Raw genomic sequence first — 144,179 nt, 5'->3', positions numbered from 1 at the left:
GGACAAGTAGAACATCTGTGTTTTGGTAATGTGATAGACTTGGAGGCACCCTTTCAAACATGCTTGAGATTCCTGCTCTGCTGTGTGAAAGATCAAAGCAAAATTGTAAATGACACCTGTTGAATCCCTGAAATACAGATGAAAACAGCAGGTTCAGTGATTTTCTATTGTAGACCGAGCTCCATGATGCCTACATCCCTGCTTGTGTGCTTCTGCTCGGAAGCTACTTCAGGGATCCCCTGTTTGGTTAGGTAATGAAAATAAATTTACTCTGTATTTCATCTGTGGCTTTGTGTTGTTCCTGCATTCTGCCTGTGCCAGCTCACACTTGTGGTCATTTAAATCCATAGCATAACTTTTCTAGTCCTTTGAATACCTGACTCAGATACATAGAGCACCTAAATTTAAGCTGTTATATTATCATTACTTATGGTCACTTATTTCAACAGATTCCTTTTTCTTTTCCACTGGTTCCAGCCTATTAGATATTTCTGAGTGACATCAGAAACTTAGGCCTAGACTTCGCAATTATGGTCACAGAAGTTGATGGGAGTGATTTGGAACAGATTTTTCAACCTTATTCAAAAAGTTGCTTAATTGCATTCAAAGTATCTGCCAAATAGGTGGCTGAGGATCTAATTCCAGGCTCTGCTTTCGTGCAGACTTCCAAGACAATGCTGGGACAATCCATTGTGCTCTGTCTGTGATCTCCACTTAGAGGATCTGTTCTGTTTCATTCCTGTGTAAAGAGACAGAAACTGTTAAGTTTATTAGGTGCTCAGATATTGTGCTGCCCAGGACTTCCGTTTGAGCACTGTGAGAAACCAGTAGGTCAAATCATGACAGAGGATGGTAACCCTTTTATTATCCCTATATATGGCTAGAGGAGTGACATAAATGTTTTCCAGAGGCATCCCTCATGCTATGTAATTCTGATTAGCAGTTGAAGCCTATCCCTGAAGATGCCACAATGACATAGCCAAGATGACATCATGTAAAAGCCAGTCCTCCTTTCTCTCTCTTTCCTGTTTCAAGAGATAGGCTTATGTATAAAGAACATTTCTCTGTGTGAAAGACAGACATTTTCTTGGCCTGTGATTTATGAGGTCTTATAAGCTTTTATGCTTTTTTTCACCTTAAAAAATTAAGTATATTCTTGTAAAGTTATCATAATGAAAAGAATTTATACAATTCGTAAAATACAAGCAATGTTCTGGTCCTGTTCAATCACTTTTATCTTACAAGCTCTCCCTGAGGTGGGAGTGATGAAGGCAACCATCCCAGTTCAGTTGTGAGATCATCATGAAAAGGAAGGAGAACAAGACTCACTAACGGATGCGGTAGCTCTAGGGCCTGAACTGCAGTTTTCAGAATCTGCAAGTCGTTCTGTAAGGGGTCAAATCCTGTTGTCTCATACCTTTTAAGCACCAAAATTATCTCTATCTGAGGTATTATTCAAAATTTCCTTTTCAGGATTCAAATTAAAGAACATCACAATGTCTAGACAGTGGGTATATAGCCCAGCAAAAAGCTTCTGGCTGACTACTCATTCACTCTTGCTTTTGACTATAAAGAGCTGGTTTCACATGCTGATGAAAGAGCTGTTTAAAGACATTGTTTTTAATTGTTTCTGATGTGTAGCACATTTTAACTTTTATAAGTGGAAATATCATTTCCTTTAAAGAGAACACAAGTCTAAGAAGTCACTCTTCTCTGCAACCTCTTGCAAGCTATTAGGCTCTCAGACATAGAATTCCACAAATCAAATTTTGAAAACCACTGTGCTAGTTCCAGCCAATAAAAAGAAGTAAACAACCCCCCAGGTGCATGTATTTAGAACACAGTGACTGAACCACTCATTTAGAAAGTAGGAGAATTGACTTATAAACCACTCATAGGGTCCCACTCTGACTACCAGGCTAAGAAATGGCACAGTTCAGTTCTGAAATAACCTTCTTTCAGTCTGGGAAATAAAAGACTAATAGGAAAAGAAAAAGGAAGCTTCAACCTGAACCTCACAAAGGAAGACTTTTGTAGTTTGTACATTAGTAGGAGACTAGTTTGCTGTTTTGATGAATAACAAAAATGTTCTTCAGAGCAACCATACACAAAGAAATGGGATATCCCTGAAGCAGAGCAACAAGTCAGCAGCCTTGCAAAAACAAAAGCTACATAAACAACAGTCCTTCAAGACCAACTGGCCTTTAAGAGAGGGAAACTAAGTACAGGAGAAACATTCAAGAATAGAACTATGCTGTTCTCTTTGCACTGCTGGGACAGAGGCTAAGTGGTTGGATGCTATGTTCTAGGAGTCATAGAAACTGTTAGCGATCTCACATGGGGGAATATATTTATGTGGTTTCCTCCTTTAAAAATATTGAAAATGAGGGTGGATAGTATGTATACAGACTAGATATATGACAACATGGTGCCTGTGTGGGTGACTGCAAACAGTCACTGAGGCAACAAGAACAGACGTCTTCACAAGAAAGACCAGAAGAAAGGGTTGTAGCCTTTCTTACTGCAGTGAGTCAGCCCAGAATAAATGTTATTGCCAAGAACTGTGGTTAAATAAAATAGCTTTCACGTTGCAGAGCTAGTTTGAGATTATCTTTGCAGCTCTACATTATGCCATGTATCTGCTAATGCCAACACAGGTTAAAAGAAAATAGGTTGTGCTCTGCCAAGCACTGCCAAAATGGGTTAATTTGATGTTACATGTTATTTACTTGAAAATGTTTGGAAGAGCTTCAGAAAATCCTTCACAATTTCCTGCATTTTTTCTGTACTCCTTCCACTGTTGTGCTTGACTGCAGTGCATTCCAGCATATCATAATTCTTTAAAAGACAGGGTATAAACTATAGCTCAAACATATGCAGAGCAAACAGGAAACTGTTCAAACATGTTCAGGTAACTATTCTAAATTCAGAGGCACACAACTATTGCTAAGGAAAGTCAAATCTTGGGGACATTAAAACCCATGGGCTTCTGGTTGTACCTTCTCAATGCTTTGAGTGGTTCCCTCATAATCCTATTGTAAATTGACCTTGGCTGGATGCTAGGTGCCCACCAAACTGCTCTATCACTCCTCATCCTCAACGGGATGGGGAGAAAAAACAAGATCAAAAAACTTGTGGGTAAAGATAAGGACAGGGAAATCACTCATCAATTACTGTCATGGCCAAAACAGACAACCTATGGAAGATTAATTTATTTCCAGTTAATAACAGTAAGATAATAAGAAAAAACTAACAAATAAACAAATCACCATATTATCAGCCTCCTCACAACCATGCCTTCTTCCCAGACAATTCTATGTCTTTCCTTCCAAAGTGGTACAGGTAGATACGGAACAGGGTTGTGGTCAGCTCGTAACACCTTGTCTCTGCTGCTCCTTGCTCAAACTCTTTCCATACTCCAATGTGGGGTCTTTCCCATGCAATACAGTCCTTTACAAGCTTCTCCAGTGTGGGTCCTTCCCACATGCTGCAGTTCAAGAGCTGATCCAGGATAGTCCTTGAGGAACAGGCTGCTCCAATGTGAGTACCCCATGGACTGTGGTTCCTGAAAGAAAACCTCCTTCTGAATGGGCTTCTCTCCACAGCCTGCAGCTTTCTTCAGGGCACATCCACTTGCTCTGGTGTGGGGTCTTCCACAGGCTGCAGGAGGATATCTGCTCCATCATGGTCCTCCATGGGCTGCAGGGAGGCATGTCTCACCATGGTCTTTTTCATAGGCTGTAGGGGAGTCTCTTTTCTGCCTTTCCTTCTCCATTGACCTTGGTGTCTGCAGGGCTCTCAGATTTTCTCACTCCCATTTCACCACTGCTGCACAGTCACAGTGTTTTTCATGCATTCCTAAATATGTAATTACAGAGGTGCCACCAGCATCATGGACAGGTCTGTAGCAGGTCTGTCTGGAACTGGCAGGAACTGACTATGACTGTTATGGAGGCAGTTCCTGGTGTCTTCTCATAGAAGTCACCTCTGTAGCCCTGTGCTACCAAAACCTTGCCACATAAACCTAATACAGCCTCTCAACCTGTGATCTGAGACATTGGGACCCTGTTTCCTGATTGTGTCAGTCAGTGTATGTAGGTGTGAATTATTTTTCCTGTCTCCTTTCTTTGTTTTTATGCTGAATAAACATAAACCAGATACCTTCACAAGCTACATGCTCTTTCATTTAAAGATTTGCAAAAACATTAAGGTGAGAAGGTACCTCTGGATAACATCTATTCCAATCCCCTATTCAAAGCAGGGCCAACTAGAGCAGGTTGATCGTGGCCACATGAAGTCCAGTTTTGAATATCTCCAAGGATAAAGACTCCACAACCTCTCTGAACCAGTCATTTCAACCATCTTCACAGACTAAATGTGTTTTACTTGATAGATTTTACTGTATTAAATTTGTGCCCATTGCCTGTTATCCTTTCACTGAAAGAAGACTGTCTATGAACCACTCATTTCAGGAGATGATAGTAATTCATGTTCAGGTGGATCTTCTTCAGTGTACCTACACTGCAGAGCTATTTCTCTTCTCTTTTTGTTTTTCTGTCTTCCCTTGCTTCAAACAAGAGTTGAGATAAGTTTTCCCTCACTTCAATTCATTCAAAACTGATTATATCTCTAAAAGATCAGCTATCTTTGGTACTTCAACTGCAAGCTCTTGAATTTGATTCAGGAAGCACTGGGTGAAATTCTATCACCTGTGTTACATGGTTGTACTGGATGATCACAATAGGGTTTTTTAGCATCTGAATATATGATTCTCTTTTTCTCTCTTTGTCTTACATCTTTTTCTCTCCCAGTCTCACATACCTCCTTCTACTATTGACCCTGACACAGCACAGATTTATTTGGCTGTAATCCTTGTCCCTGGCATTTTCCTGTGCTTTAAATTAGTACAGTGGGATTAGGTTTTCCCATTTATCTCAGTAGGAGACTGGAGAGGCACAATACAACTGTACTATGACAGGAGGATGCAGGGAGAGGAATCTGTTATTTTAGTTTGACTACTAATTAGCAAAGCAATTTGCAAAAGCAGAACTTCAGTATGTGTCACACTCTGGCTCTGTCTGCCTCCTGTTACTGATGAAGCTCTTGATTCATTGTGCTTTTTTTCTCTCTTTTCTCTCACCTCTTGTTGTGTGAACACCAGCTCTTCAGAACCAGTGGCCAATAATATGTCTTCTTGGTGAGAGCAGAGAACAGATGTCAGAATCTGGAATTTAACCATCTACATACACAATCCTTCTAGGGTTTTTTGTGTTGGTCAGGTTCAGGATGTCAGAAGACTCTTTAGCATCTTAGGAGTACTTGATTCAACAGCAGCTGGTTTTCTGGCCTTCATGTGAACTGTCAAGATTTCTTTTTGATCGATTGAAGGGTACAGGCCAATAAATCCTTTTTTCTGCAGTCTGAATGCATGGAAAAGGCTCTGCCTAATGGCAACTTAGGCAGATGCAGTAATCAGCTATGTAAACCAGTTTACAGCACACATAGTCTCGGGGCCTTGTCAGAGTTTACTGATGTCAATGAAAAGATTGTTGACTTTTGTGCTTGCCTAGGCAGATTAATAAATTCCTAGGTAATAAATGTTAAACTAATTGGGACATGCACTGTTATCCATGCTGCAGTCAAGCAGCACAGAGGGACCACCTCTATACATAAAACACCTTGTGGGGATGGTTGATTATTTGAAATACTCTTGAACTGCAATTCAGTTTTCAAAGATGGAATTCTAAATCTGCTGGGATTTCTGACCCCCCCCCCCCTCGCCCTCCCCCTGTTAAGAAACCATTCAATATATCAGGATCTGCTCAATCCTTTCGTGAATTTAGGTAATGTTTCCTGTCCAGGAGGTGAGATAATAATAATCATAAATTCAGAAAAAAAAAGAAATTAATCCCCCATCTAGTTCTTCAGTCATATGTTATCAATACACCTGCTAGATCCTCAGTCACTTCTTATCCATGAGACTAATTATTTGTCCTGGGTGCAGCCTTGGATATTTAGCAACAACCAATTTATGATGAATACTCCTCTGTAAAATTGCTGTTTCTTGGACCTGTCCTTAAAACACACAGAGCTTCCCAAGTGAGGTACACCAGATTTGTAGTCCCTAACGTCAGCAGAGTAAAATATAAACATAAGTGGTATTTTTATGATATTACTTAAAATAGCAAGCGATAGTTAAGAATAAAGAAAATTTAAAACTAGACAATGCTAGAAATTTATAAGAGTCTCTCTATCAAATATATGCATATAAGCACACTAATTTACATATATATGCAGAGAAAACCTCTTTTGCACGTAAGGGCTCCAAAGCATCTGTCCATCTTTATGTTTCCAAGTAAAAGATTTCATGAGACAAACTTGCATTCAACATTGGAGACCTTGGGACTAAGACCACCAAAAAAGGTAATAGGAAATCAGACGCCAAAATTACCACTTGCCAAACTTGCCCGTTGCAAAGAGATAAAGAGAAGAGAGAATTCATGAGTTAAAAGTATAAATGCATTTATAATTAACTCATAGCCTTCATTCCTATCAATAAAAATGTGTACACACAAAAAATAATCTTTGATATTTTAAACAGACTAATTGTTATGTTTAAGTTCTTGTATAAAAATATTATTATGATTAAGCATAATCATAAATTTTCTTCAGCTGTCAGGGAGACACTGAATCCCAGTGTCCTGTCTTTCTCACTTTGTTAGTAATTATCTTCAAAAAGACCTCTTGTCTTTATTGGACCAGTCTGAGACCCTCCAAGGGGAATATTGTCCAACACATAATCATGACAGTAGGCTGTTCTTTTCAGTAGATATGTTTATGTGAGTTGGCTCAGCTAAGCTAGCTTCTTCTAGTCCAACTAAAGGTCCATATTCATAACAACACAGTCAGAGCAAACTTCCAAGCAACCTGAGTAGCAGAGGCAGGAGACAGTTTCTGCATTGTGAAGAAATAAATGCAGGATAAAAATGAGAGGTTGCCCTATGGAAACTAGCATGTAAATTTGCACACTGAGGGTAGGTAGAATAGCTATAAACAATAGTGCAATTCAAGTGAAAAGGCTTTGATGGAAATAATGCCCTGAGTGTTGCTTCTAGCACTATGTTAGAAGCTGTCTGCATCAGAAAACACTTATGAAAGGTAATTAGTGTTTCAATTAATGTTCAATCATTGTTCTATAACACTCTCACACAAATGATCATTCTTTTCTCACTTTCATAATTACTCAATTATAGATTGTTAGAAGCTGTAACATTTGAAGTGGAGTAGAATCTGTATAAAATATGCTTGGTAACCACCTCGTTTTTACTTTCCAATTACTATTTTGTCGCTTTACATCCAATTTTATTTTATAAATTCAGCTGCTGCTTCAACTTCATGGACTTAAACCATCTGGAGAACTGGCCTAAGATTCAGAAATATCTTCATCAGTTCAAACTTCATATTACATGTTCACTTCAAGAATGTTGGGTGTCAGTGCTGTGTGTTGTTAGTAGCTGTCCTGCCAGAATTGGAGTCAGATGCCAAGATCTTTATAAGATCCATGCTACACTTCACTCCACTAAAGCGAGGGTGACATTGGCTTAGAGGAAGTAGCTACTCTCACTTTCCCTTTGTGAAGCTGAATATGCCATCAGTTTCCAGGGTTGCCAACTTCTTTGTCTTCAACAGCCTTTACTTATCTAGCTGACCTCCTTCTTTTTACCCAGAAGGTTTCATGCTGTTACTGCCAGCAAGTCATGACATCTTGTCCTGGTTAGGAGCTGCACCTATAATGCTCGTGAGCTACACAATTCAGTCACCCATGCAACATCCCTTCTCTTCTTCTTTACTGTCTATTCTACTACAAGCATTTTATTAGTCTGAAAGAGACTTGTATAGATTCAGGATGTGCTGCCTTTATTTACACCAAATAATAAGCTAAGTCTACTGTATTTTTCTCAGTGGTTCAAATATTGTCTCAGCAGAATTGCAAAGTGAAAATTTACTCCTGAAAACCTACATCTCTAAAGAACAACTGCAGAGCAGAATCTTGATGTCCTTTTCAACCAGTGTCTTGGTGTCTGTCAGAAATGCCATATTCTCCATGAATCAAACAGAAAGGGGAAAATGAGAAGGCTTTTCATGGATTAAATAGCTACTGCAGACAAAATTAAATTACCTGTTCTTTCAAGATGCTTTAATTCATTACACTAGTGCAGATGTCTCTGGTCCTGCTCTGTACTGTTGAATAAACTTGTTTTTCTAGAGGTGACATCACTTCAGGTGTTATGGTAACTGTGGCAGGAGACTTTGCTATCTCATTGTGGACTTGTTATCTCAGCAAGTTCAGGACAAGGTGCCACTCACTTTGCTGCTGAAGATTTCATAATGTTGCCAACAGGAACATCTGTTTCTAAGTTGTTCTTTGGAAGTGACCAGAGAGCAGGATACGTACAGATTGCACTCTCACATTCAGGGAGTGCCAACAGCCACAGCATATGGGGTTACTTTGGGACTCAGAGGTTTTCTCAGGTAGCACTTCTACGATGGGGTTATAGACTTAAAGCCTGAGTAACCACCATAGCAATCAACAACTAATTGTAATCCACGTCTGGTTGTAGTGCTGCAGGCATCCTGTCAAGTTTAAATGGTGTTCTGCAACAGATTCAACAACTCTTGGGTTAGGAGTTTTTGGCAAATATAATTCCCTGTGGTTTTGAATTTGCATTGAGGCATGTATTGTCTATTAGGATATGAAAAAGCCAAGTTTGCCATGGCAAGGAATAATTCTCCCCATTTCCCTCAGTGAACAAACATTTAGAAGGGTTGGAGGGGGCATAAGGACTATCCATAAAACAGGACTTTCCTTGCTATCAAGACCATAAAAGAAGTGCATTTTTTTCCTCCCCTGTGACCTTCCTTAAAGCCTCAGAATATAGCACAGATATCAGTGTTTGCTGTAGAATATACTGAGTAGTAAGTAATGTTTGGATAATGTGGCTGCTCAAATATGACTGTTGGACACCCCCAACTGAAATAGTTCAGACAGCTATTTCTGAAACATCACTTCTCAATAGACTGGTTCCTCAATGCTGACAAAGGGTGAGATTTTACTCAATTAATCATAGCTGCTTAAAATTTAGGCTTTCAGTGTAAGCAAATGTCATGGGTTCCTTCTACAGGTAATGAAGCTACAGAAATATTTTGAATATAGTAATCACACAGTGTAACAGGTGCCTAAAATAGGCAAGGTACCTGGGAAGCTGCCTATTTTCATGTCTCAACTACAAAGTCATCACCACGAGTTTAGATCAGATCCTATGTGAGATAAATCCCACATTTTCTGACAAAGCAGCATGTGTCATACAAACACGGCCATGTAAAGTCCCTTTTGTAATGCCTAAAACCCATGTGCTCCTGACCAGTGACTGCACACATCTTGCTCTTTTTCTTGTGGTTTTATTTTCTCATCCAACTGTGTGGATGTAGGGAAATTTTTCTTTTATTTAGTAAAATAATTCACAAACCTGATGATCAAAAAAAACCCCAAAACACAAAAACCCCACCAAAACCAACAAACCCAGAACAACAACAACCCCCCCAAAAAAAACTCACCTGAAAAAAACAAAATGAACCTCCCTCCAAATAATGGTTTGAAAATCATATTTTTTTCCTTCTCTGCATTTCAAACTCAGATAATTTTTCCCCAATATTCTTTCATTCCTCATTCCTCATACTGTGATTTAGATTATGCATTTTAGCAGTTGTCTCTGCTAAAAATAAGTGTTATATTTGTGAATATAATTAGATTTCTTCCACACAATTGCATATAATTCCAAGGTAGTTTCAAAACTACCTTGTTCCTTATTAATGGATTAGTATCAGAGCCCATTTAGAAATTGTGCTTTTCTCTGAGGTAACTCTACTCACCAGTCCTACTTCCCTCTTATTCTTGCTACAGTTTCTGCCCAGCGTTTTGCTAAAACTGGGAACATTGGCAAGTGGCTGCCTCAGCAACTGATAGCAAACTAACTTCTGGTTAGCCTACAAGGCATATTTATTCTGGAGCTTTCAACTTTAAATGAAGGCATAGATCATCTGGGATGTGTTTCTTGGAAATGAAAGAATGAACAGCTGTTTCCTGCTCCTTCTTCTAAATCTCTGAGAGTTGGAGATCTGGTTGTAGGCAGCTTTAAATAACATTTAAGGATGGAGCAAATAGCAGCCTGCTGGTCTGCTGTGATTTGCTTGCAAAATTGATCTAAGGTGTTGGAGGTTTAAATTAGCTGGCAGTCTTTTCATTCAGTGGTGTGAATTTTAAATATTTGTTCTTCATATAAGTGACATATGAAAGCATTCCTTTTTTTTCTCCATTCTTTTTCATACTATCACATGTGGTTCATTATAAACGGAATTTTTTTTTTCTTTTGCAAAGTATGACAGCTACTTTTTTTATAACAAAAATGATTTTTAAGTTCTAGGTAGGAAAGATAAATATCTAGAAAAGCAAACCTTTTCTAAACCAAAATGGTGTTTTTCACTAGTAATTAAACTTCTACACAATTGTTACTTAATATGAATGGACCTTTCTTTTTTTAAAAAAAGTAAATTTACTTTTACCAGAAAAGTTCATATTTTAAAAAATCTAATTCATTTACATGAGCTTATCTCTTTCTTTAATAACATTGAATGAAAAAAAAATTCTTATATTACCACCCATTATATAGAACACGTTTTTATTATTATCAAAATGTTCTTTCTTTATTCATGAGTTTGTACTACAGTATAAAACAGCATGTTCAAAACAACATTCTGGAGCTATGTAAAAAAATTCAATAAGATCAGAACTGAAAATTTTGGTTTATTTCTCATTTTTTCTCATTACAATTGTAACAACAAGTACATTTCTAAATAATGGACTTATTTTAAAGTAAGATTTTGAAGTTAACAAAAAGGTCTCAATTTTTTCATATCTCATGCCAGTATGGTATGTAGTACAGTCTAGAATGTTGTTCATCTACTTTTGTATTACAATCCATCAATTTATTCTTCCAGATGACTGGAAGAAGCCTCACATGTGTGTGCTCTAGTCCTCATGGGGGACTTCAACCACACCAATATCTGCCTGTAGATCAATACAGGAGAGCACAATAAATCCAGGAAGTTTCCTCGATGGTATTGGTGAAAACTTCTTGGCACACATGATCCAGGAGCTGATGAGGGAAGATGGTACAAAAAGCAGGACCATGACCCTGGATTTCAGGAAAGCAAAGTTTGGCTTTGCTGTAGAGATCTGCTTGGATGAATCCCATCATTAACAGCCTTGAAGAGAAGCAGGGTCAGGAGAGCTGGCTGATTTTCAAGGATAACCTTCTCCAGTCTCAAGATTGTCCATCTTGACAAGCAGAAAATCAAGCAAAGGCTACAGGAAGCTTGCAGAGATGAACAAATTACTTCCAACAAAAGCCAAGCACAAAAAGAAAGCATAAAAATGGTGGAAAAAGGCTATTAAGAGAGAGCAAAATAGATTACCCAGACAGAAATGGAAGGGATTAGGAAAGATGAAGATCACCTGGAGTTGAATTTGGTGAAGGGAGTGAAGAGAAACAAGACTCTTCTTAGTGGTGCTCAGTGACAAGACACAATGAACAATCAGTACAGGAAATTCCATGTTAAAAAAGCTTTTATTGTGAGGGTAATCACTGGTACAGGTTCCCCAAACAGGTTGTGGAGTCTCCATCCTTGGAGGTATTAAAAAGCAAAGTAGAAGTGGCTCTGAGCAAACTGTACTAGTGGATCCTGCTTAGGACAGGAGTTAGACTAGATGATCTTCACAAGTGTCTTCCAACCTTCACCATTCTATGAGTCTGTGAAATATGGAAAAAGGTAAAACATGTTTTTCACCATGATTCCTATTCCAATTCCAGAGCTTCTTTATTTCCCATTCCTCTTTAAACTTGTTTGTTGTCTGGATCTTCTAGCATAGAACCTAGATCTAGCTGCAAAATTCTCCCTACCAAGAAATCCTTTCACCTCCCTGGAGAGCTTGAACCTAATCCATAAAACACATTCACAGGCAGATTCTGGAGTTAACTTCATGTGAAGAATTATTCATTAGCTTTCAACCTGTAGTCCAACCCTGGCACTCTGATTTTATTTCTGAGTTTTCTGTTTAGGGGAAGGGAAAGGGGAAGCGGAAAGGGAAGGGAAAGGAAAAGGGAAACGAAAAGGTGAAGGCAAGGTAAGGCAAGGCCCTAAGAGAAACAACTTAAACAAAACTTTGCCTTGAAACTTTGCTTGCTGTTTCTCAAAGGCCCTTGTTATGTGGGCTCAGACAAAAGTGCCTGTTTAAATGCTTATGATTTCACTAAATATTTCTGTTGATTTTTTTCTTAATTTGCATCTCCTCTTTTGTCATTCATTTTCATAAACATGTAGTAACTAATGAACACTTACTAATTTCAATAACTGTATTACGTCTTGTTTTCTTTCTTCTGACAGCTCTAAGAATGATCTCCAAACACAAAATCTACATAATTCTCCTTCAACATTTTATCAGTGAGGTATTTTATTTTACAGAGTCCAAATAAGCAAATAACTAGTCTGTAAGTACATTATAATTACAGATTACAGACTAATTAGAGAGTTATTTATGCCTGAAGATTACGTACTAATTATACATGAAGTTATTATGGAAAAACTGGCAAGTGCTATAGAAGCAATTACTATAAAATTATAAGTAGATGCCATTTGATTTTATGATTATTTGCACCATATGAAATAACAAGTTGCCAAAAATCAGACCAGGCTGGTTTGTTGCATCTGATAGCTTTGACTTTTTAATACCATTAAGTCTTCAAGCATGCCAAGAAACATTTTACAATTGCTCTGCAAAGGCACAGGCATCTGAGCACCTTGCCGTAGAACATTAAGTGCCACAACAAACATCTGCTATGTGGAGTTTGTTCCACTCTAATCTTATCCCGAGGGAAAAAGTGTTTGTGTAGGCTCTTCTTTCACTCAGGTTTCTATCTGTTGGTTTTTTGTTTCCCCCCCCCTCTGATTTTGTTTTAAGGTGCCCTCTGGTCTATGTGCTTGTCAGAGACAGCAAGTTGTGCACTTTCAGCTAGGAATGGAAGTAGTGATGCTTGTGACAGGCCCAGGATCCTGCTGGATCATTTCACAGCCTGAGGACAAGACAACCAAAGAACTGTTTCCTGCACAAATGACTGAAAGTGTCTTTTTGCCTGAGGTGAGTGAGAGCCAGCTTTGGTTTTCAATCTCAAGTTAAAGGTGTCTCTCAAAGGAGCTAGAGATTGATCTGTAGAGAGTATCTTGAATAATCAAAGGTCAAAAAAAGGCCTAATATATTAAATTATAAAATTTGTTTGCTTGTTTGTTTGTTTTAATAAGCTATGTCTCCTTAATTTGAAAAGGCTCATTTCAGTGAGACAGTGAATAAATTACTCTATCATTTCAGTAGTGAGCCAAAAGCAAATAAACAAAAAAGTTCATACCATCCAAAACTAAAGTGTGTGTGTGCATGCATGAATATGTGTTTTCCTGCCAAATCTGTAATACTGGAATGAGGGAAAACATTTTGTACAACTGAATGTAGTGCATAGACCAAAGTTTGTAGTAAAAGTAAGAAGAAAAAGTTCATGTGCACTCATGTGCTAGTGATGGTCCCTGATTTTCTTTTTAAGGTACTTTTTTAAGAAAGTGAGAAATCCAGTTCTGGGAGGGAAGTCAACTTTATGATCTCAAGTGACAATGAAGCTATTGCACAAGTTTCTGACTCAATTAGAATTTAAATATTTCATAGCAAATGGAACAGAGTCATTAGGAGAGATTGAAGGACACTCTAGACAGTCCAGGAGGTTTTATGAGGGCACATAGCACTTTGTAGGTTAGGACAGAGGACCTGAATAATGCTGTTCCCAGTAGACCCCAACTCATAAACTGGATATGTTTAAGGAAGGTGCCCCTCAGTCTTTCCTGTCAGCACAGTTATATGTTATTGTGTATATATATATATATATATATATATATATATATATTCATTCTGCAGTGTTTGTTTTTGGTCATGCCACCATCCCAAGTGACAAACTGCCTAGATCCCAGTCCCTTTTTTAGTTATTTCATGCAAAGGAGCACAGTTTTAAGAGGAAATGCTGGAAATATAAACCACAGCAGAGTGGTCACAACACTCTCCTTTAGGGTAATGGAAGAAGAGCTCCAAACCATTTGTAGAGATCTTGGACTGGTCTCTCACACGCTGTTCCAAGCACTCATTTGGTCACCAGATAAAAGAGTGCTCCAGTTCTTTTGTGAATTCATCTGGGAACAGTGGTCTAGTTCTTTCCTTACTCTTAGTTGGAAATTATGCCATGAATTAAGATCAAATTATCAAAGCAGTCTACAATGCCATTGTTGGTAAAATAATTATGCTCTGAAAGAAAAAGATGTTCAGGTCTATATTTAAGAGACCTTACTTTATAACTGCTTTAAAAACTGCCTCCTATTTCCCCTAATTCAAAGGAGAAGTCAACTTTATGATCTCAAGTGACAATGAAGCTATCGCAATTAGCTATCCCTAATTCAAAGGAGAAGGGGGTATAGTGCTACGTCACTACAAAGGGCAGATTTCTCTTGATTATTCTATTTGTCACATTTAAGAATTTTAAAAGCATTTTATTATGTTTTATTATGTTATACACCTACAGGTGAACTGATCACTGTCTTCTGTATTACACAGTAATCAACTCTGGAGGCTGTCACTGGATAAAATGCGTCAAGTTTTTAAAATATATTCACTGATTTTCATTGTTCCTGCACTTTGCTATTCAGAATCACATGGAACTGTTGGAAAAGTTCCTGAGGAGGGCCATGAACATGATCAGAGGGCTGGAGCATCTCTCCTATGAAGACAGGCACAGAGAGTTGGGCTCATTGAGCTTGGAGAAGAGAAGGCTCCGGGAAGATCTTATAGCGGCCTTCCAGTACCTAAAGGGGCCTACAAGAAAGCTGGGAGGGACTTTTTAAAAGGGCATGTAGTGATAGGATGAGGGGGAATGATTTTAAATTGGAAGGGAGTAGATTTAGATTGGATATTATGAAAAAATTCTTCACTATGAGGGTGGTGAGGCTCTGGCACAGGTTGCCCAGGGAGGTGATGGCTGCCCACACCCTGGAAGTGTTCAAGGCCAGATTGGATGGGGCCTTGGGTCTAGTGGAGGTTGTCCCTGCCCATGGCAGTGGGGGTGGAACTTGGTGGTCTTTAAGGCCCCTTCCAGCCCTATCCAGTCTATGATTCTATGATTCAGTATGAAGCTATTAAAAAGCTTTATTTTTTGTAGAGGCAACCAACTACAGCTCCTGCTACACTCCATGAGGTCAGTGGTGAGGTAACCCACCTTACCGGGTGGTCATAAACAAAATAACCATATGACCATATAATTAGTTGGAATAGGTAATTTCAAAGGAGCTTTTTCAATTTATATGAGTTGAGGGTCTAATGCATGGAGTATTTCCATCTATGTGAAGTCCTTGAGCAACTTCTGCCATTTTGAGAAAGTTCCTTCTCCTTATGTTTGAATGTTAAAAAAAAAGAGATTACATATTAATAGCAGCAAAGATATTTTATGAAATCAGAATGTTTTTTCTTGACATTGTTATTATAGTAAAATTGCTTATATGATAAGGCCATGTTTATTGAGGTAGAGGTGCTTAATATGATTTCCACAAAAAATTCATAAGTTTAAGAGACAGCCTCATGGGAACTAGTTATTTTTACTGTGTTTGGTGCATGTAGTACCATTTTATTTTCTTGTATTTTAGACTTCTCACCGTGACCCAGAAGTAGTGTTCAGTGTTATGTATTTATCTTGTCTCAGCTCTGTATGTGAGTCCCCCTGCAAGCTAGCACAGAGGAAACTGTGTGAATTGGTGTCCTGATGCTTTGACAGATCGGAATTATGACACCCATTTTCTCTATCTCTTGTGGTCATTAATGTTTTATGAAGGGAAAAGGAACATTTTGACATTTGGTAAGGACAGTTTCTAATTAAGGGTTGGATTCAACAAGGCACTTAAGTTCTAATGGGACTTAGACACATGCCTGACAGGAAACCTGCCCTGCCCCGTCCCAAATCTTCTGTCTAACCAATAAACCACAGAATCCGGTTCTTTCTTATTCCCTCTTCTTCTGAACCCACAAGCTTTTCAAACAGCAGCCTATACCATGAGGCTGGTTCAGAGGCTATTGCTATTCAGTGTGTGTGGCTAGGTTATGCTACACACAATCTACACTACAGGCACCCAGCACAGTTAGAAATAACATAGAAAATAAGAGGTCCTGGACTAAGTGGTAAGACCAAATTGTTCACTGAAGGCAGGTCTTCTATTTATTGGGGAAATAGATCCGCATCTGAATTGTAGGCTCAGCCTTGCAGGCAGTGTAAATACATATAATGTCCTTTTACTGACAATCAGGGAAGATGTTTTGAGTTAAAGAATATACTGAGCTACAATTTGAAATTAAACATTTGAAATGATAGCACTGATTAGATTATTTCCACACATTTAGAATAAATAATGTGTGGGAACTTATTAAAAAAACTCAGAGGTTGACTGTAAATAAACTCTCCTGTCTAACTGTGTAGCTTTCCCTGGTGAGAATAATGCTGGGAATACAGTTCTAGTGCTCATCCTGGAAGATGAACAATGTTTTCACATGTCTTTATGTAACCTAAGTTGCAAGTGTGAAATATGGTATATTGCAATCATATAGAATGAGAATGAAATTTCATTGTCTTTGGATGCTGGAAGATTACACTGCCCTGTTTAGCCTTCAGGTTGCTTTATGTTAGTGTTTCTCTGTGTGTTAACCTGCAAGCGAGAAAAGAATAAATTGAAGGGAGTCCAGTTATTGTGATAAGGCTTACTTACCTAGGTCCAAGGAAACAGGGAAGAGCTTGAGAGCTTGAGAGTGAAGACAGACTATGACATAAAGCTGAACAATGGTACTGTTGCTTGACGAGGGGTTTTAGGGAGAAGAATGAAATTTTCTTGGTCCTTTGGAGGAGTTGTTGCTGATATATACCTAGTGGGTTTGTGCTGCAGATACTAGAGTATGTTTTTGTTGCAGATGTGTAAGTTTTTGCTGTCACCTCCAGTCATTTGGCTGTATTTCCCATTGGCAGGTTTATTGTTCCTCCTCTCTTAGAATAAAGATATTTCTGAATGACCACTCAGAGGTATTTTACTTTACACAGACACCAGAAGTTCTGAATTACTGTGTGGGAGATTGCTGTCTGAAACTTATCCAGTGTGGTTTTCAATTGTATCTTTGAGCTGTTGCACACTCGCTAATTAAAATATCTTTTACTTATTCCCAGTTCTAATGCCATTTCTATTTAATGTTGTTTTATTATTTTGCCATTTCAGAAATATTAATAGGACATAGATTGGTTTACAGTTTAGCCATTTGCATGGACAAATTAAATCTTGTACAGTAGTTTTTAATGTACCACAAAAAAGTAAAGTTCCTGCTAGTGAGAAAAGATAACACGAGGAGGACTTTTCATAAAGCATATTTTGCAACTCTGGAATGTTATAGTGATCTCAGATTATGTTGTTTTCAGACCATGTGAATGGTCTAAATTACAATTTAATGCTTATTAGTGACAAAGAGTGTGTTCTTATTCTGTGAAAACAGAGATTCTACAGCCTTATGCTTACACAGTGAATAGAAATGTGAGGCAGGTTATTGATTAATTGTTATGTAATGGAAGATCACAGAAGAAAGAAAAAAAAATTCATCTGAGGTTCATTATATCGCAATAAAAGGCCAGACCTAATGTAAGCAGTCGAACTACTGTAAGTTGTTGCACCATCTGAAATTATCTATGCATCTTATACCAGAAATGTTTTATGTTTCCCAAAATGTGAAGATCTAAACTTCAAAGACATCTAGGAATTTGGACAATAAGGGTAAAAAGTCAAAAAAGAATTCACATATTGTGCCATATGTTCAATTTCTAAGCACAAGTTTTCTAAAACCTTTTCCTCTTTTGAGAGCTAATGAAAAGTCCTTAAAAACATTTGCCTTCTATTGTTTCAGTTGAAGCATGGCCTATAAGGTCCTTTCAGTTACTTAAGAACAGGATTCTCATTAAAGAATGAGATCTAATATTTGAAACATTTCATAGAATGGTTTGGGTTGGGAGGTACTTTACAGATCACTTAGTTCCAACCCCCCCCTGCCGTGGGCAGGGCCACTTTCCACTAGACCAGGTTGCTCAAAACTGCATCCAACCTGGTATTAAACACTTTCAGGGATGAATTTATGCTGTAGTATTTTATTTTTATTTTATAATTCTGACTCTTTCATAAAAAACACTACACAAATTTGCCATTCGGTATGTTTCAAATTCTAGATGTCAAAATCATAGCCTTTACTTTTCATGTTATAATGTATCATATTGCTGTTATTCTTTTAAAATCTAGCAATACTTTTCAAAAGCTTACTATATTATAAAGTTTTAGATCTTAGCAGTATGATTCAAATCTTCTGCTAGAAAATGTCATCAGAAATTTTTTCACCAATTCTAGTCACTAGCTTTATTTTTCCCCTGTAAATGTCATCACCTTCAGATGAGTCTGTGCCTTACAGAGTAAGCCATCCAGTGACTCCTGCCAGCAAAAATAAGCCAAAAAAACCACCATAGCTTTCCTATCAAGAGAACTATTAAGAGTCCTAAAAGTTTGGGTTCTGCTGTCTGCTATCTAGGTAAATAAAATCTGTCCCTGTAGGAATAATCTTATTGCCCATATCACATTAATTCAATATTGTATTAGACTCTAAGAACTGATTTGTACTTCATATGCATATCACAATTGTATGATGCGGTGCTACCTTTATTAAATCTAAATGTGGTAAATAAAACTGAAACTGTTTTTCTTTCATGCATGTAAAGTATCTGGGTAATTCTGCTAGGGGAAAAAAAGGGAACGAGTTTGTATTTCATACATGTAACCTAAATGTCATAAATTACTCTGTCCTGAAGATGTTTATGGCTGCCTGCAGTCCTTCAGCTATAATTAAGAGTTTCACGCCATTCAGTCTGCATTTTTAATCCTTACAGCTCCAAGATGCTCATCATATGGAAATATTTTATTATGAGGAAGATGATTCAGCATTTAATGTATTTTGCTTTTTACTGTTAGTACCTTGTTTTGTTACGGTTCTTGCTGAAGAGGGTAAGTAATGGCTTTACCAATAGTAAAGTGACTTAGGTAATAAGTGTATACAAGTGGTACACAGATTTTAATACTATTTTAAGAAAAAAATAGAAGACAGTGACCTGTCAAAGGTAGGCACAGGAAATTATCCTCTGCTGAACAAAGAATCTTCTTTCTACCCCTAGAGCCTGTAAGAACTTGAAGGGGACATTCTGCAGCCTGAGGTCTTTACACCATAAAACACAGCAGCAACCTCAAATAAGTGAGGAACTTCTCAACTCATCTGTGAATGATCAAGGAAGAGTATATTGCAAGGTAGTGAAGAGTGATCCTGTTCTGTGTCTTACTTATGAACATCATATGAGAAGGTAAGTGGGGTAAAGCATAAGATGTAGGAATGTAAAAAGAAACAAAATGAAGACCATAAGAAGTGGTAAGATTTTTTATTGAAAACCCCTGTTCCTTGATTTCCTTGCCCAACAACTCCTCAATTTTTATTTTCCCTGAACAATATCTATCAGTGGTCACACTTTACATACCTTTGGGAACCTCTCACCAGCTCTAGCCTCAGTCTAAGTGTGGGTCATGTGAGTAAATTTGAAAGTTCACAGGGTAGGTACTTCCATGAGAAAAAAGTCACAGTACTTAATTCCTTTTAGAGTGAACAGTGCCCAGGCCAGCCAAGATAATGAAGTTGAGACTCCTTCTGAAATACACATTTTTCATCTAGGAGATCTCATGCTAAATTGCAATTACTATATTGACTGAACTTCTAGATCTCCCTCAAATATAATGGGAGTTAGAAAGGCAGCTCCCATAAAGGCACAGAAAAGGGAAGGTGATGTGCAGAAATTTATGTCCCCACAGTGTCATCTAGTGCCACTTTTGTGTTTCAGAGATATCTCATGTGACCATCTGCTGCTCCAGAGTAATGTGGATCTACTCTAGTGACAGTGTCACATTGGCCAGCACCATGAGGATGTCTAGGATTTCCTAAGTTAACTTAAAAGTCACTGTATGTCAATGTGTATGTGAATTCTCTTAATTTAAAGGTATATGAGTTTATCATCTTACGCCAAGGAACATGTTCACACTTTCTATTGTGTAGGCATGTAAAATAATGTTTCTTGAAGACAAGGGAATTTTTTTTAAAGAATAACCTTGTTACAATAACCCCCTTTTCTCAATCTACTGTGGCCATTTAATTTTAGTTTAATTTACGGAGATACCCCAACAAACAAAACCTCAAAAATCAACAAACCCTCCAAAAAAACCCCCACAAACCTGTGGTAAAATAAGAACAAAATACCTTTACTATGAGCACAGATACTCTAACATTGCTTTGTGGCCTTAAAAAGAATCTTATCTGTCCTAAAGGAACAGATTTCAGGAAGAAAAAAGAAAGACAAAAATAACTTCTTGTTTATAACCATTCAAAAAATAAATGTACCATTTCTTTCTGCTTAATAGGACACATCAGAAAAGCCAAACATTAAGAGCTGAGCCAACTGTGGTAGTTGTTGGAGCTGCAAAACTCAATTTCTTGACTGATGGAAGCCTGTAGTTAAACCCAGGGCAGGAAAACTGAGCTTGAAGAAGAATTCTATGCAGTATAGAAGAGGAGGGTGAAGAGATGGAGGCGGACAGCCTGCATATAAAATGAGCTCTAAAAGGTACTGAAGGGAAAAAAGAAAACATGAACCTCCAAAACCCAAACAAAGAAAGAGGATAAGGAAAGGGGGAAGCAATAGCCAGATGGCCACAAATCTCCAAGTTTGTCAGCTGCAAATTGAATCATCATTGTCACTTAAGAGCCCTGGAGGTGAACATGTCAATGTAATTCACCAGTTGAGGATATAATTTGAAGGACAGTCCTTGAAGGATACAGAAAAGGGCTTTTCTCCAAGTTATATCCCTGTCTGAATGTTCATTCACAGTAAAAAAGAGGTGACAGCAAAATAAAATAGCATTGTTGTTTACAAATATGCCATTAATTTCAAAGTCCCTAGTTACAATAGTTAGAAACTACAGTATGTGGTTATATGTGTATGTCTTTATGAATTTGAAAACACAGAAAAAAGCACCACTGAGCTGTAAATTACTAACGTCCCTCCTTTACCATGGGATATGAGTAGAGAAGAGGCAGGTTTTTTCAGAAGTTACATGGGGACCTCTGGAGACAAGGGAGGGAAGAGAGAACACAAAGATTAGGACATGGAGCCAAGATTAAGGCAGGCCCTTTCAATGATCTGATCATTTTTGAGCAACCTGCTGAGCATAAGGTCAGCCTGGAGTGACTAACACAACCCAGATAGTGAGATTTCTGATATATGAAATAATTCCGAGAATTCCCACCCTGGCTGCCTAATAACTCTGCATCATGAAGCTTGCCAAATCAGGAATTTCATTAGCAAGACTAGACATGCCAAGCTGCTTGGCTGAGTAAGTAATTGCTATGGAAGAGAGAAATAAACATCTTTCCACCACAAGGACCTTTTCTGGACATTCTACAGTCTTTATTACTGATCAGTCTTGACAAGTTGTCATCAATGTCTTTGCCTGCTATGGACAAGGCGTGCACATGGAGTATTTTGGCCTCCTTGGTATATCAGAGTGGATGGAGATCAGGCAGAGGTCTTGTCTTTTTCCATGTCCCTGCTTTGAAGCTAGCTGGTGGAATAGTTTTTTGAGAAGAGGGGGGCAGGCGGGTTGTAATTTCTATGGCCTAAAAATAACAGCTTTTAAATTGACACTGAGGAGGTGGAAAGATATGACAATGGAACACAAGTGAATACTCTGTAAGAAACTGGAAACTGAAATGGAGAGATATGACCTGACATACAGAATCAGCACAACTGGCACATGATTTATTGATTATGGCCTGTCATATGAGAGGGCCTCAGCTAGCTGAAAAGCACAAAGCAAAGTAGTATTTTTCTCTCTATAGAATTTGGCATTTGGAAATTGCATACACTTTACCTTTACAGTGATTACTCTCTCCACACAAAGGAATATGTGGCTTTGCTTTTGAAAGCAGGCATGATGCAAACTGCAATTTTTTTAGCTGTCAACGTAAAAAATGTGAATTGTACTATTGATTCACACAGATAACTTGGAGGGCCAGAAAAATACTTGATGGGGCGCAAAATCTGCATGCATTTCTGAATGTGGAACAAGCTATTGCAAGAATACAAAAAAAGAGAAAAACCCACCATGAACAAAGCCATCTTTTTATCTCCTTTGAATGCACTGGTTTTGTCTGCATGAACTTTTGAGCTACTCTTGTAATCCTACCTTCTTTCATGATTTGGACAGTCACATGTACAATCAGTACACCTAACCCTGACAAAAATTACTTCAGGGTATTATCACTGTAGCAAAATTCCCCAAAGGAAAATATTAACACAGTGAGTGACCCAACTGAATCTTTTTTGAAATCAATGGAAATTTGTCTCCCAGAATCTTTGATCTAACATCAATAAACTGCAGGAAGCTCAGCAGAGGCTACCAAGATGTTTGGGGCAGGAAGACTTAACCTGTGAGCAGAGGTTGAGAGTCAAGACTTTGTATAGCCTGAAGAAGAGGTGTCACTGGGGGACCTGGTAGCAGTGGCCAGTACACATCAAGAAGATGAAGCCAGGCTCTTCACAGTGGAGTGTGGGAAGGGTGAAAGACAGTGGGCATAAGCTTAAAAATAAAAGGATATCTTTTTTCCTCTTGAGGACAGTAAGGCAGTAGAACAGGTTGTGTTATCTCCATCCATGAAGGTGTTCGAGACCCAATGGGATACAGTTTTGGCCAAATTGATTTGACCCCTCAGCTGGCCCATCTTTGAATAGGAATTTGGGCTAGAGACTTCCAGAGGCCTCTTCATGTCTGAGTTATACCATCATGGTGTTCCTGCCCTAGGAAGGGGTTTTGGAACTAGGTGATCTTTGAGGTCTCTTCCTACCCAAACCATTCTGTGATTTCATGGTCTTCATACCGAAGTGCTTCAAGAACTCAGGTTAGTTCAAGGATGTATTTTAGTGGCACAATCACACAAACAAGAAGGTTAAAAATAGAAATAACATTAAAAAATATACATAGGGTTTTTTGCTTTGTTTTATTTTGATTTTCTTAAAGTGGCTGCATCAGATTGAGTATTGTTTTTAAAATATATTTGATTTCTTGGAGAGACAGTGATTATCCTGACTGATAATCCAGTTTTTTGCAAAACAAGTCAAACTGTTGGTGCTTGGACACTTGTATATATGTGGGCTTTAGAGAAGACTGCTCTCTCTTATTTATGGAAATGAAGCTTTTGCATGTATCACTGGTATCCTAGAAACTATTGCAAACTGACATTTAGGCATCATATGTAAGAAAACTCAAACCTTCTTTACAGTAACTTTCTTTTTTTTACTTGAGAAGAAAAAAAGTGATTTAAAATTATTGAATAGGATTTTAAAAATAATTCCAACCTAAGTATTTCAGAATGTAACAAAATGTGCACATTAAAAACCCAAGAACACTATTAATTCAGAATAGCATATAATATTTTAATTAGTATCTCTGAATGAACATGAAGGACATTATGGATTTCCATTTAAGCTGCTAAGGGGCCAGACTCCTGACATCTGGCTTGAGTCTTTAGAAGAAAAAATAGTGTTGTGGATTTACATGGCTGGGTTCTGGTGGAGCAGGGGTGGCTCACAAAGGGTATCCCACTTTCTCACAGTGCAATGCACTGCAGATACAGTCAAAGAGATCTGATCAGATCCTGAGTACATCTCTACAGGCTTCAGGGCATTCTCCTTTGCCTCTACAATGCTGCTAAGTGAACAAAATCTGTCCTAAATATCAAATAGTCAAAATAATCCATTTCCTTTAGTTACTTAGGGGATCAAACACCATTTTAATGGGTTCTAATTATGACTACAAATAAAATCAGCAAGGATACATTTGACAGAATTCCTATTACATAAAAATATTTGTATTGTTTTATTTTTAATTTCATCATCATTTCTACTTGCATGTCCTTAGAATATTTTTTCACTTCATATCTGTTCGAATTGTATAGACCTGATTTCAGTATCTACTATTAGTCTGGAGGCTCTCTGTTCATATGAATGATTTAATGGTCAGACCATCTACAGCTGAACACTATCTCACATAGCTGACAAATCTTAAATTCTAGATTTTGAAATTTAGTGCTTAGTTTTCTGGCCAGACCTGCAGGCGTCTACTGAAATGATTTCTTAGGAGTAGTTCCAAAGGATAACCCTTAGCTCTAGAAAGCTATTTCAGGATGATGCAATTGTGTACAACTAAGTCTTGATACAGAAAAGCAAAGTTAATAAAAAGCTGTGAGAAAATGCTAACTCTTCCTCATCATTTTCTCAGGAAAGCAAAATTTTGAATAACAAGAGTAATAGACTCAGACCTGATTGATCATTTTTGCTGTATAATTAATCAAAGGATCAGAGAGACCCATTAATTACTGTGTCCTTAGCATTTTGAATCATTAACTGGCAGGTCTTCTAGACAAGCAGGAAGAAACTATACATGGGCTAAGAAATTATACAGCACAGCAGAATTCATCCTTCATGTGAAGAAGCAGCCAAGTGTTATTATCTTCCATTTCCACCTATTCCTTTATTGTTTCCCATTTGTTAACCTGTGTATGTGGTTTAGTGGATATTCTCCTTTCCTAACATCTATCAGTTAAGGGGTTAGAACAGGGTCAACTAGAGTCCTGTAAATCACACAGTTTTTATAACTTCAGTTTATAGTTTTCCCTCCTGTATTTGTTTTGTATTCAATACCAGGACTGGCCAAGGATTACTTAGCTTCTAGGGTGTGATACATTTGGCACAGCATGGGTAAGACTGGGTAGCTATTGCCTCTGCCTATTTCAGCTGCAATTTTTTGCAATGAACTACTGAGCTTTTACTAAGGGCCTTGAAGTAGCAGAAATGGTCTGCAGTGAGAATAATAAAAAACATTGATGCAGATTGTGAGCTAACTGAGAATCATAGGGTACAATCTGAAAGTAGTCTTAAAAATGATAAATTGACGTGATCCCCTGGCTAACAGAGAGCCAACAGACTCTTCTATAAGCCAAAAACACCCCATAGGGATGGCCTAGTTGCAGACATAGTATGAATGCAGCAAACAGATTCTAACATTTTCTTAGACTTTTTCTCCTTGCAGGGTTTTAAGAAGGTAAATATTTGTTTTAATAAATTGGGAAAGAAAAAGGTATTTGGGATTTGGCCTGTTAGGCCACTCATATGTAGCTATGGACCGAAATATGCGCATGGCTTCAGAACCTCAATTGGAAAGCAAAATGCCAAACTGTCTCCAGAATCTCCACTCCAATCTACAAACAGCAAACAAACAGAAAGTTCACAATAAAAACCACAGGACTCTGATCTTGGTGAAATTGTGCAATGTGCACTCATTGAACTGTCAGAACTAGTGGGTCACTGGCTGTATGGTGATCTGAGAAAAATATTTATGGTCTATATATGTCCTCTGTGACTCTCATCTGCCCTCAAAATATTCCTGGAATCCACAATCCAAATGACATCTGTTTTCTTAAAGGAAGACAGACTCCAAAGATACTAACTCCTCGAAAATCTATGGGAAATGTGTTTGGCATACACCACTGAGGAGAGCCTGGGAGCTCAACCTGTATTGCACAGAGACAAGACAGTTTGAGTGTCCCAAAGAATCAGTCAGGCATCTTTATAAATGCCAGTGAGTGCAACCAGAGTACATGAAGCTATGGGGAAAAAAAGGAACTGCATTTATTCCAAAGCTTATGAGAAGGATTTGGTGGCATAAACAAGAGACAAATAAACTGAAGCAACTATGTTTATTGCTCCTGGTCAGTCTGCTTTGGAAGGAGAAGGAAATGAGGTCTGTATGCCATACATCTAGGAGGGCACAAACGTGCATTTTAATAATACTTTTATTGCAGAACTTCCAGAGAAGGTCAGAAGCCATTCCATTAGTCACTGTAGAGATAGATAGTCCAAGATATTCTCTGCTTGAAAGTGTTCGAAAAATGTATAAAATAGCAAGAAATGAGAATATTAAATAGACAGGAGAGGGAGAGGGTGAGACATGGAGACAAAAAGGTTGCATTTAGTACGTTACTAACTTATATTTGTTTTATAGTGAAAAAAGGGTAACTTAAAATATAACCATTATAACTAATTACCATGAGAGGAACTGAATCACATAGAGACTGTCAAAAATTGAAGAAGAAATCTGCACAGAACTAGCAACTCGCCCCCAAATACACAACTCTGTTTTTAAAAATAGATTTTCTAGCAAATGTATACATTTCACTTGGGGATGTATGGCTTCTCTTAGTGCTTACAGTCTGGATGAGTATTCGAGTTCATGAAAACTTCATGTTTATTCAGGTTAAGCTTTCAGAATTCATAACATTCCTGCCACAAACACTAAATTCATAAATAAGTTTTATTAAAACAGTTTAGAAAGATATGCCTACGTAATTGCAGAAGATGAAGTAAGGAAGACAAATTTGTCTACATGACCCAGTATCCTTCCCCTCTACGCTGCCCTGGTCAGGCCCCACCTGGAGTATTGTGTCCAGTTCTGGGCTCCCTGGTATAAAAAATCAGGGATGTCCTGGGAAGAGTCCGGTGGAGGGCTATGAAGATGATTAAGGGCCTGGAGCATCTCCCCTATGAGGAAAGGCTGAATGAACTGGGGCTGTTCACCCTTGAGAAAAGAAGACTGAGAGGGGATCTGATTAATGTTTATAAATATCTCCAGTGTGGGACACGGGGAAATGGCCAGCCTCTTTTCTATAGTCTGTGGAGACAGGACAAGGGACAGTGGCCTCAAGTTGGAGCACAGGGAGCTCCACACCAATTTATGGAAGAACTTTTTCACTGTGAGGGTGACAGAGCCCTGTGAGAGGCTGCCCAGGGGGGTTGTGGAGTCTTATTCTCTGGAGATATTCAAGACCTGTCTGGACACCGACCTGTGCGACCTGTCCTTGGGAACCTGCTTTAGCAGGGGTGTTGGACTCGATGATCTCTCAAGGTCCCTTCCAACCCCTATGATTCTGTGATTCTGTATCATTTCCCACACCCCTCAGTGTTACCTTAAGTATTAGTTTTCCATGCTCTACCTTTAAAAAGAGAACATTTATCAAAATGTGGCTTTTATTTTATGTCCTTCCACTCCAAAGCAATGCATAACCCACTCAAATAAAGGTAGAAATTACTCTTTCAGACAAAACTTCTACAATAAAAAAAAAGCAATAACATAGTGAGTTTTATTTTATTAGTCCAAAGCCATAAGCACCATCCAGTATATGGTATAGCAGCTGAACTGAAGATTTAAATTGTACCTGCAGTTCAGTGATTCACTCAAAAGTTTTTTTCTCAGCAGCACAGCACCACTTCCCTGTAATGTAATCTTGATCTTATTCCTTTATCCTCTTTCTAGCCTTTAATCATGGTTGGCCTGACTAACCTAAGAAAATAAAGATCACTCTAAACCCAGCATTTTCATATTCTCCTTTCGTTTTCTGTCTGTAGTTTGCTAGAAGCCTGACCCTGCTTAAATGCTGGTAACGTACTCCTCCTGAAAAGAACAATACCCCCATGTGTACAGATGAGCTCTCTGTTTACATGTTACCTGAAAATATCTGGGTGGGTGGATGTGGTGGTTTGACCCTGGCTGGAGGCCAGATCCTCACAAAAGTTGCTCCTGCATTGAGCTACTTAGGAGTGGAGATAAGGACAGGGAGAGATCATTCCACAATTAGTGTTACGGGCAAAACAGGCTCAGCACAGAATAAAGGAAAGAAAACTCTAATTTATTACACTGCACTGCACACCCAGTGACACCAGAGTTGGATAATGCAAAGTGCAACCAGATCTTAAAGCACCTTCCTCCTACTCCACCCTTCTTAGCAGACTTCAGTCATGATTTCTCTCTCTCCTTCCCCCCTCATTGTGGCCCGGAGAGGGGCACAGAATGTGGGCATGGGGGGTTGGTCAGTTCCTCATGAGTTATTTTCATTCTTAGCTGAAGGAGGGAGGGGAGGGGGTACAGACAGGCACATATTCGCATGGGGTCCTACCCACAGAAGACAGTCCTCCATGAACTTCTCCAACATTAGTCCTTTCTGTTGGCATGTCAGCTCCTTACCAACTGCCTCAGCATGACTCCCTTCCATGGGGTGCTGACCTTCGGGCCCAGACTGCTCTAGCCTGGTACCCCATGGAGTCATAAATTCCGTCAGCAAACCATGGGCCTCCTTATTCATGAAACGCAGGTCCTGACAGGAGTTTGCTCCAATGTGGGCTTCCCACGGGGTCACAGCATCTTTCAAGTGTCTCCACCCACTCTGGCATGGGATCCTCCAGGGGCTGAAGGTGGGATCTTCTTGTCATCATCCATGGGCTGCAGGGGTACAGTCTGCTCCACCATGGTCTTATCTACTGGCTACAGGGGAATCTTTCTGGCACCTGGAGCACCTTCTCCCCTGCTTCTTCACTGACCTTGGTGTCTGCAGAGTTTCTTACATCTTCTCACTCCCTTCTCTGGTGGCAAAAAGCAGTTGCTTGTGGGTTTTTTTCTTCTAAATATGATTCACAGAAGTGCTATGACTATCACTGATGGGTTTGGCCTTGGCCAGCCTTAAGCCCACCTGGTGTTTACTCTCTCAGGCCTAGGGAAAGCTTCTACCTGCTTCTTGCAGAAGCCACCCCTGCAGCCCCCGCCTCCTCCATGAGAACCCCGACATGCAAAACCACAACAGTGGAGCAGAAGAGCAAGTTGATAAATATTTTCTGATTCTTTATCTGTGGACAAAACAGATGCATCCCAGGACATGGTTGGCTCTCCTAGATGCCAGGGTATGCTGATGGCTCATGTTTAACTTGCTGTTGACTAAGATCCCCAAATCCTTCTCAGCATGGCTGGCCTCCAGCATCAGATACCTCAGCCTGTATGTGTAGTCAGGATTGCCCTCTTCCAGGTGCAGAATCCAGCATATGTCCATGTTAAACTTCATGCTGTTGATTCCCCAGCTAGCTGATCTGTCCAGATCCCTCTGCAAAACTTCTCCACCCTCAATGGAGTCAACAGCTCCTTTCAATGTGGTGTCATTTGCAAATTTACTTTAGATATGCCTTGACATTGTTGAAAAATGTCTTTATGAAATTAATTTCTTAAAAGTATAATGCAGAATGGTTAAATTATAATAAATGCATTTTACACCTGGAAAAATATGAATTATTTAAATGAGATAAGAATTGAATATGTGAGAAATTGGAACCATCATCAGCTAATAGATTTTATTTCACTGATTTGAACTGAGCTTGAGTTAATTTGCAGACCATTCACCAAAAACTATCGTAGCTAGGCTATGTGCAAGTGTTATTATCATAAAAACTAATGCAGTAAAATTGCAGGATTAAGAGAAATAAGGTGAAGGAGAAAATTTGACACATACACCAGCATATATTCCAAGGGAAAAAAAAAAAGGTTTCAGCAGCAGATTTACTGAATCAGTAGTAATAATTTGTAAAATATAGGGTCTCCATTTGGAATCCAGGCTTTACTGTACCAGATTTCCAAAAGATGGTTAGTACCCTACAAAGTTTAGAAAACTAATTTATGATGAGAACATATACACATGTATATGTTTGTGTGTATATATATATGTGTGTGTGTGTGTGTATATATATAACTGAGAGTAACTTAGTTATGGTTCCTAAATACCTCCACAGGGAGGAAATAGAAGGTACTTTAAGAAGGCCTCCATGTAGTAAAGAAAGACATAACAAAGCATAATAAGCAGGTTTTGGAAGTGAAATCCAAACAAATGCAGATAAGAAATCAGTCAGAAAATCATAGTAAAGCCCAAGAAACAATGGATTGAGAGGAATGACAGGTTCTGTAGCTTGCCAGCTATTTCTGAAAGGCAGTAATGAGACAAGGTTTGATCCTACAGCACTTTGGTCATTGCCACACAGATTTTTGCAAGCAGATGTTAATTTGTGGTACGCTCCAAGGCAGTTGGAAGCAATTCATCTGTACTGAAAACTATTTGCAAAATTTCACGTAGCTCACCTCTCAAACTGTGACTGAAACAAGCTTGCATCTCTTGACAAAAGACCATGTGGAGTCCTTGGTACAAGTGTGATGAGGTGGGATTTTGCTATGTGTTTAAATAGGAAGTCAGACCAGGTGGTAGCTCAAATAATAAAATCTACAAGGTAGCACTCAGGTTAGCAGCAGTAATGAGGGTTATCAGCTAGCCATTGGAAACCAATGTGAAACAAGACCTCAGTCCTCATGAGAAGCTATATTATTGTACTTTGAAGAGAAATCTTATGAAGGAAAGCTATGGGCTTCTGATTACATCTCAATCTTTGATAAGTTTTAGTTTTCTCCCAAAGTCACAAGACTGGGTAAGCATCTTGTATGATTTCAAGAGCAAACCTTAACACAGCCATATCCTTCTTCAGCTATTCTGACAATGGTATAGAATAGTTGGCCTTAGTCTTGACATATAGCATGAGATATCCATGTCTTCAAAAGACCAGTGGTACCTTCTCAGATCCTTGACTTTTCTTCTCCCGTTTTAAAATATTTGCACAAAGATTTGGAAAAGACCTTTGAATTAAAAAAAAAAAGGTGAGAAATAAAAACAAAACAAAACAAAACAAAATACACACTTTAGATTTCCTTCCCCATTTTTGGTCCTACCATTCACATACCTTTTTGTATTCCATTCCATGTATTTAGGATTAAAACTTGAAACCTTATTACTAAATGATAAATGAAGATTATAACTTTTTAAACAGGTTCTTTTCTCCACTGTTGATTTAAAATGTTACAGGTTTTAGAAATTGAATTTTATTGGAAAAAACATGGGAAATCCAGAGAAAATTATTCCAAATCTGACCAAATATACCTCCCAAAAATTTTAATTTGGATATTACAGAAAAAATATGTATTGGTATTTGAAAATAATATTAAAAAACACCACTGCTACCATTTATTGTTCTGTATTAAGAAAGTGTGGTTATTAATAAAACAAATATTTTAAAATAAAGAAGAAAACAATTTTCTGCCTTAAAAAGAAAAAAAAAAGCTGTAAAATATTGACTAAATGGCAATTGGATTCTTTTCCACAGAGTATTACCTGATGCAGACTCTGGTTATCAGCTGCCTCCAAACATGTGTGGGTTACAGGTGTCTCATCCTCAAGGTATAATATTTGGCATGGGATGAATAGGTATTTTCCAGCAAAAACAATTCTATGAGTCTATGAAAATGTGTGTTTTTGAAAAAGGCAGAAATAAGGATAACCTCTGGGATGCAAATTACAGGACTATATCTAAATCCCACAGCCTTGATTCCCATCTCTTACTAGTGTAGTTTCATGGGAAGCTTTGTTGCTAGAGGCAAAAACTTCATCCCACACCTTTGAGAGTAAAGACATAGAAGGGAACTGCAGCTTTTAGTACTGTTAGCAATTTTAACCTATGTCTATACTAGGAAATTAAATGGTGCTAGTTTCCAGTCTCAATAGGCATTTTGCCAAAGGCCAACCCATTTTACTCACATGGCCACAGGCCATGAATGCACAGGTCCTATGCATGTCTGACTTACAGGCATAGGCAGCACCACTAAGCCTAATTCCCTAAGGAGAAGGAAGCCTCCAATGGAGAGAGGAGGAAAGTTGTTTTTTAATTTAACTTGTTTCATTTTCCCACTCTTTTCTCCCACACTCTGTCATTTGTCTTCCAGCAAAGAGTTGCAATAGTTGTACAGCTAAATTCAAGGAAAAAAAACAGAAGGGAACTAAGATATTAGAGTAGCAGATACGAAACACTCTTTCTAACACATTGTTTTCTGTGAAGAGAAAAATTTCATCAATTCCTTAACACGTATCTCAAATGGCTCTGATGGTTAATGTTTAATTTGCATCCATGATTTAATCTTAATCAAAGAGAATAGTACTAAACACAGACTTAGTGCAAGAATTGAAAGGCAACTATAGTAAAACATAGCCATAAACATCTTAGACTGATCAGGTCATTGTCCAGGTGGAAGTCAGGACCAACTCCACTCTAAAGAATGCAGTCTCACTGGATTAAAACTGGTATAAAGAAAAGTAGTCTTGCTGTATAAGATGAAGTAACTTCAGATTTGGCAGTGAATTCTCATAAACATACTACGGTGCAGCTGTATATTAAATAACCAATTTAGAACAAAAACAAGCCGCTAATGCCTACATTTTTCTTCAGACTAATAGGTGGCTGAAATACAGTATTTCTAAAATAAATGTCAGGCAGTGTTAGGTTTTGAATCACACTGTCTTCAGTTGCCTATAATAAGAGTAGAAAATGAAGGAAAAATTGCCTTAGATTCACAGAAAAGATATGCTTTTATGCAAAAGAGACACCAGACCCTGATATATTTATATGGAATTTAAGACATCTGTGCTGAGATCCATAAAGGTGTTTAGATACCTAACACCTGCTATACAACACTAAAGCCCAGACTGGGGAAGAGGGGGAAGGAGATTACAGGTATATCTGAGTACAGTATCCATGCCCTGAGCTATAGTTCTGTTTCACATGGGGACACAAAGAAGCCATGGAGCAGTGTAAATGGTTTAGTCTGTATGCTTGGGGTGAAACCACACTAGACAAAAAAGCGTGAAGAGGCCTTGACTGTCTTCCCAAAAAGAACAAAAATAAGGCTTTCAGACTCTGAGGTTCTGTTTTAACTGAAAACAAAGGAAAACAAGATAAGCAAAAAAAAAAAGAAAGAAATTAAAATTTCCCTTGTTAGACGTGAAAAAGTGAAAGACACAGAAATAAAGTCTCTTTCCTTTCACATGTCTTCGGGGGATTGGTTCTTTTTTGAGTCTTGGTCTTAAGACTTTGAAGGATGTACTAAATTCTATGTTGTCTTCTATGAGAACACCTCTTAGTCTCAGCCATGATTACATACTGGTACAGTACACATTTCTCCATGTGAAAACATCCACTTAACATGAAATGCATCAATAAGACAAGACAAATGCAAACCTTCCTAATCTGCTGCTCTGCCATGGCCTGTCAATCAGAAAGGAGAACATACATGCCCTCCAAATAGAGCATTTAAATCATATTGCTAAAACAAGTTCCTCTGAGCAATTCTCAGCATCTTAGCTCTGATGACGGTACATTAATTTATGCAGATGATGTCTTAAGACAGCTCCTACATCTGTCAGTAGCACATAAACTATTAGAGTAGTCTTAATATGGACATCTTGTATCCATTCCAAATAAGGTCTTCCAGTTCCTGAAGTATACTGCAACACTGGTCTGCTACGCAAAATACAGCATAAATCTCAGGTTCTTGGTTTTAGGAATTTAGGATTAACTTTCTGAAGACAATTAGTACCTCTAGAAAGTAATGATCCAGCTTCTATCAAGAAACAATTACCTATCTTATTTGAATATAAAAGGACACTTGGTTGTTTTCTAAAGAAAATAGCCCCTAAAAATAAAGGAGCTAGAGCAATGGTTAGGTGTAGTGCTTAAGCACATGGTTGAGTAACGGATGGCAGGTCAGGCTGATGGTTTGACTTGATGATCTAGAGTCCCTTTCAACCAAGACAATTCTATGATTCTCTGATTCTGTATTTACAAGTGGTACAGGATAACACTAGATAAGTAAGCTGTCTGAGCATCATCTATCACATAAAGAATGTCAGAAAGAAAGAAAGAAAGAAAGAAAGAAAGAAAGAAAGAAAGAAAGAAAGAAAGAAAGAAAGAAAGAAAGAAAGAAAGAAAGAAAGAAAGAAAGAAAGAAAGAAAGAAAGAAAGAAAGAAAGAAAGAAAGAAAGAAAGAAAGAAAGAAAGAAAGAAAGAAAGAAAGAAAGAAAGAAAGAAAGAAAGAAAGAAAGAAAGAAAGGAAGAAAGAAAGGAAGAAAGAAAGAAAGGAAGAAAGAAAGAAAGGAAGAAAGAAAGGAAGGAAGAAATGAAGGAAGGAAGGAAGGAAGGAAGAAAGGAAGGAAGGAAGGAAGGAAGGAAGGAAGGAAGGAAGGAAGGAAGGAAGGAAGGAAGGAAGGAAGGAAGGAAGGAAGGAAGGAAGGAAGGAAGGAAGGAAGGAAGGAAGGAAGGAAGGAAGGAAGGAAGGAAGGAAGGAAGGAAGGAAGGAAGGAAGGAAGGAAGGAAGGAAGGAAGGAAGGAAGGAAGGAAGGAAGGAAGGAAGGAAGGAAGAAAGAAAGAAAGAAAGAAAGAAAGAAAGAAAGAAAGAAAGAAAGAAAGAAAGAAAGAAAGAAAGAAAGAAAGAAAGAAAGAAAGAAAGAAAGAAAGAAAGAAAGAAAGAAAGAAAAAGAAAGAAAGAAATTTGATCCCTCATGTTACAGTTGTAGTTTTTGATAGACAAATGGGGAGTTGCATTCTCCGATTCATGGAACGGTAGCGGTTGGAAGGCACCTCTGGAGATAATCTAGTCCAAAATCCCTGCTAAAGCAGGATCATTTAGAGCATGTACAGGATTGCCTCCTAGTGAGTTTTGAATATCTACAGAGAAGATTCCATAACCTCTCTGGGCAGCCCATTCCAGTGTTCTGTCATCCTCAAAGTAAAGTTTTCCCTCATATGAGATGCCTTATGTGTTTCAGTTTGTGCCCATTGCCCCTTGTCCCATCCCTGGGCACCACTGAGAAGTCTAGCCCCTTCTTCTAAACATCCACCCTTTAGATATTTATAGTCCTCTCTTCTCCAGGCTAAACAGACTCACGTCTCTCAGCCTTTCCTCATACAAGAGATGCTTTAATCCCTTAATCGTCCCTGGAACCTTCCAATGGACTCTCTCCAGTAGTTCCCTGCCTTTCATGAACTGGGAAGCTCAGAACTGGACACAGTACCCCAGTGGGCAGAGTAGAGGGGAGGGAAAACCACCCCCAACCTGTTGGCCACAATCTTCTTAGTGCACCCCAGGATACAATTGGCCTTCTTGGCCATGAGACCACACTGCTGGCTCATGGATAACTTGCTGTCCACCAGAACTCCCAGGTCTTTCTCTGCCAAACTGCTTCCCAGCAGATCAACCCCTAACCTGTACTGGTGCCTGTGGTGATTCCTGCCTAGGTGCAGGGCCCTACATTTGCCCTTGTTGAACTTGAGCTGCATTTGTACAGATTTTCATATTCACATATGAATTCACACCTATTTGTGACTGGATTTTTCAGTTTGAAGGGCAAAAGAAACATGGTACAAGTGACAGAATCTAATCTTATCTCTTTTTCTCACAGCTGCTGGAGGAATTTGTAATGCAAAAGCCAAGAGGTAAAGCTGGTTGGTATATTTGAGATTCAGCATTTAGTGTGAAGCCTGCTTCCAGAACTGCTGTAATGATATGGGTGAATGTTGATTTCTATTAAATACATTGCAAATATGTACAGCATGTTCTGTCCCTGGGAAGATGCCACTATGAAGAGATATTGCAGCTGAATTGCCAGAGAATTCAAGTGTGATGCGGAGGGGGAGGAGGAGGAAGGAAGGAAGGCACAAAGAACAAAATGTCCCCACAGCCACCCACAAAGACACACTCCTAGTGAGATATGAATCAGCAACAGCCAAGGAAGCCCTGACGCCTAAAGGGGATTATGTAAGAATCTGAGATAAGTGGTGTCACTAGCACCTTTGGGTATTTCTCAGGCATTTAACTGTGTCATCTAACCTGAGAATAGATACCGGGAGCTCTCCTCTAGTCTATAGAGAAAGCCAAGCAGCTGCTGAGGGTGATAACTTTAATAAGGAGCCTAGAGCAGACAGGCTTGTAAATTAAGAATCTCAGGTAAATGATCTTTGGCTCTGCTGAATGCCAGACTTAAGCTTAAATCTGCTATTTTAACACTTTGTGAGCATCTTTACTGCACGGTTTCATAGATCATGGTCTCCTTGGGAAAGTACAATATCTTCTCCATTCCACTATTCTGATCAAAGGATAAATGTCAAAAGAATAATGAGAAGGTATCATTACCATAGTGATAAGACATTACAAGAATCATCATAAACCAAGAAATTGTAAACTCTTCACTAAGAAGATATGTGTCTGTGCTTTTACTGACGCTGACAAAATAGGGACTGGTAGAGCACTGAGACATGAGAATCAGCAATTTTCATTGTTGTCATCTACTCATCAATGTCAGTAGGGCCCAAACTGTATTCTCACACACTTGATATCTCTTAAATCAGATATTCAACTTGGCTTATGAATATGATCCTTTGTAGATCCTTTCTTCCTGCACTGGGGATGTCCACAGTGATTCAACTATCAAATTTAAGCGCACGCAAAACTCATCATAACTAATAAATCAGAATTGTTAGCGCATATTTCTTAGAAAACAATAATTATGATATTCAGCTGGTAGTTTTGAAGCCACATTAGGACTAAAAAGATACTAGGTTGTGTACAATTTGGGTGTCACTACCATAGAAGCACAGGGAGAATAACTTTCAGTAGTACTTCAGTTGCAAAATTCCTTAGGTTTTGGGATATTTAGTATTCCCTTTGAAGGACACGAAACAACATCCCCTAGGTTCTACAGTTATCTATTCTGTGATTCCACTTTGCTTCTAGAAATGACTTTTCTATACTCCTAAACTTTTCTCTGACTGTGGGCAGTATAGACTGGAATAGGAATGAGAGGAACAGAAATTCAAAGTAAAAAGTGTCAGGGTACTATTACTAGAATATCTGTGCTCAAAGGTGGCACAACCATTCAATTTCACTCTGTGATTTCAGACTACATGAAGCTCAGCCAGAAGTACAGCTTCAGTAATTTTGTGGAAAAGAGAGTTACAGGGCTTATGACCAGGACATATGGGATCATGGTTGCACTGTTGGACAGTGAAGGTTGTTGCCACTCATCATGTGAGGCAGCCAATTACTGCAATATTTTTGGTCATCTGTCAGGGGGGTCTTTAAGGAAATGAGCAAAATGATCCTTATGAAGACAAATACCTGTATGTATGTGGGAGAATTTGCTTGAAAGAGACAAGTATGTGACAACATTTGGTAACAAACAGAGAAATTTGGTCAGAGACGGGGAACAGGAAGACAATACACAGGTGGAAAAATAAAAAAAGAAGTCTAAGAAAGTATCACTTCACATAAGCAATTCTATCTCATGTTATAAAAGGTGTGATATGAGTTTTTGCACAGTGTTCATTCATAAGCTATATGTGTTGAATCTTTATATCAGCTAAATGACCTGAAAATCATTATACACTTGAAATGAGACATCTCAAAGGCAGGGATTTCTCATTTATGATTGCCTATATGCACTGTCTTGTCAATGTGCAGAAGGTCTATATACAAATGGAGAGTGAGATGAAATCTTTAAACACAATAGGGAAGACAGAATTTATATTGTTTGATCTTTTACTCTCAGATTATATTTTTATTATTATTTACTTTGATTGCAAGGGATTAAAATTTCAGATTTATAATAAACTTCTGTGTTTTGTTTAGTTGTGTCCAAAGACTGAGAAAGGAATGGAAAGATGAAATAAGATTTATTTTTTTAATAAGTTTTTACTTTATCAGTGTTCATATTAGCATTTTAGTAGTTGTCATAGTGTGAATTTACTAGATATCTGGTAAAAGTAAAAAGTTTCCTGTTTTAATTTTATTCAATATCTAATCTTAAAATGGTGTTAGAGCATTCAAAAGCATCTGAAATGGCAAAAGATCTGTTGCAGTCATTAAGCTGAAAATACTGAGATTTCTGGTATTTGCTTTTTCTGGAAGCATTTGTTTTCTGATCACTGCTGTAATTCCTAGCATATGACAGGTCAGACTGTAGCCTTTCTCAAGTTTCCTGAAATCAGAGTGCTATGTATTTACAGAGAACCATTTTTTCTCTGCTTTTGTTGTTACCTACGTATTCCTGGATCAATAACAAGGTTTGTGTGAAAGGGGAAATTCAAAGCTACTTAGAAGATTGGACACCCATTCTATTTTAGTTTTGAAATACATCATCAACTATTCACCATGGTTTCAGAAATCCACTGTAAATGTCCCCCTCCATATCACCCACCCTCCATTTCTTGTAGTTTGCTATAATCTGGTGTGTAAAGCTCCCAAAAGTTGTGGAACAGCCTATTTTGAGAGAACTTGTAAGCAGGAACACATTAATGGGTATCAGGTGCAGCTATGAATTTAATGAATGGTTTATTGGAAATAACATTAAATAGCAACATCCGTCTGCAGATGAGCTCTGCAATGTCCTTATTTCAAGCCCAGGCAGATGGAGGATTTGCAACGCACTGTTTTCTGGTTCATGCAGCATTGCTTGCTTGTAAATACATTTACAATTATGCTTGGAAATATCTGGAGCTTGACTGTCCAGCCTTTTATTTTTTGCCGCTTCCTCTTCAAAGAAATGAGTGTAGAAATAATGTAACATGGTCCATCATGAGAATTAAACTGGCTTAGGTTTTTGTCCTGCTCAAAAAAAAACCAACTGCACAACTTTTTTCTTTCTCTCTCTTAAACACCTTTAGCCTGAGAATGGAACTGAAACAGACATTGACAGGTTCTTTTTTAATTTGTTATTGCTTTCTGATGTTAGAGAGAAGCTGGAAGGTTCATATTTAGGAAACAAAAAGGGAAAATGCCACATTAGGTATCAAGACCAATGACTTCCTACCCTATGAAGTCACATCATGCAGCTCTTTCAGAGCTATAAAATAAATTTTTAATGTCAATATTCAAAAATATCCGAATTTATTTCAGTTTTCAACCATTTGCAATCCAAATATGTCCCACAATATTTATATATGGCTGTCTAATGGGGAAAGAAGAGGAGCAAACACCTTCACAGAAAATTATTTATATGGTCCATGAATGGATAGACCAGACTAGCAGGTACTAGTTTCTTCCTTTAGCCCTTCCCACAGGCATGAAAGGAATTAATCCTGCACATATGTGTGCTGTAGGTCTTTTTTCCCCCTAAAATTCAAACAAAATAAAACAAACAATTCAAAAACAGAGGAAAAAGAAGAGCATATTGAATATTGATTATTGTCTCAAATATAAGGAAGTCCATTCTGGGAATAGGTTAATAAAAGGATTGTTGATTAATGACATCCTGATCCTAAATGACTTCCAAAAGTTGCCAAACAGTAACTGAATCAAGTTTAACCTCCTGTATATAACTGTCCTATCTCTTGCTCTAGATAGCAGAATTTAGACCAATTTTTTGAAGGACCATGTTACTGAGTTGGTGAGATGAGGCTTCACAAACATACAAAAGTAGTAGAAAGGTGCTAAAATGTTAATTGGTAAGATTATAATGGCTTAAATACAGAATGTAAAATATATTTCTGTAAAGATCAGTTTCGGGTAGAAAAAGTAGTCATTCCCAATCTCACTTCTACCATGTTAACACAGCTTTACTGACTTCAGAACTACACCCAGTAGACAAATAACATAAATATATAACAGTGTTTAAGTCAACAGGCCTCTGATGACTCATGTCAGTTGGAGTTGCAGTTTAGCTTGTTGTTAGCAGAAATTTCCAAACTTGGAAACTCTTTCTCACATTTCTAGCAAAGTCAAAATAGGTCTTTGTGAAATAGCTGCAGCAAACAGTAAATGATGTATGAAATGAAATATCTCATCCATCCCATACATGGAGAATGTGCAGAGGAAGCTTTGCTGCTTTCATCATGCAATTTCAAACGAATCCCTGATGCAGAACCATCATTTTTTTTGGAGTACTGAGAAGATGGGGGTGATGCCGTCATTCTTATCTGCTCTCAGGTGTGGCACTTGCATATAGAGAGAATCATATTTTATCCCTCCCTTATTTTACATGATATATTCTCCTATATTCTCTCCATCAACTTCCATCGCGTTTGATGGGAGCCTGCAGTGTGGGGATCTATTAATGTTTATATAAATATTATGCATTATGTTAATTCTTCATATACAACGGATCCTATCTCTTAGCACATGTCTACACTACATAGTGAAGTGATGTTGAAGATCTCTAAGATTTTCATCAATAAGCTGACATATCTAATGTATTGACAATCAAATGCATGGGCTCAGGTTCACAAAACCAGTATTGATTTACCAGTTTGGTGATGTGTCTGAGCTAATACTGCTTACAAGTTGCTCTGAACCATGCTGCATTTGCATCCTGCAGAAGGTCTACATTTCACCTAAATTCCTCCATTTTGAACTGGCTCATGCAACTTGTCTAGGCTTTTTCAGTAGATCCAAATTCATTTTAATATCCCTCTGAATAGATTTTATGAGCTTTTTCAGAGTTGAAAGGACTGGTTTAAATCATTACGATCCACTAAAGTTAGGTATGGTGAATGTCACCTGAATAAAGAATTCAACAGTAATTTTAAGATTTCTGCTGTGTAAAACCACAAATACTAGAAAAGTAAAAAATGTTACCAAAAGAAAAATGAGTTCAAATAAGTTTGAAATTAAAAAAAAAATCTGCAGCGAGACTGGGGAAGCTTCTAAAAAGAAGCATTTGTTTCCTGACCAATTGGATTGCCATTGGATTTCCAAAAGTTTGCTCATTTTTAGTGGCATGAAAATTTCATGTCCTAATATAATGGGCAAATGAGCTATGCAGTATACTTATGCTTTTGAAAACCTGGATCTACAGATGTTTGACTTTTTTGTTGGCATTTCTGCTATGACAACCATGCCTGACCCTCACTGAATAGAAGTTTAAACTGTTCAGCTATTGTCTGCCTATCTCAGAAAGTTCTTTTGACTGTAATAACATGTATGACCATGGATTAGTCTCTGTGGTGACTACATGGGGACTGGTTTCCAGAAGGAATCAAGCAGTCAGCAAAGAATGTCATCTTCCGAGAATTTGTATTTAAGAATCTCTAAAATTCACAGTTTTGATACATCACATCTCTAAATTCCTAGCCTACTCTATTATTCATTTGACTGTGACAGTCTGCTTGGCAGAGACATGGTAGGAAATTTAGCCATCAGGCTTGGGGTGCTTCTGAGCTCTACGCTCTTCCTGAAGCTTTGTCAGAAACAGTTGGCTTGTCTCTGAAAGTTGGGTGATTTGATCACTCTTGGCAGTCACAGTTTCCCCACCCCCTGTAGTTTGTTTTGTTCCAAGAATGCCAGGAAAATGTTCTTTCTTTTAGAAAATAGTCTTATCCCTGATGAATTCACAGTAAGATATCCTCAGAGGGCTTTACTGTCACCTTCTGTAGGTTAAAACAACAGGATATCCCCCTCCCTTTCTCCCCCTGACTTTGAAGAACTTCACACTGAGTTGCGGTTTAAAGCTTTTGAGCTACAGGCTGTTATCTACATGCAGTCAGCATCATTCCAAAAAGCAGCATCTACAAACCTGAAAACTGCATTTGCTTTTTAGTAGAAGAGAATCAGCATGCAGAGTTATTAGATATCCTCATTCTCAACCACTCAGTAGGATATGTGGATGTGGCAGCTGTGCAGTGTAGACACATCCAAGTTAACAAGAAACTAGCTCGTTAATGCAGAAGCAATCATTTGGCCTGACCATTACTCAAGGTCACATGATTTTATATGCTCTTTGGTCCAGTCTACTTGGGTCACAAGGCAGTTAATTCCAAAGGAGTTAATCTGTGTTTTTATGAGATGATAGGTACAGTGGTGCAGCTCAGATTCATGACACTGGGTGAGAAACAGAAAATACCATATCTTGTTAGTTAGTACCTGAAGAGTGGGAGGGAGGGGTTGTAAAGATGAAGCTGACATGAGCACCATCTCAGCCTGCCAAAAACAGAGCTCCTCAAAGGAGACAGCATGAAGCTGAAGAGTTCGGATGAGCATGAGGGAAACAGAGTGACACAGCACGAGCAAGGGAAGCAGCTAATTCTCCCTCTCCAAAGCAGACCATTGCATTTGGGAGTTTGCAGGGGCTTTGACACACAACAAAGTTATCTTTTGATCATTTACCAGCTGAACTGTAGTAACTGCTTGTGGTGAAGAGGATGTGCTTTGACTTTTCTTAAGCCTCTTTTACTGTATGCTAAAAGGTATGAAATTCCATTTGCCACCTTTGTTTTGGAATGAAGATCCATCTTATGGGGTTTGCAGAGAAGTTTCACTTACTAGCTAAAAACAGACTATGAGATATGGTCACTATGAGCAGAGAACAGATAAGCCATGTCGTCCCATTCCTTTGTGATAATCATCTCCTGACCCAGGAGCCAGAGCATCATTTTCCAAACTTGTGTGTGCTTGAAGACATACACATGGACACTGGTGCCAGCTCAGTGATGTCTTTGGAGCATTCAATACCACCTCAAATACCTACCCAAGAAGAGAGAAAAAATATAGATTGCTTCTAACACCAAATACAGGACACTAATACCTAATATTGTCCATGTCATCCAGGCACAGATAGAATAGAAATGGACATGTGCTCATGACAAATGAGGGGACAGGGGGAGTGAAGGAGGTGAGAGGGATATTTTGATTTGAATTACCATTTTCAGAGAAGTTGCCCCTACAGTCAAAGCATTATTCCATTTTGTCAATGTTTAGAGGCTACAGAGGAAGTCAGAGCAATTAGAATTTCTTTGGGTTTCTTTTAAAAAAGGGAAGAGAGCGAAAAGGAATGAAGTTAGACTGAGTATTAAGAAAAACAGAACCAAGGGAAACACTTTAAAAGAGAGCTACATTGAATTCCTAAGAGAAACTGTGGAAACCCAAAGATTCATTGGAGTGGTTTTGTTTTGTTCTTTTTTTTTTCTTACCAGAGCAGAAAATACACTTGGGAGAATAATTCTTCATTGTCAGGGGAATTAAGTATATATCCTACTAAGTCTCTCCTATCATGGGTTTCTATGAATATGTGAGATAAACCAATGGGGGAAAGCCATTACATTTGACACTCTGTAGAAGAAGAGTACTTCTGTTACTAAAGACTGAAGATTTGGGGATTTGGGTTTTTTTCCCACCTCTAGGTGATGAAAGAATTATAAGTGACAACAGCCTGTATGAAAAAAAAAAAAAACAAACCAAAACAAAGAGGAACATGTAGAAAAATAAAGCTACTCTGCCTTTGTTAACTGGTATTCCCAATCCCAGTTTGAAGCATCAGGTTTCTGTGACTATAGCTAGGGGAATATCTGTGCAATTACTCTAGGAAATGTGCCTGTTTCTCTAAGGAGCAGAGCAGGTTCACGTTTCTTTGCAACTTCACTGTGAAGTTTAATCTTCATGATCATGCATGTCTGGTTAAATACCTTCAAGGCTTTCCCCTTTTACTACTTATGGCTGTATCTCTATTAAATCTGGCATTTTACTGTTGTTTTGAAGATTGACTGTAGATTCTCTTATACATAGCTTGAACCTTTGATACTTGCATCCAAGTGTTACTTGGGTTACTTACTATTGAAAGTAATAGATTATCAATTGGAAATGGTATAAAAATATCAGAAAAAGCCACAATGTATTATCCAGGCAGCCACACTGAAGGCATAAAAGAAAGATTAATAGTTCACGTCTTTTTCATTGTGGTACATTAACACCTTTGACCCAAGGGAGGGAAAATATCCCTTTGCAAGAGTTAAATAGTGATTTCTCAGTTAGACAGTTGCACTAGATTCTTGTGGGGTTTAGCAATCAGAGAGAGATCAGGACCTACATTTTCTTAGAGTCTGCTGTGCAATCACTTCCATAGTGCAAAATAAGTCTAAGGAAGCAATTACACGTCTAAATTCTTTTATGTACATGATCAGAGGCTTTCTTTTAAAATCAGTAGCTCTGTGGAGCTGTTGGTATAGTTTTACTAGGAGAAATGCTGTTGTATTTGAGATTTTACACTAGATAATTATATAATTAATTTTGTGCTGCCTGTTTATAAGTTTTCTTTTACTTTAATATATCTGAATATGGATGCAGAGTATGCGATTGAGTAAGGTAGCTTTTAAATGGCTTAGGATAAGACTCATTCAGGGCATCTCAGATGGTTTTCTTGTTTTATTTTTACATGGGAAAGTATTGATAATGTAAAAGCAGAGTGTAAACATGCTATATTGAATTTATCTAAACAGCAGGGCATGCTCCTGTGCATATAGGAGCAACTATACCCCCTACCCTTTGCAGCAGTGATATATCAATCCTTTCATGGGCACCTCCAGGGCTGCAGCACAGATGAACTCTGCTCTGGGAATTGGGGTGCCCTGGGGAAACACTCTTTTGGGTCAGAGCTGATGGTACACTTCATAGCTGAGGTGATCTAAAGCCAATATGGGTGTAACAGACCTCTCACATTCAAGAGGTACCAGAAAAAAGCCTGTTTTGGAAAACACCTGGATTCCTGTCCCTGATGCTGCATTGTAAAACGTTCCCTGTGTGCTTACAATTATCAGTTCTTCTCTCTGTATAACCCAGTAAATGCAGCACAAGGTTTTCCCTTGAAGGTGGGGGGGAAGAATGGGTCAGAATTGTACAACAGCCACTTTGCAATGCCAGAGTCACTCCACAAGCCTCTGCTTGAGAAGTCCTGCTGGTTCCTATAGGCTAAATCTAGGCAAGGACTTGGAAACGCTTCCTACTTCTGGGGCCCCTAACTCTGCCCCAGTGCTTTTAAGACTCTGTGGCAGGCTGGAGCAATCACCCACACACTTTGTTTGAAACTAACAGGTGCCAAATAAGGATACAAGGGAAACAAGGACCCTGGACCATGCGTGTTCCATCACATCCCAGAAACAAAGTGTTAACATGGGCAACATCATCCATTATAAAAAAAACATCTAATCCAAATAGATTATTAATATATTTTCACCTAAGCACGAAATTGTGTACAGTTTTGAAGTATACAGTTGTAATTATCTGCCAGTCACATCTATCTGCAGTTAACATTGATTTTGGGTAGAGAACAAAACTCTCTATAACAATGGATAATGTCACTATATAAAAGAAACCTCTCTGTGACCCTACCATCTCCGTATCTGCAGATTTCAGGTTTTTGCATTTCTCTACATAGTGATTCATTCCTCTGTAATGACATTCCTTTTGTGGAGTGTCAATATATAATTAGAGGGTTGTGTTGTATGTCATTGTGTTAGTTTTGCTACAAAACATGAAGGTTCAGATCCACTCCTGTAAGTCAGTAAAGCTCCATTAAAATCAATATAGCTGCAGCGATCTGACCTTCTTGTGCATCTTAATTTCATTATTTTCTTCTTTTCCTGTAAACCAAATTACTATTTTCTCAACTCATATAGCTTGTTTTTCTTAAATTTACCAAACACAATGCTAGATTTTATAGAAATAAATACAGAGAATGGCTATAGTTAACAATAGGAAGATTGAAAATAGATTTTTATGCCATAGTGCAAAAAAAGCAACTGATAGGACATGCTGCTCTAATTAAAGTATGTTAATTATGGGAACAGATTTAATCAAATTATACTTTCTGTGTGTAAGTGCAATATATAACAGATTTTAAAATATATCTGCAAGCATGGAAGTATGAGAATAGAAATCCCTCACCTTATGTTCCAATTAGTGTTAGCCAGTTCCTATTTTCTAATGCCATATATGAAACACTATGTTACCAATGGAAAGCTGAGTGAAAAAGCTGTTACTGATTTTAGTGTATAAGGATGATTTTGACACCACGAAAGCAACAGGAACAATGGGGGCTTGGCATCACTGGCTGTTTTCTGATTTGGGAGATTTACAAAGAAACTCTGAACTAAAAGAAAGCTTTAGTCACTCGTACTCCCTTGGGCATCGCCTCCATTAAGGTCACTCTGCTATGTGCGTGTGCTGGATGGTGTGGCCAGCAGATTGGGCAGTGACAGCATTAAGAGAGATCACTTTAGAGCCATATCCCATTGCCACAGAGTCTGCCTGGAGTAGTCCTTCCATGGATGTCAATGGATTTAAAGGTTCACAGGTCTCTTGATTCAGTTGCTTAAACACAGGCAGCTAGTGTCACTTGAAATGTGCTCAGGTATGAGTGACATCCAAATAGTACTAGTGAATATGAGCACATGGTTTTCAGGAGGGATAGCTGAATCTAGACTTGTGGGATCCCCTCAGACTAAAAAATGGCACTTCGTGGCTCTGTATGGGGAACTGAATTTAGCCTCCCAGGGCTGAATTCATTTTCCCTAACTAGATTTACATATCACATGTTTCTACATCTGAGTTAGTCTTTTTGGACCTTTACGCATGGGAATTGGTACAGTGTATTTGACTTATTTCAGGTATCTTCATTGGGATGAGACGTCTTGTCCCCAGTTCCCTTCACTGGCTCTAAAAAGATTCCAGAAAACTCAAGTTACTGTTATCTTCACTGTAGACACCTTGGTTTGATGCAGTGCTCTAAATACAAAGGGTCTTAGTCAGTCACAGGCCACCACATGAGGAAGGTCCTTGTGGTTCCATTTTTTCACAGCTTACTGCCTCTGGCTGAGAAGAAGAAAGGGGTATTGGTACTGTAGAACATTAGGGCAGCAAGGTGATAACTGGAAGCTTTCCACTAACCTTAATGAACTTGGGACTGGAATCAGAAACACAGAGTCTTAACCAACACCTTCACTGAGAAAGTTACTTGCTGAAGTAATTCATACAAGGCTGATGAATGGTTTCACACTGTTCACATGACACTAAATGCCTTCATGATGCAATCTCTTCACACTAACCTTTACTACGGGGAATTTGACTGTGTTTTGATTTCCATTTAAACTGTGAATCTACACTTCTCTGAATTATAGGTCTGCTGTGGGTTGGCCCTGGCCAGCAGCCACACACCCACATAGCCACTTAGTCACTCCCCTCTCCTTCCCACCTCCCCACAAAATGGGGGAGAGATTAAGAACAAAATTGAGAAAACTTGTGGGTTGAGATAATTGCAGCTTAATAAGTGAAGGAAATATATATATATATATATATATATATATATATATATAAAAGAAAGAAAGAAAAAGTAAAGGAAAAAAAAATGTAATGCAAAAGCAATTGCTCACCACCTCCCACCAGCAGACCCATGCTACTCTCTGAGCAGGAACCACCTTGGAAATCAAGTGCCCACCTCCATCTCCCTTCTTCCTCCATCCCAGTTTTTACTGCTGAGTATGATGTTATATGCTACAGAATAGGACTTTGATCAGTTCAGGTCAGCTATCCAAGCTGTGTCCCCTTCCTAGTCTCTTGCCCACCCCATGTCTACCTTATGGAGGGGTTTGAGTGGGCAAAAGAGAAAGCCTTGCCATTGTGCAACCACTGTTCAGGAATAACCAAAACACTGGTGTGCCATCAACACTGTTTTAGACACAAATCCAAAACACATGGGCAGCTATAACAAGAATTAACTCCACCCCAACCAGACCCAGTAAAAAGTTTAAAGCCATTGCCTTCTTGGGGGTAAGCCAAAATCAGAAGCACTGGAGAGCAGCAGTTCTACATGCTACCACATATTGATGGTTGAAGAGATGAAGGCAAAGGGCTGAAGGGATGTGAGGAGTGGAGCAGTTCCAAAATCAGAGTGAACATCTCAGCTGTTGCTCTCAAAGCAGCTCAACTGTTGTTGCTAAGGGTTAATTGTTGATTTGCTGCATGGATGATCTAAAATAGAAAAGCAGTCAGATACTATTCTTTATCACTTCATATTCCCAAGGGTGGAATGAAGGTTGCATTTGATTATTTTCATACAGTACACTTTTGGGCCTTACCCAAGCAAGAGCATAAGTTTCACTTTAAAGGGAATGCAGAAATACAAATATAGGTTTATATATTAAAATGCACAAACCTTTCACCATGCAGTATAAGCCCTTTACCAGGCAACCAGAATTTTTCTGCTTGATTTGTATCTGTTACATCCCTCCCCATTTTGATTGCACATCCTTTCTGTCCTGCTCTAAATAGACAGAGATCATCAGTGCATTTTACTGAACATTTGCCAAGAGAAGGTGTTGGTTTTTTATGGGAGGTGTTGGAAACATCTCAAAATATAGGCTTTTCAGCAGAACACTCTGCTTTTAAATTGGTTTAGGATTTTTTTCCCCTGAAATGTGTCATATTGGCACACAAAATATCTCTTTGTGGCTGTTCGTGTGGAACAGGCACACAATTAGTAACAAGCCGGTACTCAGACCATCAGTAGTTGAAATGTTTTGTTTGGAAGCTCTGGCCTTGCCTTTTGGTTCTTTTTTAGGTTGAAGAAGCTATTGTTATCACACCATGCAAGCAATGTTGGTGCCAACTGTCCAAATATTTTTTCACTTGCAGCCTCACTGGCACTTATTTAATTATTTTCTCATTTCATTTAAACTACATACTCTAAGAACACTTTAGTACTTTAAGCCAAAGAGAACACTTGAGAACATTTTTATCACTTATAGAGACTCAGAAAACGATAGGAGCACCTGGATGCATTTCTCATTTAATATATGGTTAAGTTAATTATATCACTTAATAAGAAAGATTGCACATGAAAACATAGGATGCAGCCAGGAGGTTTTTATATAATAACCTGTTTTTCAAAATACATTGGTTGCATACTGATATTCCAGGTTTTTATTTTCAGCTGAGGAAATAGCTGGAACTGTACATTGCTTTTTACAAGATTTAACTTCATCTTTGTTTGCATGATGATAGTAAGTCAGAAGCTGTAACTGGAATCTGGTGTGAATGAGTTTGGCCAGTGTTTCTCATTATTATACAGACTGAGCCAAAGTGCCAAATTCAGACACTTTTGTATTTTGGTACATTTGAAATCCCTATTGCTGTGCATGTTTTAACACGTCCTCATCTTTAGGGACTTTTTCAAGTACAGAGGAGGAAAAATAAAAATAAAAATCTGTTTGTGACAAATAAGTATGGATTGTTAGATGGATAAGGAATTCACAGAATCATAGAATCACTAAGGTTGGAAAAGACCTCCAAGATCATCTAGTCCAATCATCCCTCTACCACCTATGTTACTTACTAAACCATGTCCCTAAGCACCTCATCCAGCCTTTCCTTAAACACCCCAAGGTACAGTGACTCCACTACCTCCCTGGGCAACCCATTCTAATGCCTAATTTCTCCTGATTTCTAACCTGAACGTCCCCTGTTGCAACTTGCAGCCACCAGCATTGGCTGGATGGTTACAGTCAAAGAGTTGCAGTCAGCAGCTCAATTTCTGGATGGAGATCAGTGACAAGTGCAGTCTATCAGGGGTTCATTCTGAGATTGGTACTGTTTAATATCTTCATCAAAACCATAGACAGTGGGATTGAGTGCACTCACAGTGACTTTGCTGATAACACCAAGCTGAGTGGTGCAGTTGACTAACTAATATTTATCATGTTTTTTGCTTCAGATTCAACAAGGCCAAGTGCAAGGTTCTGCACCTAGGTTAGGGCAATGACCACTATCAGTTCTGGCTGGGTGATCAATTGATTGAGAGCACCCCTGCAGAGAAAGACTTGGGGATACTTGTAGATAAAAAGTTTGATGTGAGCTGGCACTGAGCTGGGAAAGGCTGGGTTGTACAGAAAGAAGCATGGCCAGCAGGTTTAAGGAGGTTTTTCTCTCCCTCTACTCAGCTGACACCCTATCTGGAGTACAGCATCCAGCCCTGGGGTTCCCCAGAACAAAAAAGATATGGACCTGTTAGACTAGCTATAGAGGAATGCAGAAAAATAATCAGATGTATGGAACACCTTTCCTATGGAAAAAAAATCTGAGAGAGTTGGTTTTTTTCAGCCTGGAGAAGAGAAAGATGCGTTGAAAACTTATTGTGGCTTTAACTAAATGGGGCTTATAAAAAAGATGGGAGAGGCTTTTACCAAGGTCTGTAGTGATAAGGGGCAAACATTTAAAATGAAGGAGTATAGATTTAGAATACATAGAAGAAAGACATTTTTTACAATGAAGGTGAGGAGACACTGCGACAGGTTTCCCAGAGAAGTTGTGGATGTTCCATCATTGAAAGTGTTTGAGGCCAGGTTGATGGGGATTTCAGTAACCTCATATAGTGAAAGACATCTTCTTCTTGGACTGCAGGGGAATCTCTGTTCCACCCCTGTAGCCACCCCACTACAAAGAGCTCGCCATACAAACCCAATACACTCATGAGCCTGTCTGGAGGATGTTGCATAGACCTAACTTGACTCTGAATCAAGGAGCATGCAAAGGCAACTACCATATCCCAGCACTGAGTTATGTCCTCTTCAGGGCATCTCTTGAATGCATACAGACCCACAGCCGATGTAACTGTCCCCACTTTCTGACTGCTCTTACTAGGAGGGCTGGTCCTATTTACAAAGCAGTAACTTGGCATTTATGACTCCTAGATTAAATTTCTTGTACTGCTGCAGATTTTTCTCTGTGACCATGGACAATGCTTTTAGGAAAAGATGTTTAAAGGTATTGAACACCAACAGCTGTAAAGATGTGCTAGTGATTTAAATGGGACTTGGACTTCTTTGAAAATGTCACAGAATACCAAATATCTTATTTTCAAATCTTCCTTTTAGATTTTTCATTCCTCAGTTGCTCATCAGCAGGTAAGAGATAAAAGCACTTTCCTGACTTATGGGATAAAAATCCATCATGATTGTGATTTTTTTTTCTATATTCACATAAGAAATATGAGACTGGAAAGTTTTAATGCAAGTATTAGGTGAACAGAGGTACACATCATACTTGGTATAATCTGAAACATCAGAGATTACATAGTGCTTATTTTATCATAGTAGGACAATTTTGAAACCTCTAAGCTGTTTATTTATCAAATAATATAATTGTATAAAAAGAACCATCCTGCTTCTCTGAAAACACTGTTTATGGCAAGAGGTCCCCAAAGCAAGTGTATTCATATAGCTATACCTACACTCTAAAAAATCCTGGGTATATAACAGAAAAATATAGCTAAATTCTCATCACAAAGTGGTGGTGGTGTCTAGTAGCACAGATCTAAGAACAAAAGAACCAAATACAGATAAAATGATCTGTTTCTACAATAAGGTTATTTGCCTGATCAGATGTCTCTGTTGCTTTTTCCCTTGATTTGGAGCATGCTGAAGCAACAGATCAATATTTTCTTCTACCAAAGACTAAAAATCCTTTTGACAATGAAATGCTTATTCAGGAGACAATCACAAATATGTTTTTCCCTAATTGGTTCTAATGCTGCTTGTGCAGCAGCAGTGTGCCTTAGTAATCCTTATCTTTTCATTAGCAGAAGTGAACAACAGGTGGAAAGTTTAGTGAAAAGGGCTGTTTTGTAGGATAATAACATATCAGAACGTTGAACTTGAAAGTAATGCCCTTTGATGTAGAAAGAGTCATCTGTCCAAGTTTGTCATAATCATAAATATCTCCATTCTTTTCATTTCTGCTAAGTGCTCAACAAAAAGCATCTCTTCCACATACTGCAGTTCTTCATGTAACTGTTGGTTTTGCTCTGTGATCAGTTGTTTTGCCACTTAAGTGGTATCTAAATACCTGTTTCTTGACTAGCCTATATGTATGTTTGTGTCAATGTGTTGAGCCATTTAGTGAAAGTAAAGTGAACCTCTCCTACAGGCTGTTGTGTCAGCCTGAAAGCACAGTGGGAGTGGAATTCACAACAGCCTCCCTTCCTACCTCTATAGAGCTCCTCAGCAAAACAAGCCCTGATGTTGATCATTGATGGAGAATACAAGAATAAGCAGGCGAGAAACTCAGGGGATGGTTCAATTATTAACTTCTGCCTATCAGAATATCGAATGAGTTGGACAAAATTGCTGATCTGATTGAAAGCTAACCCAGAAAAAGCCCCAACAGCAACAACAGCAAGTTTTATTTTGGATCAGATACTGAATTAGTGCTCCCACAGGAGTATTTTCAATGGAGGGCTGGTATGTTTGTGTAAGGAAGAAAAAGAGCAGGAATAATACTTTTTGAGTTAGCTCCTATTATAGATTGATTCATCTGGCTATAAAACCATAAAAGCAGACTTCACTTAATAAGCACAATTGTGTGCTCCATTTATAGTAAGCAATGAAAGGATTAGGATTTTTTTAATGTACGTAAACCTATGTTTCTTACATACAAGCATTTAAATCAGATTTTTCATTAAGAGTTTGTTGGTATTCCAGTTATGATTTTTATAAGTATTTCTCAGGGTTGCATTCTTGAACAGGGACCATTGAAGATTAAAGGAAAAACTCCTGAAAGATCCTACATGATGGGCAGACAGGGCTAATATTTGAAGACATGGATTGACCTGGACAGATACTGCTGCACTGTGATTTTACAAATTGCTTTCCCTTTCTTATATCTTAGCTTTGAAAGCTGTAAAGCAGGAATAATTTTAATAGGCCTTCTGTGAAAAATCATCCAGATTTGTGAGAACAAAGTATGCTCTTGGAGAAAAATGTATTACCAACAGTAATTAAGCCTTGCTGGGGTTAATGGAAGCAAGAAGACCCAGGGATAAGCTGGAGTTGAATCTCTTTCTCTGTACACACTTCATTGTGCTTATCATTAATGAAATCTGGAAGAAAAGCATAATTTGGGTAACTTGAAGTGCTTAATCACATGCCCAGCTTTAGAAATGTGAGAGGTTCTACTGCCATTATTGACATTGCCTACATGGTAACGCTTGCCAGCATGTGTTAGCAAGGACAGATGATGAGTTGACAGTAAAAACCTGTCTTTGCAACCGGTGGGAAATTTGTTTTGGATGGTTAGAATGTGGTCAACAACAGTCTGCCCTGTATTGTGTTCCTTAATGTCAGCTTTAAACTTCCTTCTTGTAACTTCCCAGCTCCTATCGCTGTCCGCAGCTGGACAAGTTGCAGATTTAACTGAACAAACAATAGCACAAAGTATGCAAAGCAATGTGACACAGTAATAATGCTGCTGGGATTTGATGTAAGTAGCTCTAGTTTTTTAGCAAATTTTGTGAAAATCTGCTTATATCAGATGTGTTGGGTATCCATTAAATGCACTAGACCCTTTCAGAAAGCTGTGTTAATTCATGTCAGAACAGAAGAATAATGCAGTGGATCTGCAAAAGTTGAATATTATGAAATAAAATTCCAGTGGATTTGATCAGTTGAGTGTTGCATATTTTTTAAGGTTAAATTCTGACTTTCTGGTGAATCTTGACATGTTTGCTGCTTCTTTCCACAGCAAAATTAAAATAACCAATAAACAACAACAAAAAAAATCTCCTTCAAAGACTGTGATATTATTTTTCTTTCAGGTTTCAAGTACCTGGCTTTTTGATGCACAATTCATTATTTATTTTATAGGCAGTAGTAAAACAGACTAACTAGCTAACTAACTAGGTATGTGTCCCCTCACCTTCAACATCAACAGAGCTTTAAGCAATTGTTTATTTGAGGGGGAAAAAAAACTTTATGGCTTTTATAGGACACTTTTGTGTAAACTTTACAATGGTCGTTGAAAGGATGCTGAAAAATGCTACACTGCTACAAAATTATTTTGATGTTCCTACATTGCAGTGACTAGAATTTCAGGTGAATACTTATTTGGCTTTGTCAACAGAGCTTTTCTTTTAGAATACCATCATTCTGGGTAATTCAAAACATATGTATATGACTTATTCCCTTTGTCCATTACATTCATGTGATGACAATATATGCAAGCCCTAAGGAGGAAATAAGGGAGAATGGAATTAATGGAATAAGGGACATGATGACACATTCTTATGTGGAATAGAAAGACCTTGAAAACTGTAACAGGGTTGAAGGGAGCCCACCCAAGAACACCAACCAATAACTTATGAATCAAAATTAAAAGAAGAGCAAGGACAGGCGACACTATTGTGGGGGTCTGCCACAGGCCACCTGATCAAGAAGACTGAGTGATGAGACCTTATATAGACAAATAGGAGCAGCCTCACATTCACAAGCCCTGGTCCTCATGGATGAACTTCAATCACTACGATGTCTGATGAAGGAACAACAGAGCAGTGCACAAGCAATCCCAGAGGTTCCTGAAATGCACTGATAATAACTTTCTTCTCCAAGTGACAGGGGACCTAATGAGGATGGACCTTGTTCTCACCAACAAACTGGGGCTGGTGGGGAGTGTGAAGATCTAGAGCAGCTTTGACTGCAGTGCCCATGAAAGGGTGGAGCTCAAGATCATTAGGGCAATGAGAAGGGCACACATCAAGCTCACTACCCCAAACTTCAGAAGAGACTTTGACCTCTTCAGGGACCTGCTCGCTAGTTTACTATGGGATAAAGCCCTGAAGGAAAGAGTGGCCCAAGACCACTGGTTAGTTGTTGTGGTTTTGCATGGTGGAGTTCTGGTGGAGAAGGGGGGGCTACAGCATTGGCTTCTGCAGGAAGCAGCTAGAAGCTTTCCCTAGGACCAAGAGAATAAACACCAGTTGGGCTCAAGGCCAGAACCACCATGACCAGAGATGAGCCCATCAGCGACAGTCACAGCACCTCTGTGAATCACGTTTACGAGAAAAAAAAATGCAACAGCCATTTTTTGCCACCAGAGAAGGGAGTGAGAAGATGTAAGAAAATTTGCAGACACCAAGGTCAGTGGAGAAGGAGGGGAGGAAGCACTGCAAATGCGGGAGAGAATGATTCCTCTGTAGCCCATGGAGAAGACCATAGTGGAGCCCAGGGATGATGACAGGGAGCAGAGATCCTATCTGCAGCCTATGGAGGACCCCACACTGGAGTGGATAGAGACACATGAAAGATGTTGTGTCCCTGTGGGAATCCCGTGTTGGAGCAAGCTCCTGGTAGGACCTGCAGCCCATGGACAGAGAGGCCCACACTGGAGCAGGTTCACTGTGGGAACCTGTGACCCTGTGGGGAGCCAAGCTGGAGCAATCTGGTTCTGAAGGTCTGCACTCGTGGAAGAGATCAATGCTGGGGCAGTGGGTGAAGATCCAAAGTCCCACGGGAAAGGACTCACATTGGAATAGTTCATGGAGGACTGTCTCCTATGGGTAGGGAGGAGGAAGAGTGTGAGGATTCCCCCCCCACACCTGCTAAGAAGGTAAACAATTCATAAGGAACTGTCCAAACCACCCATTCACCATGTCCCCTGTGACACCTGGGGGAAGCGGGGTAAGGGGGTGGAGGGAGGGAAGGGAGAGAAACAAGGAATGAATTTCAATCTGTCAAGAAGGGAGGAGTAGGGGGAGGTGTTTTAAGATTGGGTTGTACTTCTCATTATCCTACTCATTATCCTATTCTGATTTCAGAGAGAGAGAGTGTGTGTGTGTGTCTATCTGTCCACATTAGTATTCAAGGACCGCCTCATACAAGCTCAGGAGTGATGCATCCTAACCAAGAACAAGTCAGGAATAAATGCCAGAAGGTCTGCATGGATGAACTAGGAGCTCCTGGGTAAATTCAAACATAAAAAGGAAGCCTTCAGAAGGTGAAAGCAAGGGCAGGTAGCCTAGGAGGAATACAGAGAAATTGGCCAAGCAATAAGGGATGAGGTTAGGAAAGATAAAGCCCTGATATAATTGTGTGGTCAGGGAAGTCAAGGGCAACAAGAGAAGTTCCTAGAAGTAAATGAGCAATAAAATGAAGACAAGGAGAAATGTGGACCCTGTCTAGAAGGAAAAGGGAGACCTGGTTTCTCGGGATATGGAGAAGGCTGAGGTATTGAACAAAATTTTTTGCCTGTTTTCTCCACCAAGGGCAATAGTCATAGTGCCCAGATCAGAGAAGCCAAAAGCAGGGACTGGGAGAATGAACTGCCCACTGTGGGAGAAGATCAGGTTTGAGAACATCTAAGGAACCTTAAGGGGCATAAGACCATGGGACCTGATGAGAAGTGGCTAAGTCACTCCATCATATTTGAGAAGTCATGGCAGTCCAGGGAAGTTCCCAATGACTGGAAAAAAGGAAAAAATAACCCCCATTTTAAAAAAGTTAAGAAAGGAACACCCCAGGGGATTACAGGCCAGTCAGTCTGGCAAGATCATGGAACAGAACTTCCTGGAAACTATGCTCAGCCACATCAAGGGACCTTGACAGACTTGGGAGGCAGGCTGTACAAGCTTGTGAAGTTCAAGAAAGCCAAGTGCAAGGTCCTGCATATCAGATGGAGCAATCCCAAACACAGCTACAGGCTAGGGGGAGAATGGATTGAGAACAGGCACAAAGAAGGACTTGGAGGTTGGAACTAGATGATCTTTAGGGTCCCTTCCAACCCAAACCATTGTATGACTGTATGATTCCATATGATGGCCTAGTTTCTCCTTTTCTCTTTCTGTGTTGTGTCATGGACAAGAAAGATTGAATGACAGCCTGTAGTGGATTTGCATAATGGGGTTTATTTAAGAAGCAAGGTTGTAAGAATCTTTCCCTACTTGATCATTCATTCTCCCCTGCCGCACTATCCTCACAAGGTCTTAACTCCACTCTCCTGCAAGAATGGCACTGCTCATAGTCACCAGACATGAACACCACTGGACAAGGTCCTTGGGCATCTTCTGAACTCATCTCCATGCATATCCTCCGTCTCCCACACCTACTGCCACCTTACATGGTGTTTCCTCCAACAAGGACCTTCGCCACCTTCTTTCTGGACCCTGTATTTCTTTTCCTCCCCTTCTTTTTAGGAACACACATTTTTTGTGCCAGCTTTTGTTTCCAAAAGCCCCTTGTTTTCTGAAGCCCCTGAAGAACCTAAGAGCAAAATCACGATGCGTGATCACTCTTCTGACTGGTTTTCTCATGTCCCAAGTTCAGGACAATATTGAAATTTGAACTTCCAATGAGTTTTCAAGAGGAAATCTGAATGACAAGATATTCAGTATCAGAATACAAAAGTTTCTTGCTGAGTGAGATCAAACTAAATAATAAAAATAACCTGAAAATTCATATATCTATGTGCATACCAGATGTTACCTCACCAGGTGTCTGTCTTTTGTGATGCAAGGTCTCAGAGTAACTAGCAGGAAAATCACATTATTCTCTGTTATTTAGTTGCAACTTTGCTTGCCACGTCAATGATAGTGATTTGGGGTTTTATATATTATCAACTCCAGATTTTCAAACTTTACTATTTGATCATGTTTTCTCTTTCAAACGCAATTTTCATTAAGTTCATTAACTTGCTTTTTTTCCAAAGGTAAATGCAATTTAATTTCCTTTGCCTTTTTGCTGCTTCTTGATGACTTTTGATATTATTTTTTGCCTTACTGATGTTTCCAAGATCTCTTTGTGTTGCATTTTTCATAAGTTCCTGTAACATCATCTTTGCATAATCACTAGAGTTTCTACAAAAGAACTCTAGCATATCAGCAGTCTACTAATCATGTTCTTGTTATGTTGAAATTGAACATTATGCAGTTTTCATGACTCCTTTGGATAGTTTTCTACACAATATTATGTTTATGTAAGATGATTTTCAATGAAATGCCCTATTAAAGAATCATGGATTTACAAAATTGTTGAAGTTGGAAGGGCCCTTTAGAGATTGTCTGGTCCAGGCATCATTGCAAAACATGGCACTCTAGAGCTGTCTTGCTAAAGCAGAGGGACAGTATCATCTCCCTTAGTCTTCACCAGAGGCAGACAGTGCCTGACTAATCTAGTGGTCCTTTACAACGGAACAATTGCATCAGCCTCGATGTCCAAGTAGAAACCAGTACCAATTTGTATTCCTCAAGGGACCCCCAGGTCCAGCTCCTCTGGATGGCACTATAACTGTCTGGTGCATCAGTCACTCCTTCCCGTTTTATATCATCTGTATGGTTGGACTCTATGATTTCAAAGGTCTTTTCCAACCTAGTGATTCTGTGAGTCTGTAGACTTGGTGAGGGTACACTCTAATGAAGATCCTAGTTTTGCCTTCAGTATATTCCTGTGGGGTTTCTCACTTGTAACTGGCCTCCAGTTCAACTTTGTACAGCTAATAACAATCCTTGGTGCCCAGGAGTTCATCCAGATTTGTCCTTAATTCATAATGTTACAAGGGACTCTGTCAAAAGCCTCGCTGAATTCAAGATATTAAGAACCAGTCTCATGCTTTTACCCACTGACAATATATAGTGTAACACCACAGTTAGCTCCCAACAACAATTCAACCTAACTTTGGAAGCTGCTTTTAAATATTGGGTGTTACTTTGACCTCACATATTAGAAATTCTTACAGAACTCTTGGAATTTATTTTTGCATGCCTTGAGTCCACAAAATTCTCCAATTGCCATCCCTGAACTAGAATTCATCTTAATCATCTTTAGAAACAGACAGTGCAGATACCTCCATTAAGTTAAATCTCTGGGCTTCCAGAAAAGAAAACCAGAAACTGTAGGCTTGCAGTTAATTTGATTTATATCAGACGTTTCCTTTAGTAATGAATCGCTGTCCTGGTTAATGACATCACTGTCCTGCACCAATCACAAACTATTTATTTATAGCCATTAAAATAAAGGGATACTAGAAAAGCAGGTTGCTATGAAATATTTGCCTTGGGAACATATCAATATTAGCTTTATGTTGTAGTGGGATAGGTTTCATAACCTAATGATACAATATGGATCATTTTGGTGCAGAATACAAGGAGTGACTTCAGTGTGCATCAAGGGGCTCACAGAGCTCCAATTAACTGAGGACAACTTGGAGAGAAAAACTTCTATCAACATACACAACTGCATGTTTACATCAATGTATTGAAAGTTCTCTGAGCACTAGGCCCTTTGATGTCATTGACCTTTGTAAACTATTACGATGCTTGATGATTCTGTTTCAAAACTGTGTTCTAATTCCTGTCTTTTTCCAACTCAGGGACACACAAACCTAAACTGGTCTCACTGTTCGCTGAATCTTGTTAGGAATTTTTCTCTTCACTGACCTCATTATCAGATGCAGTGCCAAAACCAATTTCTTTAATAAGCTGAATAGACTGAGGTCCTAACGTTTTTCAACAAAAAAATATGATCAATAAGGCATTTTTTCTGTCCTCCTGTCCTCCTTCTTCTTGCACAAGTATTTTTATACATTCTTTACAAGTCTCAAACCACTGAACAGTTGGGGATCTTGACAGAACTGTGTAGAGCAACAAGGAAATTTCCTTATTTTTGGTTTGAGATTCCTGCTTTTTATACTGCTGAAGACGATTTTAGTCCTTTCTGCTACAGCACTTTGCTGCTTGCAGGTTGAGATGATATTCTATTGCTGAACAAAAGTTGTGTGGGTTTTTTTCTCTGACTTAATGCTTTCCACTCTAAGGTCCCTTATTGAGTAATTTGAGCATGAATTTCTTGCTCTTGCATATGTTACTGTGCAGTCAAAAATCAGGAAACAGCTTTAAGATACTTCAGAATATACTGTTGAAGAGACATGTCTTATTCATTATTTATTTAATCTTTTTTTGTTCCTTATCTTCAAGATTTATCTGTAAAAGTCTGATGTAATTATTGAGATCTATATTGTAAGTATTTTAAACTAGTCAGATCATGGTTAATAGCTGTTACAATGTGATGTTAATTCATGTGATGTTTTATTTGTACAATAGAAAGTAAAATATTGTGTAGTACTTTCTCAAATGCCCTGCAGAAATTCGTGTGCTACATCAATATGTTTATCTTGATCAGATGGATGAATAATAGCAGCATAGAATGGGAAGAGACATTAATACAGTTTTATTTATCACAAATGATGATGTTATGTAATCTATTTTATAAACTGCTCTATAGAAAAACAAGTATGTTTGCCTGACTACTACAATTAGTATCTTCTGCCACAACTTCATTTCTGTTCTCATTAAAAGCCTTCTTCTAAATTCTAGCTTGAGATTATCAAATATAGTATTGTTTCTTTGTTCCACAGTTGCCCTTTATCTTAAACAGTTGTTCTGTCATCTTGATATTTAGCCCCAGATATAGTGATATTCAGCTCCCGACATACTTCTAGACAGAATTTTTTTGCCCCAGGTTAGATAAACACAATTCTTTTACTTTTGGGACAGTAAAACAGTGACATTGTTCTTGGATTTTTGTATAAATTGTTTTTAGCAGTTCATCAGGAAAAATATCATTTTATTTGACCAGCCACATGGACAGCCATTAATCATGGATTTGGTCTTTTGGGAATTAATTAATATTTAATCATTTCAATGTTTTCTCTTGGATTGAATTCAGGATAAGCAGTCTTCATTTTTTGCAAGATCTGTCTGTCCTACTTAAAAATACAGAATCATAGAATTATAGAATCACAGGATCATTTTGGTTGGAAAGACCTTTAAGATCATCAAGTCTAACAACATAGTTCTTCCAGGTCCACTATTAGACCATGTTGCTGTTCACCACTTCTACATGTCTTTAAAATACCTCCAGGGATGGTCACTCCACCACTTCCCTGGGAAGCCTGTACCAGTGATTGATAACACTTTAAGTGAAGAAATTCTTCCTAATACCCAATCTAAACATCCCTGGTACAACTTGAGGCCATTTACTCTCATCCTAATTGCTAGCTATTTGGAAGAAGAGATCAAAACCCACTTCACTGTAACCTCCTTTCAGGCAATTGTAAAGAATAATAAGGTCTCCCCCTCAGCCTCTTTTTCTCCAGGCTAAACAACACCAGATCTCTTAGGTGCTCCTCATCGGGCTTCACCAGCTTCATTGCTCCTCTTTGGACATGGTCCAGCACCTCAATGTCCTTTCCTAGTGCTGGACACAGTATTTCTGATACAAGCCAGGACTCTTGTTGGCTCTCTGAGCCCACTGCTGGCTTATATTAAGCTACCCACCAGCACCCCCAGGTCCTTTTGTGATGGGCAGGTTTCCAATGACTCTTCCCCAAGTCTGTAATGTTGCATGGGGTAGTTTTGACCAAAGTATAAGACCTGACACTGAGCCTTGCTGAATCTCAGTTGGCCTCAGCCCATTGTTTGAACAAGACTGGTGATCTTTTTAATCAAGATGTATCACTACTCCAATTTATCTGTTTATTTATTTATCTAGTTATGTATGTAAGTATGCATGTATGTATGTATGCATGTATCTATCTATCTATCTATCTATCTATCTATTTATTACTGTTTCTTGTTAAGGAAGCCCCCCAAAATAGATCTTATAAGAAATAAGCTTCTGGATTTTAGTGTGTTGAATTTCATCAATCCCTGGTTATAACCACCTTTATTAGAAATGCTATGCTTTCTGTTTTATTCACAACATAATACAAAGCCAATTTATATACAGAACATTTTTCCTTGTTGTGCATCCTTATCTCTTTCATTTCTATTCAAATGCAACAGTGCTTGCACACATTACTTGGGAGCTCACCTTCATTGTAATATGCCTACTTGCTGGGCCGTGAACCATGATTTTTACTGGGCCATTTAAACTTCTGATTGTTTTGCTTTCTTTATCAGCTGCCTGCATTAAATTTTCTATGTGAATTCATTATTATCAAGTAGGGTGGCTTTTTTTTTTCCATGTTATATTCCAGATTATACTAGTATAGTAATTTTCACCTCTTCTTTTAATCAAGAATTTTTGTGTAATGAAAGAATCTCTGTGTTTATGTAATCATGCCTCATTGTGTATCCAATACAATGTCCTTGAAGAATATAGAATGTCCATTAACACCTCCTTCTTTAAATGTATCCCTTCATATGAAACATCATTAAGTATTGGGATTTAATTTATCACTCAAACAAACAAAAAAAACCACATTAGTATTAGAATGTTAATATTAATATAATCTCTTGAAGTCAGGAAAAGATTTGCCAGTGCCTGTTTTAAGGAATTATAATTGATGAGCAAATCTGTAAACCTGAAGATGTCCAAAAGTCCAGATAATTTCTGCAGAAGCAGACACCTTTTCTTCCTCACCAAGGCAGCCATAGATGATACAGGTGACTAATCCCACTAGTCTCATCCAGCAACTGGACCCTGTCTGGTACCTCTTGTTATTTCAGACTCAGCTCTCTAATTTGTCAGTGTTCCCAGTGCTTATCATTGCTTCTTAAAAGTGGCCTCATGGATTTATTGCTAAGTCCTGTAACTATCTACTTTAAACCTGCTGCTTTCTTGAACATGCAATTTTATCTGTATTGCAAAACCTCTTATGACGAGATACTGCTTTTTGAAAAGAGCCATATCTCTGTAAGAGAAGGCAGCATTTCTAACAGTAAGTAGGATATTGCTGCAGAAAGCAGTAAGTGCACAGTCAGGTTTCAGTGAAGTCTAGGAGATTGCAAACACAGGAAGATGGAAAAGAAAGGAAACAGCCTTTTCTGCAGCTGCAGGAACTGTCAGGTTTGTACTTTTCAGGAAGAAAACATGGGGTGCTAAAACATTTCTGTGTGAATCAAAATGTGAATTGAATGTTCATAATGGTGCCCAGAAGGTATATTATTTCTTTAACAAGCTGTTACAAGAAAAGACTTTCTTGTTAGATGAAAATCCTCAAGATAATGAATGGGGGAAAAAAATCCCTATTGCTTACAGTGATGAAATTGTGGACTATTGCTAATCTTGGAAGTAACATCTGGAGGTCACCTGGTCCAACTCCCCTGCTGAAGTAGGTCCAGCTACAGCCAGTTGCCCAGGACTGTGTTCAGACAATTTTTTAATGTCTCCAAGGATGCAGATGCCACAAGCTCCCCAGACAACCTGTGCCAGTGCTCAGTCACCTTCACAGTAAGAAGTGTTTCCTCATATTCATAAGGAAACTCCTGTGTTTCAGTTTATGCCCATTGCCTCTGGTCCTGTCACCAGGCACAACTAAAAACAGCCTGGCTCCGTCCTCATCCTTGTCTCCCTTAGAATCATAGAATTGTTTTGCTTGGAAAAGACCTCTAAGATCCAAATCAAACTTTAAACCTAAAGCTGCCAATCCAACGATTAAACTATGTCTCTAAACACCATATTTACATGTTGTTTAAATATCCCCAGGGCTGGTAACTCCACCACTTCCCTAGGAAGCCTGTTCCAATGATTGACAACGATTTTGGTGAAGCCATTTTTCCTAATCTACAATCTAAACCTCCCCTGGTATAACTTGAGGCCATTCTTTTTTGTCTTATCACTTCTTTGGAGAAGATACTGATGCCTACCTGGCTACAATCTCTTTTCAGGTAGTTGTAGAGAGTGTCTTCCCTCAGACTCCTTTTCTCCAGAGTAAACAACACCAGTTCATACAGCTGCTTCCTCTAAGACCTGTGCTCTAGACCCTTCTCCACCTTTTTTGGCCTTCTTTGGACATAGTTTAGGACCTGAGGGAGGTCAGGTTAGTCTTTCATAAACCCATGCTGACTAGGCCTGATGACCTGGTTTTCCTGTATGCAATGTGTGAAGGCACTCGAGATGATGTGCTCCATGACCTTCCCCAGCACCAAGGTCAGATTTACAGGCCTGTAGTTCAGCAGATCCTCCTTATGGCCCTTCTTGCTGTTGGGTATCACATCAACTAACTTCCAGTCAACTGGGACCTTCCCAATTAGCCAGGACTGCTGTTAAGTGATGGGAAGTGGCTTGGTCAACATTTCTGCCAACTCCCTCAGGACTCTTGGGTGGATCCTATCTGGTCCCTTAGCCTTGAGTGTGTCTACGTGGTGTACCAGGTCATTAGCCATTTCCCCTTGGATAATGGGGGCTTCATTCTGCTCCCTGTCCCTGTATTCCATTTCCAGAGTCTTAGTAACCGGAGAAAAAAAGGTCTTACCTGCTAAAGTCTGAGGCAAAGAAGACATCAAGTACAGCAGTCTTTTCCTCATCTTTTCTCACTATGTTTCCCCCCATCCAATACAGGTTGGAGATTCTCCTTAGTCCTTCTTTTATTTCTAAATTATTTTTAGGTTTTATTTTTCTAATCATCTTTAACAGCAATAGCAAGATTTAGTTCTGGTTGGGCTTTGACCCTTCAAATATTTATACACATTAATAAGATCCCCACAAGCCTTCTCTTTTGCAGCCTTTCCTCATAGGAGAGATCTCCAACCCCTCATTTTTTCAGCACGTTCACTGGATTGTTTCCAGTATGTCCATGTCTCTCTTGTACTGTGGAGTCCACAACTGGACTCAGAAGTCCTGATGTGGACTTGACTTACCAGTTCCTTGACTTGTTAGCAATGCTCTTCCTATTGCATCCCAGTAGACTGTTGGGTGCTTTTATTGCAAGGGGACATTTTTGATCCTGTGAAACTTCTTGTCCAGCAGGACCTCCAGGACCTATTCTGCAAAGCTCCTTTCCAGCTGGTCAGCCCTCAGCAGGTATTACTGCATGGGGTTATTCCTCCCAAAAAGGAACAGGACTTGTTTTTCAACTGTTGAAATTTATGATGTACCCATCAGCTCAGTTCTCCTGGCTGTAAAGGTACCTCCAACTGGCAGCACAATGTATGAATGTGGCAATTCACTGGTCTGAATCAGGAGGGGAGGGATTTCAGTCCATAACCCATAAAACTTTATGAGTTGCATAGATATTTAATCATCTCTGGCATTTTCCTTCAGACAATGATTTCAGATTCAGACATTGAAACTAAAATTTTCTCATGAAACAAATATTTTGCATTCTTTTCTTTTCAGGCAATAGGTACAGCCCTACTTACTGCATCAGTGCAGAGTAAAAGATCTGTGATCCTAGTTACAGTAAGGCAACTAAGTAAAAGAATAGGCATTATACTTTACTCTTATAGAGAAATTTCTAGATTCAAAGTCATAAGTCAAGAAAAGCATTAGTTCCTCATAGGAGACATTGAAGCAAGGCAGTGTGGGGATAACTTGAAGGAATATCATCGTAATTCCTCCATCTGGCAACAAACACTCTGTCATTTGCTGTCCTAATAAGGAACACAGTGATTAAATACGGCTAAGCACTCAGGCTAGTTGTGAGTTTTTAATTAAAGGAAAAGCAAATTGTTTTGATATTTTATCATAGGAAAAAGATGTATTGTCAACCCTTGTACACAGACACAATTCAATGCAAATTCTCACTAAGACTCTTAAGCAGAGAATAAACCCCAGCATGTCCTTGTTAAGGCTTTTCTTCAGAAATTTGCAAACACCTGCTCTCAGCTGTATTAGCTAATGGATGGCATTTTATGCAGCAAAACTTTGGGCTTATTTTTGCTGGCTTTGAAAGTACCCAAACACTGTCATATTGGTAGGTCCTTTAAATACCGTACAGGTTCTATAGTACAGAGCCTACCGAGTCTGTAGATCCTGGGGAGAAAGAAAAGTATCAGATGTTGAGGAGTGTTTGAGGGCTCTGTTAGTCTCCATGTTTGCAAAATCTCTCATTCACTACAAGAACAAACTCCTTATTCTTTTGGTTTTATCCATTTTTTAATATTTTCTATTTTTCTTCCTTAAAATGCTTTTACAGACCATTTTCAGAAAGAAGGATAAGATGCTAGAATGGAATTTTGGGAGGAACCTCACACACTTCTTTACAGAAATGTCTGAAGAAAAGAAATAACAGCAGTGTACAAAGTCAGACAATCATGCACAGAACTGAATAGCAGTATTTGTTGTCAGCTAAGTCAGAGCATCATGCCTTCTAAAAATGGTCTGGTGCCAAATCCCATTAAAATCATAGAACATCTTCTGTTGGTTTCAACCAGATTTTTTCTTTAATTAAAAATGCATCCTATGAAATATAATACTTATTTATTACCTTACATAATACTTTGTTACTAACGAGCAACAAGAATACAAATAACTGATTTAAATTGATTTGGTGAGATCCTGGAACGGGTTGCCCAGGGAGGTTGTTGATGCCCGCTCCCTGAAAGTGTTCAAGGCCAGGTTGGATTGGGCTTTGAGCAGCCTGGTCTAGTGGAAGGTGTCCTTGCCCATGGCAGGGGGGTTGGAACAAGATCTCTAAGATCCTTTCCAATCCAAACCATTACATGAGCCTATGAAACTCCTTTTGCCCCAATGATTATATGCCAAATCCACAAAAGGTGAGCATGACTCAGAAGTGCTTATCATCTCCAGAGTGTCTAATGGTCTACATGAAGTCACTGTGGATTATTTGCACTACTTACATTTTATTCATAGTCATGATTTTTTTCCAAGCATAAAGTCTGATCATAGTGTAATTTGGACTAAATCTTCCTTTATCTATACCAGAATCATTCACCATAGTGTCATGGAAACATGTAAGCAACATAATACTTCATGCCCTGCCTGAGACAGTTCTTAAGAATATTAATTCATTAACCAGCAAAAATAATATGCATATTTAATGAGAGAGTGAGGCAAGAATAGAGAAGGTTGTCAATACTAAATTATGTCCATTCATCCCGTGGCACTACTCTTAAGATAATTTTTTACATTGGTTGCTGTACTTAGTTAATCCTGTTAACTGTAAATGATGAGTCAAGTTGACAGCTTGGTCCCTATTTATGCTTGTATTTTCTTTATGCTCAAAGTTTAAATAAATGTAATTTGATGGGGATGAATAAACCCCTCAGGATTTTTACTGAAACAGCTTAGGAAGAGGCTATTTTAAATGGAAATAAACCAATGCAAACCAGAATTACCTGAGAGCAAAACAGCAGAGCAGTTCTAAAATACTGTATATCCTACCTGCCAAGTAACAAATGAAAGTGGAAAAGAATCATTATAATGAATGAATCCACTATTTAATAACCACAGGTTGGTCAACATCACAAACTACATGGCCAGGAAAATATGAGTATTTCTTCAATAAGGTATAACATTTGTTAGAGAAGATGAGACAACAATGGAAAATATCCTTAACAGACAGCCTGAACATGAGAAATCAGAAGATCTGCCTTCTGGATGATCTAAATAGCTACTCTAATCATTAATGTAGCATATCTTAACTCATCAGTTTATACTCAAGAAATGATTAAAACATTGCTGAAAGTTTTCCTCTCCTCTCTTCTTCTCTCCCTTCTCCTCTCCCTTCCTCTTCCCTCCACCCCTTCCCTTCCCTACCCTCCCCTCATTACAGGACAATAGGCAATGGGTATAAACTGAAACACAAAAACTTTCCATTTAACCCTACGAAAAAAAACTTTTTTCCCCCCTACAACCCTACTATGAGGGTGAATAATCACCAGAAAAAGATACCCAGATATTAAAAACCCAAATAGATTGAGTCCTAAACAAACTGTTCCAGTTAACTCTGCTCTGAGCAAGATGTTGGACTAGGTGATCTACAGATGTGACTTCCATAATAACGGCATTACAAGGTTGGAAAAGACATTTTAAGATCGTCAGGTCCAATCGTTCCAGTCCTAAGCTAAACCATATCCCTAAGTATTTCATCTACCTGTCTTTTGAACACATCCATGGAAGGTGACTCAACCCCCTCCCTGGGCAGCCTGTTCCAGGCCCTGATAACTCTTCCAGTAAATTTTTTTTTTTAATATCTAATCTGACCCTGCCCTGGCACAGCTTCATGCCATTTTCCCTTGTTCTATCTCCTGTCACCTGGCTGAAGAGACCATCTCCCACTGCTCTACAACCTCCCTTCAGGTAGTTGTAGGCAGCGATAAGGTCTCCTCTCAGCCTCCTTTTCTCCAGGCTGAACATCTCCAGCTCCCTCAGTCGCTCCTCATAGGATTTGCCCTCCAGCCCCTTCACCAGCCTGGTTGCCCTTCTCTGGACTCATTCAAGGACCTCAATGTCCTTCTTATGGTGAGGAGCCCAGAACTGGACACAGTACTTGAGGTGCAGTCTCATCAATGCCGAGTATAGGGGCACAATCACTTCTCCAGACCTACTGGCCACACTATTTTTGATACAAGCCAGGATGCCATTGGCTGGCTCATATTCAGCCTGCAGTCAACCAACACCCCCAGGTCCTTCTCTTCCTGACAGCTGTCTAGCCAGTCTCCCCAAAGCCTGTTCTGGGTTGTTAAACCCAAGACAGTTTGTGATTGTGTGAAGGAGCTTCAGTTACCCAGTTTTGCTAAATTCTTGGAATAATCAGCCAAGAGACAATACAGAATACCAGCAAGTGTTTAGAAAACAAATGTGTATAATTACTACTGAATTAAATCTTAAGAATTAAAGTTGGAATCAGGAAACCCACAGGAGAGGTGCTGGGCAAATAATTTTACTCAGAAAGCTGGTGAGACAAGGCATATTTTCATAGAATCACAAGATGGTTTGGGTTGGACAGGACCTCAAAGATCACCTGGTTTGATCCCCCCTGCCACGGGCAGGGACACCCTCCACTAGACAAGGTTGTCCAAAGCCCCATCAAACCTACCAGATTAAGTTGTTTCAAGAAACAATGAAATATGATAACTAATGTCAGCTCACCAGTCATACATGTCTTCTTGTGTATTTTGTAACTTTTAGAGAAAAAGGAGGAAAAGGGTTGGCTTTGGACACAGCTCCCTGCAGCAATGAAAAGCCACTCAGGTGAAAGCAGAGATAACATAGGCCATCCAGCAGTGGGTAGAAGCTTGGTGTTACAGGATATGGCAACCAGAATATGAATTTGAACGCAGTCCTAAGTACAGAATTCAGCCTCTTTAAGTCTTATTCTCTATTTAAATTATTGGCTGAAGTGCCAACTGAGTTGCAGGTCACAAGTGACTTGTGTTTGGAAAGAACATAATGATTTCAAAAGCTGCCTTTGGAACAGGACCCAAGTCTCTGCCCTGCTTATGCTTATACCTCTCAGATGTCAGTAAGAGGAGTCTTGGCTTGCACTGAGCCACTGGGCTGGGCTTTGAGCTTCTTCCCTGGCACTGATCTAAAACAGGATCTGTGAGCATGTCTGTGTATCAACAATATGACTGGAAGAAAGTCAAAGTAGACCACTTTCTTAACTGACAGCACAGACACAACTGCCTTGGGCTGGCTTCTTGAAAGTGGGATTTGGGAATTCAGTGGGGAAGAGACAGAGAAGAAGGCTAGGGGGCACTGAAAATAAGGAGATAATCTTTGATGCTGTCAGAAAGATTAGAGAGATCTCCACGACTCCTGGAGGATTCAGTTCTTTCCAGATGTATAGCATTTGATACATAGTTCAAGACTGGAGAGACACCAGTGCAGACTATGGAGGGTTCTGTTACCACAGAGTGATACAATTCTTGTCAGACTGACATTCATTCTCACTTGCTTCCCTCTTCTCTCAACTGAGAACCAGATTTCAGTAGCAAGCAGAAAACTTAGAGGAAAAAAATAAGGAAAGAAATATAAAGCTTTCACAGAATCATTCTGTGCAGATGTTAGTCTTAGGGGTATTCACAGAGATTCACATACTCGCCAAAACTTCCAGCTGAAAGATAGACGACACCTCGTCTAATAAACACTGGTCTCTAAACGGGGATTCATTGATTTTAATCTTGTTAAATCACGTTCTATTTACTCAAAGACAGAAAGAAGGAAAGAAATCTAAAACACAACTCGGCAATAACCAAATTCCCCAGGAGATTAAATCAACAATTTTACTGACTTCTAAGGCTAGAGAACAGAAGTTTAAAAGAATTTAAAGGATAGGTAATGAAAGCTGTTGTGTTTTACAATGTGGTAACATAACAGAAATAAGTAGCTGCAGAGAAAGTAGATTTTTAAAAGGAAAAATGTGTCAAAGACCTTGAAACAGGAGTAAGAAAGATATTCCAGTGAGAGCTAAGCTCTCATGAAATCTATTTGCTCATAAAAATATATGATGTGTTTATTTTTGGAGCATGTTTATGAGTTTCTTTGTAAGGATGAAACTGCCATCTATACTCTAACCACTAAGCCTCCAGTCAAAAAATGGTTTTGACACTTTTCAGAGAGAACACTATGGACCTGGAAAACTGTACAGTCCAAAAGCAGAAATCAGTCTCAGCTTTGAGTCCCATCTCCTGAAATATGCCGAACAGCAGACCTGATCCAGGTGCCCAAGCATTCATCAGTCATTGTGGGTTTTTTTGTTGTTTTTTTGTTCAGTTGTTTTGGGTTTTTTTCTCCTTTCTTTTACTAAATGGTAAAAGTGTTCTCAGATCACACAGAAATTGTACTTGTTCTGTGGCAAATGGTCACTTACTGAAAGAGGGAGGGCCTGAGCTGGAGTTCAGAGCTTGGCAGAACGTGTCAGGTTGCACCCTGTTCCCAGCCTTGCCAGTGACTTAAGTAGTTCAGGTCAAATGTATCTTTCTGTTTCCCCCATTTATAGAATCACAGCATAATAAATGTGCTTAGGACTTTAAGCCATCTGAAGTGACATCATTCCTATCATGGAGACATAGCAACCAAATATCACTGCAATTAATACCAGTTACTATCCTTGCTTTGGGTGAAGTGAAACTTAATCCACCAAGGCTTGTAAAATGCTTCAAGATTCCCTGATGAAAGCCAGCATCAGAATGTGAAGCATTAGCCTTGTAAGTAACATCAAGGTGCATGCTGGAAGGATAACAATAAGATCACTGGGTTAAACTCTTCAAACTCAGAGGAATTTTCATTTCTTCCTCACAGTATTTCCTTCCTAAGAATTTCTCAGTAGCAGCTCTAATTCTGATGATAAGCAGTAACGACTTCAGATGAACACCAGTGCATCATAAGTTTTCCTGCTTTTGATTTTGAGCTGCACTGAACTTATTTGCTGAGAAATTACCCTGTTACTTATATGTCTCTCCATTTGTCTTGCAGTGGCCACTGAAGTTTCAGAACAGGCAGTGGTTAATGCTGCTCTCTTCTGGAGCTAGTCAACTCTTGGGTATAACAAAGGGAGTATCTTCTGCTGCATGTGGCTTCGGCCTTAAAAATCAAGAATTCACTTAACATTTCTCACTGTCTCTCCAAATAGTTTGACTGTTTAGGACAGACCTGCTGACATTTTACCACTTTTAGCTATTTAGCATATGCCATGTTGGAAATAATCTTCTGTTATAATACCCTCCACACAACTGGCTAAGATTCTGCTGAGCTGATCTATATGTCCCAGTCTTGTCTAATATGGCTATGTCAGATGCGTACAGTACGGCCTCACCCTGGATTAAAGAAATAACCAGGTGTTTATAGTGTTACTTTGTACAGTTTATAAAAGTCTTGTTATGGTACCAGAGAAGTTTATCAAGAGGGGAAAAAAAACCACCACAAAAACCCCCAAACAAATCCCTACAAAACCAAACCAAAACCAAAACACAAACCAAACCAAACAAAACCAAAACAACAAACAAAAAACCCACCCCATTTTTAGCACTCAAGCATGGCTATTCCATAGCATCCTATAGAATATTTAACCTAGTAAATCCAGCACGTAAAAAGCTACAGGACATACTCGCAAAGTAAAAATTTAGGTGAGTGTCACTCCAGTAATTCCTGTTTGAAATAAGAAACCTTCTATTTTTAGGGTGAGCAGAGAAACATCGTTCTTTTTGGCTCTCTCACTTGAGAGTTTGATGCTTGGGAACCTTTGGAGATCTACTGTGTCTCATCTGAGATGTGTAGTAAATTGTTTTGATAGTTTGGAGTTCCCACATTATTCCCAGTTTCCTTATTCCCTACATTACTTTTTGTTTGTGCTTGCTCAGAGAATAGGGATTGTGTGAGAGTACACACCTCAGTGACCTAAGTAGAAATCATATGCCAGTGAAGGGTGATAATCATACACAATAAAATAAACATCAAATCCTTTTCTTCCCCCTCTTTCCTTCCATTTTTCCTCTCAAGTGAGCAGCTCAGTCACTCCCAGAGCACAGCAATAGAAGGAATGAAAGACAAAGGAATTACATCTCCATTTTGGGGGGTGGATTTTCACCTGGCTAAGATGTGGTTTGGGCACTTGCAACTTGTGTAATGGGCGTTCAATTTGATTTGTAAATGCACAAATAGCTGCCATTTTACTGCAGAATTGTCAGAGAAAATACTGACCCCAAGCCTGGCTATTTCTCTTGTCATTGCTGAAAGTGAAATTACTGCTTTCCTTTGCCTCAAGAGTTGTCAGGAGGCAGGTAGAATTTTCCAGCATCTTCACACAGGGAAAGTAATGCTTTCTGCTGCATACTTCCAAATGCTGTTATACATGTAAATTGCATGTTAAAAATGTTGTCAAGTGTTGTTATTTGGTCAAATGGCCATTTATTTCAATAACACAGATTTTTATTACACAAAGGTAGTCAGAGTGCATTTTAGAATAAAAAGGATAGTATAGGATATGTTAGATCAGTTGGAAGAGACCTATATTTTCAGTGGCCAAGATCTGCCATTCTCTTTTTTAACTTTTACTTTGTCTCTTTCCATGATCACTGTTGTAGTGGTCTACTTTTTTCTTCAGGATTAGGTTTTGACTTTGTGATATTTCCTTCCCTCCCGGGAGGAGCATGAGAGCAGGCATGGTAAAGCACAAGGTACCACCATAAGTCACAAGTTCAGTTTCAGAAAAACTACCATAAGGTCACTGCTCGATATTTTAACACTTTAATCTGAATCCTACTTGCATGTTCATGCTTGCCACACAGCAATAGGAAATGGAGAAGACTGCACATACATGGCAGGATCCCAACTAACTGTGATTTTTACTATGTAGAATCACTTTCATGAGTCCACTCTGAAAATGCATTGCTTTAATCTTCAGTAGGAGGTAGTGACACACGTTAGATGGTTTTCAGAGCTTTTAATGGACAATTCCTTTATCCTTAGTCAGAGGCGAGCCATGAGCTGGAGAAGACAGCCAGGCAGAGAGGGCAAGGAAACTTGCAGACAAAGTGTACAGTCCCACAGCACCAAAACAGAAGAGCAGGACAGGTCTGGTGGCAGTAACCAGGGGCAGCAAACAGCAATGATCAACGTATTAGTCCTAATGATGAATCAGTTCTGGGTTCAAACCAACAAGTCAGGATCTGCTAGGTGCAATGCCAGGCATGGACACACCTGCAGTGTAGCTCAGGCAAAGACCAAGGGCAAGGACTGGAGTTAAAATGCAACTTCTGAACAGGGCATATGGTGCAAGTATGGATGAAAGCCCAGGATAAGGCTGTCCATAGGGCTTTCTCACAGCTTAGCTGTTTTCACCAAAGTCTGCTCTAGGGCTTCACAACTGCATCATATGTAGCACACATGCAGCTAAATCCCTAGGCTCAAAGGGAGGAGAAGTTTTCTGGAGGAGGACTATAGAAGATGTTTTCATGCTGCCCAGATCAATCAGAGCCTGCTGGTTCATTCAGTGATCCACCTCTGAAAACCAATGTTAACACTATCCTCAATTTATTAGACCATGAATCTTTCCTACAACATTAAAAAAAAACAGGCTATAAGGCAAGTATCATTAAGCTCCATCTTAATATAGCCATTAGGGATTGAGACAGCTGCTGAACTGAATACCTGAGACATCTGCAGGAACTGGCAGATGTAACAGGGGGCTTGCAGAAAACCTGCAGCAGAAGGTCAAGTACAGTGTATTAATATATTTACAACAATGCTAGATACTTAAGTTTAGGCAGCTGAATCAAGCAGTTTATTGGGATAATCAGGACCATTTTACCTTTGCAAAATTGGATGATAACTTGCTTACACAGGAAGTGTCTGCAGATTGGCATGCATAAGCCTCCCTGTGAAGTGGAAAGGCTTGTCTTTTGAAAATGTGCTGTGTTAAGCAAGCTGTTAGGGATAATTGTAAATGGTAATGTCTCTGATACTTATATGACCCATTAGCTTGTCTGAGCAGAATGAAACCCTAATGTCAAATTATGTACGTGCTATTAAGAATGCATTTTTTTCCCATGGCCCCTGGATTCAGTGCCCCATAGTGAAGAAGAATAATAAATTGGTATGCTTTAATTGGGGATGCGCATAGGGGTTTGAGTTTTGAGGTAAAGCACTATCTATGCATCAATGGTATTGTTCCCCTAATTATTACTAGAGCCCTGCTGATTCTGATACCTAGAACCACAGTGACAAAATCCATTACCTTATTTAATAACTGAGACTGACAGATGATCAGAAGAAACAAAGTAATGAAGAGCTTTAAAGGAAATTCATCTGGCTGAGCATGAAACTAGCTTCCAATGAATGCTAGAATGATGAATGTAAAGTTGTTTTGTTTGAAGGAGAATCTGAGATGCCAATTTGTAGAGAAAAAAAAAAACATGTCCTATTCCTCAACACTGCAACAGATCTGGATCAAATAGCTCTGTAAACATCCTCCTCCACCTTTTTTCTGCACACATTTACACATGAGCAATGAGCAAGAAAGTCTGAACATTTTCATGGAGGAAATTCAAACACAGTCCCTATTTCCTTTAACTTGCACATCAGTGTTTAGCAGGTGTATGTCTCATTAAGTCTCTGAAACCAGCATCAGTACATCAGGGAACAACTCTTCTCATTATATACTTATACCAAGCTTATAGTCTATGCCTCTACTGGTAGGGATTTGTGTGTTTGTCAGATCTTGTAAACACTAATGTGAATTGCTACAAATTTTTTGCTTACACGTTAATAGACAGAAATTAGGGTGACAGTTGAATCAGTAAGGGACAACATATTTTATCTTTGTAGACCAGTTTCGGAAGCTGACTACAGCCATAAGATAAATAAATTGAAATATATTTAAAAGATTGTTGCTTCTTTCTCCTGTTCCTGTCACCCTCCCTGCTTTCTCTCTCACACATACAATCATTATCACAGTCCATAAAACAAGATGGATTTTTAGGGAAATGAGAGCATATAAAAAAGACAAAAACTGAATTAATGTCTCAGAAATCAATATGCTTTACAATGGCACAAATTTGGAATACTTAAATATGTCAAATAAATAATACAAACCAGCAAAAGATCTACACAGCCATCAATTATCCTCTGACATTTGCTAATGTTGGAGGTTGTCAAGTTCAATATTGTGGATAAAGTTACATATATTTATATTTTTTTAATGGTGTGTAGTTACGAACCTAAAGACATGGAGGATCATTTGTTTCAGGAGCTTAAATCACTTTTCTTTGCCTCTCCCCTCACTATTTGATCTACTTACTGGCATCTCTGTCTCCTTTTAGCACATGCATGTGGATGTCTACATCCCAATTCCAGAAGTGTGAACCTAGCTGGAAAAGTCATTCATGTCAAAAATAATTTTATCTATGTGTTTTAGGTCTTGATCACAATGTAGATCAGAACAAAGAGAGGTTGGAGCTGAGAGAAGAGTGTTAAAGAGTAGCTATAGTGATTTTGCATCATGATTGCTAAAATGTAATGCTTTTTGAATGACTCCTTAATAGAAAAGTAGTGAGAAGCTTCACTCCAACTACTTAAAGTATTCTCCATTTATTTAAGGACACTGGCTTTCATACAGACAACACTGGTTTTAAGTACAGTGCACCTCTCTCTTTTCTGGAGTTAATGAACACAGAAACAAACAAAACCCTACTTCAGTGTTTTCCAGCTGATCCTCAAGAAAGCTGGGAGTTAAACACTATGTACTATGATTTCACATTGTCTGATCAGTCAGTAGACGTGACATAAGAAGTTACTATCCTTTAGCTGCTTTTTATGGCCTCCCTGCTTTGCATTATTACAGGAACAGCCGAGTTGGTATATTACGACAGGGACTTACACCTTAGGTACTTCATTTCATGGACTGCTTTCTATATTCTCAGTAAAATCATCATGAGCATCTCTGAGAACTTGCCTACTAAATTACATCCCTCCATTTGACCACCTGATTCCTGCCTTGACAGCTGGAGAGAAGAAGATCATTGTGTATCTACTGGACATACAAAAATTTAAAACTATACAATGTTATTTAGTGTTCTGTCTGGCAAAGTTCAAAATAGCCATTTTTGCTACAAAAAAAAATCTGTCTCCCTCCTTCTCTTATGTTAAAGTTCCTGCAGTGTTAAGTGACACTTGTCTGGGAGAGAGGAACCCCTCTGGTCCCTGCACTCTTGGAGGTGTTTGTGCTGTTTATTACCCCTCCAGGGGAAGGCAGTACAAGAGACACTATGTCCCAAATTACCTTCTTAGAAAAGACAGAAAGGAGTCAAGGAGGCAGGAAACTGGCCCTTGCAGACTCTCACAGGAAGCTTGTGTTGCAGCCCAAGCATCTTTAGCCTCCTTTCCACTGAGGACACCAGCCAATGATGCTTCAAACTGCCTGCGACCTACAAGTCTGTCACCTTTTTCATTAAGATGAGGACAATGATGGGATAATGCATGTGCTAGTGCTGGGGCATAGACTGCTGAGAAGGGATCTGGCTGCTGCTTTTTAGCTCATCCAGATCTTTTAATCCTCTCTGGCATTCTCACTCACCAGAGGTGTGATGGTGGCCAGCAGGATATAATTCTCGATGATTTTCTCTGAATAACCTTTCCACGGGTCAGCTTTAGCAGAGATAAGACTGTCTCTAGAGAGAGACAACCACTGATATATTTGGATACTTAGCAAACGTGCTGTCTGAAGCACCTGTCACTAGTAGCAGTGGAACAACACTGGTGCAGAACTGCTCAAATTATCTCAGGTTCAGAATGATTTTTCAGTGCTATCCACTTTGCTGGTTTTTTCTCAAGAGGCTTTTCAAATGTCATATCATCCCTACTCTTTAGCACAATAGTCTTTATGTTAAAACTAGTTATAAAAATCATCAAACGCTACCAGGGAATACAAACTGTGCATATTTCATAGGGGGGCAAGACAAATAAGCAGCAGTCAGTTACTCTCTTGTTGTTGAGCCTGTGAGAGACCATTATTTAGTTTTAAGAATAGAGGCAACCTAAATGACAAAAATGTCTTAAAGGGAAGGGGAAAAGAAAGGTTTGCATCTGCCTGGATATTTAAATGAGGACAATCTGTGGTATGACATTCTATCTTCACTCCTTAACTGTACAGAAGTTTGCTCTACACAAGACATATCTCAGATTGACTAGATCACCACATCCTAATGGACTAAATCTTACAGCTAGAAATAAAGCTCACAAAAGATAGGACCAGCATAGCTTAGATGGTTCTGAGCCTCTGGACCTGTCTGGGTCCCCTGTGACAGTCAGTCTGTGTCTTTATCTGGGAAGATTCTAGGGGCCTCAAAATGACAACCCAAACAGTCAGACCCTCACAAGAGAGTAGCTTGGAGCAAAACATTAGGAAGCACTGGTGCCACAGATTATTTTAAATTAACATTTTCCTCTCCCATATTCATAGAACTAATCAGTCCAAAACTGATGTCTCAAAACTGATGTCTCAAAACTGATGTCTCAAAACTTTTGTATCAAACTAGCACAGTGTAGTCCTCCTGATGACCAATGTCTCCAGCTTTTCCAGAATAAGAGGAGACTTCATCCTCCTGCAGAAGAGCTTCATGGTTTGAAAAGTCATTTGGGATGTGTATGTGGATGAAATTCAGTGCCATCTATAGCCTGAAAGGATCTCAAACCTTACACTCACGTATTACCAGAAAATGCCTTAACCAATTTGTACTCCATTCCTGTCACTGATGGTGAACTGAGAGCACTAGAGAGCAACACACTTTTTAAAGAAAAAAATAAGATAAGATAGTCAACCCTTGTATTAGGGTCTTGTGTTGTTAATGAATAAGTAAAGAAAAAAAAATCGTGCAAATTCCAACCTGTTCGCATCAGCATTTACTGCCCTGTGGAGCTGTCTGGTTAAGTCATATATTTCCTGCCTTTTGAAGATCATCCTGAGCTGTATCACCACTACATCCCAGTGAAAAGCGTCCTTAGGAAGACAGGACCAGTCTATGTAGGCAGAAACAAAACTATTCAGTGACCTGATCTCTGTGCTATTGGGAATAAATAGGTAATTTTCTGTAAGGCTACTAGAAGACTCATTACTGTAGAGTTCTCTGATGAACATCTTTTAAAACCATAGGAGAATGAGATATTTATCTTTGCCTTTGAACTGTAGTGTAGTTTTGTACACCAAAGCAGTGGGTAGTTCATCGTGTGAGTGTTCTCTGGAAAAAGAAGAAACGAAAAAATTATGCTCCAAGTCCTTCGTTTGCATCATTGATGTTTGAATGTGACATGGGCATTTTTTATTTCAATGCCCAAGTTCCAATCACTGTTAGTGAGGACAGCACTTCATCCATGGGGAATCATGCCATTGATTTACATGAGAATTTTCCAAAGTTTTATGCTGAGCTGTATATTTTTTATTCCATAAATACATTTATATGTTTTTCTTCAAAGCCAGAATTTAATCCAAAGGGAAAACAAAACCTTTTACCATGATAATTTCTTTTAAGTAAAGTTGTCTTCCTGGGCCTATTCAAATGATCACAGAATACGAGATTGTCTGCCAGAATATAAAATCACATAAATTGTTATGCCTGGGTAGGGATTCTTTTCTTCACTACAGGATGGAAATGTAAGAACCAAGGCCTCAGCATGGACTAGGGAAAAGCAACTTTTCTTCCTTTCAACACTGGTATCCTCAATTGCCTTTTGTCTTTATTGATGAGGTATGTGCAAAGAATATAATGCGATGATTGAATAGGATATGCTTGAAGACATCTGGGGTATAAAATATATATATAGAAAAAGATAGGTCTGTCTGTATTAGTAAACATGATTCCACCTGGCTGAATCTTTCATATGATGTCTAAATCTATTGCAAATAGATATAATGTTGACATTCCTCGAGATGTTCCAGTTTTTCTGTTAGGCAAATTCACTTTCCTTTCTGCATTTGTTGACATTTGTTAAGATATCTCAATAAAGTGTTTTAATACCAAATATTAAAGTCATACAATTCCTCACAGCTAACAAGGCAGACTGCAAGGATATATGTGAATCAGCTGGTGGCAAAAGAATCCCTCTACTATTCATTTAAAAATACATATTTTCCTCTAATTTTCCTCTAATGTGGTTCCATCACCTTCTATGATGAATAAATTATCATATGCCAAAGTGCAGTTGTCTTCTTGTTCCTGTTCTCTTTATTCCTAATTGGTCATTAATACAGAAATGATTTCTGTATGGAACAGTTTTTGGCATTTTAATTGTAAGACTACCAGGTGATGCTGATTTCTTACCAGGGGTCTGAATCTCTCACAATGCTGTCCCCAAATTCCTGGTCTTTTAGAGGTGATAAAGTGATGTGTTAAATCACCTCCTTCCAAGGTCAACAGAAGTTGATGGTATGAGGCATTTCACATGATCCATGTCTTACACTACAAACAAATAAAAAAGCAGAAGAAAAGATCCCTGCATGTGTGCCTTTTCTCCTGTTCACACCTGGTCACAAGTAATGAGAGACAGTTGGGTACTTTTCACACAGGGAGATGTGTTGTAGTTATCTCTCAGAGGAACATCAGAATGCAATGGCTGAGTAAAATAAATAGTGGTGACATCAGCATTTTGTGTCAAATACAATTAATGTCAAATACTGTAATGAATGTTTACATATATTCCATACACTTTCTAGCTCTGGAAAAAACAGCTCTATGGCAATAGGAGTGCTTTTCAGCATTTTTTTCTTTAGAGAATCACCACACTAGTACAAATTATGAAATTATTATGGGCAGAAGGAAAAACTGGGACCTAGTTTTTTCTTTGCTGATTGAACTCAACACCACCATTGCAGCATATCCATAGAAAACTTAAAATGACAGTTTAATAGCTAGACTGATATTGATCCACAAAGAGGGAGGTTGGAAAGTCTAACAGAAGAAAAATCTCATCTGTTTCATTAAAATAATGCAATGCTGAATTCTCCATTTAAAAAAAAAGAGCAAGAGCAAAAGAAATCAGTATCAGTTTACAGTCATTTTTCCATAAGAACTGGTATTTCTATATTCTAGCATGTTGTCCTTCAGAAAGACTTTTTCTTCACATTTTCTTCATACAGAAATTTGAAAAAAAAAAATCCCTGTTTAGAGAAGTGTGAGTAAGTATTAGTGAGGTATTTTCTCTCTGCTTTTTATCGCAGGAGACATGATTCAGGGGGTTCTGTGCCAGGAGGTAAGTCCCCTGGGTTTTGTTTTGGCATTGTCAGAAACGTAATTTCTTTACACACATTTATTATTCTAATCTGTGGGTTTTTTTCTGTTTTGTTTTCTCAGCATACTGAATGGAACTTCTTCGGATATTAGAGAACTGCAGGGTGTATCTAAACAAGTTTATTTCCCCTTTAAAAGACTTTCACAATAATGTGGGCTACAAGAGGTCATACAGTACAACTTCCTTCTCACAAAAGGTCTCCTTGTCTACCACTGAACTTCTAATATCCTTTGTTTTCTTTAGACTTTACCATTAGGTAGATTATATATAGCATCTTCACTTACATTTCTCTTTCCAAAGAGAAAGCAACAATTCACACTCTGTTCAGCCTCCCCTCATGTCACTTGTATTTCTTTATTAGGCTGATGTTCATCCACAGAGCATGTATATTACTTTACATCCAAAATTTGATACGGAGTAAACTAAGGTTTGGTTTTTCAATTATAGCTCCATGCAGAAGTTACAGATTTCACTCATCCTCTTAGCATGGACATCTTGTAATGTAAGCACCAACTATTTTTTTTTCTCTAAAGAAAAGGGGGAGTTGACCACTTCAACACTTCCTAGAAAAATGTTATTTTGACCTGATTATATTAATTTAAAAAGAAAAAAGCTTGCATAAACTATTACATGGCATTGTATTATAACTGATAGCTCTCTTGGCAAAAGACAAAGGGTTAATAGTTGAAAAAATGTGGTATTTGAGACATAAATACTAGCAACATTTCTGAAAACAAATTCAAAACCCTATGGCACAATCACTACACTCATCTAATTAGGATCGAGATTATTTGTTTCTTTGGACTATTACCTGTTACATTTATCACCAGACCAGTTACAAGGAAGTATTATTTAGACAAAGCTGCCAAAGAAAATATTCAGTAGTCTACTGTATGAGTGTATTTCTGTGAGAAATGTTGGGGAGGGGGGGTATCCTTGGCTTCTAATTATTAGAAATACTTGGTTTCTAATAATTAAATCACCAAACAGTTCCCAAAGTCACATGTGACAATGAATAAGCACTTGAAAAGTTATTTCCATTCCTAATTTTTTAAATATTAATTATAAATGCAAGAAAGATGTAGAACTGTTGGAGAGGATTCAGAGGAGCCACGAATATGATGAGAGGGCTGGAGCACCTGTCCTACGAAGAGAGGCTGAAGGAGCTGGGCTTGTTCAGCCTAGAGAAGAGAAGGCTGTGGGGGACCTCATTGCAGCCTTCCAGTCCCTGAAGGGAGCATAGAAACAGGAGGGGAATCAACTTTTTAAAAGGGCAGATAATGGCAGGACAAGGGGGAATGGATTAAAACTAAATGAAGGAAGGTTTAGATTGGATATTAGGGGGAAGTTTTTTGCAGAGAGAGTGGTGAGGTGCTGGAACAGGCTGCCCAGAGAGGTGGTGGATGCCCCATCCCTGGACGTGTTCAAGGCCAGGTTGGATGGCGCCCTGGGAAACCTTGTGTAGATCCAGGCCTGAGGTTGGTGTCCCTGCATGTGGCAGGGGGGGTTGGAGTTCTATGATCCTTGGGTTGCCTTCCAACCCATGACATTCTATGATTCCATGATTCTAGATAATTAAATTTGCTGCTTTGTGATGTCTGCAAACCCTATTTAAACTGTGCTATACTGGTATTACTAGATATGAGTTTCAAGCAACCCACTTGCCAATTTAAACTTTTTAGCATTAAAATTCATAGATGCTACAAGCTAAGTCCTGCACCCCGCTTCAATATTCTCTGTGGCTGCAACTTTGTCATTGGGACTAGGAAAAATATTTCATTTCCTTATGATCTCAGTTCCCAGTCAGTACACTGGAGATGGGAGCACCTTGTAACCCCTTTCTGCCACACACCTACTCTGTTTTCTTCACAGTTACAGGAACAACTGAGCTAGAAATTACTGGAAGCCAAGAAGAACTGAGTCATTTAATTCTGTTCGTGATACCACCTTTGTTCTCTAAACTTTTGTATTGGGCCATTGTCAGCAGTGGGATATAGTACTAAATGGTGTGACATAATACAACTGCTCTCATCTTTTTATAATCCCAAATCACTGCCAACAGCAGTTTGGATTAGAGTCCTGGTTTAAAAGCTTTTGGGGAAAGAAACTTAAAGAAAATAATAGTCTACTATTTGTACTGCCAATGACAGCCATTATATAACTACATAAAATTATCACTCATTATCAGTTTCTTGGCAGAAGTACACAAAGAACAGAATAATCCTAGACTTACTTTGGATTTACAGAGAGACAAAATTGTATCTTCATTTCACTGACTTGGTTTGTGGGCATCTTTAAGTTTTCATACTACTTACACAGATTTAAAAAAGGCTAGCTGTATTCATTCATTTTTTTATTTAAAATTTCTTCTACATGAAGAATACTGCTATATCAAAAATACTTTAGGCCGTATTTAATGCTTAACTTGATCACAAGAAGTAGTATCTTGAGAGAGACAAGCAACTTCGTTCAAAAGATTTTTGCCATTCAGCCTTTATTAGAGAGAAGGCACAGGGCATTAGTGACAATGACAGGTCTGCTGCAAAAGTCATAGATTATCAAGATGAGAGTGCCCCCTCAGACAAGCAGTAGCTGATTAGTATTTTATTGGCCCTTTGTCAAGTTCAATTATGTTTTTTGAAAATTCTGTTTAGAAAGCATTGTTCAAAATGCTGGATTTAGGGAGCTAAATGTTAATTTGGTATTTGAGTCTAATATAAACAGATACCTCTAAATCAAACAGACTTAATGTTGCAATTATCAATTTCATAAATACTCAGGTATTCGTAGTGTTCTACAACAGAAATTAATTCCTCTAATAAGGTAAGTCCCCAGCAAAAGACACTGTTGTGATGTATGTGTGCAGATTAGCTAGAAACTCCCTAGCAATAAGCCATTATTATTTACCAGTATGGATTTTGAGGACAAGCTTTTTAAAGCCACTTAGGGGCTGAGTATGCCCAATTCTCATTAATTTTATAGGTGGTTTGGTATCTAAATCCCTTTGGAAAGCTGAAAAGCTCATTTTCTGAAAGTCCAACAAGCATCTATGTCTGGATATTTCCTCTTAGGACCATAATTTTATGTGCCCTAGACACTTGAAGAATGATTCTTCCCATTAACTTTTGATGCAGAAAGTCAGGACTCGACACTCATGCAATATGTATATGAAGCTAAAATGGAAACTTCAATCTAACAAGTCATGTGATGTGAACAAAGATAGAAAGTGGGCAAGGAAAATACAGGAACAGGTTTTCCTTTCTGGAATATATTTTGCTTCAGGGCAGAGAATCCTCTATTACAAGGCAAAATAACCACTAGTCATTAATATAAAAGCCATAAAATTATTAGGGAAGTAAACTTTGCTCCTTTGTAAGTTTTCCTCTCAGAACTTCATACTAAATTAATGAATTCTTACAAAGGTGTTCTTAAGGAAGGCATTTTTTTACCTCAGAAGGACTAGTTTTTTCACTTGCCTTTATCAGGAGATATCCCAGTACGAGTGAAAACAAAGAGTTTTAATTCTAAGAAACATTTCTGGTCAATCTGCTATACACTACTGTTAGCTTGACAGCCGCAATCTAGATTGCAGACAGAATACTATTTATAAAAAATACAGCGATTTCATAGTAATTTTTTTCTTGAATTTCTGTGTTTCTCTTTGCTGTGGTTTTGGAATAAAGCAATGTGCCTTTCAGAAGAGCAGGTACCTGAAGTAGATTTTCAATAATTGACTGTTATATGCTTGAAACTAAGAAGATTATTTTATAAAACCATAACATTAAAAATAAAAAAGGGGGCGTTACCAGTATCCTTTGTCTAATACCACTGTCATGAGAGATCTAGTTAGACACCCTTTCTAACCTTCCAGTGATGTATCTCTGTTTTTCCAATCATGTTCAGCTCTGCACCCACACCACTTACTATATAACCCTGCAGGAAAAAAAACATTAATTTCTTTAATTTCTGAATCACAGAATAACAAGGTTGGAAGAGACCTTTGAAGATCATCGAGTCCAATCATTCCCATCCTATGCTAAACCATATCCCTAAGTACCTCATCTACCCTTTTTTTGAACGCATCCAGGGAAGGTGACTCAACCCCCTCCCTGGGCAGCCTGTTCCAGGCCCTCACAACTCTTTCAGTAATTTTTTTTTTTCTAATATCCAATCTATCCAATCCAATCCAATCTATATTCTAATGAATGTAGTCATTTCACTCCAGTTTATGCTAGCTGAGGAATTTGGAGTTCTTTCTCTCTCTGTTCCCCCTGGATCTGAATCTGGCTGTAAGAACTTTCAGGGCAAAGAATGCTTCTGTATTTACAGGGAAGAGAAATCCGCATCTCTACTGAACATTCATGTTCTGCACAATTCTTTCCTTAGGGCAGGGTATAAAGTGTTACTCTAACCCATGGCGTGCAGAGGCTACGTGTCTCCCATACAGCATATCAGACTGCACACAATTCCAATTAACAACTAATTTTGGATTAATTTCTGATTCCCTCCTCTGGGCCTTTGTAATGAGATCATGAGTTACACTGACAGAAGGTTTGTACTTAAAATCTACCTATATTGTACAGCCTTCTAGGTAGTTAACTGACAAGAGCATTAAAAAACTATCCAAAACAAACAAGTAAAAAAAACCCAAACTCCCTATTTGTTAGACATCTGGAGCCTTACTTTTAAATTTCATCAGCTATGATCAAGGAAAGAATCTAAATATGTTCAGCTCCCAGCAGTTTTTTCCTTGCATTTCTTTCCATGCATTAAGAAGCTGGGTGTTATTATTATGTTGTTTTTATTTTCCTAAAGTACTGAAAGCATTACACTGATTTAGGAAAGTGGACAATTTTACTAAATAAAATGCCTGCAGTTCAAAATCTAACTTTTAAAGTAATTGCTTCTCAATTATTTGGTAAACCCCAGAGCTGTTGGAAAAATATGTAATTTAAATATAAAATTAATGCAAAAGTTAAATATTAGATGAGCTGTTCTTATTTTCCTACGCATATGCAGGAATGCACTATTGGAAGTCTGGCAGTAAAATTGGTATTCTTTACACATCTTGGTATATATTTCTTAAAAAGACCCAGAACCTGAAAGGTACCCAGTTACCTTTTCCACATGCACATAGTTTGTAAAAAGAGATAGAAGTCTAAAGTACCCTGATGGGACCCTAAGAAAATAAATGAATAAACACCGAATAAAATCCTCTTACTCATTAGTAAGAGGATTTTAATGGATGAAGGAATCTAAACATTCAACTCAGGCACCCAAATCTAAAACCGACTTAAAATCATAGAATTGCCTGGGTTAGAAGAGACACTTTAGATCATCAAGTCCAACCACAGCCTAACCCTGACTACTCCACCTCTTCATCATATACTTAAGGACTTCATCTACATGCCTTTTAAATACCTCCAAGGATGGTGACTCCACCACCTCCCTGGGCAGCCTGTTCCAATGTTTGACAACCCTTTCAGGAAAGAAATTCTCCCTGATATCTAACCTAAATCTTCCCTGGTGCAATTTCAAGCCGTTCCCTCTCTTCCTATCGCTTGTCACTAGAGAGAAGAGACCAACCCTGACATCTCTGCAAACGCCTTGCAGGTAGTTGTAGAGAACAATAAGGTCTCCCCTCAGCCTCCTTTTCTCACAACTAAAAAGACCCAGCTCTCTCAGCCATTCCTCAAAGGACTTGTGCTCACAACCCCTCACCAGCTTTGTTGCCTTCCTCTGGATGAGCTCCAGCATCTCAACATTCTTCCTGTAGCGTGGGGCCCAAAACTGGACACAGTATTCAAGGTGCAGCCTCACCAGAGCTGACTATAATGGAACTATCACTTCCCTACTCCTGCTGGTTATGCTGATACAGGCCAGGATGCTGATGGGCTTCTTGGCCATCTGGGCACACTGCTAGCTCATGTTCAGCTGTCTGTCAACTAACAGCCCCAGGTCCTTTTCCTCCAGAGAGCTATCCAGCCACTTTGCCCCAAGCCTGTAACATTGCCTGAGGTTATTGTGATCGAAGTGTAGGACCTGGCACTTGTTGAGCCCCATAAAGTTGGCCTCTGCCTATCGATCCAGCCTGTCCAGGTTCCTCTTCAGAGCCATGCTACCTTACAGCAGATCGACGCTTCCACCCAATTTGGTGTCATCTGCAAACTTACTGAGGGTGCACTCCTCCAGATCATTAATGATGATGTTGAACAGGACCAGCCCCAGAACCACGCCCTGGGGAACACCACTTGTGACCTGCCACCAGCTGGATTTAGCTGGGCCCGGACGTCCAGACAGTTTTTAACCCAGCAAAGAGTATACCCTTCTATTCTGTGGGCAGCTAGTTTCTCCTTATCAGCCAAAGTTAACTTCAAGATCCATCCTTAAAACCACCCTTTCATCCCATTCACCTTGAACCTATACTTACGAGAAAAACATGAAAGTCTAAATCCTAAGCTTTTACCCAGTTACTAGGGAGAGATTCCTTCAGAAAGCATTGTTGACTGAATCAGTTACTGATTGTACAGTAAGCCTGAAGACTGAATAGATTCCTATTCACATACTGGCCAGGATGCAATACTGCCTAGGTGAAATCCACATTTAGAAACTCAGGTTTTCTACAGTAAAACTTGCAACTGCTGTTTTCAGTGCCTAGAGCAGCTGTCTAAGACACTTGCAGCTCTGTGGTTTGCTGGAGTAAACAGAGGGTACCAGCAAGGCAAGCTGGAATATCCAAAGGCAAACAATAACACATGACATTTAAACTTGCCATTGTCACATACCCCTTGCACTTTTCAGACACTTGAATGTTGCCTGGATTTTTAATATTTTTTTTTTCTGGTACTGAATGTGTATGGTATTCTGATTCCTCAACAAGGACAAAAGAGTTCTTTCAGACAATGAAGGTTTATAAATATGGGAAACAAAGCACAAGATATGTGGGTGTATAGGATATGACCATCAGACTTACCTTCTAGCGCCTTCACCAGTATTGCTGCAGTACTTTAGACATGCTCCAGCACCTCAGTGTTTTCTTTTTCTGAGGGGCCCAAAACTGAACACAATACACAAGGTGCAGCTTCAGCAGTACCAAGTACAGGGGGAGGATCGCTTCCCTAATCTTCTTCACTGAGTACATTTGAGGTCTTCTTACATGTAAACTCAAACTTCAGGTGTGCACATATATTCACTTAGCAGCGAGCTGCAATTGCTTCAAAGTTTTTTGCAATTGCAAGAGGCTGCCTGAGAATGGAAAGCTTTTAAACACAACAGCTTGCTTTGGTTGCCATTTGAAATGGATATAGGGAAAAAAAAAACATTTCATACTAATGCTTAATATACTGAGAGCTAAAAAGAAAATTCCTATATCAGAAGACATAAAACAAAGTTGAATTTGTGGGATCTATTATGATCTGTTGTGGTATTTGGTATTGGGATTTTTCTTTTCTCATTTTTTGCACTGACTTAGTTTTTCCAATCCCAGAATAAATTATTTCATGAAATATTCTCATCCCTTAAATCTACATCATCAGCTCGAGTCTGGTAAATGGAATGTAAAAACATCAACTTCTGTTGCAATAGACTCATTGTAAATCCTTAATCATACCAGCTAACTATGAAAAAGAGGGTATTAGGTTTTACCTTTGCTGTCACCAAACAGTTATTTGCCCATGAGTGTGGAGTATTTTCTGGATTGAACATCAAAGAATTTGCATTTCTGATTGTACGTGGTGTTCGTGCAGCTGAGGGGCTGCAGGGCAGTTCTGTGGGGAGAGGCTGCCCTGTGCCGGACAAAGCCAGTCCCAGCAGATCTCAGCCGGCTCCAACAGCCCCACCCCAGGACACAGCTGAGCCCCTCAGCCGAGCTGGGGGCGCTGGGAGGGGAAGGGGAAAACAGGTTTCAGCAAGACCCAAAGGCGGCACATGCAGAGCTGGAGGAACCTCACCAAGGAGGGAGCAGCAGCAGAGGGACCCCGAGGCCACAGCAGGAGGAGATGGGCAGGAGGTGCTGCAAGCCAGGAGCAGGGATCCCCTGCAGAGCCCCTGCAGCTGGAGCAGAGACCCGCCCTGCAGCCGGGGGAGGACCCGGTGCCGCAGCAGGGGGGTATGTCCTGCAGGAGCTGCGGCACTGGAGAGCCACAGACAAATCTTCAGAGATCAATTTAATAAGATCATAAAACTTCCAGGCATGGTCAGACCATCATACTGACAAGCATCTTGTTTACATGTGACTCGTTTATCCCCGTCAATTTTACTCTGTTCAGACCACCCATGCCTATTTCCATACCTTTGGTTCTTTCCCCCAACCCTCATAGTAAATCACGCATAATCCCCGTATGCGCCTGCCTTGCATCCCACAATTACTCCCATGACCCTAGGCAGTGCACCCACTTAGTAAGGTTCCCAAAAGCACTGTTCCTGTTGCCCCACAGTGTGCATGCCACTCCTAGCCATTAGGACTGAAGCTTTCCTGGGACACCAGTGGCAGGGGCCAGGTCAGGGACTTGTGTCTCTGACTGAAGTAATGGGCTCTTGTGCCTTCCTTGTGCTTCTGACCTATTCTGTGTGTATGGAGACAAGCTTTATATCACAGAACCTGACAGTGTTAAGCAGCTTGACTTCTCACTCCAAATCTCCAAGGCATTTACAGCTCAGACATTTCTCTGTCTAGCCCAGAGACCTCAATCTCACAGTCTTTTTCATTGTATTCTTAGGAGTTCAAGACTTAGCAAGCACTTTCATAAGTAGCTCTGAGAGTACTGTCTCCTTGTTTTGGGAGAGGGGAGAGGAAAGGGGCAGAAGAGAGAACTTGGAAGCATGAAAAAATCTGCACCCAAACATCCCAGAAGAGTATTCAAACAGCTTCAGTATGCAATATCATTAAAAGACTGGAAGCTGGGGAAATCCCGTTCCCTCCTCTTACAGCTCATCTATTTTAAATATGTCTCTGATGGAAAATAATATAAAAACTGTGAGAAGAAATCTCTGGAATGTACATGTCCCATGAGAGAATTAAAGAGAATCTGACTGCTTTAGTCACTGTCATCTGCCATGTTCTGAAAAAAATAACTGAATATTATTATATTTGAAAAGGTGTATCAGACAGTTGACCCTGGCATTCCGTTTAGAATAGAGGACCAAAAGATGAAAGATGCATCTGAACTCCAGAAGAAGAATATATAAGAAAATGTATATTTGTTCATTCAATTCCTCTCATGATAGATGGCTGTCTTAAACACTTTTTATTCCCCACTAGGACCTAAAAACAGGGCTCCAAAAGAAAGGTTTTGTCTCTATTTTATGAAGGACTATGCAGTCAATACTTCTTCTAAGCTTTCAAGGATCTGCAATCCTATGCGTAGCTCTTCTGTAGTTTCCAAACTACAAAACTCTATTGAATTCCAGTGTCACTCGAGAGTCTCTCTGTTTTGGCATAGCTATTGTATATTCTTTGAATATAAAAGCAACCTTATCTTCCTGGTAGATCTGGTGACACAGTCACAAAGGACTGAAATGAAATGCCACATAGCAGGACAAGGACAATCGCTGAGACTAGAGCTGATGCATTTGGTTTCATGGGTAAAGGTCTAGTTACAAGTTCATTATGCCTCAAGATACACTTTAAACTGAACCTCTGATCCTGTTTCACATACTGTCTGTCTTTTCCCTATTTTTTTTTTTTTTTGGTGGACAGGGGGTTTCCTAGAACCTGGGTAACCAGTGAAAGAGTGAAGAGACCACCAGGAGCTGACAGCTCTCCCAAGCAAGGCTGATGTGGCTTGGGTGCTGCCAGGAGCAATCCAGCCTGAAGGAGTGACAGTGACCCCAACCACTGAGAACAGGATAGGCAGTTCACGCAGGAGTGTGTGCAGAGAGGGCCCTACATCCTGCCTGTATGTTCACAGCCCAGGGAAGTGATTTAGGTCTCTGACAAAACGGTGGGTACTCACCTCAGAGCTAAAACCAGTGTTCCTACAAAGAACATCTTCCCTGAGATGTCTGATGCATCCACCCAGATGGAACTGGGAAGGAAGGAAACTTAAGTGCAGGTAACAGGTTGCAACAAGTGCCCAGACCCTTCTCATGGTGAAAAGGTACCTACACTGTGCATAGGTTCATGATCTGTCCTAAGGAGCCTGCTTTGACAGGGTGGTTGGACTTGATGATCTCTTGAGGTCACTTCCAACCCCTACAATTCTGTGATATCCAAGAGGATGCGACAACTTGTCAAGAGCACAGACTGTTCCAAAGCTATACTTTCATGAGGGCATGTGTAACACCACAAGCCAGTACCTGGGCAGAATCAAGGAAGACTATAAAGCCCTGGGGGTGCAAATGTAAAAACTTTTTGTCCATTTTTACCAGTTGGAAGAAAGGGGGAAGCCAGAAATAGATATACAATGCATATCAACTGTCTCTGTGGCTGGTGCCATCATAAGGGTTTTGGCTTCTAGGACTGTGAGATATTCTTTGATGAGTATAACCTGTTAGGGAGGGATGGGATCCACCTGTCTAGAAGAGACTAGGGAATCTTTTCAACAGGCTGGCCAACTTGGTGAAGTGGGCTTTAAACTGAAGGACTCAGGGGTGGTGTCCCAAGTGGTAATGCTCATGCCATCACATCACACTGAGCAATGAGCCAGGCCAAGCAAAACAACAACTGTTTCTTAGCTGCCTCTGAAGATGAGAAACAGAAGGTCAACCACCTCAAGGGTGAGTATGGCTATGTTAGACCCTCCAGGGAAACCTGCATACTCCATTACCTCTTTGAAATGCCTTTAGACTGGTGCACACAACTTGGAGAATGAACAGGGAGATCTGTGTGTGGTCCCAGGGCCATGATCTCATTGCAGTTACAGAGACATGGTGGAAGAGGTCACATGACTTGAATGATGTTGTGGATTGCTATGTATTTTTAGGAAAGACAGGCCAGCAAATTGAGGTGCTGGAGTTGCTCTTCATGTGGGAAAGCAACTGGCATATAGCAAGCTCTGCCCAGGTGTGGATGAAGAACAAGTTGACTGCTTATGGGTAAGAATTAAAGGACAGGCTGAAATGGGTAACACCGTTGTGGGTTTTTAGTACAAGGCCCTCTGGTCAAGAAGAAGTCATCAATGAGGTCTTCTACAGAAAGGAGGAAGAGGCCTCACAGTCACAGGCCCTGGTCCTCATGGCAGACTTCAACCACCCTGATATTTGCTGCAAAGGTAACACAGCCACACAAGCATACAGTCCAGAAGGTTCCTGCAGAGCACTGGTTATAGCTTTTTGACACAGTTGGTGGAGGACCTATGAGGAGAGGTGTGCTGCTGGACCTTGTACTAAAAACAAAAGGACTGGATAGTATGTAAAAGCTGGGAATGACTTTGGCTGCACTGTCCATGAGATGGTGGAGTACAGGATCCTGTGTGGAAAAAATAGGGCAATAAATAGGATTACAGCCTTGGACTTCAGGAGAGCTTTGACCTTTTCACAGACCTGCTTGGGAGAATCCCATGGCTTAGGGCTGTAGGAAGTATGGAGGGTCCAAGAGAACTGGTCAGTTTTCAAGCACCACTTCCTCTCACCTTAAGATCAGTATATCTCTAAGAGTAGGAAATCAGGCAAAGGAGTCAGAAGACCTGCATGAATAAGCAAGAAGCTTTTGGAAAAACTCAAAAGGAAGAAGGAAGTTTACAGAACATGGAAAAGGGGACTGGCTACTTGGGCGTATTGTGGTTTAACCCCAGTGGGCGGTTAAGCCCTGCATGTCCACTTGCTAACTCCTCACCCTGCAGTGGGACGGGAAGGAGAATCAGAAGAAAGGCAAAACTTATGGGTTTGGATAAGGACTGTTTATGGGGACAGAAGAGGAAGAGGGAAATAATAATAGTGCTTAGAATACACAAAATGAGTAATACATAATGTAAAGAGGAGGACCCAGGAAACTACAGGCCAGTCAGCCTCACCTCCATCCCTGGAAAGGTGATGGAACAGTTTATCCTGGGGGTTATCTCTAAGCATGTGGACGAAAAGACGTTTATCTGGAGTGGTCAGCAAGGGAAATTCATGCCTGACTAATCAGATAGCTTTCTATGATGGCATGACTGGTTGGGTAAGCTTATGAAGTGTTGGTAGAAAGAGTGGACAGTGAACAGGCTTGAGAAATGTGTGAATGGCAGAGCTCAGAGGGTTGTGGTAAGTGATGCAGAGACTAGTTGGAGGCCTGTAACTAGTGTTTTGTCTCAGGGGTCTTCTTCTCTGGAGATATTCAAAAGCTGCCTGGACACAATCCTGTATAACCTGCTTTAGATGAACCTTCAGTGGGGTTGGACTAGACGATCTCCAGAAGTTCCTTCCAGCCCCTCCTGTGATTTGGTTGTTCTTTTATTGTTGAGTGGTTGTTTTTCTGTGTGTGTATTTCATGTTGGCTTGGGGTTTTTTCCAGAATGCCTCTAATTCTTTGTTTTCTCTTACCACAGTCAAGCAATTAATTTTGAACTCAGAACAAATAAATATTGTAGGTCTTGATTACAGTGGAGACAGGGGAACTGTCTACCATAGCGTGCTTTTTCGAAAGGCAGATTTATTATAGATACAACACTGTATTGTAACTTTAACAGAAGGACATTTAGAAGGAAAGCTGAAGTGATTAATTATTACACAGTAGACAGTTAAATATTTATTAAATACAGAGGATACATACTGTAGTGAACCAACTAATGTGCACATGAATTGTGTTTATTATCATGGCAATAACCACATGCTCAAATTGAGGTAGGCAACTTGTGAGTTTTTAAGATGCCTGTTCCCAAGAGTGTTTGAAGCTTTATATAGGATATTAAAGCACAGGTCAATTCATTTAAATGTAGACTAAGTAGTCTTTGCTGAAAGGACCACTCTTCGTTCACCAAGTACATTTGAGGTCTTCAAGATGATATCAGAACATAGAGTCAGCGCATATATGTGTAAGACTAAAAAACAAAATTCTCTGGAATGGCTGCATTCTAGCTACAACTCCCTATGTTGTACAAGTAATGGATATGCTCCTCCTTCAAGTTGTCTATCTGTTGACATAATTATCTCAGCCTGATTGTTTACCCTGAATTTATTCTTGGACTTGAGAACTGCAGTTCCTTTTCATGACCTGAAGAAGATTTTATGAAACCTTTATGCCTTCCAGAGCCTGCTTGCCATCACTGTGTGGATTGATGTATTTATAAATAGCATTTCTTCTTCTGTTATATCTTGTGATCACTGTCATGGTTTAACCTGTCAGTCAGCTGAAAGAACCACACAGCCATTTGCTCACTCTCACACCACAGTGGGATGGGGGAGAGAATCATGGGTCGATCTTAGATCAGTTTAGTAGGACAGAAAAGGAAGATGATGATGATGATATAATAATGATAATGACAATGATAATAGTAATTACAAAAAAAAACCCAAACCCCAAAAAACAGCAGCCTACAGAACAAGTAATTGATAGCACAATTGCTCACGTCCTGCAAACCACTGATGCCCACCTAGTTCCCAGGACACAGTCTAAACTCTCATCCAGTTTCACCCAAGTTATATATTGAGCATGAAGTCATATGGTATGGAACATCCCTTTGGCCACTTTAGATCAGCTATCCCAGCCGTGTCCCCTCCCACTGTCTTGTGCACTCCCAGACTCTTTACTGGCAGGGTAGTGTGAGAAGCTGAAAAGTCCCTAACTTGGTGATTAAAAATGTCTAGCAAAACCCAAAATATCGGTATGCTATCAACATTATTTTCACCCTAAATCCAATACACAGCACTATACCTGCTACTAGGAAGTAAATTAACTCTGTCCCAGTCGAAACCAGGACACACATCAGTACAATTACTGTCAATGATAAAACTAGTGAATACAATAGGGAGAAAAGATATGATGTACTAGTAATAAAATAAACTATTTTTTTCTTCTAAAGAGCTGTCAGTGAATGTGCAATGGCAACTAGGAAAACCTGAAGGAATGATGCATCTCAGGTACACAAAAATCTCAGCAAAACTATCTTTCCTAGCTTGATGGGCTGCCCAGGGAAGTAGTGGAGTCTCCATACCTGGAGGTATTTAAAAGACCATTAGATGTGGTGTGGGGAGCATGGTTTAATAGTGGATAACAGATTAGGGTGATGGTTGGACTTGATGATCTAAAGGGTCCCTTCTAACCAAGATAATTTTGTGATTCTGTGATTCTATGGCTGTGAAGGAGTCATTTCATGACAGAAGGGACATCAGAGAAAAGGAGGGCTAGGAGGAAACACAGGCATCTAGTGACACTTCAGTGTCCTGAAATCATCTAGGTTTCTACACAGGACTGGTAAAATGGCACAGTTTATGGGAGGTTAATATCTGTCTGAGCCATCACCTGCAGGCTATGCTGAGATCTGAGACAGCCCTGGGTTTAATTTTTTAGCAAAATGAAATGTTGTCTCATGACTGAATGGTGTTGCACCATTCCACAGATGTTGCTTGCATACTCTGGAGGTTTCCTGTTTTGGAAGGAGAAAGATTTAATGTGAATCCTTAGAATCTGGAATTGAGACTCCTGTGAAGGATCATTTGTTAAGTAAGGAGAGTATATGATACAGGGAAAGAGATGGGTATGACTCTGGGTAAAGGGAAGAAAGAGCAGTAGCAGTCCATCACTAAGAAGAACAAAGACACAAGGGCTTTAGATGCAAAGGGAAAACAGTGAGGTAGAGCTCAAGTGGGGAGAGTAGAAAATCAGTTGATGTTGACAATTGGAATTGATCAGTGATTTTTTTTTTTAATCCCATACCTTTAACCTTTCCAACTACTTACTTACTGAAAAGTAAGTGCTTTGGTAAGGAAGAATAACTGTACAGTTACAGTTATAGGGTAGTTTAAGTAATCTTTCCATTTTAAACAGAAAAAAAAAGTATAGCTTTTAAAAATAAAGTCATCTTCATTTTGATTCAAAGACTTTTTTTCAGACAAAAGGTTTAAAATATATTCCATGTATTAAGAGTGTTTCTGTGCTCCAAAAGGCTTTCCTTTGGGTACTGTAAGATGGTTTATTATCCATTATCTGTAACACAAAGATAATGAAAGTGGTTCTATTGTACTGTATGTGAAACCCACAGGAATACCAGGATTTGACAGTCATGATATATCTCAGTTAGTTTCTAATGTGTAAAACCATCACAAATCATAGAGAAGACAGTCTGTTGGTTAAATAAGTCTACAAAGTAAGATGATAGAGTTCTTCATTTATCTTCATTGAAACAGCTTTGACTGCTGTGTAGTTGATAAAATAAATCTTGTCCTATTCAGAATCTCTCCTCTCTGCCCATTGTAAGTAAGCAGTTTCTATTCTACTGTATTAATTCTTATGCAGCCCTCATAACCCATAATATTGGAGTATCTTCCATTAGCACATTAAGTGAAGTGACTAACATGTGTCAACTGTGGCTCATTTGCTTGCTTATCCTCTCCCAAGGGAAAGAACTGGGTATGCAGAGAAGTGTTTTGATTGGAAGGTTATTTCTTTTTTTCTTTCCTATGTATTCATAAAAGAAATAGTAGGTCAAAGACAAAGAAATGCAATAGGAGTTGGAGACTTTCATTATGATGTTTCTGCTTTTAGGGGAACTCACTGTACTACTGAAGAATAATCCCATGAAATTCAATGAACTTCACAGTGATATAGAAAGTTCAGTGGTGCCCACAGGCCAGAGCTGTTGCTCACAGTCTCATAGCCTCAATTTTCAATGTCTACAAGTCTATGGGACCGGATGACAAGCACCCCAGGGTCCTGAAGGAGCTGGCTGATGTGGTTGCCGAGCCGCTCTCCATCATATTTGAAAAGTCGTGGCTGTCGGGTGAGGTCCCCGGCAACTGGAAAAAGGGTCATGTCACTCCCATTAATAAGAAAGGGAGCAAGGAGGACCCAGAGAACTACAGGCCGGTGAGCCTCACCTCTTTGCCTGGGAAGATCATGGAACAGATCCTCCCAGATGACATGTTGGGGCACATGAGGGAAGAGCATGTGATCCGGGACAGCCAGCACGGCTTCACCAAGGGAAGGTCGTGCCTTACCAATCTGGTGACTTTATATGATGGAGTGACAGCATCGGTAGATAAAGGGAAGGCAACCAATGTCATCTACCTGGACTTGTGCAAGGCCTTTGACACAGTGCCCTACTACATCCTTATCTCTAAATTGGAGATAATCCAGTGGTTAAGAAACTGGTTAAAAGGATGCAGACAAAAGGTGGTGGTCAATGGGTCTATATCCAGGCAGAGGCTGGTAACAAACAGGGGTCTGTCTTGGGACCGGTTCTCTTTAACATCTTTATCAATGACATTGATGATGGAAGTTTGCGGATGACACCAAGCTGAGTGGTGTGGTCGACACCCTAGAAGGAAAGGAAGCCATCCAGAGGGATCTTGACGGGCTGGAAAGGTGGGCCCAGGTGAACCTAATGAGGTTTAAGACAGCAAAGTACAGGGTCTTATACTTGGGCTGGAGGAATCCCAGATATATATAAAGACTGTGAGAAGAGGTCCTTGAGAGTAGCCCTGCTGAGAAGGACCTGGGGGTTCTGGTGGATGAGAAACTCAACATGAGCCAGCAGTGTGCTCTTGCAGCTCGCAAGGCCAATGGTATCCTGGGCTCCATTGGAAGAGGGGTGGCCAGCAGGGACAGGGAGGTGATTGTTCCTCTCTACTCTGCCCTTGTGAAGCCCCATCTGGAGTACTGTGTCCACGTCTGGGGCCCCCAATACAAGAAGGATGTGGAACTGTTGGAGAGGGTTCAGAGGAGGGCCACAAAGATGATGAGAGGGCTGGAGCACCTCCCCTGTGAAGAGAGGCTAAGGCAGCTGGGCTTGTTCAGCCTAGAGAAGAGAAGGCTGTGGGGGAACCTCATTGCAGCCTTCCAGTACCTGAAGGGAACATACAAATGGGAGGGGAATCAACTTTTTAAAAGGGCAGACAATGGCAGGACAAGGGGGAATGGATTAAAGCTAAAGGAGGGAAGGTTTAGATTAGATATTAGGGGGAAGTTTTTTACAGAGAGAGTGGTGAAGTGCTGGAACAGGCTGCCCAGAGTAGCAGTGGATGCCCCATCCCTGGAAGTGTTCAAGGCCAGGTTGGATGGGGCCCTAGGCAACCTTATCTAGATCATGCCTGGAGGTTGGTGGCCCTGGCTGTGGCTGGGAGTTGGAACTCTATGATCTTTGGGGTCCCTTCCAACCCATGCTATTCTATGATTCATTCATAAAGTGCTTGTTCCTCTCCAATGCCTATATAGACACATGAAGCACATACACACATATACATGCAAACGTTAAGGCTAGACAAGGTAAATATATCTTTGCTGCCTTAGGGGCCATAAATAAGGCTCAAGATTCTGAATTTGACTTGGTGTTTAATGACAAGCAGTAATAAACCCAGACAATTACATTTGTTATGTCTCCTGGACACGCCAGACCCAATACAGACAGTATCTGCAATTAATGATTTAACTCCAAGATATATTTAATGGCTTTAACCCAGACAAGAAATGAGAAAAAACAGGAATATCACCATCATTGTGAGTGTAGTGTTAAGTGTATTTGGGCAGCTGATGACAAATAGAAGGCATCACTCAGCAGTGTGGGTCAGTCTGAAATCAGCAAGGGATGCAGAAACAGTAATAAACTATAGACCGTGCTGGCCAAAGATAGATATGCATTCCTCAGCCAACATCTGTTTCTTAGTAGCAATGTTTTAAAGAGCTTTTCTTTGCTTGTCAGCATGATCACTGACCTTTTTGGCTTTAATTTCAACAAACTACTTTTCACACCTGGACCTGTTTTCTAAGTGTTCCACAATGTACACTGAAGTGGTGTAGTATATATGGTGAATATATAGTAGTGAAAGGTTGCTGGTATGTGTATATATAATTTTGAAACTCCATTTAAATACCATACAGGACCAGAGAGTGTTGATCTTTGGTACCATTTTCCATCACATTCTTTGGATGTACCTCAACATTAAAATGTTCCCTTGAAAATACAACAGATGTGTCAAATGACTCAGGGAGGTCTAAGATAACAATGTTTTTGTTAATCATCCCTGATGGTAGCAAACCATCTATCATGCCACAGAGACTTTCCATATGCTGGGACAAAGCTGGGATATATCAAGTCTCGTATATTACATGTAATTTTGCAGGTTTAAGATTGACCTTGAACTTGCTTTTATGTGAAATTCCAGTGGAAAAAGAAAAGATATTTGATATTAGCAGACAAAATAAGTACTTCCTGAATAGACTTGAGTTTTTTTAATACAAATATTTGTGTCCTAGTCTCTTGTTTTAAAGGAGACTGAATGACATTTTATAAAGAATATGTACTATTTAACAAAACACACAAGGAAAAGAGAAAACACAACAACAAACAATCATAATTTCTAAGGAAAAAGTGAGGGAAATTAAAAAAAGTGCTATCATGGTGAGATTGTGAGTTGTGAGGATCCAGCTGCTTAAAGTCAAGGTACTTTATGGATCTCCCCTCCCACCTTTAGTATCATTGTGATTTCTTTAGCATCTTAATGCAGAAGGTAATGCACATTCAGATTTCAATAACAAGCATGAAAAGTCTATTTATTCCTGAAATGGAAATTACAGCTTACAGTAAATACATTTCCATTTAGGCTGGACTAGCAGCAGTGCAAAGTACTTTTCTTTCCTTTTTTAATGATTTTTTTCTCTTTCTCTCTTTTTTTTTTTTCTTCTCTGCAATCTAAGAGTCCTGGCAAAAAAGCAAAAAATATAAGGAAAGAAAATAGGAAGGCTTTTAAAGGTTTATCAAGATAAAATACATAAGTATATTAGACAAAAAAAAAAAGAAATAAGTGGGTCACAAACTCCTTATAAATTCTTTTCCAGGCTATGCTTTTTCCCCCTCAGAAGCCAGCATGACACTCTTATTGTTTTAGATCAGAAATAAGACGTATGTTCATAGAAGTTGGCATCCCAGTTCTTCCATTTTGCTGAGAGTCATGTGATGATGCTGGGGATGGCACACTGAGAACATACATGAAATACCTTAAGCTTTTTTTTGTCTTTCCAAACCTTTTGAAGAAAAAAAACAATTGTAGTTCCTCAAAAATGCTGTCAGGTTAGATTGCCTTACTTTTGAATTCTTCTCAAGTGACCAGAGGACAGAGACCTTAGTACCCCCATTATGGTAATATGTAAGACCAAGAGCTAAATGGCACTGGCCTGGTTTCAGCTAGGATAGAGTTCATTTTCTTTCTAGCAGTTAGTGTAATGGTGTTTGGGAGTTAGGATGAGAGCAGTGCTGATAACACACTGATGTCATGGCATCATGAACAACAGAAAGAGGTCGTGAAACTCTGAAGAGACAGGAATCTCTAGCTACTGCACAGCTGTATCATATTTTGAAAAGAAATAAGATGGACAACTTAAGCATACATTGTATTTACACCCAGGCAAAGGTTTAAAGACAAATTTCCTTTCCTTTCTTTTTGCAGCTCTGATACCTGTGGTGCAAGTCTGTTAGACTTCAATAGCCAGCTAAAGCTGGATTCAATTCAGGAGTGTGTGCTAGAAGAGGAGGGAGGACCAGCACACAGCTGCTAATGTCCCTGGTTAAACTCATGTACCTTTTCCTCTTGAATGAACATTGAAGAAACGTCCTGTAGCGAAGAATAACATCACATGTAATGCTTAAAGTTCTTTTTTGAAAATAAAACCCAAAGGACTGTTTTACTTAGCCAGTGCTCCTTGTGCTGGAGAATGTTTGCTTAGTCACAGAAATAATATTCTACTTCAAAATTGAGCTGAGAAATAAAGACATTACAATACAGCACATTTTCATCAAGGAAAGAGTGCCACTTGTATACACCTGAGTCAAGGATACACTGCAACTATAAATTAATCTTTGGCAAAACTGTCAGGAAGCAGGATCAACCTACTTTCCTGAGAACAAGTTGAGGACTGTGACCAACCTCTTGAGGTGTTTTGTTGTACTTAATCCTATGAGGCCTGGTTCATCCAGGGCTGGGTTCTTTAATTTATATTTATACTTGTGAAATAAATTACTATTAACAAACAAGAACAGCTCTGAGCCTTTAACACTGCATATGAGTTAGAGTGGAATTTGCTACATTCGATTTTTGAAATATTATTTCTACAAGTAAATGCAAATTGCAAAATGTTTGCTCACAAATGATTACCACACTTACCATTTCATTGATTCTAAAACCAGAATGCACTATAAGGACAAAAAGGCTACTGATGTAATTTACCAGGGAAAAAAGAAAAGCCTGAAACTTACTTGCCTGACCAGCTCCAGCAAGGATACCCAATACCATTTCATGAAGCAAGATGTTTATAGTAATGTTTTGCATCTCTGCTTCTAGGTGATTGATTTCCATTTTTCCACTGTTAGTCTGTGAGAAAGAAGTGAAAAAGGACCTCAAATCTGATCTTCTGTCCTTTCTGCCAGCACAAAATATCTTTCCTTTGTTAGCTTTGGAAGTGGAAAGATCAATAGTTTCAGGGAAATTCTATAGCTTCTGTGGAAAGCAGCAAATTAAACAAAAAAACAAAAAACAAAAATACCCAAGAAAAACAGAACCCCAACCCTCCTATGCTTTACTAAGGTGTTGGGGGAATAAGAGGTAAAATGGAAGACTTTTTTTCTCAAGGAATACTTCATGCCTCTGCAGCTGACATAGAACATTTTGCAATTTGACAAACTGGCAACACATTTTATCTGATGAACATCAGAATGTACGATACATAGTAGGCAACACAAAACACACTGATATACCAGCTCTGATGCTTTTCTTCTTGGTTTCCTACACTGTATATATTTATGAGGGAGCTGTCAGGACTAATTTGCATAGAGCTGACCCTGCCTGGGTGGATGATGTTTTGAGATCCAATCCAGAATCTGAGAGCAACAAGAGATAGCTGCTCCCTGAAGTAGGGTAGTTGGGAAGATGGAATGACCCCAGCATAGCCAATGCCCTCACTGTGCAGGGCTGTGTTGAATTAAATGTTAACGTATTTATAAAGGTCTGATCCAGGGAAGAATTAACAAGTGATGTGCTTTCTAACATGAAACTGGTTCCCTTCTAAATTCCTCCCATTTTTGACTATGATAGTAATGGATCTTTGTCATAAAATATTAATAAAAACCCCAACCAAACAAACAAAAAGTTAAATTAGAAACCTGAATAAGTGTATCAGGTGCCTGTGTCCAAACCCTGCATTGGGGCTGCAGGGCAGCTCTGTGAGGAGAGGCTGGGGCTGCCTTGGGCAGGACACAGCCAGTCCCAGCAGTCTCCAACAGCCCCACTGCAGGACACAGCTGAGCCCCTCAGCCGAGAGAGGGGAGGGGGAAAACAGGCTTCAGCAAGGCCCAAAGGTGGTACAGGCAGGAGGAATCACGCCAACAAGGGAGCAGTAGCAGAGGGACTTCGAGGTCACAGCAGGAGGAGGGGGGCCGGAGGTGCTGCAGGCCCGGAGCAGGGATCCCCTGCAGCCCTGCAGAGCCCCGCTGGAGCAGAGACCCGCTCTGCAGCCCGGGGAGGGCCCGGTGCCACGGCAGAAGGGTATTTCCTGCAAGCTGTGGAGAACCCAGAGGGGAGCAGGGTGTCCCTGAAGGGCTGCAGCCCGGGGAAAGGAAGGGCTGGCGCTGGAGAAGGGAGACCGGAGGAGGAGGGGTTAGGAATGGCTCGGAAGGACTGTCATGGACCCAGTGCAACCCCCCATACACAGCCCTACGCCCCTCAGGTGGAGAGAAGTCAGAAGTGACGATGGTTTGAAGATTGTAAACTAACCTGATTGTGTCAAACGATTGGCCAGGAAGGCCAATGGCATCCTGGCTTGTATCAAAAATAGTGTGGCCAGCAGCCCTAGGGAGGTGATTTTGCCCTGTACTTGGCATTGGTGAGACTGCACCTCGAGTGCTGTGTCCGGTTCTGGGCTCCTCACCATGAGAAGGACATTGAGGTCCTTCAGCAAGTCCAGGATGGTGAAGGGGCTGGAGGGCAAATCATATGAGGAGCGACTGAGGGAGCTGGGAGTGTTTGGCTTGGAGAAGAGGAGGCTGAGGGGAGATCTTATCACCACCTACAACTACCTGAAGGGAGGTTGTAGAGCAGTGGGTGATGGTCTCTTCAGCCAGGTGACAAGTGGAAATGGTATGATGCTGTGCCAGGGCAGGTTCAGATTAGATGTTAGGAAAAAAAAATTGACTGAAAGAGTTGTCAGGACTGGGAACAGGCTGCCCAGAAAGGTGGTTGAGTCACCTTCCCTGGATGTGTTCAAAAAAAGGGTAGATAAGGTACTTAGGGATAGGGTTTGGCATAGGACAGGAACAGTTGGACTTGATGGTCTTAAAGGTCTTTTCCCACCTTGTAATTTTGTGATTCTGTAATGAGAATGAGCAGACAGGTCTTTAGTGAATATTTGATTGGAAATAAATGAAAAGTACTGCTTTTTGCCTAGGATGACACAATCAGTGGAAACTTTTCCTGATATATACATTTAGTCCTAGTATTTTCCTATAGTAGTTAATACTTTATATTCTTTCTTTTAAAAGGAGACTGAGTGGTTATTGATTTGTTTAAAAGACTTTGTCACAAGATACTTTACTGATAATATTTATATCTGAGCATGCTTTTATATTCAGCAGAAAAAAAATCCCCACAACCTAGTTTGGCAATTCTTTACAGTCTCTCTGTGTTTCACCATGTAGGGAATCAAGGAGCATTGGCTCTCCAGATGTGCAGCAGACCAGGATAAACTTCTGGAGCTTCAGAGAGTATCTACTATCTCACTAGCCATAGCTAGCTCTACCTGGGTCAGTTTCTGATCCCTTCTCATCTGTTTCCAGACTTAGACTCATAGATGTTGACATGTTTTCCCTATTCATTGTAATATCAAGCAAGTATGATACTTGGCCAGAACCAGGACACCTGTAAATGTGACCAGAGAGTTTTCAAAGTTCCAGTTCTCTTGTAACTTAAATTCAATAGTCTGGTTTATGATTAACCTTTAAAAACATTTATTGCCTTTTTAATACCTTGTTTCGTCCTTCCTTCTATTGATTATCATGTCACACATCAGTCATGTCTCTTTTAATTGTCAATTTTTACCTACACAATGAGCTTGTACACAACATTGTGATTTCCAGCACTCTATGTTCCTTTCATGTCATGCGTTTTGAAATGCTATATTTAGGTATTTTCTGGTTTTCATATTCTCTTCCAGAAACTAAGAGAGGTATCTTATGTAGATCTTCATTAGTTCTTTGATGAATTGCAATCATCCTGCTCATCAGTCTAGTACCAGCTGCTCATCAGTTAAACTGCTGAGTTTTGCTAATGTTGACATTAGCATCTGCAGTTCTTGTAAAATCAACAGTTGCCCTGGAAGTCAGTGACAAAGAAATGTATTTTTAAGTTGGGCATACAGTGTAAGCTTGACTTGTTTTATAACTGATTGAAATAGTTACTCCAAGCGAGATATTCAATGTAAGGTGCATGCTAATTTTGAAAGATAACCACTGTTCAGACTCTGTGGCCTATAGAGGGAACCTAGATGATTAGCTTAGTTTTGACTTTCAGGTTAGGGTAGGTTAGGTAATATAAATCCCAGCCTGCATGCCTGGAGTCTATTGCTATTTCATCAACAGATCTTATTTGTATGCAGCTTTACATTTTTAAATAAATGAAATCTATTTAATGAAAATAAGCTGAGACAACAAAAGGAAATATTACAGCTGTAGTGCTAGCTCCAGTGAAATCGATGGAAATTTGCACTACCTACCTACAGTAAGACTTTACCTTCAGTTCCAACTCCTAATGCAGAAGTATTGATTGCACAGATGAGGAATGGGCCTCATATATTAATCTGTGTTATTGAGATACTTGAATACTTTTAAGGATTGGGAATTTATCTGTTATCCTAATTCAGCAGTTAAACAATGAAGAGACATTGAGACATGTGGTAAGACACGACTGTTAAATACTATAATAAGAGAAGGGGGTATACATACCTGAAAAACCCAAACCACCAATGATAATAAAAAGTTATGCAGCAAAAGCAATCTTTCATATATATCGATTTGGGACGTTGACAGCTTTCTGCAAATTGCTATCTACCATAACCTTATATTTGGCCATTTTGTTCATGCTTTGCAGCCCATTAAGATAAACTGTGTTCACTGACCAATTTTCTCTTTGTAAGTAGATAATCAAAATCTATTTTAGTTGGAAAATGAAACTGTTAGAAGTTTATATTATTGAAGAATAAGCAACAATAATTAAGCAGAATAATTAAATCTGTGGAATGGCCATCTCCTCTACTTGGAACGTTAATCATCTGTGCTGGTTTTGGTTGAGGTAGAGTTAATTTTCTTCGTAGTACCTAGCATGGGGCTGTGTTTTTGATTTGTACTGAAAACAGTATTAATAATATAGAGATGTTTTTGTTACTGCTGAGCGGTGCTTACACAGAGTCAAAACCTTTTCTGCTTCTCACTCACCGTGAGTACGCTGGGAATGCACTAGAATTTTGAGGGACACAGCTGAGACAGATGACCCCAACTGACCAAAGAGATATTCCATATCATATGATGCCATGCACAGCAAATAAAGCTGGGGAAAGAAGAAGGAGGGGACGACATTCAAAGTGGTGGCATTTTGTGCTTCCAAGTCATGGTGACACATGATGGAGCCCTACTTTCCCGGAGATGGCTGAACACCTGCCTGCCCATGGAAAGTGTTGAATTAATTCCTTGTTTTGCTTTGCTTATGTTTATGGATTTTGCTTTACCTATCAAACTCTCTTTATCTCACCCAGTGAGCTTTCTAACATTCACTCTTCTGATTCTCTGCCCATCCTGCTGGTTGGGAAGACAGTGTAGCTTATCTGCCAGCTGAGGCAAATCCATGACCCAACACGTTTAAGCATAAAAAAATTGGTCTAGGCACAGCATTCCCTGGGGGAGTGTGACAGTATGCTTCCCCCATTGCCCCCATGTTTTCCTGTTTATCCTGTTTACATGGATTGATTGATAACCATTGGTGCTGATTGTGATTTCTGCATCTGTCTCACAGTTCAGGAAGACAGATAACAACACAAAAGCCAAGGGTTATCTATGCTAATGTGCCCACTCGGACACTGGTCAGTGTCCACTGGCATATACGGGTGGTATGTAAATATGACTATGAGCCAATCATCTTACTCCATAAATAGTGAGCAGTCCAAGTGCCCTTTGAGCTCTCCTGAGACTACAGCAGGCTGCACATCAGGATCTCCCCTTGAAAGGGACACCTCTCAAGGTTACTCCTCCAGGTTGAGAGAATCCTTGCCACAACAGATCTGCATCAGATCCTTGGTAAGAGAGTTGGGAATAAGACCACTAACATTTCTGATCTTAGCTAAGAAATAGAAAGGATTGATTGTATGTATAATCCTTTAGACATAAACCGTTGACCAAGTCTGGGACTAAGACTGAATCCAGCCGCACCTAGGCTCCTCTCTGAGAAGGAGTTTAGAAAGCAAGGGGATTCTTTCTGAACCTTGTGACTCAACGGGAGGGTCTCCCTGATAGATTCATCTGACCCTGTTCTCTATGCACTAAGTAATCAAGAGTACCTTACCATTGAATCTTAATTATTGTCATGTTTATTACCAAACACCGTTACACCCTTTTGTTTATATCAATAAACATATTATTGCCTCTCTCTTAAGAGTGAAGTGCATCCCTCTGATCTATCCCATATGCGACAGGGAGGCTGTGAGTTTCTGAAATTCCCACCTTGAGAGCTTCTGAAACAAATACTTCATGTGAAGAGGGTTAGGAGGTCAGTAAACCACCTTATTTCAGGTCAGTTTACTGTCTTAAACCATCCCATTACCCCAGCTATGCTGAGAAGACAATAAGGAGCTGACAGGAAGGAATAAGGAATTCAAGCCGAGGAGCATCTGGGTCACTCTAGGGATTAATGATATAACTGTACTGGGAGCATATACCAGATATCCCATAATTATAAGGGAAACTTAAGATTCATACTTATAGCTAGAATTCAATAGCTCTTACCACAGTGGTAGTTTTTTTTTTGGTTTGTATTCGAAGGGCAGACAAATGGGACTTCAAATAGCTTTTTGCTTTACTGGTCCATAGTATTCAGATATAATTTCTTGTCCAAAGTTAGAAGAAAGATTATTATTTAGTATCACTTCAAGCATAAATGAGTTAGAAACTTTTTTTTCAAACTGATTAATTTGGAAGGTGACCCTCACTTCTAATTCATTAATTAAGAAATAAAAAAAAGTAAAATATGGACTGTCGTTTCTCTCCCTTTTAATTAAATTTCTGGAAACCTTTTAACAAAAGATTATTTTTTTTTTTCTTGGCCTCTTACCAGCTGTGCTAGGTTCTATACAATATGCTTTTAGTGCCTAATTGAATACTAATAAAGAGAGTTCATACTCATTGTCTACAACTGGAACTCAGTATATTATCAGTCATTTAAAAATTCTAAGGTGCAATATCAGCTTTCAAGTACAGTGTACTCTGTTTAGGACCAAACTAAACAAGCTATTTGTATTAGCTAAGCACAAAATGTATTAAAGCAATATAATAATTAATAAATGCAACTTGACAGTTATAGGCAATGTAAAACAGGACTTATTTTGTTCATATTGGTAGAGGTAAATGAGTAGCAAATGAAAACATTAGCCAAAATAGTGAAAGTAGTAGCATCTATATTTTTGTCTGAAAATTAAGAGCAAGTGTTCAAACTTAATGAGAAATATGGAAATACCCAAGACCAGGTGTTCTCCATTTCCACTCCATGTCTGATTCAGACTTGCTCTTCTTGAAATCAGTGGAAGCAAGCTCCACATTTGCCAGTTAGAAGACAGTTTGAGTTCTCAGTAATTTATATAGACAAAAGTTCTGACTGCAGCTCAAGAGAACTAAATGGAACAACTAGGTTGAGGTTTACTCATAAAACATGTATATGCATGTGTGGTGGGTTGAATCTGGATGGATCATAGGTGCCACTCTATCACTCCCACTTCTTAACTGGACAGGAGAAGATTACAATGAAAGGCTTGTGAATTTGAAATAAGAATAGGGAGAGATTAATGATGAATTACTGTCATGGACAAAACAGACTAAACTTGTGTAAGTTAATTTCATTTGCCAATCAAATCACAGTAGTATAGTGACAAATAAGTCCAAATCTTAAAAACATATTCCACCCATCCCTCCCCTCTTCCCAGGCTCAACTTCACACATTTCACCACACCTTCTCTACCATTTTTCCCTCCTCACTCTTCCTCTGCCCCAAGGTGGGTTTTCTCCCATGGCAGACAGTACTCCACTAAGTTATCCAATATGAGTCCTTCCCACAGGCTACAGTTCTTCACAAACTGCTCCAGCATGGCTCTTTTCCACGGGGTGCAGCCCTTCAGGTCCAGAGTGCTCCAGCTTGAGTCCTTCACAGGGTCACAATTCCTGCCAGCAAACCTGCTGCAGTGTGGGCTCCTCTTTCAGCTGGACTACAGGCCCTGCTATGAGCCTGCTCCAGTGTGAGCTTCCCATGGGGTCACAGCCTCCTTCAGGTATCATCTACTCCATCATGGGGTCCTCCACAGGCTGCAGCTGGATATCTGCTCAGGCACCCGGAGCACCTCCTCCCCCTCCATCTCCACTGACCCTGGTGCCTTCAGAGTTGTTCCTCTCACATATTCTCAGTCCTTTCTTCTGGCTGCTGTTGCACAGCATTTTTGGGTTTTTTTCCTTTCTTAAATAAGTTATCCCAGAGGCACTATCACCGTCGCTGATGGGGTTGGCCTTGGCCAGCAGCAGGTCTGTCTTGGAGCAGCTTGGTATTGGCTCTGTTGATCATGGGGGAAGATTCTGGAATCTTCGAACAGAAGCCACCCACATAGCTCCCCTGTGATCAAAACCCAACACATCAGGTTTAATTTGAAATGCATTTTTTTAGGGTGTTTTGGATTTTTTTCTTTAAATAATTTTGTTCTTAAACACATTGTTGAACTAGGTTGATCCACTAACTTTTTATCTAAAGCTATGTTAGATCATGCAAGTCATACCTGAATGAGTAAATAAATGTATTTCATTACTAGTAACTTGTTTAAATACTCACAGGACAAAGGCTCACATACACTTAATGTTAGCATTTGTTTTGGAAGTGCTATAATCCCAGATACAAGAGGATTAAAGAAACAACTTTCCCAGAATAAGAAGAGCCTTTTAGTGCTGTGTTTTGTTTCATTGTTTGTTGTTGGGGTTTTTTTATCCCTCTGACATTTATAGATGAAAGAGTAAAAAAAGATTAATGCAGTTGCTGTTTTTTTTCCAGGTTATAGGCCTTTTCCAAAAACAACTGACTGCTATGATCAACATGTTTTGCTCAAAATATCTCTGACTTATTTTGTGAAATGTCAGAACAATAAAGCATTTGTCCTCTGGTAGCTGGCCTGAAATTATGAAAAAAATACTGATAACCCCAGGCTCTTCAGGTCTAGCCAAAGTATTGCAGAATCATAGAATGGCATGGGTTAGAAGGGACCCAAGGATCATAGAGCTCCAACCCCCTGTGCCACAGGCAAGGCCACCAACCTCAGGCCTGGATCTACACAAGGCTGCCCAGGGCCCCATCCAACCTGGCCTTGAACACCTCCAGGGATGGGGAATCCACTACCTCTCTGGGCAGCCTGTTCCAGCACCTCACCACTCTTTCTGTAAATAACTTCCCCCTAATATCTAATCTAAACCTTCCTTCCTTTAGTTTTATTCCATTCCCCCTTGTCCTGCCATTGTCTACCCTTTTAAAAAGTTGATTTTCCCTCCTGTCTGTATGTTCCCTTCAGGTACTGGAAGGCTGCAATGAGGTCCCCCCGCAGCATTCTCTTCTCCAGGCTGGACAAGCCCAGCTCCTTCAGCCTCTCTTCGTAGGACAGGTGCTCCATCCCTCTAATCATCTTTGTGGCCTCCTCTGAATCCTCTCCAACAGTTCCACATCCTTCTTGTATTGGGGGCCCCAGACCTGGACACAGTACTCCAGATGGGGCCTCACGAGGGCAGAGTAGAGAGGGACAATCACCTCCCTGTCCCTGCTGGCCACCCCTCTTCTAATAGAAGATACTATTTCAAGAATCTAACACTTACTGGATTTTGACTGGAGATCTGGCATTTTCTAGAATCACAGATTTTAATTGATACTGCCAAAGCTACAAGCATCCTTAATACAAAGCAAGACTGGGTTGTAGACAACACAAAACTGGGAGGGGTGTTTTGTTCAGCAGATAGTTTTGCTGCCATTCAGAGTGACCTTGTCAGGCTGGAGAAATGGGCTGACTGAACTCTCATGCAGTTCTACAAAGGGAAAACCCAAGCCCTGAACGAAAGGAGGAATAACCCAGGCTGGAGACCATGTTTGCAGAGAAGGAGATGGGGGTCCTGGTGCACATCAAGTTGCACGGCCAGCAATCTGCCCTCGTGGCAAAGAATGTCAACAGCCTTTTGATGTGCATTAGCCAGAGCATCAACAGAAGATCAAACCACCTAAGTTGGCTCTGTAGCAGCATGAATGGACTTTAGTGTAAACCATTAAATGTATACCATGTAGATATTTATCTCTGCGCCCTACAGTCAATACAAAGGAACCATCAACAGAAAGAAATAAATACTAGTGCTAAACAATTTATCTAACCAGTTTTAGATTCATACCTTAAAGTAATTTCACTGAGAAGTACCTATTTATCTCTACGACTATATCAGATGAACACACACACGCTTGTTCAAATGAGTACTATCTCTAGAGAAATTATTCAACAAGAAAGTGGGTTAGCTTGGATAAAGCACTGAACAACTGGAAATAATATGCTGCCACAATTTAATCTCCACATGATGCTGCACTGAACTTTATAGGCACACTGGTGTGAGCTGCTCTAACTCATGGTCTCTGAAATCTATGCATCATTACACAAACATGTATATTCCCAGTGATAAATCCCCAAATTAGTTGCAAATTGATATTTTGGGATTTCTTTATTTTCATTTTAAACAAACATGCCAGAATTAATTGTGAAGACATTTAGAAGAAAAAAAAAGCAGTCTAAAGGCACAGTGCTTTCTGGATCACCTTGTATCAGTTGCTGTGTTTGTACAAGATACAAGTTCCCAGGTCCTTGGCTTTCCTTTGTTGATGGCTTGGCTTCTGATGGACATAAACTCTGCACAAGCCAGGAGAGGGCCATTGTCTTTCTTGGATAAGCAATCCATATATATATCCAAGAGATAAATAAAAAAATAGGACCTCAGGACTCCAGGTCACTTTCCCAACTACCTACTGTGGATTTGGGGATTTCACTGATTTTTTATTATTTATTTTTTAAATATCAATTTAAGTTTATCCAAGGTCACATGAATCTCAAGTACTGTGCTTAATTTCAGTTACCCTGGTTTTCCTTTATAAAAGGCTGGCATTCTGCTTTTGCCATCTCTCTTCTCTCCTGTTTGTATCTCCTGAACTCTCTAAGACGAGGGAAGAGAGATGATTCCAGAATATTTAAAAGGTTAAAATCCCTGTTTGCAAGTCCATTAAGAGTTTATAGTTTTTAAACAGACTGTACTGGCCATTAAAATTCTGATGCTTTTGTCTGACAAATATTGTAATGAGAATAGAAAATGGCATTAAATGGAATCCATTCTGAAGATGATTGCAAAAGACACAAGCCTAACTCATTCTCATTATAGCTTTCTGTTGGTATAATTGTGACTGTTACTCAGATACCTGAAATACTTGGAGAGAATTTTATGGTGATTGTAAAAAGGAGCTACTTAATTTGATTTAAAATTGGAACTGTAGTTGCCTACTTTTGCTGTACTGCAAATGGGCATAGGAGCAGCTGACACTGATTTTGTATAGGCCTGCAGGAATATTTTTTCCCTTCCTTAAGCCCAGCTACTGATAGTCAAGAAAACTATATATGGTTTTAAGACTCATTTTCTTGATCATTCACAAGGCTGACATGTCAGCTGCTCCAGTCATGTAGTTTAGGGTGAAACCAGATTGGACAAAAACTACATTTTTATATTGTATTGGAATATGTCCTTGACTCTGTGTGGATGACCTTGAGGACACAGCCTTTGTATTTGCTTCCAGGTAGTTTGGACAGTCTCTTCACAATTAATAAAGACTTTTTGTGGTTTTTTTCTTTTCTATTTACATCCAGAAAATATGATTTCTTCTCTTGGTGTTGAACTCAAGGCTGCTAATGGACACTAAGGTGCTAAGAAGACCTTTCTGTCCTAATGCAGTTCCAAAATGCTTTTAATATTGTATAAGAAGAAAAATAATATGAACAAATCCTTTTAAATCACCTTTCTTGATTCCTTTTACCCCAGTGTATTATTGATGAATGCCAGTATCAGCTTTTTCTGAATGGCTATGTACTAAACACTGCAAGAACAAATGAATCCCATGAAAGAGGAAAAAGGAAAATGTGGAAGAATCAAAGATTAAAATCAACTGAGGAGCAAAAAAGTTTTGGTTTACAGCATTGCATTTGTCACTTGTCCTTATCAAAGCATAAATCTTAACCCACCAAAGTCATACAAGGTAGAATGCCACAGATTTCAACACTGGTGCTCCCTTTATGCAGTCTTGATAATTTCTGTAATACTAAACCAGATGGTTGGGAAAAGAAGAAAAAGAAAAGAAATACATTGTTGCTGAAAGCACTCTTTGCTTTTGTAACAAAGAAAACCACTTCTCATGGAGAACAACGGCAATTAAGTCTAATAATAAACACAGAATCTTCCACTGTGTCTCAGAAGCCAAAGGAAACATAGACCTTATTTATGTGTCACAACATAAATATGTTCAAGTGTGTGCCACTGGTTAAAATTGATTAGGGACACCTTTTTATCCTTCTCAAGAAAATACTCCACCACTGTATAATGGTGTATACGTATGTGCATATAATATATATGGCAAATGTAGATAGAAAGCCTGCCTTATTATACAGTCTGAGAAGGAAAAAAAATATGTATTTGTGGACTGTGACAGTAATCTGAGGCCCATCTTTAAAATGATTATGAATCAATAGTTCATACAGACAGAATTGGTACCAAATCTAAGAGAAAGATAACTCAGTCAAATAGCCATTGATCTCCTTGTCAAATACATGGTGTTTATGCAACTCTGTGTATGTTTTGCATGTGCCCATGTATCTCTCTGTGTAAACACATTTGTGTATATTACTTCCCAAGAAATCAATGTAATGCCATGTTTTTGCTTAAACTTTTGTTTTGTAATATGGATTCTTAGAAAGGTAGATTCATGGCCTGCTAATGTAGTGCAAATTGACTTACAAGATTCATAGTAGTGGTCAATATGTTTATTGTTTTAGAGAATAAAGCATTACCCTTGAGAGATACGGCCCATATCCTAAATAACAAAGAAATGCTTAGTGGAAAGAAAGCAGGGAATGCAAATAGAGCATACACCAAATATATTAATTTTAAAAGATGCGGCCACATTCTTCATATTTGCTCACAGCAGTGTTTCCTTGATGAAGTAGAAATGCATCTGATTTATGTCATGTAAATAATAGGAGAATCTATGCTGTCATTTAAATATGCTTCCTTGGAAAACAATGAAAACAATTCTAAAGGCATGCATTTTTGAAAAGAAGAGAAAACCAACTGGTTCTCATTCTTGTCTAATTCAGTGAATTTTTACTACTGCCACCTTTTTATTCTCTTCAACATCTAGGCAAAGTGAGGGAATTAGGTCTAAGAAGCCTTTAGATTTTTTTCTGGGTTTTTTTTTTTGGGGGGGAGGGTGGAGGAGAAGGGTGGTTGGTTGGTTGTTGGGATTTTTTTAAGCTACTATATGATTTTAACATTGCTTGCACAGGCTTTGTGTTGACCTGATCTTGCTAGATTCCATGGCTTTTCAAGACTTGTCCTAGCCTGTGCTAATTTTAGCTTCTTTCAGTTGTGACAACAATCATCTAGCCGTCAAGTAAGTGTCATCTAAATTTGTTTAGCTTTGTGGAACTGTATGCTGTACTGCCTGTTGTTCACGGATAAGTAGCAAAGCAAGTACTCTGCACAAGGTGAACTATCTTATGACCCTAGAATAAAATGTAGGGTTTAGGTGAGGGCACATACAAGATGACACAAGATGTACTAGGACTCCACACACAAATCACGGTGGACAGATATTGGTGACTAAAGGCAGAACAAACAAACAAATGTAAGTCAGATGAAAGAGGTTTCGGGGATAGTACTAAGAAAACAAGTATACTGTGGCATTGGAAACCAATGAAGTACTGGTTGAGTCACTGCAAGAATGAGCGAGAATATCCTTCTATAAAAGGACTGAAGCTGATGACCTTCAAAGACAAGTAAACATTGGACTGGAGAGCATAAGACCAGAAAAGACTGTTTTTGATTATCAGTCTTACTGATAATTACTACCTTACTGACAATTACTACCTTAGTCTTAGTATGATCATAACAGGGTTGTAATAACTGTTGGAATAACTCTTTGATTAGATTACCTTGATTTTAACTGAAGTAACTAGAGATTCTGAGATCTTTATGTAAAGTGTGTTTCCTTTGATCCAGATGAATAATTTAAGTGCAATATTTTGTACATGTAAATGAGACAGATACTTGCAGCTGAAGCCTAGTTGTTCCAAATGTAAGATCTTTTATGCTGAACCATGCCAGGAACATGACCTAGGCTCTCTTTAGAAGAGGTTGGTAGAAGCTGGTTAAGAGAAGAATACAGGACATGGGGAAATAGGGAACAACTCCTGTCCCCAAATGGCATCCCAATCCTTATCAGTCTGAAATTTAGGAAATTCCTGTGCCAAATATGTTTAATAGCTTCTAATCAACTAGCCCTCAGTACAAGAGGGATTATTGGTGTGTCCAGAGGAAGGCAATGAGGATGGTGAAGTGTCTGGAGGGGAAGTCTTATGAGGAGAAGCTGAAGTCCCTTGGTTTGTTCAGCCTGGAGAGGAAGAGAATGAGGGGAGACCTCAGTGTGGTCTATGGCTTCCTGACAAGGGGGAGTGAAGGGGCAGGTGCCAATCTCCTGGTGACCTGTGACAGAACCCGAGGGAATGGCATGAAGCTGTAACAGGGGAGGTTTAGGTTGGATATTAGGAAGAGGTTCTTTCCTGAGAGGGTGGTCAGGCACTAGCACAGGCTACCCAAGGAAATGCTCACAGCACTGAGCTTGACTGAGTTCAAGAAGCACCTGGACAATGCCCTCAGTCCCATGCTCTGACTTGGCTGGCCCTGTGTGGAGCCAGGAGTTGGACTTGACGATCCTTATGGGTCATTTATGACTCAGGATATTCTATGATTCCATTAATTTGTCTAAGTTGTATCTGAAGCAACATAGTGTCCTTTGCACATAGATACCACAATTAAATTACGCATTGGGTAAAAAGATAAGCAAAACAAAACAATGCACTACTTGCTTCTTTTGAATGCCTGGAATTCTTCTTTATATCAGCATAACTGACAGTGTATCTTATCCTGTATATTTTTTTAAATAAGCATCATCTGAGCTATGCTTTATGGTTATCAATATAATGACATTATTTTGCATGTAAATAAGAGTTAATGAATGGTACAGGAATGGTATTAATTGAGATTGCTTAGGAATAAATTTTAAAAAAAACAAACAAACAGAAATACTTACAATGCAAAGCCATTGTTCTGCCTTGTCACTGCCAGCTGAACACATTGTCTTCTTCCTTGGGGCTTCCAGGATCGTAGGTTTTCTTCCAATTTAAACACAAGAAAAGGACAACCTGGTTTAAACATTACATGCTACTACTTCATGACCTGTTAAACCCAATTACATACGGGATAATTTCTAGATTTAAACTTAAACTCCTTACCCTATTTGCACTCAAAATTCTACAGAAATTCATGTATTTTCATTATTAAGAAATAAAAATGAAGCTACAGATTATTAAGAAATAAAACTGAAGCTACAGATTCATTCCTTACATTCGCTGTTAGAAGAGTTTTCCAAATAGGTCCCTCTATCAAAACACTTAATATTATCAAATGAGGTTTTTTTGATTATGATCATGTTTTTGACTCTGAACAACCTTACTTTAGCTCTATCCCAAAGGCATTCCTAATAGCTTTGGTTTTATTACTGACATTCATCCTTGGTGAATGCAATTGATAACAAGGGATTTATAAGAGGTGTAATAAACAGGTCTTGGCATTTCCAAATTCGTTTCATTGACCTAGTAGATAGATACAATCATTAGCTCAGGTCGTCTTGCAAGATAATTTCCCCACTCCTACTAGTGCTGAAACAAGTACTAGTATGGTTTACACTGCCATTCACACCAAAGAAAATTCTGGATTAACTCATTTGGCAACCCTTCTCTGTTCTCAGGTCCAAATTCATTCCTGAGTCCTTGCTTATGTCTATGACAAAGGGGTGTAACAAGTACAGTAGTGTCAGTACTTTTAGAATAGTTCGGATTTCTGCCTTTCTAGTATTTCTTATCTTTCAAATCATTATGTGACTGACTGCCTTCTACTGCAGTGGAGTGGAGTGTATATAAATGATTTTCCTGCTATCAGGGACATGCTAGCTCGTTTGGCTGTGGCAAGCAGAAGCTTATTGTTAAAGAGCATCAGATCCTGCATTCAGAAATACCTTCTAAAGCTGCGAACAGCTGCGTGGCTTCCTTAGTACCTTTGTATACAAGGCCACAGATCATCATAATTGACTCTCTCTGCTCTGTTGGTTTAATTACCAGGAAGAGTTTGCTTATAAAACAAGTAGTCAGGTTTTTTACCTTATTAACTTTGCTACATTACAGTGTCAGTGTTGCACAACGCTATTTAATGTATTGTCTGTCTTTTGTGACCTCTTTAAATTTTTTCCACTCCTCCTCCCAGAATTTATTAATTTTATCAACAACTCAGACAGAAGATTGCATGTCATGTACTAGTTGGCCAAAAATGACAGCAAAGAGGTCTGGACAGTCTAGAAATAAAACACAAGAAGTGGAAGATCAGATGACACAGCAGATGTTGCACATTCAGAGAATCTCCTGAAGATTGCAGATACTCAAGAGAGAACCTGAGTAATCTCAGTCAGCCACTCAGCCACAGGATGATGTTATGAAAAATAATTTACTTATGAGTATGTACACTTTGACCCAGTAGAAACCTGCTAAAGTCCATACAATTCTGTACGGTGTTTATTATTTCACTCAGATGGACTTAAAGAACCCTAGTTGTGTTTGCTGTGAATGGTGCCCTGTCTGATAGATCCTCTCTATTAGCAGAGATGCAACACCATGCAAACACATTAAAGAATATCTTTGTGCTGCTTTTCATTTCCCTACCTTTCTGGTTCAGGTAAGTATAGAGAATGGGGTAGAAATGGCTTAAAATGGTATTTCCTTAATTTGTTTTTGGTTTGAAAAGAAAAATGGAGATGGAGATGAACCTCTCATAGGAAAAGGATGAGTAAAATATAAATGTTGCTCAGTTGTCTCCATTTAAAAAAAAAAAAAAAAGAAAAGATAAAAGGTAAATTTGAAGAAAGACATTTGGGACGGCAGTTTGTGAATATTACTTTGGTAGGGGAACCAGCGTCTTCTGCAGTTTTTGAGATCAGTGTAGGTAGCAGGTTAGAGGTGGTGTAGGTGTGGTTGGCCCAAATGAGAGGAAGGGACTATATGAAACAAGCTCTTCCATCTATGGAAGAACTATATGAAACAAGTGACTTCCATCTTTTCAGTGATTGAGGTCTTTTCTTAAATTTGCAAACCACATACCTGCCTCTTAATTTCTGCTTAATTCACAGGTTATTCCAGTCTGTCTGGTTCCAGAATTAAATTCAAAAAACAATAAAATTAATATTTTCAGAATTTAAGTTTCCTGAATTCTAACTTCAGACTGATTAATTAATTAGTCATTGTCACCTCTGCTATGCTTCCCACAACATAATGATGGTGAATTAAATGCCCTCCTGAACCATAGATAATTCAAGAGCACAAGCCTGAAGACAGTTTGACAACCTCAGCCCCAGAATCCTTTAAGATTTTCTTTGTCACAAACCTGTTTGTAAGAGAAAATTACCTGAACAATGTAGGTTGGGTAAAAAAAGGAAAATAAAAGAAAAAGGGGGAAAAAAGTATCTATATTATCTATGTTAATTGTCTACACCGATATATGCAAAAAAAAATCCATTTAGTACATATGTTACAAAGACAAGGATTTAGCCTTTTTGTCCTCTAATGGAGTATCTATCCTGTTAATGAAAAAAGTTAATTCTTAAAGTGGATTCTATGGCCTCCCCAGCAAAACCCCTTTAAATTGTGTTGTGTGTTCTCTGTGTTAAAACAGAGTAATGTTTGGGGTTTTTTTTAATTCTTTTTCCTTCTCCTTTGACTAACTGCAGGGATACTCAGAGTACTGGCTTTTGTGGTATGGAAACTTCTCATTTTTAATCAGAACTACCACATGGTTTCACAGTGTGAACGAAAAACGCATCACATAGCAGAGTTTTTGACTTACAAACTGCACTGGGTTCAACACAGAATTTTAAGGTAACTATGTCTAAAGCCCTCCAGAATCAGACCTGGATCTCCTGAAGGTCCATTACCATTCCTTTTGGCAATCCCTCCCTGAGTTTCAATTCTCATGCAAGCTCTGCCCTGCACTAAAGAGATAACAAACACTAAACTTCTTGGTATGTCCATTTGGCACTTCCATGTTCCCCTCCTCCGTCTGCAAGAAAAGTCATCAGGATTTTTAGCCTCCTGTGCACAAATGTTTATTAAGAAAAGCTTTTCAGCAAATTGTTTTCTGGCTGATTTTTTTTTTCACCAGAAAATGCTGATTTCTCCCCAGGAAATCTTTACTAGGAATGTATTGTCTTGATACCATTTGGGAATTTCCTGAAGCTAAAGGCGGAAATCTTGGACAGAGGAACTCCTCCATTGTTGAATGGCCCATATCACTATGGTATATACACAGTCTAAGTGCTTTGTAACTCCTTCACCTCATTCAAGACTTGTTCAATGAAAATGGAACCTAAATGTCTCCATCAGAAGTTATCATATAAATAAGTGGAAAATTATTCTTTCTTCTTAACCTGTTTTCCCCTCTATAATGAAGCTCACTGGCAGGCTTGTTTGGTTTATGTTTACATTAAGGCACTAGGCTGCATTCTGAATTGCATTAAAACAAGTGCTGAAACTTAAGTCAGTAAATATGCTGTATAAGGGATATATTTTTACTTGTTCATACTAATTTGCAAGTTCATAAATCTTACTTTTTTTTTTTCCAAATTGCTAACAGTTGGGAGAGTGGGTGATAGGTATACTTCAGATGCACCTGAAATAAATTCTTCTGACTGTGAGAAAATTCAGGCAACGCCCACATCTCTTTATGGTGTGGATGGCAAGAGTAAGTAGTGAAAACTCAAAAGGTTCAGTTGTTAAGCTGACATGAACCTCTTCAGGGCTAGGAGAAATTTTGCCTTGGATTGCACTCAAGCAATGTGACTGACTTCACTGAGTTTCAATGAATGTATTCTTAGGAGTTACAGGATGCTCACATGGGCTTTTTTTTTTTTCCCACAAGTTGCACTCTTCCTTAAGTCTTGCTGGCAACTCTGAGGGCACAACACAGAGGACTGAAATAATAACACTTGTAGTTACTATACATTGTTACTAATACTAACAATGTTCTGTTCTATCTTTTCTCTCAATGTGTGGAAATGGGATTCTGGACTAGGAGGCAAGGATTAACAGATCTATGTACCTCATATAGTTCACATAATAAACCTCCTGCCTCTCCCTCTTATATGTGTTAGTAATTCAGGAGAAAGAGGATGGAGGGGGCATAAAAAAGTCTATGGGAGTTTGAAGACAAAGGATATTAGAAGGAAAATTCTGAGCCTTTAAAACTGTAAAGTATTTCTAGTTCAAATCTGGAACAAAAATTGCCATACATTTGTGTAACAAGGGAGGAAATGTCTTTTTTTTTAATCCAACTCATTCAAAACTCATCAATTCTCATCTTCATACAATATTGCCGTGAAAACGGACAGCTATTTGGGAAACTTTGGTATGTATGAGTAGCTGCTACAGTATATTTACAAATTAAACTGATCTGTGGTTATAATAGTGCTTATCAAGAACAATCTGATGGATTTGAAATATTTATCTACTCTTCACCCCTCTCTTGTATTAGCATAGTAATCTGCCTTTCCAGTTCAAATGCAGCCTTTGTAGTATTACTGTGCGGTATGTTTCTGATGTCTTCTGCCCTTGTCTGTGTAATTCATGTTTGAAATGCAACAAAAGATTCTGGAGAACAAGAGAGCTACACAAATCCTTCCTTAATCCTTCAATCTTTAGATTAAAAAAAATCCCCGCATTAAAGTTTGTAAACCCAATAATGGGACCCCGTCCAACCATTTACAGCTACATTTGCAATTCAGTTCTCTACTAACATGAAGATTAAAGAAAGGATTAACTTCTAGCCCAAAGAGCCACTGTTTAGCTACATGAGCTGTCAGTAGCCAAAGTATGCTTTGATCACTGAATGTGCCAAAATGTAAAATCACAGGCAAGATTAAAGTGGTCATTTTTGATATCTCTTCTTTGAAACAAAGATTAAAACCGTTTTAAATGCACCCATATGTTTATATTTTTGTTTGTTTGTTTTTTAGAACAGGTGTGTTGCCTTGGCATTGTGTATGGCCCCATAGGACTTGTCAAAACTATTCTTCCTGACCTTGTCTCGTTAAAGTTAAAAAACTGAAGGCACCAGCTTTGGTGTCTTCATGCTGAGGGTAATTTGAAAGTGTTACTGGAGGTGAGCTGCTTCTCCTTTGTGCTGACCCAGGGTAGCAAAATGGCAGTCTGATCTGGCAGATAAACAAGTCTGTGACAAATAGCACTGACATCCTTGTCAAAAGAAAAGACATGACTCAGACCCGGTATCTACACACGGACCAGTGCAAGCTTTCAGTGACAAATGGTTTTAGTCTGACAGCGTGTTTCACTGCTTGAACTTTCATCTATCAAAACAAGACACGGAAGCATGGGGACACAGACAAGAAGAAGGAAGCATGAGAGAAAGCCACAGATACAGACAGGCAGTCTGGCCTGCCCTTGCATAACAGCACTCACATTTTTTGTAAGTCATTCCCTGGTGAAAATATTGTTTCTCCTCCCTGTTCTTTTAAAGTTAAGAAAATAACAAAAAAAAAAAAAAAAAAGTTTTGTTTCATTAGTTGCAGACTCAAGCACTAGAAAAACAGAAAAAAATGTGGTATTTTTTTAATTTAATCTCTCTCCACACAGGACACTAAGTTTCACTCACCCATGGACAGAGTCTAACAGTTAGTATTAGACTAATGGAAAAAAGATGTGTAGGTAAAGAGTAACTTCCAGCCAGTACTCCAGTCTTGCTTGAAGGCATCAGCAGGTAGAGAATAAACACTAGGCTGTTCTTTCTGGCACTTAATCACCTTTCTGTGTTAACATCTTAGATCTGGATTTCTATTTTTGACTTGTCTGCCTCCAACTTCCAGCCATGAATTTATTTCAAGCTTTTCTATGCTAGAAGGGGAAAAAAGAAATAGTGGACTGTAGAGTGAATGTCCCTGTCCAGGAAACGTGTGCAGGGCAGCCTGTGTGAGCAGAGGCTGAATGCCAGACACAGTTGGTCTCAGCAAGTCCCAGCCAGCTCCAACAGCCCCACCGCAGGACACAGCTGAGCCCCTCAGCAGAGCTGGGGGCACGGGGAGGGGAGGGAGGGTGAAAACAGGTTTCAGCAAGGCCCAAAGGCGGCACAGGCAGAGCAGGAGGAATCCTGCCAAGGAGGGAGCAGCAGTGCAAGGACCCCAAGGCTGCAGCAGCAGGAAGGGGGCAGGAGGTGCTGCAGGCCCGGAGCAGGGATTCACTGCAGCCCTGCAGAGCCCCGTCTGGAGGAGAGAGCCATGGCCTCATCTTTTTCTTCTCACTGTCTGATCAGGATTAAGGTATACACCATTCCCTGTTGCTGGCACCTGGGCATTCAAGCACAGGAGGCTCACTCCAGTTTTTCCCATAGATTCCCCTTGTGCACAGCAAAACAACAGACACACAGTGGGTCCCTCCAGTAACTGAATTTACACAAATAATCCGTCCAGTAGCTGGTCCTGGATCCTCATTCCCCCTTGGTACCTCCAGCAAAGACACACACACACAAATGGGTCTCTGACTCCACACTTCTAAAAGGTACAATCTCTCCAGGAGCTCTCCTGGACCACTTGTCTGTCAGGTAGCCAGGTCCTCCAGGTGCCTCACCCTGAGACATGCACACATAACCCTGGGTCCCAGGTCTGCCTTGATACACAGCAAAGCTCAAACACTCACACAACTGTGGGCACCATGAGAGCAAAATGAACACGCTTACTGAGAAATAATAGCGTAAAGGGGGTCTGTGCCCAGGTCTTGGCAGCAGGGGCTGCAGGGAGACCTCTGTGGGAAGAATAGAAAAGTAGAATTTTAAGATCATCAAATCCAACACTACCAATTCCACCACTAAACCATGTCCCTAAGCACCACATCTGCACATCCTTTAACTACCTCGAGGGATGGTGATTCAAACACTTCCCTGGGCAGCCTGTTCCAATGCTTGCCAACCCCTTCTGTGAAGAATGTTTCCTAATATTGAATGTAAACCATCCCTGGCATAACTAGATGCCATTTCCTCTTGTCATATCACTTTACACTAGCAGTTTATGTATTACCAGAGCACTCACTCCAGGTGCTGCAGCATGGACACACGGGTGCCATGAAATCAGGTACTGAGAGACACAACTGTACAGTGTGTCCATGCCCAGGTGCTGTCAGGGGCTGCAGGGCAGCCTTTATGGGGAGAGGCTGGGGCAGACCCATGCCAAACACAGCTGGCCACAGCTGGCTGTGATGGCCAGGAGGTATTATCTGTATCAACCACCATTATCTGTGTAGTTTTTTTCATACAACCTATATTCTTGAAGGCTGTTTTTACTGATATTAATTACATTTCTGTCTTTTAATAGTCTACAACATGAAAGTTGGGTCATAGCTTTCCTTACTTTAACAGTCTTACAGTCACCAATCACCCACATACTCTTTGTTGTTGTTGTTGTTGTTTGCTTGTTTTGAATGGTAGGCAAAAGTTTGTGTCTTCAAGCTTTTGTAATGTTCTCTTATTATATTCCTTATTAAATATCTAATTCTATATCCAGAAATCTGCTCAACAAACTCCCTAAGTTGCTTGTGCGTGCTTTTGGATGCCTCCTATACTAATGAAGACAGATAGTGACTTTTTCAATCACAAGTAATTCAAAACTATCTAAGTGGTTTGGGGTGTTTTTCCCAAATATAGAAGAAAACTTCTGGGTTTTCTTAACAGCTGTTAATAATATCATCTGAACTAGTAGACTTATCCATGAACTTGTTTCTTATATGCATATACTTCATTATTTATTTGAGCCATTTCTTTTACTTTTTGTGTTTGTCTTTTCTTACAATATTTTACTCTTCTAATTTTTATTGATTATCATGTTTCCCTTTTCTTCCTTTTGATAGATATTGATTTTTATTTCCCAATTATTGCTTTCATTTTTCCACTAGGACAGATTAACTGCTAGGAAAATATATCTTCTTTATAAATATGGAATCATTACTTCTCAAGTAAATAGCAAAATAATAGCAGAAATTCTTTTCATAAACCTCCATTTTTCAAAAAGACTGTTGCTCCCCTTTTTATTTTTTGTCTTCCCTTTCTCATTTAATTCTCCTTAGCTTGGAAACTGAGCTTGTCTGAAATGCCATATATAATTCATACAGACAAGCTAATCACCAGCTTGGAAGCTGGTGGTTTCCTAGGAAGTGGTGTTCAGGACCATCTTGCAATCAATGAAACAAAATAAAAGTGGTTTGGACTATCTTTTATCTGCTTATATTAAATATAAGCAGGTTATAATCACCGGTTTCTAAGCAACAGCCAGATACTAATCCAGCAATTAATTCATCTTTATCCATATAATGAGGTCCAAAATAGAGCTAGCTTGTGTTAAGCATGCTGCCTCTAGTGTGATGGAAGAAAAGAAAAAAATAACCCACCCATATATGCATGTATTCAAGAACTCTAATAATGCTGCCTTTGCTAAACCTTTAATATGCCTCCAAAATTGAAATCCTCATCAGTAACACAGTTCTTTCTCTTATATACATATATTAAAAAGAGAATCCTCTGTTCTCTGCTTTAATTTAGGAACCATGTATAGACTCTGTTTCCTTTTTTTGGTTCTTTAACTCTTTGGACCTTCAACACAGGTCCTTGGACCTATAAACTCTAAAACTGGTACTGACATTGCTACTAATGAGTGCCAATGTTTCTTCTCCTCTTCACCCTTAGTTTTCACTTGTTCAACTTTCTCTGCCCTTAATAAACATATTATGAGCAGAACTGGCAATTTCGGTCACGTAAATTAGCCCAAAATCAGTCTTAGAGTGACTTGCTTATACATCTCTTTTCTCAGAAGTGAGACAGTCGGGTTTGGCCCCCAGTTTTGTACCTCAGATACATAAGCAACTAGAGGAAAGTGGGAAACTTTGTTCCACTGTCTTGGTTAGAGATATTTAGTCATTTTCTATGCAATTTTAATATAAATTCAATCTGTTCACTCTTGACTATTCTAGTTATGCTCCGAGACAAAGTCTCCATATTTTCATCCCTGAAAGATTTAAGCTATCCCATACACATAATGCATTAGCTACTAGCTAAAAGGTTCTTGCCTTCTTGACAGGTTCATTGGTCCTGTTGAACCACTAGCATAAACTAGAAACCAACAGTGCTTAAGAGACCCACATTCAACAAAATTAGACTTCCACAATAATACAAAAAAGGGATTTTTAGTCGTAAGCACACATGGCTAGCTATCTGTTTGTTTCATTAGGATGTTGTAATTGCCCTATGGCATATGGCAGCAGACACCCATGGTGAGTTGGATACACTGGACGCCAAGGATAGTCAGTATACAACTTCACAGATTCGTAGAATCATAACGTTTGGAAGGGACCTCAAGAGATCATCAGGTCCAACCCCCCTGCCAAAGCAGGTTCCCTAGAACATATCATACAGGTAGGCATCCAGACAGGTCTTGAATATCTCCAGAGAAGGAGACTCCACAACCCCCCTGGGCAGCCTGTTCCAATCTCTGTCACCCTCACTGTGAAAAAGTTTATGGTTTAGCATAGGATGGGAAGGGTTGGACTTGATGATCTTAAAGGTCTTTTCCAACCTTGTGATTCTGTGATTCTGTGAAAGTTCAATGGCTTAAAGTTGCTCCAGCTTGAAGCCATTGCCCCTTGTCTTGTCTCCACAGATCATAGAAAAGAGGCTGGCCATTTCCCCCTGTGTCCCACATTAAAGATATTTATAAACATTAATAAGATCCCCTTTGTCTTCTTTTCTCATGGTTGGACAGTCGAAGCTCACTCAGCCTTTCCTCATAGGGGAGATGCTCTAGACCCTTAATCATCTTTGTAGCCCTCCACTGGACTCTTTCCAGGAGATCCCTGTCTTTTTTTATGCTGGGCAGCCCAGAACTGGACACAGGTGGGGCCTGACCAGGGCAGAGTAGAGAAGGAAATTACTTACACTGAGATCACTGCTTACACATTACTACTTCTAATCAAGAGTGATTGGGGATTTTTTGTTGTTTTTTCCCCCCATCCCCAGGGATTATAAAGTTACTTAATATAGCATATGTAGTGATTGTGTGAGTGTGTGCTTGTGCGTGTGTATAGCATAGTATAGTATAGTGTGTGTGTATGCTTTTTGTTAATGGGATGTTACTTCTTAATAGTACAACTGAAATGAATATATGAATATACTGAGAAGATACTCATTACCTGTAACTTTGTTAACTTGCTGAGAGTATTTATTTAGGTGGAAGACAGCTGTCCTTTTCTGGAAACAGCTGTGACATAAAAAAGGCTGTAATACTTGACTGCTCATTACTGCTCAATTAATCAAGACTATATCTCTCCAAAATCTACAGAATATTTTTTTAAGTGCTTCTAATTAATTTCTGGTAAAATTACCAGTTTTGTTGAGACTAACAAACTTGCCCTTATCCTAGGTTATTTTGCCTGAATTTAATCGAATATTGCTCATGAAAGTTTTTGAAGGCAAAGTGAAGTGGTTGGTAATAAGCAGGGAAAGGTAGTGAAGGAGTCAAGACAGTAATTTCTTTTAGTCTATCACATCTGGAAGTGAATGTCTGTCAAGAGCTTCAGTTACCAAGAAATAAACTGCAAACTTTACATATAATCCCCACACAGACTACACTGGAAATTACAGAGCACCATGTAACAAAAAAGAAGAGAACTGTGCCAAGTAAGCAGAGCTGCAAGCTCCTTTGCTTCTGTGCAAGACAGCAGATCCCTTTCAACATTAATTTCTCCTACCTGTTTCTTAGATACCTTCAGCTAGAATTTAAACTTACCTTGCAAATTCATTAGGATAGAGCAATAGTAGAAGGTCAAAAACAATCAGGGAAATCTCTGAAGTGTTCTGATTTTTATCTGGTTCCATTGGTATCGAATTATTGTCTTCAATGTGTGCTGCCATCATTACAGATTCCATATTTTTGCTTTAGACACACATTGTGAGTTCTCTCTGTGTTGTCTTCTGGATAGCCTGAGCACTTTTATAGGTTTTACTGGTAGTATTCAGATCTGTCTGAAACCAGGAAGAGTTGAGAAGACTCATTATCTAATTCTTCAGAGTATAAAGATTTGGGTTTGACTTATCATTACAAATCCAAGCAATTTGGGTGGGCAGTTAATTCAGCTTGTCAAAAGTGGAATTTACGGGTTCATAAATCATAAAAATAGAAATTATTTAGAACAGTCTTAGGCAACTGGAAAATAGTTTTCTAACTGAATCACCCATATTAGATCCTTCTACAGGTAATGCAGAGAACAAGTAGTACACTTTATCTTACACATTTTAGAATGGAGTCATCCTATAGATCTATCCACCTCCAGTCACTATAGAGGAATCCTAGCTGTTGATGTTGGCTACATCACCTTTAGATAGATACCATGAACCCAACCCTGAGTTGCCTCGCAGATCTTCTAGGGGGAAAAGCCTGGTGGTATGATAACTGCTTAGGAGAGAATCTGCTCAACCACATATTGGTTGGGTTTGACACTGAAAGACACTTCTGTTCTGTAGTCAGCATTCATAGTAGATATCTCCAAGAAAAATAAAAAATAAATAAAGTTTAGTACACTATCTCACTGTTTTTTTAGGGTGAATGTAACTATTTAAACACTGATAGAAATGCATCTCAATTTTGAGCACACAAATGGGATTTTTCTTCAATGAACTTCTTAAATTTTATTTTTCAGTGAAAGTAGTAAAAGAATGCAGTGTGTGGGTCTAATAAAATATATCCCTATACAGAACTGCTCTACATGCCTCTTTAGAATGTTAAACTACTTCTATTTTTTTATGTGCTATTTAAACTGACATGGAGATTTGTGGATATTCAAAGCCCCAAAACTATAACAAAACAAAACACTCGTAGAGATGTAGGAGGAGTGATTAGTTTGTTATTTGTTTACTTTTTAAGTTTAAAATATATTTTTGAGTTAACTTGACCTCCATCAATTACTAGATACAGGAATTTTTTAGCTATGTTTGAAAATACTTCCGTTCCAATTTACCTACTTCATTTATGTGCAGAGATTTAGCACTGTGCTCTGCAGTTCTTCCTTTTGTCAGGTTCTGATTTACAACATAAAAGGTTTCTGAAAATTCCAGTTCCTCACGTGCAATTGAGTGAATACTAAAGTCTTTTAGCGTGTCCTAAAATACTAGATTCTAAGCATTTTGGAAGACAAAAGCTTATGCAAATTTCATATCTTATACTGCTATTTAAATGTAAGCAAAATTTATAGTTTAGTGTGTTAGACCAAAATTCCAGACTTTTTAAACACTAATAATTACTGATGGCAAACTTAGATACCCATTTTACAGCTGATTCCCTGTCTGTGGACATTGCTCTGCCTAAATCCTATTGTTTGTCCAGGCACGCTGACATCCCCATGGACAGGAGCAATCTGATGGGTTTGGCATACCTCTGTGAGTGACCTTGTCTCCCTCAGAGGTTCTACCTAGTTCTCTCCAATGACACCACAAACAATACTGTGGGTCTCCATCAGTCTAAGAGACATTTGGCTTCTTGATCAGAGTCTGTTGCTTGAGAAGGCAGCGCTTCTTCATCAGGGGTAAAGATGCTGAGCCACAGCTGTAATCTTGTTGAACCATATTTCTTCTCAAAGCACTATTACCCCATAGAATTGTAGAATCATTTAGGCTGGAAAAGACCTTTAAGAACATCTAGTCCAACTGGTAATTTAGAACTGCCAAATCCAACATCAAACCATGTCCCTAAGCACCACATCTTTTAAATACCTCCAGTGATGGTGACTCCACCATTTCCTGGGCAGCCTGTTTCAGTGCAAGACAACCCTTTTAGTGAAGACATTTTTCCCAGTGTTCAATCTAAACCTCCCCTGGGACAATTTAAGTCCATTTCCTCTTATTCTATCACTTGTCACATGGGAGAAGAGACCAACAACTACATCACTACAACCTCCTTTCAGGAGTGATAAGGTCTCCCCTCAGAGTCCTTTTCTCCAGGCTAAACAACCCCAGTTTCATTGACCACTCCCAGTAAGACTTGTTCTCTCAACCCTTCACCAGGCATTGTTGCCCTCCTTTGGACATATTCCAGCACTTCAGTGTCTTTCTTGTAGTGAGGGTCCCAAAATGTCACCCCCAGTAACAGGGAACATTCACTTCCAGAGTCCTACTGGCCTCACTTTCATTTTTTTATTAAATGAACAAATAAAAAAAGACCAATCATCAATAAGTAATTCGCTTACTTGTCTATTTGTGTTTCTTTGATGCAGACTCATGCAGGGAGAAGATGATCCAGGTTCAAATTCAGTGTGAGCAAATTACCCACAAGAGCATATGTTAGCCATCAGACTTCTTGTGTCCTGACATGTTTGCTCACTGTGCAAAAAGGAGGTCCAGATTCTTTGGGAACATTGCTCCTGCACTTTTCAGGTGGACACATATTTCCCTGAACTTCTGATACATTTTGCCCAGTTACAGAAATATAGGAATCTTGGTTCTCTGACTTGGGTGAGTTCTAATCTTTGTGGATTTTGTTGTTTGTGGGTTTTTTTCACACACAAAAAGGGAGTTTGCATTACCATTAGCTACTACTCTATGTATTCATAAACAGAGAAACCTTGGCTGTAAAAATCCTGAATTAAAATGCATACATACTTATTTTTTCAGATGTCCTAAGTTGTAAACAGATTGAGTAATATTTTAAAGCTCTTCATGACATGACCAATATAGCATTGCAGAGTTTTAGACACTGTCAGGTAACATATCCTGCTGTTAACCTGTGGGCATGTTCTGAAATTTTCCACTGCACATTATATATAATTTTCAACCTTGTTTGCCAGGATTCAGTTTTCCTATACATTGTTAAAGACACTGGGTTTTGAGTCCTTATGTAAGGAAAAAGGTTTATACAGTTTATCAATATAAACTTCAAATTCTTGGTTCTTTACTTACGCTAATAACAAAGGTTTCACTAGCTTTGCTGGATATGAAATTAAGCCTTCATTGCCCTAGAGTAATGAAGTAAATGTTTCCTTCATCATGAACATGTCTGATTGAATTAATTAGAAATAGCTTGCTTTGGGATTTGATCTGGGTTCACTTTCATGTTTTAAATTAATTATTTGTGATCCGATCCTCTTTTTCTAGTTTTAGGGGTTTTATTTTTTAATTGGTTTGTGTTCAACTAATATCCATCAAAATGTAAACTTCATTTTGATTATATTTGATGTGTCTTTTCCTGAATCCTTTTTAAACTATTCTGCCCTGTTTGAGAATTTACTTTGATTTTTATTCCTTGCATAGTTTTGTTTATAGGGGTTTTGTTCTTTCAACTCACATTTATTTCACAATTTTTAGTGTATCATTTTACCAATCCAAGATGCACTTTTTAAGAGAGTGATTAAGGAAATATGTTTTGCTAGGGTTTTTTCTGTCATTCATGGGATGAATGAGAAAGTAGTAGTGAGAAAATAAGTATCTAATTATGAACAACTCACTTTCTGTTATGATGTTTTAGATTAATAATCACTTGTTCTAAATCTCTGCAATATTTCTGAGCTTCCTGAAGCTTAACACGAGCACTCAGCAGGTGCTTGGGAAACAAGGTTTGTTTGTTGGTTTGGGGTCTTTTGAAGACAGTTCCAGCATAAAGCAGATCTTCCATTTCTGTGCAAATCACCTCATAAAACCCTTAATTGCACTAGTGAAGTTAACACAGAAAGTAATTTATTTTCCATGACATACTAGTAATTACATTACACTAACTGCAGTGAACTAGGAGGTTCTAATTTTGTTCTATTACACTACAAAGGTTTTACCTCCACAGTCATGAAACTACTCAGTACCATGGTGGGTGAGACTGTGGAAAATGATCATCAGAGAGATTATGACTGATGCAATCATAATAAATGTGAGAAAGGACAGGGCTGAAACAGAAATAGTATCCATTACCCTAGTAATATGTTCTAAAACTGCTAAGTGCCAGACTGAGCCAAAAACACTCTGAAAGACTCAAATGACCAATAAGTAAATAAATCCCATAATTTAGCGTTCACAGATTATTTTTAAAATCTAATTTGAAGGATAATAAGGGCTGCTAAGGAAGATTTCAGCCCTTCTAATCAATGGCCAAAGTTGACTTAAAATTCTAATAAGGACAGGCAAATTTTCCTTGGATTTCTAACAGCATCTTGAAGTACTTCGTAGTTTACTTTTGCTTAGAGTTTGCATCACATGCAATAAGAATACAGTGGTGGGGAAGCACATTGATGAACACAGGCTATGAATTTCAGTATTCAATCAGAAATTATTTGCAGTTAAGAGAATTATTTGTAAACATCTGTCAAAGAGCAAAGGACTTAGAAAAAAACAAAGACAAAAATAAATTATTTTGATGCATTTTAATCAAAATATTTTAGTGGCCTTTTGTTCCAAACAGTACATTGAAAGGAAATGCTGAATATTCAAATTAACAGATCTTTGTGATTTATCCCTTTCATGCAAATTCAATAAAATGTTACCCTTTTGGAAAGAAACTGACCATTCTAGAGATAGTATGTCATATCCTCAAGAGGTTTAAGTTATTTACATTTGCCTAAAACCTGTGCCACTTGATATCAGCTGGAAATTTGGTGGCAAGGAAAGTTTTCATTCAGGTTGAGTTCTCAGTTTGGCAAAGGCTACCTGATTCTCTGATGATGATCTCTGGTGTAGGCTAGTTACCAAACTGTGCTCTCTGTGACAGTGGCTAGCAAAATCTCTGCTATTAAACCGGAATAGAACAAGCATGCATGTTTGCACAGTTTCACACACAAAGTCCTTAATTGAGACAAAACATGTGGTGCTTGGTTTTTATTTGGGGGTGAGTGTGGTTTGCCATGAAAGATGATCAACACTGGATTTTCTCCCATTGCTGCTTACCACAGCACCTTAGTTGGACAAAAGGCACCTTGAAAGAGTAAGAAGAAACCATTGCTGACAGATGCCACTGTCATCTGAATCAAGTTCCCAGACTTTGCCTTGCTTGTCTCTGATATATTACATTCCGAATGTTGCCTTTCCCTCATTTCCAGCATCATGTTTCTCTTTCTTCTTTTCTTGAAAGACTGAAATTGCTCATTATCTGCAATAAATTGGCTTCAGAGGAGTTATCTCAATTCATACCAGCTGGAACAAAGCAGTGAATGGCTATAAAATGCTATTCTATTTTATGATAGAGTTGGATTGGATTTAACATGTTATTTTTATTTCACTGGCAGGTTTTCTCTGTCTCCATCATCTTTCAATAAAAAGTATTTAGTAAATAAACATATCAAGCTGTAACAGTTCTCCTTAACTTAACCCCCCCCCATCTATTTATTGTACCAAGTTCATATCAGCCAGACTGGATAAAGTATATTTTAAAACTTATCAAAGCAAAGAATGTCCAATTTTATGTTATGGGATAAAAGCTTATATGAAAACCCACAAAAGAGCTCAGTCAGAGCAGGAGAGGGCAACCATGTAATACCCTGCCCTCCACTGCTCCCCAGCCTAGCTCAAGAGTTCAGTTCATCAAAGGCCCATCTGCAAAAACCCAAAGCAGCACTGGAACACAGTGGCAGGGGAAAACCCAAATTAATTACTTAGCAGAAAAGACACTCGGTTGGAGCCCATCCAAGGGCTGTCCAATGGCACCCTCAACCTCACTATCCAGGTGTGAAACCCATCATAGAATGTTTTGAGTTGGAAGGGACACTACAGGGCATCTAGTTACACCCCCCTGCCATGAGCAGGAATACCTTCCACTAGACCAGGTTGCCCAAAGCCCATCCAAACTGGCCTTGAACACTTCCAGGTTCAGGGCATCCATAACTTACCTGCACAACCTGTTCCAGTGCTCCACCACCCATATAGTAAAGATTTTTTTTCCTAGTATCTAATACAAATCTACACTCTTTTAGTTTAAAAACCATTACCTCTTGTCCTATCACTATACTACCTGATAAACAGTCCCTCTCCAGCTTTTCTGTAGGCTCCTTTAGGAATGAGAAACCTGATCTAAGTTCTCTCCAGAGCCTTCTCTTCTCTCAGCTTGACTTCACAGGAGATGTGCTCCAGCCCTCTGATCATCTTTGTGGTCTCGTCTGGACTTGCTCCAACAGCTTCATGTCCTTTTTTTATTGGAGGCCCCAGAGCTGGACACAATACTTCAGGTGGGGTCTCAGGAGAGCAGAATCATTTCCCTTTACCTGCTGTTCATGCTGCTTTTGATGCAGAGCAGGACACAGTTAGCTTTCTGAGCTGAAAGCACAGGTTGCTAGGTCATGTCCAGCTTTTTGTCAACAAACACCCCAAAGTCCTTCTCCTTGTACCTTTCCAAACTTAATCTTCCCTATAGTGAGCAATTGACTGGGCATTTACATGATAAGTCAACACTACAGCACCCTTTGGACTGAGGGAGTTTGCTGCATAGCGGTATGGTGTGCACTATGGGATGCAGAGGGAAAACATTTGAGGATTGTAGAGGATTTACAGGAAATTTAGGGATCAAGGGCAGGGAAAGGATTAGGCAACTGCAAGCTGTGGTGTGACATTACAACCTTGTTCAGTTACACACGATGCATAGTTAAATTGTATGCATGCTACTTCTCTAGCTCATTTACTATTAATATAACTGCATCCTGAAGGCATTTCAGCTATTGTTTTTGACCAACTCAGTCATAATCCTAAAAATAGCATACCTTCTTAAAACTGTTTTGGCTGTATTCAAAAACATTAAATCCTCTAGGGTCACTTTGAGTTTTCTGTTAAGCTTGATTCAGGAGGGTTTCTCTTTCATCTAGATGTATTCACATATTTCTACCTGTTTGCTTTTGTTCTAAAACCTCCAAACCTCCTTTGATGAAGGAAATGCCAGTCAGTTTGAATGAAGATCATAGTGAATCTCCTTAAAAAGGGACAAATCTGCCTGTAAAGTGGAAGTGGGAAGGACATTTTCTAGAATTTCAGTTTACATTTTCCCCACAGTACTAAGCAATGTCTCTCAATAATTTAACTGGCTTTTTACCATATTATTTCAACTCACAGAAGTAATTATAGTGCTTTCTTAATATCACAAATCTCTAGTGTGCTATATGGAGAGTTGCTGAATGGTATAATATACACAGAGGACTTTTAGTTCAAGTTCTGAGTTCATTTAAATACTGAGCTAAGAGCATATTAAAAATCATAACAGGACCTACTTACTAAATTCAATTAAGAAACAGAACTACAGGTTATCCAGATGCATACAAGTATAGCAGGTGAGTACACATTGTTGATCAGTTTTAGGTTATACACCACAGACCAGAAAGAGTGCATCATGCTGTCTTACACCCTTCAAAAATCTATATATATAGACATACATATAGGCCTGTGCAATAGATACAGAATAAAGACCTATCCATGCTCCATTGTAACCATACCTAGAAAGTTTGACAAACTGTATCACTGTCCCAATTAAGATATCTGCAGTGACATCTAACTAAAGCTGGTCTTACATGGAATCAGATGCCTTCCTTCAAAATTATGGGGTTCAATGGCATCAGAAAAATCCAGGGTAAGCATTTAGAGGGTTTTTTGTAAAATATTTTGGATATTGATATATGATTTCAGATATTTGGATATTTTGTTTATCAAGTATTCTCTTGTAATTTTCTTTTTTTTTCCTTCACTGTGTTCCAAAAATACTATTTTCCTAAACTATTCCTAAGTCTAAAATCTAAGGAAGATCTAATTTCTAATTCTTATTGTACAGATTGCTGTTCAAGTAAACTTTATTGTTCTGATACTTTGTTATTCTGATCACCTTTTCATTAAAAATGTGTTGAATATTTAACCAGCTATCACATTATAGCAATGTACTAAACTGACTTCCTATGTATTATTGGCTAATTTAAAGAGGTTGGTTGTGTGAAACTGTTCCATCATGTTCAGTTTAGATTTAAAAGTGTAGTGCACATAATAATACTAAAGAAAATAAATCAGGGTATTTTTCTCAATGAACATAAATGAATGGTTTGGTTTAAAATATGTTGCATTTCAAACCATGCTCACCAGAAATATAGATATAAATAATATAAGTATCAATGTAAATATAAATGTATAATATATACCTATAAACAAAGAGAGACATACACATATTTTTTCAATTAATGTGGATTCATGAAACGAAAAAATCAGTGTATTTGATTAATGTTTTATCCTGGTCTGTTGTTTACTGAGCAATAACAATAGAAGGTTAAATCAATAGGATTGCTGCAAAAAGGAGAGAACTAGAGCAAAATCTGCAGATGAGCAAACCCACAACCTGGACTTCAAAATTAAAAGAGCAATAATAAAACTCTTATTTGAAATCTTGAACTCTAGGCTGCCATTAAGGTGCATAAATCTTTTGCGCTGCAAACAAAACTTCTGTTATTTTTGTACATGCAAATGTAAGTGTGTGGTCTCCTTCCTAATTTCTGTAGAAATGGAGTCTACAATTTACTAAGAAATAATTTTTATCCATCCCAATTACTATTTTTTCTTAGCATCCAGAATAGCTGGACAGGTTTTTCCCATTAAAAGTTATCCTGATGGTAAATATGGACTTGCATTTCAGTTTAGGCCCCTCACTACAGAAAAGATATTGAGGTGCTGGAGCATGTACAGAGAAGGGCAAAAAGGCTGGTGAGGGGACTGGAGAATATGTGTTGTGAGGAGTAGCTGAAGCAGCTGGGGTTGTTTAATCTGGAGAAGAAGGGGTTGAGAGGAGATCAAAGTGCTCGCTCTAACTACCTGAAAGTAGGTTGTGGAGAGGTGGGGGCTGACTTTTTCTCCCTAATGACAAGCAATAGGACAAAAGTGATAGGATTTTTGAGATGAGCAAAATTCAGCTTTCCAAAAAGTACTACAAAGGTTGACTAAATAATCTCAAACACTAACTTCTAGGTAGACCGTAAAAACCCTGTCTGCAATGTGATTTAATTATGTTTTCTCCGGCTAACAAAAATGTCTTTTGAAGTTTTTCCAAATTTCTTTTCTTCCCTTTTAATTTCCACACTGCAATTTCATTTCCACACTTTTTTTTTCCCAGACTCATTTTAGAACTACTATGGTGGGAGCACTTTGCCCAATGTCCATTTATGGTTTTTTTAGCATTTCAGCACAAACTTGTACACATCAAGGAGTACAATAAAAATTCCCCAGAAACCCATAGATAAATGTTTTAATAATCTGATGCTTATTACGTATACTCACTTTTCTTTGAACACAATAGGAAAAGTAGCAAAACAACAAGTTCTGCTTTCCTTTTTTACACATGCTACAAAACCGAAATACAGAGCAGAATGATACAGTGCTTTAGTACTCCTGAGAATCTTCTCAAATGTCCTGAAGGCAGACTGCAGGGACGTGACATGTGCTACCCCTGCTTGACACTTCCTGATTTAATTGGACACACACAGCATGAGTTTGCATTTATTTTTTGGTATTTGTTCTTCATGAAAAGAACTGGACTCTATGCTCATGTGCAGAGATAGATACCCCATACACAGTGCTCTGTTCAGAAGCAGCACATACTGTGGCAGCACTCCCCACCCACCTTGTGTGTCTAACAGCACAGGAGGAAGTCGTGACTAGTTCAGCAAGAATCACATATGCTGTGGGCATGTACCCACAGCAGTGGAGGTTAGATAACTGACCCCACCAAAGACCATCTCAGCCAGTAAGTCCACCCAGGAGACCCATCCACCAACAGAAGCCGCATGTGACTATGACCACAGTTCACATCCAACCAAGGGTATAAATAGGATCCTCACCAGAGACCCCTTTTGAACAGTTCTCAGAGCAGCAGGGCTGTGACTGGAAATCCTCCCTTTGATCAGGACTCCATACAAAGTAACTTACTGCAACTGGGTGTTGTCATCTTATAGATGAGTGTTATGTGCGTTTTGTCTCACCATTCTAAACTTCTATTCAGTCACACACTGTGTGGCTTTAGATCCCAACTGAAATCCTGGACCTGTAAATAAATAGTGTCTGCCAAAGAGTTTGTAAAATAAGTTCCCTGTTCAGTTTGACTGTTCTACCTTTTTCCAAACTCCATTAAACCTTATTTTGTTGGTCTTAAAGTTCCACAACACATGCATGAGTGGTTTTGCTCAAATTATTTCTGGAGAGTTGGGTCCAACCCTTCTTCAATTACATGAGAGCAGGACTGACAAGTACAGAACAGTGTATTTTGACATTGTTTAAACTTTTGATTATACAAGTATTTATGATACTAATACAAATTAGCTTTGGTGACTGTTTTATTTAATATTCAGTTCACAAGACTTTAATGTGTCATTCTATTGAGTCTATTGATCTACACAATGATATTGTGATTCTATGGTGAGGTTCAATTAATGCAGAAAAGCACAGGGGTGAAAGAGGGATACCAGAGGGGAATCAATTCCTTGGGACATTTAAGGTGTGAGTAGTATACCTGGGATAGAAATAGCTATTTCTACTGATACAGTAGAGACAGTTGTGTAAACAACCAACTAGGAATTCAAGCTGCTAGTAAACACAGACAGGCATCACAGTGTGAACTCAAAAAGTTTTTGAACTACAGTTTTCTACAGTATTGCAATATGTTCACTGTTACTCATCCCAGTTAGCTAGGTGTATGGTACAGTCTTACCTTCAAAGTGGTATACAAACTTAGCAGGTTCACTTCACCTACTTTAAGCATCCAGTAATTGGCAACTAGTCCTAAACTTGCAGCCTAAGCTTCCTTTTGCAGCCTGTGGAGAACAAGGAGTATTTCCTGAAAAAGACATTTCAGATAGATGCCACAAATCACTTTCTGAAGGAAGCTCTCACACTCTCTACTGATTATGTATAGAAACTAGATTAATAGCTTTTCCACCTAATTTGGAGATGGCTAAAAAGAGATAAGATTGATTCCATGCATTTGAACAGTATCAGTCCTGGATAATTAACCTGAATTAGAAGAGGGCAGAAGTGGACATTAAATTGTCATCTCACAGCATATCTTTGAGGACCCCTTGTGCCATCATGTTTAGCAGTCAGAAGATTCCACAGGACCAGTAGCTTTTTTGGGAGCTGGATACTCTGTCCTGTAGCAGGCAAATGCATAAGCTGACTGTTTTATTGGCATTGCATACTGATCTTTATTTGGAGGTCCAGAATATAAAAAAGGTTGCTCTTGGCTATCTTTGCATTTTTAAGTTTTCTCCTTAGAATATGATATATGAATACGTTGGGTAAATTATTGTCTTTCCTTTTAGTAAACAGTTAAAAAGAAATAAATATAAAGGCAGCTGCTTATTTGGGATTGGAGACAAGTCTGTATTACATATGGTGCTCTGTGCTGAGTGCCAAACATCTTTCCACGCACTGGCTCATTATTTAAGAATCTCAACACCCAGCCCAAAATCCAGACAGTCTTTTCTTGATATATTGCAATGACAAAGAATGATAACCTTCCAAACTTCCAACTCTTATTTCCATGCCTCCTAGTTTCCTTCTGTTATGAAATCACCCTGTGATGCTTGGAGTGCAGGAGGTAAAGAATTGGGAGTGAATTTGAGTGTATGCAGAAAGTGAGGAAAAGATGTTTTTAGTTTTGTTCTCATTTCTAATTAACCTATTATGTTGTTAAATGGCAATAAATTAATATTCCAAAGTCTACTCTGCTTTGCCCATGACAGTAAATGGTGAGTGATCCCCCTGTCCTCATCGTGACCTGTGAGCTTTTTCATTGTTTTTTTTCCTTCTTTCCTACTAGATGGAGTGATAGAGTGGTTTGGTGGGCATCTGAGATCCAGTCCAAGTCAACCCAACACACAGAGTTATTTATGGTCCCATTTAAAAGTTCAGGTCCAACTTCTTTGCTGAAGACTCCTGTGAAAGGGAATTAAGTAAATTAGTAAATATCTCCCTTTATGATTGCACTAAGATATATAGCTACAAAGAAATCAAGTTACCCTGTGTTTAGCAGAGATTCTTTTTTTTTCTTTTACTCTACTGCCTTTTAAAGTGTCACAATCCACAACCAGATAGACTACTTTTGGCAGAGGTTAAACCCCCTTACATTCCAACCAACCTCAGATTGCTCTGGGTGACTGGAGGTGGCTGAGCTTAGCTCCTGAGTGATGTCCAATTAGTTGTTTTATCATGACCAGGTCTTCGCAATTCTCAGAAACAGAATTAAGACTCAAAACGGAGTCAAGGTTCAAGTCACTTTATTTGGCCCACAACCAGCTTGCAGGAGAAGGGGGGGGGAAGAAAGAGAAAAGAGTGGAAAAAGAGAGAGAAAGAGAGAGAAACTGCAATATCTACCACCACAGAGATGAGGTGTCCCATCAGTCCAAATCGACTTCACATCAGGTGGGGAATTCCATTAGTTGCTGGTTGTCATAGTTCAGTGCTGGGTGCACGGGGGATTGTTCCACTGCAGACATGCACACTAACGTGGCAGTTCTCCTTGGTTATATACAGTTCAATTCATAACCTGCCGCTGCTTCGTATTAAAAGGAGTTCCAAGAGGTGATTTCCATAAACTCTTCCCAATTGCATCTGTTCACTGTCTCATGGTGGTGGTTGTCAGGGGCTCTTGAAGGTTGTCAGAGGGGCTTGAAGTCTTCATCAGGTTGAACTTTTCACCTCCTTCCCCTGGCACATGCATAGTTGTGATTGTTCCAGATAGGCACAATTTTCCTTGCAATGTTACCTTCTTATCTATCCCAGGCACCACCTTGCTTAGGATGCTTCCACCTTATCAGTCCTGGGTCTGCTTTAAATTATTCCAAGAACACTAATCACTCAAGACTAACTACACTAGAAACACTAGAGTTGTTCAAGTGAGACATTGTTTATGTGAGGTCACCTCTGACATAATCACTTTGGCACTTCAAACCATGCTGTTAGCAAGTCTTCCTTAATCCTTTACAAGCATCTTATTAGCAAGTCCCCTTTATCACAAATAGCAGTAATAGCAGGAGGTGAAATATTTCAGCAACATTGAGACATATGGCCGCTGGTACAGGCATTCATTGAGGGACACAGTCCTTCACATAAAGTTATTTTGGAAAGACAGTTTGAGAAAGTTGTTGGCTTGGTTGTTGGGTGGTTTTTTTCACTTTGCAAGAAGTACATAAAATCTCAACTAGAAACTCTAATGGGGGGGTGTATATTTTAGATTTAAAATTCAAGATTTTTGGCTCCCAGTCCTTTTCTCTACTTCTTAGATGAATATTCTTTCTATCTCAGGTTATGAAGAAATTTTATTACTTGCAGAGCCATAATCATCCACTTTAAAAAATAAATGTAGAAAGAAAGAAAGCTCACCTAATATAAATGTAAAAGACACTGAATTGCGAGATCAGTGAATCTGTTAATTCCGTATGTACGTGTCCCCAGGCACTCTTTCTTAGGGAGAAATCAATTCACTGCTCATTCACTCTTTGGATAATCTGTTGGTCTATACAGTTGACTACATTGCAAAGTAAAGATAGTTGATAACATCCTGCAAACACTGGAAGACATTGACTTCCTTTCCTCTTCTGCATGAAGAATCAAGTTTTAAACACTTGACTCCCTTGGAGAACCTCCTCCTGCTTCTAAAATAGAAGTACAGCTTTTCTAATTATATGATCACCATACCTTGACATGTATAATTTATGAGACATCAGAATACACTTAGCTACAGCAGCACTGAGTTTCTTGGCATCAGCCAACAACAAAATATCTTGAATTTTTTTAGGGGCTTTCTTCAATATTTATAATATATTCAGATTTGCAGATTTTGTATAATTTTCTCTCTTATGCACCTTTTCTATAATACATTCATATCTGACTTCAAAATAACAATAAAACATTCCAGAAAAATATTACTCACACAGGGATATCAAAGCTAATTCTTGCCTTTCAATATGTTGGTTTATTCCTTCTCTGCCAAATTCTCCTATCCACTTGAATGGAAATGTTTATTTCTAGATATATTGGTGTTTTCCAAGCAAGTTTTGTTTGGTTTTGTAGCTGACATGCTGTCACAGGCAGTCTTCTTCTGATACATTAGTCAGTTCCTGAGGCAATGAACATCCTCCAGGTTGTATTGGTTGTATTTGGCAAGTGGAAGTGGTGAGCTCACACAATAGTGTGGATCCCGAGCAGGAACTTCCTGTGACTGAACTGCATCTAAAAGGCACACATTTCCAAACAAGTAAAATCATTACACTTAAGCCATGAGATCAGATCTTTAGCATGAAGGGTGCAAGTAATCAAGCTGTTTAAATCACCATCACAGAGGTTAATGTGTGACACAGGCAAGATACCGTAGTTTGGATGAACTAACTGATGGATTATCAAGTTCCATTTCCTCAATTAACTGTATTGACATAAGCAAGTTATATCCAGACTTCCCTGGATAGACCCCTCTGTTAACAGACATTTTCAAAATTTGGTCATTCCAAGCACCACTAATATGACTAATACTGCAGACAGTATCACTCTATCTAATCCTGATTATTTTCAGCTTGGGCACAAAACACGATGACAAAATGAGAAAACAAAAAAATAACAAAAGACAAGGAAATAAAGTTGTATTTAGGTCCTATATTCTAGCCTCAAAATGAAATTCTACTATGATAGAACTTTTGTTTCTCCCTTATATTGAAAGTTTTCCAGATGTTATGAGTTACACACGCACAGGCACTACGAATCACTTCATTTTTGGCAGGGATGTATGCCTCTGAACTGATAAGGTTCCAGAAAATAGCTTTTCCCTTTTAAAATCCTTTAGGAATTAAATGATTTAGAAATATGTTGATAATGTCTAAAACTTTCTCTGAAAGGACAGATTGCACAAAAAGAGTGTCATCTGTTCTGTCTTTCAATTTTTGTTCTCTATAAGGGCAGAAAAACCACCCACGTATTTTCCTAACACCTGAGTGGTTAGAGTACTCTGATTTAATTCCAACCACATCTCAAAAGGCTTCAGATTTTAAATTCTCAACTGTCAGGAATTTATCCTAACCATCGGCTTGCAAGTTTTCCAAAGACACTGAAGATACTTCAGCCCTTCAGTTACTGCTATGCTATTCTACAGAAAATAATTTAAATAGTCACTTGAATATGAAAAGTCAGGTACAGGTTTAATCTGTGGTTCAGCCCTAATAGTGTCTGATTACCACTCATCACTCACTCACTCCCAGAGGAGAAAGACACAGAGCCTCCATGGGTTGGGATAAAGACAGTTTACTGATAAAAGCACTGTGAAAGTAGAACAATAACAGCAAATTACACTCACACAGGCTGATAACACAGAGTACCTTACAAACCCAATGATTAGGGTGCTGCAGGATGTGAGGACCAATGCAGTGCCCTGGCTGCACTTGGACTGCCCTGAAGACACATAGGAGTGCTCCTCCCCAACCAGCCCCTTTTATGAGGAAGTGATACCAGGTGGTGGAAAACAGCCAGGGCTAACTCAGCTCACCTGGGCTGGCTGCCTGGACAAAACTTGTTTTAGCTTGTACTTTCCTATTTTCTTTTTTTTTTTTTTCTTTTAAATCTTCATTCATTCTTAAAGTTGCAAAGAGTAGAAATGTCAGTCAAATCATCCTTTTAATGAAAAAAATTATCATCTGAGTAAAACGTGTATACTCTTCAAAAAACCCAATTGTCTCAGATTTCTTTTTTTTGGCCTTTTTTTTAGACAGTAAGCACATATTAGCTAAAGAACTAATGTACATACACATACAGCTCTGAAACAGCTCTGCAATGAGTGCTGCTTCTTGCCTTACAAGAGAAAAGAGGATGTGGGAGGTAAGAAAGAGTACTATGTCATTTAGAGAGCATCCTGGGAAGTGATTGTGTTCAAATGCTAATCTTTAAAATAGAGGGCAGGAGCTCTTAGACAAACAGACCTGATGTGTTTAGGTTATCTGGCAAATAATGATTTATATTTTATCAAGTGGATGAGTAATATAAGTTAGAGAAGCTCTTTGCAGGAGAGAAGTCAGAGCAGGTTTCCTCTACTTCATAACTGAAGTATTTGGATACAGAGTCAAAGCATACTCCTTTTCTCAATGTCTCATTCATTTCGTTTTCTTTACAAGAGCATAAATTAAACAGGAGGGTAATAAACTCCTGTTCTTCTTTCTTAGCTCTCACAGTAGACTACCTTCCAGATGGATAGTAAGAATATGCTTCAGGAAGGAAGAGATACTGCTTTGAATCTCTGAAGTGAAAGTAGTAACATGTTGATCTGCTTCATCTGAAGAGAGTGTACTAAGTACCTGATTTATTGTATGGAAAGAAAGTTTTCCGTTTTTTGGTTGGTTTTTTTTTAATGGATTAGAGTGAAGTGGAGGTCTTTGCCTTTTTTTTTGATAGATTACAATCCAGTAGTCTTGATGTGAAGCCTTCTGGATGTGACTTAAAGGGAGAGACTCGGTCTGAACCCCTAAATTTGGATATCTGTAAAGGCAGTAGGTGTATAAAAACTCCATTTCAATTAGTGGATATCATGTCAATACAGTTTATGTTGAAAATCCAGTCAGATATTGAGCTAACATGAGCTCCTGTCTGTTATCTGAAGTTGGGAATCTGGTGACGTGTACCCTGTCAGAAATCTGCAACATCTGCACAAGGCTCATGTATCTGACACAGGAAGTTCAAGAGACCTACATCCTTCTGGATGAGACTTTTGGGAACAGATAAGATACACAGGTCACCTAAAATGACATTAGACACATGTTTACTATATGAATCATGTCTACCTGTATGTCTACTTTTAGGTGATCTGCATAGCTCACCAAGCTATGATAGTAGTAAGTAGTACAATGCAAACACAGGTAGATCAGCCAGTCAGTTGCTGAAAGATATGCATCTACTACCTTACAAAATGCACTCTCATGCTTGCTGTCTCTCTCAATGTCTCCCTCCCTTGATGTGTGTGTGTGTGTATGTGTATGTATATGTATGTCCTGGCTGGTCTCCAGCTGCTGTTGCAGAATAACTTAATTCTTCTCTAGGTTCTTCTCTAGGTATAGAACATTATTTTCCAGCTCAATGTAAATGCTTTAAATACCCAAAGGTACCTTTAGCAACACATGAATCCTACATTTAGGCAATTGAACTGAGAACACATACTCAAACAGAGTCACCTCTTGTTACAGCAGCTTGAGTGGGCTAAGAACAAAAAAATCCTAAATTTCTCTTAGAAACAGAATGTTCCACAAGATCCTTGAAATGAAAGTACAAAGGGAGAAAAAAAACAAATGATGAAATAACTCCAGCATTAGATGAGGATTATAAGAATTTTAAGGATTGAACAATTTTTAAAGTACAGTTTTAAGGATCGTAATTTTGTACTTGGCTATCTAATTCTTTAATTGCAAATTCTCTGAAGCAAGCTGTTATTATGCCTGAATATTACTTTCCATGGTGTTACTCTCAGGTGCAGGCTCTGTGTTTTATCATAATAGAAACAACAAATAACAATAACACATGTACAAACTGCTAGAGAACATAGCCCACTGCCTAGTAATTAACCTGTAGATATATATAATCCTTAAAATTCAATACCAAATGCTCATATATCAGAGTTAAAAAATATTGTCCTGGTTGTGCCAACAGATTCCCAAACCTGACGTAATTTTCTTTGAAGAAGTATCTTTTTGGGTCAGAAATGAGACAAGACACGTGTCTGCACACATTTCAGTGTCCAGGCTGAGGTAAAGGCTCTGTTGGGAAGACATCCCTATCTCTATTGTTTTGGAGACATACCTCCTCACAATGCTACCCATGGACTGATCATAAATATTTATGCTTTCAGCAAATGGAACAGTCATGTCAATAAAAACTGGTGGTTTGTCTTGTTTTTCAATATTTCATGAGTAGTATGCAAAGCTGGACTGTGCTGTGACAGGTAACACAATACCCTTCAGCAGCATTAACTTGAAATTCAGTACCTTGGAAAGCTCAAAAAATCACAATCCTGTCATTTTATTGTTTCCATTTCATAGTCATTGTCCCATGTCATCAGACTTGTAAGAGGAGACTCTGTAACTGGTCTGGATGAACTCTTTATCAGTGACTAACTACAGGTACTGAAGACAGCTCATTTTTCCACAAACAAGAAATGACAAGGCATTTTAAGGTTAAAAGGCTTTGGGTGTGGAATTTTGTGGTTTGGTTTAGCTTT

Source organism: Gallinula chloropus (assembly GCF_964237585.1).
Source record: "Gallinula chloropus genome assembly, chromosome: 2".
Lineage (NCBI taxonomy): Eukaryota > Metazoa > Chordata > Aves > Gruiformes > Rallidae > Gallinula > Gallinula chloropus.
Note: the sequence above shows the minus strand (reverse complement) of the source record.